This window comes from Limanda limanda, chromosome 9 (genome assembly GCF_963576545.1).
Source record: "Limanda limanda chromosome 9, fLimLim1.1, whole genome shotgun sequence".
Lineage (NCBI taxonomy): Eukaryota > Metazoa > Chordata > Actinopteri > Pleuronectiformes > Pleuronectidae > Limanda > Limanda limanda.
Genome location: NC_083644.1, coordinates 21,543,862 through 21,686,505, shown reverse-complemented (window position 1 = coordinate 21,686,505; position 142,644 = coordinate 21,543,862). Strand labels below are relative to the sequence as shown.

Below are 142,644 nucleotides of genomic sequence, written 5' to 3'. Positions count from 1 at the left end.
AATGCATCCATCAAAATTGAATCTTCTCACTAAGTCAATACCACAAATGTAAATCACTTTCAAGCAGAACAATCATTGTCATGAATTAATACAATATAAAAATAAACTGTATTCATATCCATTACATATTTTAAAACATGAACATAAATAACACGCAAGTCCTGTGCGTACACAATTCTTGATAAAACATCCCATTTTATAAGGTTTGCATTTGTTTCTGGCCTTAACAAGCTGAATAAGTATGTGTTCAGTGTGTGGGTCAGTCTCACCCGGGGGTAAGGCAGGCCACTGCTGGTGTTGAACGCCGGCAGCAGCCGGAGACCAATGTCTTTGGCCATATGTAAGAGCTCATCCTGGTACCACTGCATGTGCTGACCGCCCTCCTTCAGCATCACAGCCATGGAGTGTCCTCCTAATAGACCACTGAACACAATAACAGGGGAATATCAGTACAACACAATCCACTGATGTCTTCTGTCTTCCGTTTTGCTGTAAAATATGTGGTGTATTTCCTAACAGTCATGATGTGTTAATAGTTCAATTCAAATCTCACCCAAGGACTCGAATGTTGGTTTCAAACACTGACACCACAATGTCGTTATCCAGCCTCACATCTTTTAAGACTCTCCTCACTGCGACCTCGAACTCGATCGTCTTATTTAGAAGCTGGCAATGACAAACAGTACATGATTATAAGGTTAGGCTGAATTATAAACCTGTTCACAGTCTAAAAGTGGAGGAAAATACAATTGATTATGTTCAGAATAATTTATGATCAAATGTTTAACAAAAGGAACTTGTTAATTTTGAACCAGTAATATTTATATTCCTTCAGACTCCCAGAGACATAACATCACTATCATTAAAAAATGAAAAGATTTCCTTCTATACAATGTACGTCGTTACTTCACTGTATATAGAATCAAATGAACTATATACTCACCACCAGAGTATCCAGAGTATCTATGAGGGTCAGAGAGAACCTGAAATATACAGAAAATAATAATTAACCAAAGATGCTTAAGAAAATGCTTAAAACATTTTTGACTCAATGAATGTTATTCAGCATGTATTAGTGCAATCTGCCTCCACCTTCTCCCACTATTGGGAGTGAGAAAAACCATGGTGCAGTACGGTACTCACTTTCCCAGAGCGTCGTCTACGTCACCTCGACTGGGTTCAAGCCCTCGTACTCTTCCTCTACACGTCAGAGGCATCAGCTCATCTGCTGGGTAGGCGTGGTCCTGGCAAACACAAACAAACATGCTTTTAATGATCGGACCTTCAGTTCTACTGGTTTTCTTTAAGTGTTCAGCTCAGTCAGATTAGTCATCTTAAAATACACACGGTATGAGACATGAAAGGCGTTTCAAAGCCGCATTGAGAGTCATTAAAACATAATTTTTCTTCATTGCACCAGCGACTCTTTTACCAGATATAACGTGATATAAATACAAAGAAAGCCAGGTTTATGGTACTTCTATTTAAGTAATATACCCATTTCAATGTAAAATGTAAACATAAAGGCAAATCTGCTCTGTATTTCTTATTATTGTCAAACACATGCTGATGATGATATGTCGGTGAAAGGCTCATATCGACTCATATTTTTCCTGAATTAGGTTAGGCAGCAGAACAAATACCAAAGTATTGAATTCTTTCTTTCTTTGGAGAACTTACCATGTAATTCTGATATGCATGGTCAAACATCTCAACCACTTGGTTCCTTTAATGAAGAGACAGAAGAAACACACACCAGTCAGGCTATTATTTGTCCTCAACTTAATTTCCAAAAGTGTTGTAAGTTTTTCGGAGCTCACCTCAGCCTGAGCTTCTCCTCTCGGGACATGGCCTGTCCGAGGCTGCACATCGCTCCACTCAGCATCAGGAGGAACAGAACAGGCGCCATCGTGGTGGACGGGCAAGACCACAGCACTCAACAGCAGCTCGGCTCTCAGTTAGTCAGTCACTGAGCAAATATCTAGTCATTACCACGGCCCTAACCAAACAGCACCAAATAACGAAGACACCGAGGAAACGTAAACCTACTGCCTCCCATTTGAGTTATACATCATCTACAGTGGTAATATACAGCATCTGATATAAATCCTAGTTTTTTACTCAAGTACAAACCTCGCCTCTCACTCTCCATCTGTCTCTCTCTCTCTCTCTCTGCTGTCACCTGCAACAGGACTGTAACTGAAGAGAGTTGGTATACATCACACGCAACTTATGAAATCACTTTTAGCAGGAATGTTAATTAGAGTGATCCGATAATAAAGTGTCACTGATGTCGCCCTTATCTCCCAGTGCAAGGTTGTTCCCAGTCCTCCTCCCAGCAGGTTGCTCTGTCACACCTGTTTACTTTTCCACGCTGTGACCCGGACCTATCCTGACCGGAGACACGTTGTGTGACACGTTGCAGTGATAAAGACCAACATCACAAACACATCACGTAACCGAGCAAACCCGTTTAATCGCTTGAACCCGGCGATCGGAGTATTAAAATGGCAGTGATCGTATTGTCAGCGATTGTTAAGACAGTGATCGGGGAAATTAAAACGTAGCAGCATTAAAGACATAGCGTCATCCTTAAAGACCAGTTGTCTTATTTGTTTACGAGCCCGGTCCTCAAGTCGTTTACTTCATCTACAGTTCACAGCAGGTTAAACCCCAAAAGTCCAGCTAACAGCTCCGACAGCCTCCCGGTCATTCCAGCTCCTGATTTGTCCCCTTTGTATTTTAGATATAAAGTTCAAGATTTCCTCCTCTGATCTGTTTTCCTCCGTCACCTAATCAGACGAGAGCCGCACTTGTCACTTTGGAATCAGCCAGGTAGCTAGCTGTGCTAACTAGCCGAGCTGGTGTCCTCGGACAGACCGACAACACGACACAAATCAACACAAACTACGTCCATCGTGGAACCGCGGGCCTGTTCGAGTGGTTTCCGCTGCCCTTTGGGTGTGGAAGGAATATTTTAGCCGTAAGCTGTAGTCTAGCCGAGCTAGCAAGTGCGATACTCCGGATGTCCCGATGAAAACGTCCACAACATCCGCTTCCTGTTTAGAGAGGCAAAGCCGCCCTGGGTTTTGCTTGTCAGGCATCATTTTCTTAGCAGGCTGATAATCAAATAACCTGTGCTTCGTTGAGATGCGTAGATTCCACTCACACCGTAGTGAAAGCTATTTATTACGCGCATTTGATATAATTCTAAGAATAAACTGTTGTTTTATGGCTTTAGAAGTGTGGACACAACCAGGCGGAAGAGTTACCTGAAGGAACTCACGTGGAGAAACAAAATTCCTGTCCACATCAGACCCGCCCATTCTCACCAGTGTTGCCTTCAGTGGTGGCTCTGAAAGCTCGGAAAAATCCTAAATTTATTATTACAGCCATCAAAGTCAATGATGTAATTAATATGCAGAGTAATGTCATTTAAAATGAAGTTTAAGGTTTCCACACACACACACACACACACACACAGACACACACACACACACACACACACACACACACACACACACACACACACAGACAGACACACACACAGACACACACACAAAATATACCAGGAGAATAAAAAAGGAGTTACAATTTTGTATATACACTTTTTTGAACATCAGCAAAAATCTGTTTCCATTGAAGTTTAATGAGGTAGACCAACATTGTGATTGTTGATATTTCCATTGTGTTACTCATATCAGTGCACCATTCAAGTCAATATAAAGGGATTTAAAATGAAGTTTAAGATTTCCACACACACACACACACACAGACACACACACAGACACACACACAGACACACACACACAGACACACACACACACAGACACACACAGACACACACACACACACACACACACACACAGACACACACAGACACACACACACAGACACACACACACAGGCACACACACACACACACACACAGACACACACACACACACACACACACACACAGACACACACACAGACACACACACAGACACACACACAAAATATACCAGGAGAATAAAAAAGGAGTTACAATTTTGTATTATAACAGTGCTGTTGGAAAATATAGTGAGTTATAGTCAAAAAGGTGAAATCATTTGAGCCAAGAGATTATAATATATATAAATATATACACTTATTTGAACATCAGCAAAAATCTGTTTCCATTAAGATTTAATGAGGTAGACCAACATTGTGATTGTTGATATTTCCATTGTGTTACTCATATCAGTGCACCATTCAAGTCAATATAAAGATATTTAAAATAAGTAACTAATAAGTTCAATACAGAAATTACAACATATTTGTGTGGCTATGAGAGGGTTGGATCATTATCTGATGAATGTGTAATACCTCAAACACAGGATCCCCAGTGAAGCGATTTAACCGTCCTCACACAGTCAGTGATGTGTAAAGATTCTACAACAAAAAAGTGTGTGGATTCAGATTGGTCCGAGTCAAATACAGTTTGTTGTGGTTTTAATGCAATGCAAAGATGTTTTCGAATGATGACCGTATCAACAAATATCTGTGTCCTAAAACCATAGACAGGAGGCCTATATATTGTACAGATGGACGACATGACAGCTCCCCAAAAGTAAGGCCAAAGCCTCTTGAGCACCACCTGGTGGATGGTTGCCATATAGGACACAAACCCACCTCCTTGATGTTAGTGGAAAGAGACATGGACTAAATTTAAAATACAAGTGAAATACAGTTTTCTCAAAATTGTTTTCTACCAATTTATTTGGTTCTCATCACACTAATTTTTTTTAAAAAAAGTTTGGCTTAGTTATTTGATGCTATAAAAACAAGGGGAAACGTCATGATTGACAGCTGAGACTGATTCACGATCGGTCAGTGTCAATTTCTTGATAGTGGTTGAAAGTGGAGAGGTGTCGTCCATATTTTTATAATTTCTATGGAAGCACTGTAACTCGATTCCCTCCCTCAGGGAACGATGGTTACAAGCATAACCTCCATGTTGTTGTTTGGTCAGCACATTGTCAGATAAACTCATTTAAATCTCGAAACATAATGCAAATCCATCGGAAACAGAGTCTTTGTGTTCAGATGTGAGGTGGTGACTTCCTTATTCTTAACGAGAGGACTTGCATTTTCATAGCGTGCTTTTGTAAACAGGTGACTACATTTCCCATGAGGCATTGCGGCATCACTTGACTCTTCAGATGTTTTCACATGACGAGCATATCAACAAATCCTTGTTTCCTGGAAATCCAGTCAAAACCAGTAACATGCAGCTTCCCCCATAGTAAAACGTTGATGTCCTGAACGCACGGAAGGAAAAGTCGTCTCTCAGGTAGGACGTCGCTCACATTGTACATTTGTTTCCTCGTTTTCGACGGTGTATTTTAATTTCCGCTTCATCGGTCTGTCGAGGTAAGTCCACACACGTCTGTTAGTGTTTACTCACTGTGTTGCATTCAGGTACATGTGCAACAGGGCTGCAAGTTTGTCTTTCACTGTCAGGTTAGTCCGACTTTTAATGATCACACGAATAAAGACGAGGACGAATAAATATATCTCTGTCTATCTGTCTATCTTTCTATCTTTCTATCTATCTATTTGTCTATCTCTCTATCTATGTGTCTGTCTGTCTGTCTTTCTTTTTTTCTTTCTTCCTGACTTTCTTTTGCCTGTCTTTCTTCTTTTCTATGTTTCTCAGGTAGCCCTTCATGTTACTTCAGACTTTTTCCAAGTCCTATTCCTTACAAATGTTTTTCTTAAGTTTATTTAAATCTCCTGCTTTGTTGAGATCATCCACGCACATGAAAATGTGTGACATGCCCAGATGCTGATAATTGCACAACTTATTGTCTAGCGCCACAGTTGTGTTAGGTTAGGGGGGAGGAGTGTGCTGATTGTCCACAGAACTCAATATTCATCCTTCAAACAGCAGCAGTGTAAACAGGGGTCTGCAACAATGTCTGCACATGTGCGTCCAATGAAATCCTCCTCTGTAACTTTCATCCAGATGTTTGGTTCACTGGTGTATAACATTTAATGGTCCTGTTGTTATAGGTGAGTCATGGCTCCAGTCGCGCACAAAAAGCTGACCGGACTTGTTGCAGCTACATTCACTCCGTTCACCCCCCAAGGGTAAGCATACGTTTGACACCACTTCCCCTTTGTCAGCTGTTTTTCCAGATATCCAGCTTTGACTGATGTATGTGGTGTGAAAGTGTGCTTTGATTCAGTTCCCCTGTATGAAAAACTAATTCTAAGTGAAGAGTGAGTGTGATGATATTTTCAAACTGTAGCCGCAATACATTCCAGTAGATCTGGAGCACTATAGCATGTTTGGTATTCTTTTTGCCATAACAGTGAAGTCAACCTATCAGAGATTGGACCTTATATTGACTACTTGAAAGAGAAGCAAGGTGTAAATAACTTGTTTGGTAAGTTTTTTGATATTTGTCATTGTCTGTGTTCCCACCTGAATCCCTCATATCGCATGCTGTGGCTTGTTGGTTTGTCGACATAGTTCATGTGTTGTCCATCTTTTGACCATATTAACCTGTATTCTTGGGTAGAGAAGAACAAATTAAGTGACGGGCAGTGTTGGATAGTCAGTTTAGGTTGGAAATACCAAAACTTGGTCAGTTAGTTACTTTTGGATTCCACATACTCTACCAGCAATTATTTAAAAAAGCTATAGTAATACATGTACCTGTGAAGTCATTTTATGAAATATCAATACATTTAATTCACATTTCCTTTCGAGGAGGAAAGAGATACAAACATGATTCTGCAGCACAACTTGTCTGATGTGTTGTCTTATACAAAGGCTTACTTTATTTATGCAAGAAAAAAAACCTGTATGCTTCTGTTTTTCATTTTATGGAAAAAAACATTGAGCTTTCACTCAATAACCTAATAATTACCGCTTATTGATAGTGAATAATTATGTTGTTGTTATACGCATGATAGTAAGCAACTAGTTAATGGTGAATAAGTGAAACTCAATTTAAAGTTTTGCAAAATTGCCCAAGAGTCCAAAGTGACTTCTTTAGATTACATGTTTTCTCCGACCAAAGGTCCAAAACCCAAAGATATTAGGTTTAATATCTCTTTAAAATCTAAAAGCAGCAATCGTTAATTTGACTTTAAAGCCAAAACCAGTCATTATTAAATTATTAGCTGATGAATCTGACATGGTTCACTATGGGTAGTTGTGTGACTCCTTGTTGATTGCCAGTGTTGTGTGGCAGTATGTTGTGTGCTTTACCAAACAAACCAAACCAGGCACCACATCAACAAATGCAGCTATATAGCGCTACCAGTGGTAGAAAAGAAATGCACAGGGTACCTTCACATTTAACTAGTTAATATACCAAACTCAGTTTAGCTGTTATTAAAAAATATTGCTGCACTCCGTATAATTTTTTGCTTCCCTTCAACTATATATTTATATATATATGTGTGTGTGTTGATCTCACTGTTTTTCATAGTAGCGTGTTGCTCCTCAGCTAACACCGCTTTATCTGACAAACAGGATTACATTGTTTTGTCTCGAAGTCTGTTTGGAATCAATCTGTTCCGGATGAACAACTGACCTTGAAAAACAAACTCAGAGAAAAGTGACACAAAGTGAAGCTGTTTGTCCTTTTCACCACTTTAATCAAGTCTAATCAGTGTTTTCTTGTGTGCTGTACGTGACTCATCATGATTAATGTTAATTTCACACCCTGGTCAAACTCAATGGCTCAGTCCAGTTTTCTCCTCGAACTGACACATATTCCCTCCTGTAAGACCTGTCTGTGTGACCAGCAGAGGATGATTGTGTTTCTCTCTGTCCCTCGTCATGTCTTATATGTTCTTTCTAATCTCACTGTCATTGTCTGCATCAATGCTCATTACGCTTGAAATTGTTTGGTCCCGGTAAATTTTGCACACTCAGGCCTGGTGGTTTCATCTATTTTGGCCAACCCACCATCTGGTGGGACCAGGTAGGCTAAGCTTGGATATGTAGGTTAGGTTATCATCTAATTTCTAGATACAAAATGCATTTGCATGTACTTTGCTTTGCTTTATCTCTCTTGTTCTTATTGATTATGTATTACTTTAATGTAGAATTTCATTTTGTGAGTAGCAGATTCAGGTCAGATGCTTTTGTGATGTTGAAACTAAGTAAATAAGACAAGACTTTGCTTGTTTACAGTCAATGGCACCACCGGAGAGAGCATGTCTCTCAGTGTTGCAGAGAGGAAGATCCTGGCTGAGGAGTGGTGTCTCAAAGCCAAGGGCAAGTAAGTCATCACACAGCCTCTTCGTCAGGACAATTGGTCCATATCTGCAAAATAATGCACGGCCGAGTAAAGCTGATTGTGAAATTCATTTTTGTACATGTGCTCGCATGTTTCAACAGAATAGATCAGGTGATTGTACATGTCGGCTGCATGTGTCTGAAAGATTCCCAAGAGCTGGTGAGTTGTTACCTAATTAAAGACATCAAAATGACACACGACTAAAAAGAAGAACTCGTGTTCTTCATAAATAAAGACCACTAGGTATAAACCAGGCTTATTATAGTAAATCAAACATATTTCTAAGAACTTCTGTTTCATAGAGCGTAATTATATAGATCTATTATTAACAATGACATGTATCCCTCCAAATTAGTCTGAGGCTAGTTTTCAAGTTTATAGCTTTACCTTAACAAGGATTAAAGATTAATCATCTGCTCTGAAACCCAGTTTTTTGTGTTTCAATAAGTAGATGCACTGGAGTTAAACATAAGTCAACAAATACCCCCCCAAAAAGTTGATATTTTGTTTTTCATCACATTTAATGTAAGTTTATTATAAAAGCATGTCCAAGTGTATACATGTATTAACAAACACAGAGAGTGATAGAATATTAAAGAGACAGAATGTCAGATGTGAACTCTATTAATAAACCATAAATACATCTTGTTGCTCTGTGGTCTTTTATTCCGTTGGTCTACAAATTACTCTGCCTCTTTGGCTTTAGCCTAGCTTATGTAAAATGGTATGATTTGAATCAGACATAATGAGTTGGTCAATGAACCTAAGAGAGGCTAGAAGGCTAATGTTGGTATTGTATATGCCATGGAGGAAATTTCATGTCTCTTCCACTTTTTGTTCATCTCCAGACTCGTCACGCTGCAGATATCAGGGCTGATGGGATAGCAATCATTTCCCCCTCTTTCTTCAAACCCAGAACTGCAGGTATATACAAATGTTGTGGGAAAACAGGAAAATGTTCATGATTTAGGCTGAAAGGTCATGTACACAAATGTGTTGCAAACCTGTCCCACCACTTACTTTCTCACACGACAGCTCTGTATAATCCAAAACCACTCCACGACCATTTTTTTTTCTTTAGGTGAATAAATCTACCTACACATTTTATATTTGGCATGGTGTTGTTCGACTTATTGCCCTTATTCTAATAAAATAAATAATAATAATAATACAAATATTTCCCCATTTTGCGTGGCACAGGTCTAACTGGTTTGGCGTACTAATATGCCAGCTCCTCATAGGCTGCCACAAGTGAACTATAATCAAGATAAAATAAGTTTCAGCTACTCCCTTGCCCTAATAAGGAGCTTTGGTCCCAGAAGTGGATCCTGCTTGTCTGGGATTCAGGAAACCCCCAAGAGAAGGGCAGAGTCCCCCAATACATGTACACTAGCTAGAAATGGATTGTCCTGACCCATGACCAGTTTCACATTGGCATGAAGTCTGCTTGCACACTCTTTCAGAAAAAAAGGATGTATATAGAGACTTCCTCTCTGAGGTACATCAGTAAATCATACTGCTCCTTCAACTTAGTGAATGATTTAAGTGTGAATGAAACTTAACCTTAGTTCTTTTTGTTGTGAGCATGGTCCGATATTTTGATGCTTCCCATAGTTCATGACACAGTTTGAGACAATACTGTGTGATATGAAGAAATAATAATTTCTGGATAATTCCTTGTGTGTGTGTGAATTCAATGTGTAATCATTCATAGTTGGGTTTAGCAGATGTCAGTAATTTCAAGTCCCTTGTGTCATTCTATCATGACAAAGAGTCGGTAGATGTGGAGATGTTTGTTCAGTTAGACTGCCACTCCCCTGCTGGTACTTGTCCCGTATGACGCATTTGCCCAACCCACACACATTCAAGAGCACAGCCCTGTGTACTTTTGATCTGTTGATATGGTCTCTCCTGTATGAATGCCAAAAAGACAACAAGTTGCATAATGTTCCCTTTGTGGAAATTGTTCAAAGTGCAGAAAGTTGCATTAAGTCCTTGTTGGTTATGTATGGAGGGTGGCAGGGGCCGTGGCTTGGAGATGTTATTAAGTCTCATGGTTGGGGGCGGAAACTGTCCTTGAGACTTGAGGTCCTTCATTTCACACTCCAACACCGTCTGCCAGATGGAAGGAGTGTGAAGAGGTGGAGCTCGGGTGTGTGTGATCCCTGATGGGGTTCTGGGCTCTTCTGAGGACCCTCTACTGATAGAAGTCCTAAACCCTGAAAGGAATTGAGAAGCTGTAGTGTACATTAGAATTAACAATAAACATCAATAAAATAAACACCTTATCAACACTTTGGTGTGATAGTGACTAGATTATTAACATTAAACCTTCAGTTATTCTTCCCTCGGATAAACAATACCATGAACAGAGATCAACCTGTCATCTTTGCATGTAAGGGCCTGTGGTGAATATATCAATGCAAAACTTGCTACAGAGGCTAATTCAAATATATAATATATTAAAAGTAATTTACACACAACAGAGAATATCCTCAGGGTTAAACTAGAATGACAGGCAGTAAAGCACACACCTCTGCTAAGGCACAACGGTCCCCTTAAATTCTATTAAGCTGCACCAAGAAGATATTAGTCCTGTTGATATGCCTGAGCTTTTTTCCATCAACGTGGTAAATCTGCGAAAATGTCAAAACCTGTTGACAACAAACCATCAAACAGGGATGAAGATATAACCTCCTAGGCTGAGGTTATAAGAGAAAATGGGTGCAGACCTAATATGATCCTATTTCGTAGTAACATTAAATGAACACACACCATTGACTTAAACCCCTTTACTATTCTCTGAGACGGTGGATGTTCTTTCTCTCTAAAATGAAATACCTGACCAGACTTCTTTAGAGAATCTTATAGATCTAAACTAACCTTGTAACAAACACATGTTCATCTCAAATTATTATAGTCGACATTGTTCAGTTTGATGCTATAGAGTCGCCTCAATCCTATTACAGAAAGATGGTCTTTTTTTTAACTATTAAAATGCCTTTGCAGGACATTTTGACTTTTAATGCTTTTCATGATGTATTTGTTCCTTCTCACCTTGCTCCAGATGTGCTGAGGACGTTTCTCCATGAAGTCAGTTCAGTTGCTCCAACCATGCCTGTCTATTACTATCATATTCCATCTGTCACCGGTGTTGATGGTCAGTGCTACTGATGATTCATTTTACTTTCTGGTGAAAAGCTTGTGAAATATTTTGACCGAAGGCCTCCTCACTGACTGGGACCTGGTCTGTTTGTTTCAGTGCTGGGGAGGGACGTGTTGGAAGGTATCGAGGAACTCATTCCCTCCTTCAGTGGAGTCAAGTTCTCTGGCAGTGACCTGATGGACTTTGGCCAGTGTGTCAGCTACAGTCAGCCCCACTGGTCATGCCTCTACGGTGTGGACGAGGTCAGTCTTCTCTCCTTCTGGTCCATCTGCTTTGTGCTGAATTAGTTTATAATGAAGTTTTATGAAGCCATGACAGACTATTAGGGCCACTTATATGAAAAAAAAAACGGAGATGTTGAGTACAAAGTTGGAATTTTTCAAGAATTAAGTTATATTTTTTGGCTATGTGAAATTCTAGAGGAGTTATAATGCCTATAATTACTTTTTTTGTAATTAAATGACCTCTTTATTCTCAAAATCTCCAATTCTTTTTATATGGCCCTAAAACTATGTCTTACTGACTCTAACCAAGAGCCAAGCTAAAATAATTTATATCTAATTATTCCACAGCAACTGCTTGCAGCCCTGGCTATGGGAGCACACGGAGCGGTTGGCAGGTCAGTTTGTGATCTGGTATTTGCACAATGCTTTGTATTCTCTCACGCTCTGTGCCAGTTGTTTACATATAACTTCTAATTAATATCTCTGCAAACAGCACGTATAACTACATGGGAAGCCATGTCAATGAGCTCATGGCAGCGTTTGAGAAAGGCGACCTTGTCCAAGCCAGAACAATACAGGTACCATCCATCACTCTGTCCCTGGTCACAACCTCTCATTTGACATGTTTACATTGACTTTGTTGATGTCTGACATCGTTGTTCCCTTTCCATGAACAGTTCAAGATGCAAGAGCTTATCAGTTATGCCAAAAAACTTGGTGAGTGATGGTTGTGTGTATCATGATGTTTTTGTTACTTAATATAACACTGCACAAATGCTCATGTACTTATACTGAAGCCGCTTCATTGTGATTGACAGGTTTCGACCTGGGAGTGAACAAGCAGCTGATGATCCAGTTGACAGGCCTGTGCCTGGGGCCTCCTCGACTCCCCGTGATGCCTTGCCCTCCGAGTCTAGCCCTGTCCATTGTGCAGAAATATCACAATCTTTTCCCTGAATACTGATTTGGTTGATTGACATGTTAAATCCTGCTGTCACCTGACCGTCTGTCCAACAGCAGACATTCTGAATCTGACGTTCACACTTTTCTACAAACCTTTCCGTTACATCAGCTAAATGCTGTACTTTAGCTGTGCTATACAAATAATTCAAGAAGCACAGTGAGAAAAGAAACAATTCAGGGTCGGGTATATTTGTATCAATCCAAAATTATCTATGAGTTATACAACAATTAACAGCTTCTAAATGTCATGAAACTTATATATATAATATAAACTTTTCTACTGCGATAAAAAACATTCATAGGACTTTTGTTCTTTGATTATTGTCCTATTTCTTCTTTACAATTTATGGGCATTATCTGTTGACAGTACCTTTTCAAGAGTTATTTTGATTTGGATTGGGAAACTTCTTCTCTATTAACAAGTATAGTAATCAAAGCATTTGTCATTGATTATGGTTGAGGAAGTTTGAAGTAAAACTAACTTCCATTACCTTGGGAATTTTAGGGAACCCAGGACTGTCACAAATTAGCAGTATTATTTCCCAGTTCTGTGCAATATCGCTGAATCTCATTTTGGAATTTAAGCACACAAAGCCTCCTTTTGTTGAAAACCTTTTTTTGCTTTGAAAATCCCAGTTATGGAAAAAACCCAGAACGTGAGTTGACCTCATCAGGGGGAGGCTGACAGAGCCAGAAGGAACATTAATTCACAATAAACCTGGTTTCATATATGAACTGTCTGAAACTCCAAACAGAGACCATAGTAGTTTCAAAGGAGCGTCAAATACTGATAAATGAGATTCAGCCCTTGTTTGTTTTATGTTGTTAAATGTATACTCTAAAGGGAAATGTGTTCCATGTAGATTATTTGCTTTGTATTATGATAAATAATCACAAATGACCGACTGTTAAATAAACTGATCTGTTTGTTTGTTCACACTGAGTCATGACTCATTCTTTAATGATAATATCACAAGGCCAGGTTTTGTCTGAGACCTGCTCAAACATGCCGGTTACTACATGTGTGCATGTGCATGCATGTGTTTCTGTGTGTGGTCCAAGTATTACTTGTGTTGTTGCAACCAAAATCTGTTTACAGAGTCACATTGAGGGGACTAGTCTTCCTTATGTGGACTAAAAGTAAGTCTGACGTAAATCACAAAATTTGAAGGTGAACACATGTTGGAAAGATACGATTATGGTTAGGTTTAAGTTAAGTTTAGGTTTTATTTAAGGGATATGATTAGGTTATGGAAAGGGCTTAAATTAGGATTAGGTCAAGATTAGGTTATGATTGAATGTGTGAGGGCATTAGGGTTAGGGAAGGGACAAGGGAGTTAGGGGTCAAGGTTAGGAGAGGTTAAGGTAAGAATTAGGTTAAGTATAGGTTTAGGCTAGGTTAAGTATAGATTTATGTTAAAGTCAGGTTAGGATAGTTTAAGGTTAGGGTAAGGTTAAGTAAAGAGTTAGGTTGAAGTTAAGTTTAAGTTTAGGCTCAGGTTAAGGATGAATAAAGGTAAATGTTAGGTTTAGATTTGGGTTGGGTAGAAACGCAGCTACTGCTTCACCCATCACAATTAGCCAGTTCATTTGATGGTGTATGTGTTAACTCATCCCCAGTTAAAGCCATCTTTCATTATGAAGTCGTCAATATTTCTATAATAGTACATTTGGATTCAAAAGAACCGTGCTCAGAGAGGCAAAGCATGGCATTCATACTAGGCTTTACCCTGAAGGTGTTTTTTTCTTCAATGAGTTGTTTGCATCAGAGAAACATATTACCTCAGGCGTTTGCAGTGATTGTCCTCAGTTCACTTTCAGTGGCTGTGTTGCTGCCGTGTTTCTATGAAGCTACAAGTGGAAGCTGTGTTTCCAGTCAGGGAGTGGAAACAAGATGTGATGATCACCATGAGGGCACAGCTGGCAGAGAACACTACCGACCAAATGGTGATTATATGACACGCAAATAGTCAACTGATGAAAACGTTACCCACAGAGGCAAGAACCAAAACAGTTGAATGTTGTTAACACAATAAAATAAATAAACCATACTTAATCAAAGCCTGGGCTAATAGATTTTGAGATTTTAAAGCTTGGGTTAAATGATTTCATTCATAGGAGCCCCTTAACTGCACATCAAGTACTTTTGCTTTTTTTCCTAATAATACTTCTCTACTTCAAGTGTGATTGTTAGAGCTGTATTTTTTGTAATTTATTACTATCTATATTTTTGTGTTTATTTTAGTAACATAAATGAAATCAGTCTTTTCATTATTGTTTTATGTCTTTGTTAATCAAATGTGTTGTAATATTCCTTGCACTGCACATCCCATATTAAAAATAATGTAAATTGAATTGAACTTGGTCAATAATGCAGGCACAAACAAAATGTGATACCTTCAACTGATTTTCTATCAAATATCCAGGGATGAGATTTACACGTCTGCTCTTCAGCTCACTACATGACTTGCATCCATGACCTTTAAGCAGCCAGGGGTCGCTCGGCTTGGGCCTGTGGTGTCGGGGCTGCAGCCTGTGATAGTGACTCCCTGTGGACACACCATCGGACTCGCTCTATTATCACAAGTCACAAGGCTCAGAGGTCGTGGGGGGGTCTGGTGAACTGTTCCACCATCTGGAGTTTCTTTTCCTCCTCTCTGCAAACCCCTCCATTACTCATCTGACCGTGGAGTTAGGAGGAGAAGAAGATTTTCACTGTGGTTTCAGGATGCGTGTGTGTGTGTGTGCGTGTGTGTGTGGAAAATTTTTGGCAGCCAGGCAAAACACAGGCAACACAGGAAACACAGGCACATAGACTCGGACACAACAACGAAACATTCAAATACATCATTACATCAAATAACGACAGAAAACTGAGATCCTCATCACAGGAGTGAACAGGAAATGTCTAATGAACTAGGTCATCATTAGAATAGAATAGTTTGATGTCCTGAGTTCTACAATATTTTTGAACCTGTTGGACTTAGACTGTATAATCTGAGAGCAGAAGCTCAATTTCAGCAGAGAGAGGATGTGGAGGACACTGTACGATGCCTCTGGCCTGAGCTGTAGCTCTCATAGGTGAGAAACAGGTCAGGTAACTTGACACCAAAAATCTTACAGGTGACCTGATTGATGTGTTCCAACTTGTCCCCAAAATTGATTACCAAACCAGGTGATAAAACCAAGGTGAGGACAGACTTTACTATTGAGTTGTGAAATAGTGTAGTACACTACTGCACACAACAAACCAGTTGAGTTTCTGGAGGAAGTCAAGACGGTACTTATGACTGGACACAACCTCTCCATTGATAGCAGGTTGAATTGCTGAATATGACTTCCTTCTAAAATCACTACACGTCTTTGGTTTTACTGACATTTAATTAAAAAAAGTTTTCCCATCGTCCACCGCTGGGCCAGGTGCTGTGTCCTTCCCCTGTAACAGGCTCACTGGGACCTAGTCATCTGCAAACTTCAGAATATGTCTTCCTGGTTGGGTTTCTGCAGTCTTCAGTGTACTAGATGTACACGATGGTTGAAAGGACACTGCCCAGTTGTTTATGTGGGTGTGTGTGGGTGTGTTGGGAGGAGTTGGCAAATTCCTCTTTCCATCCTGAGTTGATTCAGATTGGAATTTGTACCTGTAAACTCTGCTGCACCTCCGGCAGACAAGTAATGTCCTTTTCCGCTGTCATTTAGTTTCGACTAGACAGAATACCATGAAACTTAAAGGAAGAATGTGGTCTTGGTGGGGTAGAATGTGGTCAGGGTATGGAAGAACACACTAACATTCTGGTTTAGATCTTGACACTCTTTAACATAGCAAGTTTGGGCATTTTTTGTACATTTTCATCGGTTAACCATGGATGTAAATGTAAGAAAAAATCATGCATTTACAGGGCTGATATCTACGAGTGAGTGTAATATCGTGCAGCTTCGTTGAATTGAAGGGGACTGTTGGGCCTCTGCGAAGGTCGCGCTCTATTGAGTGCCAATGTACAAAGTCTGTCATCAGTGTACCATAGAAGAACTTTATGATAAATCCTGGGTGACGCCTTGACTTGATCTTTACTCTCATGAGATAAAAAAAATCTATTTTGTATGTAATAATTTACATGTATGATGCAGGTAAGTCTTAAATTCCACATTCCCATTTTCAGTTCACTGCACTGCTTCAATTGGAACAATGCTGCTCCCTGTTGCCTCGGTGGTAACACTGCTGCCCCCCAATGCCGGCAAGTCAGAGCTATCACTATCAGATTAACTCACTGGCTCATCTTGGTCTTTGGTTGCTCCACAGTGCAAAGGACAAACATTGTTTCGTGGCGCAATAGTGACACAGCTCTCTGTAATAAGAAGAGAATGGAGGATGGCTTGTGTAACGACTCAGATCAGCTTGGCTAAATTTTTTAACAGTGAAAGCACAGACTGGCTTTTCAAGAAGTTTTTTTTTTAAAATATTTTTTGTACCTTCTGTTTTGTCTAATTTGTTTTTATCTCTTACTTTATTTGCTTTTATTCTCTTTCATTTATTTGAAATTAGTTAGCATTTGAAAATATTTGTTCATTTTCATGTCATATGTTTTGATTCCCTTTTATTTATTAATTAATTGATTTACATCTTCATTTATATGTCATAAATGTCATGTCTTGTGTTCAGTCGTCTAATGTGTTTGTAGTTTATTTTTGCTTATTATCTAGAAGACAAATGCGTCTCTGCTTGTCATATGTAATGTGCTATATAAATAAAATTGACTCTACTTGAAAATGATGACGAGTAACCACGATGGGTGGAAAAAACTAACGAAGAAGATTAAAGATTTAGGAAAATCATCGTCACTACAGAAACACACAGCTGAGACGGAATTCAATTTGTGGTCGCTTTTGGTTCCGTCTGACAGCAGCCCGGAAGCCTTCGGCGGTGGCACAGCAAAAGCTCTAGCGTTTCCGGCCAGCTCAGCGCGTCAGTCCTGCGCTGTTGTCAGTTTCCAGCTCGTCAGCTCCGGGTCCAGACAGGCACCTGCAGCCCTCCCCCCGGCCGGCGGAGAGACACCAGAGCACGGCGGAGACATGGTTCTGCTGACGATGATCGCCCGGCTGGCGGACGGCCTGCCGCTGGCCGCCTCCATGCAGGAGGACGAGCAGGTTCGATCCCCGTCCGCTGTTGTTCTGTGTCAGGGTTCAGGCTCCAGCTGTGAAACGCCTCACGACTTGTGTGCAAATGCTCCAGTGACACGTTAGCTAACAGTGCGCAGCTGGGGTGGGGGGGACTCCAGATGTGGACTCCAGCTCTCGACCAGGGGCTGCTGTATGAAACTTTAATGGGATCCCTGAGTGGAGGTGACAAGTGGAGGAGGCCTGTCTGCACACAGAGCCTGACTTCTGTTTACACTGAGTCACTCCTCAGAGATCCCGGGTTCCACTGCTGATCCAAACCCTCTCAGCATCTTACAGCTCAGGTGGACATTCTCGCTGAGTCTATACTCGGTTAGATTCAAGTCTTCAAAATTACAGATAATCCTTCAGTCCACATTGAGAGACGTTCAATAGATTGAGGCCAAAACACAGAAGGCCACTAAGGATGATCTCCAGGTTTCAGGTGCATTGATCTATTGAGATGTTTCTTAGGTTGAACATATACAACTGCTTTAATTCACATTTGTTTTTGTTCTTGTATTGTATTTACTTCTATTGATACTATCTCTATTAGATCACCAATAAATCGGCTGATTTAGTGTTGCACGAATATGCTTTACAAAGTTAGATTTATTGATTCATTGATTAGCCAAATGTAGCCAATCACAGACCCATTGCAATACACGATCTCTCCGCTAGATGACACTAAATCCTACATAATGGTCCTTTATTGAATTTATATATATATTTATCCTTTGTGATTTTATGGTTCTTGTGATAAGGACTTTTTAAGACACATCAAATGAGATGCTGGCTGTAGCTTTTGCACACAAACAATGGGGCTGCAAGGGTTAAGTGTTGGACTTTCATAACTCTGAGGTCACACAAGACACAGATTAATGTTTTAACATGGAAACATGTAAAATGTTCAAATGGATGCCATTTGTAACTTGTTCCAATGTTTTTATTGACCATTATTGGTAAATATTGAGCATGACTTTTCAAAAGTCTAACCTTTTTCCCCTCACTCTCTTTTTTTGCTTTCAAAAAGGGAAGTGAAAAGGTTTGTAGTTTCTCTGCTTTGTGCTTCAACTTCTTACGTTTTTGTGTGATGCTACAAATGTTGCAGGGAAGAATCTGTTATTCGGTGGAGGGGATGACAGCCAAAAATGTACCCATACCCAAGATAAATGCTGAATATGAAGTTTATACCATAAGTTGGAGTGGCTGTTTGATTTGCCTTCAGTCTCAGATGTAGCATCACACCAATTAGTCTTTACCCAGTATTTATTTTCAACACATTACAGGGCAAGAAAGTGACACTTTCATGTAAAATAGAATGATTATTGTCTGTTTGGTTACCACATTTTAGTTCCTTGTAACTCTACCTGCCCATCGAGGCTAACAAAAGTTGTTTTCTTGCCCTTTTTATTTTCTGTGTGAGATGTGAGTGAAATGTGTGGTGACTGTCATCGCTCTTTTTCTCCGTCTAGATGGGTCGGGACCTCCAGCAGTATCAGAGTCAAGCTAAGCAGCTCTTCAGGAAGCTCAATGACCAGAGTCCCACACGCTGCACTTTAGAGGCTGGTGCCATGGCATTTCAGTGAGTATGAAGTCGTAGGAAAAGAGGAGGATATGTTCAGAAAAATAAATCCAAACAACACACCTCAATGGTTTCTAGATAGTTTAGAAGTTGTTCTTTCACAGTTTAGATCCAAGCTGACAAATGGCACCTTGTGTGTGTGTTTCTACTTCGTTCCTTCCTGCAGCTATTTTATAGAGAAGGGAGTTGTCTACCTTGTGCTTTGTGAAGCCAGTTTCCCCAAGAAGCTGGCCTTTGCTTACATAGAAGACCTGCAGGCAGAGTTTCATGAGCAGCATGGAAAGAAGGTTCCCACAGTATCCCGGCCCTACTCCTTCATCGAATTTGGTAAGAACAAAAATGATGTATGTTGCACTTTTGGTCACATTGCTGGTGTCAAATCAATACCATATCTGTCATCCTTTAGATATCTACTTCTTGTTTGATTCAAATAACCTTGGGTCAGCTAACATGGGGCAAAATAGGTATAGTTGCATACATTTTGTGTTAGGGTAAAACAAATCAACAGTCAAGACTATCCTCAAACCTCTTTGTCTTTTCCTGTGCACAAACATGTATTTCAAATCTTGCAAGCACACTGTGCAGTATTTTCATCTCAGGAAACTGTAAATATTATATCACCATTAAGGAAAAAATATGTAGTGTATGACTGACCTGCTAAAAAGAGAACGCCGCTGATTAAGCATCACACTATAGTTACCTTTATTACGTTATTATTGTCACAATGGACAATTTAAAATAAAGCATTAAAATTGATGCAGCAGAACCAGAGCTACCATCTTTTTTATTCAATGCTTTCTTCCTCAAAACCTGGGAATAACATTACCACGATACATTTCCACAACCGAGACGTGCTGGAGATTCAGATTCTCTGCTACTTTTTGCTTGTTGCTATGGGCAAAAATTCTCTGGCTCACCACTGCATCACTTTTATTTCAACGTCTGGTCAAATGACTGCAGAGACTCGAGGCCAGTTTTATGTCCCAACTGCAAAAAAATACATTTATACTTTCAGCATTCTGTTAATCATCATAATCCCCTGATGATCCCTTACAACACCGGAAATCGTAACAAGCAACTCTCCCTCTGCATTAAGTGGTTCTGTGGTCATTATGTCACTACATACACTTATCAGAGAAGAAGAAGATTCTCAGACATGCAGACATACAGATCTAACGTTCCACCGTTAAAGTTGAACTAAGTCGACAGTTGAACCTGTTTTACACAAAAATTAGCAGGTATAAGCAGGTATTTTAAATCAGGTTTAATCTGCTAAAGTAGTTTTTCCCCCAACGGTGAGTCAGGCACAAAAGCATTGAAAAGAGAAACCCTCACCTCACTCTCTTGCCACTAAGTGCACTCTGCATGGTGTCTTGTTTCCATCATTGCTGATCAGAAAAACCTGTCTTCTGCAGAGTCATTTGCCCGGGGAGTGAATGCTGATTGTATCCATTCCCCATTCCCCATTGCAGACAAAGGCCAAATAATCTGCTCTTATTTGTGTCGCTGTCACCTTCAATACTGTGTGTCCTTAAACATGTAAACAATCCTTGTGTCCCTTGAAAGGCATTATAACCATTTAAATTATTGTCATTATTATTATGTTAGTTGGTTTTATGACTAGTGGAAGGGGGCCCTGTTAAACAACTAATGTCGCACTGGATGTTATTAGAAACCATATTTCATTGCCCTCAACTGCTCTCCCTCATCAGACACGTACATCCAAAAAACCAAGAAGTCGTACATTGACAGTCGAGCGAGAAGGAATCTGGGCAACATCAACACAGAGCTCCAGGACGTCCAGCGGATCATGGTGGCGAACATAGAGGAGGTGCTGCAGAGAGGAGAAGCTCTCTCTGGTGAGTTTTCCCTTCGGCTTAAACTGACGCATCGTGTTTGTTCTCACACTGGAAACCGAAAGCTTGTATGTTTCTTTATTCGTTCTTATCTGTGTCTCTCCCTCCTTCCTCTCTCACTCTTGTCTTTCCTCTTTTGTTTTTGCCTCCTCATCCCTTTCCCCCGCTTTCTCCTCCACGCAGCCCTCGACTCCAAGGCCAGCAACCTGTCCTCCGTGTCGAAGAAGTACAGGAGCGACGCCAAGTATCTGAACACCCGCTCCACCTATGCCAAGCTGGCGGCCGGTGGTGTCTTTTTCATCATGCTCATCGTCTATGTACGCTTCTGGTGGCTCTGAGAGAGAGAAAGAAAAAGAAAAAAAAGAGGAAGGAAGTGTTGAAGTTTCTCCAGACGCAAAGAAAAGCCGTCGCCTTTGCCTAAAAACAGGATCCCTGCTCTTAATAAGACTTTACAGACCTACCCTCATCCATTCTCTTCTCGCATGTCCATGGATGCGTTACCTGAATATACATAATCTCATAATACATAGTTGTATTATTAATAATTATATTGAGTTTGTATGCAGGAACGAAGGAAATTGTTTTGTGAGATTCCAAAGCTGTACTGTACCAGGAGTGACTGATTAAACCATGTACACTGCACAATAATAGTGAAGAGAAATCAACAACCCACATTGTTTTATCCTGAGCAAAACAAATGGTAGTAGTAATATATATACTATAACATATAGTATGTGCTTTAGCTACAGATATTTGAAAATCAAAATCCTCTAATTTAATAGGCCCAGTGACAACATACAAAAAGTTAAATAGACTTATTTAGAAATGCTGTATAAGCCTTGCAAAAGCTATTTCACTTGTGTCTATAAGGATTGGACGAACATTGTTAGTGGGGGGAAAGGTAATTATGTTCCTAAGAAAAGGAGGAGAGTGATGTATTATGTTTATTTGTAAAGTGAGAGGAGTTATTTGGTTAGCAGGGGAGGGTCATTTAAGATTAAATCAGCACAAATGTATATTCCGGGCTTCCCTTGTAAGTTGATTGATAAAAAAAAAAGAAAGAAAGAAGGATAAAGTAGGTGGAGATGATGGTTTAGTGTGTGTGTGTCACCGTGGATCATTAAGATGCCTGTCTCGTATGGACAAAGAGGGACCCAAAGATAATCCTGTGGAGGTTTTGCTCTTTGTAAAGAGTTTAATATAACATTCAGCCCCCACCTGCCCGTATCCAGTCATATTCACAGAGTCCCTAACCAGATCACCCTGAACCCTGTGTCCACCGTATGTGACCACACCCCCTTTACGCTCCCCTTACATCGTGACTGTCGATCAGCACCTTTCTGTAACCAGACATAAAAAAGGAAAATGTATTTGCTGTCTGGTTGGGTCCTTTTATTTCGTATGAAGTTTACACAAGTCTCTCCACTTCATTTTAAAGGGGTTTCAGGCTGTTTCCTCTCTGCTGGAACGGACAGCGTCACTTTTTTCTGTTATGTCTGTTATCCACAAATAAAATCATTTGTTAGATGAACTTGAGTTTAAGTGATTTGAAAGTTGTACAAGATTCTCATTGTTGACTGTCGTATACAATCAGGAAGAATTGCCACCAGTTGATGTGATCCTCTTCTCAAACTTGAAATGCATAGATTATTTATTTATTGAAACACAAGGTTATTTGAGTGTGGATTCATTATACAGGTATATAACATAATTTGTCAATCAGTGGAAGACTTGTATATAGAAAATATATGCCAAAAAAGACAATTATAGTAGATACAGACAGGACAAAGGATACAAAATGATTGTAATTAAAATAAAAGGAAATATAAAAGAAATACAACTAATTTTCTGCAAATTTTGGTAAGAATAATTTATAATATACAATAATAATAATAAAAATCCTTACAATTTCAATAGGGCCCCACTGTCTGTCATTGCTCAGGCCCTAAAAAATTATATTAAATTAATCCTGCGCAGTTAGCTTCTGCGCAGGAGGTGATTAATAAAATATATAGTAAATTAAATTTTTAAAAAAAAAGTACAATTACAAAAGGCCAATTAATTTGCCTGAAAAAAAAAAGAAATAATCCTTACGATTTCAATAGGGCCTAACTGTCTGTCAGTGCTCGGGCCCTAATAACATAATAGGAGTGTAATAAGAGTTGAGCAGTTGTATGTGTTTGCATGTGTTTGTGTGTGTTCGCACAGCAGACAAGAAAAGATAGTTATGGTGTTTGAATTAAAGTGTTATTAAATACTTAGGATAATATAATTAAATAAACGATATAACAATATAATGGAGACTTAGCTTAATATTTTCCAATGACTTTCTAAGTGATCACTTGTAACATATTATGCAAAAATATTCCAAGAAAAAAGATATATTAATGCGAAATGGTGCCAAATAATTAGAATTTAAACTTTCAGTCAACCCCAGATTGTGATAACAACGCTTAGTGGTTTAAAGAGCTCTTCTGGGTAATTGTGATTATATAATTCTGATGAATTTAATTATTTCAGACATACAGTTTTACACTTCAGTGAAAAGCACCACAACCTGTTTGTGTTACTGCAAGAACAAATGTTTTAGGTTAGTTTATTTCAGTCCACAAAACATATTTTAATCGAAGGTTGTTTTTTTTTAAATAGACGAGAAAAGAAAATGTTTATCATGCCTACCTTTTTTACCCAGAAGAATGTGAATGGCATCCCAATAAGCCCTAAAATCAATTAAATCAATCTGAAAGAAACTAATGGATAAAAAAACTCCTTTACTACAAACATTCTGTTTTGTCTTTGTTTTTAAACATGAAAAGTGAGCTACACATTTTTTATTCATAATTATAATTATTCCATATATTTACTCCTTTTTCAGAAGCACAACTGTTTTTGTATTATCACTGAATAAATACAGAAATATATATTAATATTATATAAACATTGATTTAAAAATACTTGTAATACTTTATTTTAATAGCGTTTGTGTATATTTGTACCATTAATGACCAGGAGATGGCATGCTGTGCACACTGCTGAAAAGTGAGGCTCAGACTCTCCCTACCGAGAAACTTCAGCTGCTGACGGTGACCTCCTGTTAACTGAGCTCAAAACCAAAGGTAGAAAAAAACATAGTGTTGCTGATGCAGGTTTCTAGCACATTCAGTAAACGTAAGAATGACGAGCCCTGTAAGCAGAAACAGCAGCAGCCTGACACTTCAACTTGAAGCAGAACAGGAAATGTGACAGACAAAAAACCCCAGAGACGCAGCAGAGGATGGCACGTCACGAACCAACCACAGGGCAAAGCCTAACCTTTTCACCTCTTAAGGGAAGTGGGTATTTGTGCGTTTGGCCTCAGTTGTTATAAGAGTTAACTCTCTTTCATAATCTGGTCTGTGCACATATTTGCAGCTGTGACCCATTTATCTGGAAAATCTGCAGCATTTCTATAGAAATTATCTTGTCAACATTCTCTTTTATTTAAAACCGCTTTTTCCCAGAGAAAGCTATCATTTTCAATTCTGCTATAAGCTAGAATAGAACTAAGTAGAGCACATACCCCAGCTGTCCCCTCAAGCCGTACCAGTTTTCAAATATGCATTAATATCCATCATATGTCAGATTTTATTATCCAGATCTGAGAATTATTCGATGGGAATTTCTTCCTGTGAAAATCTCAAAAATGCAATGTTAAAGAACATGGATTCCTGGCCAAGGTAAAAATCTGTGATTGTAGTAAAATGCATATATCTCTAATTTAGAATTTAATTTCAGGGCTAAATTCTTTACATCTGTTTGACAATGCTGACCATGGAAATTTTGAAGTATCTCTGAATTCTTGACTTTCTAGACAAAACTTACAAACATTTGACTTACCAGTTGTGTATTTCTCATGCTTTTATTACAATTGATATTTAAACCTAATTTTAGTTGTGACTTCTCATCCTTTTCCTTGACTTTTTGACTTTTCTATCTCTGCCACATATTCTCAAGTCTTAACATTAGAGGGATTGTGTTTTTGTAAATTTAGAAATATACACTTATTTCTTTAAATATGAAGATAGTATGTCACCTACATATAAGTATAGAATCCATGCGGGTTATGTGTGAGTTGTGTGTGTTCGTGTTTGTATGTGTGCAAATGTCACAGTGATTAAAGAGAGGACAACGAACCCCTCTCTCGCGCTCCAGCACTTTCTCTCCTTCCTCTGCGGGGTTGCCATAGCAGCAGCGAGTGTGTGACAGTCATGTGAAAACGAAGCTGATTGGATTAAAATACTTTATGTGATCAGGGGTCAGGAACATGGCGCATGTACTAAACACACATAGACTCATTTAAACACACACACACACACACACACACACACACACACACACACACACACACACACACACACACACACACACACACACACACACACACACACACACACACACACACACACACACACACACACACACACTTACACATAATCTGACACTGGTAGAGTAGTGCCTTTGACACATGTACTGTATCTATTTTCAAAACCAAAACCTGTGATGTGTCATTCTGCCAACTCACATTACCCTATCTTGATTAAATTTCCTGTCAAAGACACAGACGCAAAACAACAAGACCGTCCACCCACATCTAGACTCCTCCTGAGACTTGTGCAATCTTAAAGAAACAGGACATTCAAACAACGTGACCTCAACCTTGATCTGCAGCCGCTTTGTCTCAAAGTCACTGGAACAGTCGAGCGTGCGGTTCCAGACGCAGTGAGAGAGCAGCAGTTGTGTTTCGGGCCGACCCGCTTCAGCACCTGAGGGGAAACAGACTTGCAGACAGATTGCACGCTCAGCTGCAAAAACTAATTCATTCTTGCCCTGTGTGCCCCGGGCCCACTGAAGCTCACAGACATGATATTATTAATGGAAGGTCACACTGAAGATGTTAGAGGCGGATGCCCTGCTGCGCACTCACAACTCCATCTATTCCCTGGAGGGGGAGCAGACCTCAACCTCTGGCGCTGTCAAAACAGGAGGGGAAAATCCCCCAGACTATTTTACACAACATCCTAATAAACACTGGGTTTGGGTGAGATCACAGTTAAATTCCACCCAACTTGTTTTTATCCCCGAACCATCTCAATTGTGTTATTGGTTGCACAATGTGATGTTCATAGAACATGCAGAACTGAAGAGTATTGACTTTTGAACAACAACCCATCTGACTTGTTTCATTAGGTAACCAAACACAAAAAGAGACTGGACGGCGGCTCCTCTGTTGGGTTGTGTTTACCCACAGTGTTTAAAGATGGACAACTTGACGGCTCTTCCAAAGTGAAGCCAAAGTCGCCTTGATCGCAACCTGGCCGGCTGCAATACAGGTTATAAACCCACCTCCTCCATGTTAGTGGATGGGACGTGAGCCAAACTCAAAAGTTGGTTTCTTTCATTTCTGGTAGTTCTTATCCCTCTGATGTTTGTCCATGTGTTCAGTTTTTGGTTTGGTTATATTTAGTTATGTGAGGCCATAAAAATGCGGTGAAAGGTTGTGATAGAGGCTGACTCATGATTGGCTGAGTGCATTGAGCAAAAATGTTGAATTGCAGATTGCACAATATGAAACCACCAGGATATAAACAAAATTATTATAATTCAAGGGAAACAAGAACATTTATATCAAATGACTTTCAAGATTTTTCAAAGTAATGGACAGACTGACATTACTCTAGAGTGGTTTGTACTGTGTAAAGGGAACTTGTTATTACCATGGTGCAATTATAATTTACTGTAAACTCCTAGTAGGCAGCAGTAAAGAAATAGATTTTAAAGAGTATGGTTTTAACCCTTTGATACACAAGCTATGCAAACCCCCTCTAAGGCACAACATGGGTCAAAAATGACCCGTATTGACTTACAATGTTATTTCATGCACGGCTGAGTGTTTCTTTGCTATATTTTTGGAAATTTAATTATTTCATCATTTAATATTCAAAGTATTCATTAAATATCTTGTTTTTGATTACCAAATTTCATTATTTTCATTTTATCTTTCATAATTTATGAACTAAAATAGTTTTTGTATTTTTAAATGAAGTTTACACACATGGGTCAAAAATGACCCGATGGAGTTTAAATTGTAAATATCTTTGCAATAAATTTCTACTTTTTTAATAAAAAACATTTTTGTATCACTACCCTTCAATGGATCAAAAATGACCCGTATTCATTTCACATGTTATTTCATGCATGGCTGTGCTTCTTTGCTATATCTTTTAAAATCTATTCATAATCATTTAATATGTCAAAGTATTCATTAAAATATCTTGTTTTTGATTACCACAAATCATTATTTTCATTTTGTCTGTCTTAATTTTTTAACTAAAATAGTTTTTGTATTACCTCATCACGTTTACACACATGGGTCAAAAATGACCCATGTATGCAAGTGTGAATTTGATAGGAACCTTTGATTTGTAAATGTTTGTAGTTAGGAACATGTTTAATGTGGACAACTTTTCACATGCCACACTTGTCAAAACTACTTGTCAGAACTAAATCATGTTGACCTAGCTATCGTTAGCTAGAATTTACCTAGCTTACATAAGCTAACATTAGCTAGCTAAAAGAGAATATGTTAACAGCTAGCTAATAATATTGGACATATTTATCTTTCCCATGTGAAATGAATACGGGTCATTTTTGACCCATGTTGTGTCTTAGAAGGGTAGTGATACAAAAATGTTTTTTATTAAAAAAGCAAATAAGGACAAATAAAAATAAGAATGTGTAATGATCAAAAACAAGTTAATTGAGGAATTCCTGGAATTCTGAATGATGAAATACATTTATTGCAAAGATATTTACAACTAAAACTCCATCAGGTCACTTTTGACCCATGTTGTGTATCAAAGGGTTAAAAGTAAAATTCCATTCAGAAATAAATTATACAATTACAAAGTAACAAATAAATAAACAAATAAATGGTAACTTGGCTGGAACACCCTGTTCCCACTGTAGGCCACACTTCACACGCGTTGTGGGAAGATGCAGAGAGATATGGACCACCAGGGAATCTGTAATTACTATGATAAAAACTCGCTCCATCCCATATCACAGCAGCTTCCCACCTCATCCCAGCTGCTTCCTGGTCTCTTCCTCTTTCATCCTCTTCCCTCAAACTCCCGTCTCCTCCAATCAGACAACAGGGAAGCTGTGGAGACAGCAGCTGTATGGCAGCGGAGAGGGCCATAAAACGCAGAAGGCCGAAAGAGGAAGTCAAGGGACCTGATGAGTTATTGCCCCCCGAACGTACACACCGGGTCCTGGGAACAGGGAACTTCTCACAGGGGCACAGAGTCGGTTCCACAGACCAAGACCTGCTCTGCACTCTGTGTATTCTTTATCACTGTCCAATGATGACCCCTCACACCTTACTGCCATAATGTTGAGTGTATTTAAAAAAAAGAGCAGACCTTTAACTCTGTAATAAAAACCCTTGCAATAAATTACCTTTTTTTCCCAGCACCACATATTTACCCACATCTTGTGCTGTGTTCTAGAAGTGCCCTTCAGATGTGTAAGAATATGCCCTAAGCAAAAACAGGATATAGAGTGGGAAGAGAGAAAGGTGAGGGTCAGCAACAGAGAGGAGCAACAACAGACATTCACACACATAAATGTCACAATAGTAAAGAAATGCTGTGTTCACAGCCGTGAGCCAGTGCCCAGTGTCTTCATTTGTTTCTACATTTCTTCGAACAGATAGCATTGTTGATTTATTCATAGTGTCTGACACACAAACACATACACACACACACACACACACACGCACACACGCACACCCACACACACAAACACACACACACACACACACACACACACACAATGCTGCACGGAGCCTGTGAGAAAGTGAGGGCTGAAGTGTGAATTCCAGCCATGCCTGTCTTTTGGCGGCTTGTGAATTTATGATACACGTAACCCTGGAAAGATACGCCCGAGCACACTCACTTTACACTCTATAACTTTCAGCATGTGAGTTAAACACGCAAACACGCAGAGAAACACGGCCCGCACACGTTACGACTTGAGGAATGAGGATGAAGAAAATGCATAAAAAATGACTCATGTTGATGATGTTGATATCAAATACTCAGAATGTAATTAGATGCTTCTGTGAAACGATGGAAGTAAGTCACGTTAACCCTCAGTGCTTTTATTCTGCGTCATAAGTCAGTTTTACATATTATATGGTAGTGTTACAGCTTGTTTCCTTCTATCAAATAACTTAATTTTGTCCTTGCATTTGCCATGTTTTATACTGTGATGAATCCATCTGTGATTTGTGTAGAATCCTTATTTGGTGTGTTTATATATTATTTCATGACAGAATAAAACCGAATGAATCGTAGCCTCCACCTAAACATTATGTTCTATTCCTGTTTTACTATCAGTTCTCCTCTCCCTCCAGTCCCTTGTGTTCTCAACCCGCCTGCGTGGTAAACATCATGGACTGTGGAGGATTAGTTTGACCTCCTGCACCCCCGGGCCTCAGGGACCCCTGGGCATGATGGAAGAGGGTCCCAAATGTACGTGTCAGTATTTTTGCATGTTTATTTTTTGGCGCTGGTGCGTGCACAAGTGTGTGCAGACGTCTGTGCTAAAATGTGCATCCCTGTGTCTGTTAATGTATGGGAGAAAGATTCAGACGACCTTTGGGTGGGAGCTGACTGGCTTATTCGTTCAGAGGTTAGGTTGGATGCACTGTATGAATGTGTGTGTGGACGGGTGAAAAAAACTGCAAAAAGCTCTACTGCAAAGCGCTTTAAGTGGTCACCAAGACTTGAATAGTGCTATTTAAATATAGAATAATTTATTTTTTCATTTTTGTTACTTTCCCTATTTGCCCATGCAGCAGACAATACTCAAGGTTCATCTCAGAGGGACAGTTCTATACATCTGCTTCATGTTTGCATGCTTACACGTGTTTCAAAATTCACACCTTCTTCTTTTGTTTTATTTCTTAGTATTTGCCTCCTGCAGCCGACATTATTCCATGTTCATGCCAGAGGGACAGTTTAAGAGGACAGAGGAACGTTTCCTTCCACAGATGACAATTCTGCACATATGATTAATGCCCCCCGTGTGTGTCCGTGAGTGCATATGTTCATGTTAAGATCAAAGTGTCCCAAAACTGTTTCCTCGTCATTTTCACACTGTAGTTTATCCTGGAGTTGTTTGTGACTAAGGGAGTTTGGAACCCTGTTGGTGTCATGCATGTATGTGTGTCTGTGTGTGTGTTTTTGTGTGTGTGTGTGTGTGTGTGTGTAGGGGTTATGGTAGGGCATTATAAACCATGCAGAACCCAGATGACACAGCTCGGCCCGTCATTTTCCCACAGTGCAATATAAATAGCCCGCTAGTGTGGGGTGACGGTGGGCAGGCCGGGGCGCTCAAGGGAGGATCCCATCCACACACAACAGCACATTCCTGTCCACCTGGCCCTTCCACGGCCCCAGGTCACCTTACAGGACGTGTTTACATAAATGCTTTCCCTCCCTCTCTCCTTCCTCCACCTCCTCACACCTTTCCCTCATCACCTGTTTCCTCACCTCCCTGCCAACTTCCCCCCTTGAGCTCACCAGGGACCCCTTGGCTGAGATCTCCGACACAACACTTGGTCACACAAGGTTCTCGTGTGCTTCACTAATGTAACATGTAGTCTGTTTGCAAAGCCACAGGACATAAACAACTAATGAGATTTTCTTTTGCATGCTGTCTGCAACATGACGCCGTTGGCTACGTGATGGGGATTTTCAAAGCGTTCAATCATCTCGACAATCAATCAAATAATTACGACTTCGGATGACAACCTCGGCATAATCTTAGATTACACTATGAAATGACACTTTTTATCTATGGCTATTCTGCCAGGCTATTTATCTTGACTTGCGCAGGTTTTATTTTCTTTTGACACCGTCCCACGTCTGACCGAGTAAATGATTACACAGATTTAGTGCTGATCTGTGTGCTTTCTTAAAGTTTTTGCTCATTATCTGCCCCGATGTTGACATTTGTCTCATATAACCTCAAGTTCACACAGGAAAATATTTTACTTTGATTAACCCTAACCCTTGTGTCAACTCAGCATCTCTCTGTAAATCAGACACCATGTGGCTTCTCATCTTGATGACCCCGCTCTAGTGGCCAGACGACTCACGCAGACGTGAAACTGAGTTAATCTGATATGCTCTTTCGAACGCCACTTGTTATCAGAGAGAGAACTGGAGAGCAGAACGTCGCCTTCCACCCCTTTGCTCCAAAATATAATCATGGTCTTTTAGCCTATTAAAGAAGGGGCCACATATTTCACAAATGTATATAAAGCTGTCTAAGAGGAGTGCTTGTTTTGCAGCAGTCGAGGCAGGTCAGCGAGGAGGAGGTGATAATCAACCCTAAATATACCCCGTGTAGCCTTCTGCTCCCCAGATCAACTTACATGGCAAAGGCAACATTCAATAGATTATGGATCAACACACGACATGTGCAAACGTCTTGATGGGGACACGGATGGCGTCAGAACTTCACACCCATTGCTCCTGCATGAAGGTTTATCTCAGCAAAGCCAGCACAAAACCCCTTCTGTTCAACACTTGCGTTAACTGAACCGGATCTGTCACGCACCACCGTTTAACAGTGCTGTTAGCTACAGTGGAATACTAATATACTGCATTTGAGCATATAGAAGCGCCCAGATCCAATGAACCAGACATGTCTCAGTTATGTACATCTGTTTATGCAAGCAAGTCAGCTGCCGCGGCCGGGCAATGAGAGGTGAATCAGTCCCCGCCACTACTAAATATAGAAAGGAATCATATATACACTCTTCATACTGACTCTCCTGCCTGCCATCTTAGAACGTAAAGGCCGGGTGCCGTTCTTCTTGAAGGACAGGCCCTGATTCGTTTTTCCATGGCTATCACGTTGGGGGAAGATGGCGTGTTTATGGTTAAGAGGAGTGCACATTAACACACATACTCTCTCAAGCGGGTGCTCGCCTGTAATCACTCATTCTGTGTCTGCCCCCTGAACACTGTGTCCTGTGGTATAAATCTACAGGCCAACAGCTGGAGTCACCCTGACTGATGAGCTCCAAATCGGTGTGAAGAGCCCCAACGTTGATGAAAGCGGCCCTCCTGCCAGGCCCATGGCTGTGATCCAGGCCGACTTTTTATTACTTTCTCTGTTGCACGTTACACCTGGAATTCAACATAAAAACAATATTCATGCAGCGGTTGTTAAAAAAATCTCCTGACACGCCCATTGTTTTGTTTTTGTTCCTGCAGTTTTTCCAGCTAATGAAATACATTTAAATGTGATTTAAACACGCAGCAAAACTATAATTATCTAATCTGCTTTTGTTCCTTGATAAGCTGGAGGGTTGACTGTCACCTCTCACTGCAGATTTGAGGTCGGAGGTTGCTGATGCATTTAATTCCACAGTGGTTCAAAGGGGTTTAAAGGACCGAAGATATTGAGCTTTCCCAAAGACGCTTTATTTCTCCTCTTTGAAACTGTGTCAGACTTCTGTGGTAAAGGTCTTTCATCAGCGCCATGCTAGGGAGGAACTAATCAGTGTTTTCTGCTCACGAGGCGGATCCACACCCTCTCTCACCCCATCTCTCCCAAACCATGGACGCCCACATCTGGAGTGACATCATCGGGAAAACAGTGCTGCAGACAAAGTGATCCTCTGATGTGATTAACTATTGGATTACGTGACCAATGCCTTTGCCATCTGTGAGAAGGAATTCATATAGATTAAGATTAAGATACATTTATTTGTCCCAAACACATGCACAAGCACACTCAAGCAAGGAGGGAAATTTAACCTCTGCTTTTAACCCATCTGGTGCAGGACACACAGAGCAGTGGGCAGCCATGTACGGCGCCCGGGGAGCAGATGTTGGGGGAGTAAGGCGCCTTGTTCAGGGGCACTAGACAGGGTAGGGAGAATCCTCTTGGATTTTTGGACAGATCAATCCAGGTTCGTCTTTTTGTTGTTTCTCTGTGGAGTCGAACCAGAGACCGTTTCTGCCCATAGTCCAAGTTTCTGCCACTAGTCCACCGCCTATGTTTTTTTTTTTGGAGATGGATAATGTAAAAAAAAAAGCAAACACGAGACGGGGTTCATCAACAAAAACAGCATCTGACCAAATGCCTGGATGCCGTTTGTTGTCGTGCCAGCACCTGACATCCAACCACACACACATGGAGAGCAAGAGCTTGACATTGGCCGCAGCAACAAAGAATTGTCAGTGAGGACCCCTGGGGGGGGGGGGGGGGGTCTTGTTTCGAGCCTTTCAGCAGGGTTGAATGGAGGACAGAGGGCCAGCAGGAGTCTCTGCAGTGTTTCTCTAACAGGGTGTAAAGACAAACAAATCACTGGGATGAGACGTGGGCTTGTTATTGTGATAAGCCTGTGATTTACATCAGGATCATTCAGGCTGATATGGGATAATTAGCCTGGGATTAGTGGGGTCAATAACGATTTATTAAGCTGGTGTGAGTGTGTCTGTCTGTGGCATGAGGGAAAGGTTTCTCCACTCGTAAAAAAAATACAATCATGTGATCAAAAAATGTTGACATTCCTTCGAGCCTACAAAAAAGTGTCATTATGGTAATGACAACCTGAGCAGTAAATTTAACCTGTGAGATGACTGGAAATGCTTTGGATTAATATGATTAGTTCTTGGTTAATTAAAAAAAGACATTAAACAAAAGAAAAAAAGACATTTTCTAATGTCTTGGTTTTTTAAACAAACACTTTTACTTAAAAAATATTAAAGTTGCGACTTTATAAAAAGCAGATACTTTTTATTCACATTATGGATATGGAATTTTCTTTTTGCAATTTTGCATGAAAATAACTTTAATCAATTGCCGTATTGCAGATGATTGATCGTATGACTATTGGAATACATTACCAACAGGGCTGGACTGGGAGAACAAAACGGCCCGGGCATTTTTTGGCTCAGACCGGCCCACATAATTAGCCGAGCACATCTGCCATTAAGACATTTAGAAGACATAAGTTACGTCAATTTAAAGTAGCTCATATTAAAAGTACTTAAGTATCAAAAGTATCTGGTGTTGAAATGTACTTAAGTATCAAAAGTACAAGAACTAAAATTAAAAATGCAAATTGCTTTTTATAGTAGGTCTATACAGACACAAAACAACCCAAAATGTTTCTCCTCAAGATTTATCTCAACTGACTGAAAAATTACAACAACAATATGCATATAATGTATAATTTTACCAATTTTGAACCCTAGATGCTGAGGTTCAAATAGTAATGGACCAGTGCATCTGAACTTCTATTTAACTATAAACAAGTGCCTCTTGTGTCTGCCCAAGAACATTAATAAACCACAGTATAACCACTATACTATAGGCACACAAAATAAGACACTATCTCTTATCCTATTCTAGAGGAAGTAAAAGTCGTAACAAGATTTCTGAAGGTGAACCTGCGGAGGGATAGACCAACCTCTCGCGCTGCCCCCCCCCCGACGGCAAACACGCCACCGGGACCTGCACATCTCAGGAGGGAGGGGGCAGCGAGTGAGAGAGAGAGAGAGAGAGAGAGAGAGGTGCGCCGTCGGTAGAGGCGTGCGACGCCAACCTCCGCTGCTCAAGTAACGAGCCAGTTTGGAGAATGTATTGAAAATTGAAAATGCGCGCTCACATGTCTGCCTCCACTCGCTCATCATTGTCGAGTCCTCCTCGCTCGTCTCCCGGCGCACCTGCTGCTGCTGGGCTGGTGAACCCGGCACCACATAGGTCCGTCAGTTTGGCACATTTAGCAGCCTCCACCTCCAGAGACTTCTGCTTTTTTTCCCCGATGCGTTTTTTACTCTTATTATCCATTTTAAGTTTCTGTTTCAGCAGCAGCCCGTCCCGCGACTCCCACCGCCAATGCCATGAGGTCCCGCCCCACCCTGGTTTGTGTTGTGATTGACAGCACTGTCAGGGCTCTCTGAGCCTGTCAGCCCATGATTGATTGACAATGACAAACAATAGACCAATAATATGTGTCGATGCTGGCAACACACTGCTAGCCCTCTGTAGCCAATTGGCCGGCCCAATTGGAGGGAATTTAGAGAGGAAGAAGAGAAAAAAAACAAAACAACAACATAGCGGACCAGACCGGCCCACATTGGGTCAACGGCCCACCGGGATTATGCCCGGTATGCCCGATGGCCAGTCCACCCCTGATTACCAATAATTTTAGGTCTGATGAAAAAAAAATAAAACAATTAAATTCTATGGCATCTATCTATTGTCATTTATCACAAATGACATCATTATAATTCATAACTTTAGGACAGTTACAATGTTTCCGCAACGTCGTTAAGAAATACTATATGACTCTTAAAGACCAAATTAATAGTTAATAAAACCTTTAACTTGAAGTTAGGTTGGATGAGAAAGTGTCTACTAAACCTAAAAGCATCAATATCACAGTGATCTACTCTCCTGTTTGTGGCCTTTGCTTTCCTATGTGAGTCTGTGACATGACAAAAACATCCATGAGTGAAGTTTTGGAGGTTCTCTGGAGATCCGTGGAAGTTCTGGTCTTCAAAGTCACACCTTGTGCCCAAACTACCTGAGAGCTGCCGCGGGGCATCTGCATGTGATGTGTGGAACAACCAGCGACAGAGAGCAGTGGGTGTGCAGACACATGTCGGTGGGGGGGAAACGTGCAGTTCGTGTAGAGGAGGAAGGAGAACGGAGTAAAAATCAGTGAACGGGTTAATTTTGACTCATTCCAGTCTCAGAGAAGTCGAGAAACGAGAAACAAAATTCCTCCGCCGCGACGACACCGAGAAAGAAAACCTGTGGTGTCTATTTTACATCGCTCGCAGACAGAAAACTCAACAAACACACAGGGCGTTAAAAGTTGTTATTGTTAAAAGCGATAGCAGAAACTTCCATTTTGACACCGGCTCTTGAAAGAAAACCCTCTTCAATCATCTTTTCCAGCTTCGACGATAGATCCCCGCGGGACCCCAGCGGAAGGATACGCTCGTCTGCGTCTGCGCGCTCAGCGGCTTCAGAGGCGGAGGAGCGATCGGAGCTGGAGGAGTTTTCAACTCCGTGGCACCAGAGACAAGTTTCAAGAAAAGGCTCCGTGTTGTCCGCGTCACTCGAGTCGAACCTCCTCGGACATGTTGTAGTTCTCCTCCGTAGAGAGTTCGGTCCCTCTTCACTTTGTCCTCGAACCGTCCCGGGAGGCAGCTCAGCTTCGGGCTGGCGACCTTATGTGGATTTTACAGCAAACATGCAGCACATCCCCGGGTTCTCCTCCGGCAGGTCACTAGTCCTCGTCCTGTGCTTCGCCCACCTCGCTCTGGGTAAGTTGTGTTTTCTTTAATCATGATGTTGTTGTTTTTTTAACCCATATTTCATAACTTGTCACGGTCGCGTTTTTGTTTTTTTCTGTGACGGAGCAGGCGTCGCATCTCTTTGCTCTGCGCGGCTGAGGTGCTTTGAACTAACAAGAAAGTTAGCTCGTTTTAGATTTATCATGAATAGTCCCTGCTGCTAACTTTAGATAAAAGACAAACTGTGGTGATTAGCTGGAACATGCAAACACAGTTACCTTGAAATTACTATGACAACACATTTACACTCCTCCTTAATTTGCTCTCAATGTTATCGCTGCTGTTTCATCATTCACACCAAAACACCTTGAAAGACGATCATGGAATTCGCACTTTTTAAAAGTGCAGCTAACTTGTGTGAAAGTCCGGAGGTTCAAGGTCTGATGAGCAGCAGCACTGAAGGCCTGCTGGTGGAGGCTGCTCAGTCGGAGGCTCTGCGCCGCACATCTGCCCAGATGTTGAACAGCATGAGCATGAGAAAGAATTCAAAATGGACACTTCTTACTTGTTCAGACTGCCTGGCTGGATACGAGGGGCTGACAGGGATGAGGAGGTGAATGAAATGTGGGCAAAAGGGGCAAATATCCACCATGATGGTTTCATGGAGTTTCAGGGACTGACTTACTTTTTTCTGTTCTCCCTTCAAAGCTCTCCCCATCTCAGATTTGTGGGTCAATTTTTCAAAACAAGTAGTCGACACTCACTTTAAATCCACTAAACAGGACACAATAAGGAAGGAGTGTGTTTAAGAAATGGGCAACTATCAAAATGATCTAAAAATAATTGAAAATGATCTCAATCACTAAATGAGGAACTTGCACTGAACCTATTTCCTAGAATTGCTCGTAGTGTCTATGTGTGTTTTAAAAGGAGGGATAATTGCTTCAGGTCCTGGTGCATCTGTCTTTAGTAAAGCACAAATTGGTGTCCTCTAATTAGAGCTAAATGGTTGGACCTAAATTACATGGTTAGGCCATGGGTCAGCTCACAGTGGGTGAGGAATTATTCTTGAGTGAAAGGTTGTTTTGTGTACAGATGGCAAATAGATATGTGTGTGCACTGTGGCCCACATTACCAAATGGCGAGAGTTGATTGATGGATGTATTGAAAGGCCGATAATGCTGTCATTAAACTGTAACGCAAATGTGCATGATGCCTGATATAGGCCTAACTTATGGAAGGTAATTTACAAAACAAACAAACATCGCAAACAATATTTGAAAGCCCATTTGTATATGTTTTCTAATGTAGATTTCTTAATATATAACCAAATATGCAAAATGTTTAGAAAAGGACATACAAATTGGTTAATTTAACAGTACATTACTTTGACTTTTTTATTTTTACAAATTATATTATTATGCTTTATTTGTCCAGACTTTAGCCAACCAGGACACGGTTTTATATATTTTTTTCACCTAAATTAGATTCGGTTCTGCTGGCAGTTCCGAGAGATAATGTGAAGTAATAAATAACCTGTAGCCCTTTTATCGTTTAGGGTCTTTTTTTTTAATCCTTGTACCTTCAGAGATGATATTTGCAGTCCTCCTATTCCCTCGTGTTATTTTTCAAGGACTATAGGTGACTTATGAAAAGAGAAGTCACACAAAAGACAAAAAGACAAAGTAAAAGTGCTGCAGGCAGTGCAAGGAGAAGCACAGGAATGTTGTTGGTGTTTGACATTCCTCCCTCTCTCCGTTCAATCTCTCTCTCTCTCTCTCTCTCTCTCTCTCTCTCTCTCTCTCTCTCTCTCTCTCTCTCTCTCTCTCTCTCACACACAGGCACGCATGCCCGCACACACACACACATGTCTTGTGCACCATGATATTCTTTCTTTTTGTTCCCCTTTCCATCCTCACCTATCTTTTCTTCCTTATGTTAATGATGAACGTCTTAATGAATGGGACAGCACCGTGAGTGACTATGACACATACAAGGCACAAGTTGGTGTCCCATATGGCGCAGTATGACCAGTAAGAAGGCTCTGTACTCTGATGACAAGAAGGAAGTTCTGGGTTTACCCATGTTGCAGTACAATACCTACAGACAGCACTGTGGGCATAATTTATTTGCAGTATTTGAAATATTTTCGTAAATCTCTGTCTCTCGTTGTATTGTCCAATTTTGATCAGATACTATAAATAGTTTGCAGTCTTTTGCAAAACAGCTGCACTTCCTGTAGCACCTTCACGTTAAAAGCCTGCCAGATGTTTGCTGGTTGAACATGTTTAATGTAAAGCATCAGGTTTGAATTGGCAGTACCTTAACTTGACAATTAGCTTTGGCAAATGATCATGGGTCAGAAAATGGCTGCAATCTGCTGAACATAAGGAACTCATAACTAATGCTTAACTGTAAGTTTAGTGCACTACAGCTCAGTTTGGTTATAGGTGAAAGGTTTGACCGCAACCTAAGCAGGACCACATATTTAGCCAGAAGATTGCCAAAAATACCATAAAGTTGTGTGGTAAACCTTTTTTTTATCTGGTATGTAAACACAAATTCAATATCATTAAAAAAATAAATAGCCCAGGACTGTTTAACACAGTTAAATCATAATTTTATTGTTTATGCAGACACACTGTTAACATTGTTCTGCAATCCAGTGTTGCAGCTCACTCTAATCTGATTCTCGAGGAAGCGTAGGTGCCATCTTTGTGGCACACGACTGAGTGTTAGCCTCATGGTGTGGGCTTGTGCATGGTTGCATTATATTTGCCCAGTGCGGACAGCTGACATGCGTGTGTGTATCTATTTGCGTGTGTGTCTACGTATTGCATTGCAATTGACAAAGGCCAGCAATTGTGCTTCCCATGGTTTACTTGCATCTGACCCAAGATGGAGCCTGGTGTGAAATGTGATTTATATGCGCCACACTGCACTTTGAAGACAAAGAGATTTATTGAGCCTCCCACAGTACTGCGTTATTTATTGACCTCCAGATCTACCCGCTGCCTTGTGGCTGTTATTAATGTGACTTAAGAGATCCTCTCTGTGACTCCCTCCTAAGTTTTTCTCTAGTGTCCCTCTTATCTCTTCTCGTCTGCACCCTGCAGTCAACGCAAGATAAATCTGCCATTTCTCCAGTGTGTTCGTCATGATTCAGATTATATTAAGTTCAGCCAACTCCACCCTTTTGATTAGTAGTGTAGTTAAAAAAGCCGGGCCGCCACATGTGTTTCAGTCCCATGCTTGTTGGCCGTAGTTGGAGAGAGTTGTAAATAATGTGTGTGTGAAATAGCGGGTGAGTGGGTTGGACTGTGGGACTTCACCCATGATATATGTGTGTTGTTATTCTCATGCACACACACACAGTGCATGTGTGCACTGACGCCAAGTTGTCTGAGAATAGATTCAAACCTATAGACCAGGTAGAAGTCATTATTGTGGGACTATAACCATTTTTGCTTGATTGTGCGTTTAACGCCACCCTTACCTGCTTGATCAGTTTGCTCTGAGTGTCAAATCTTCACAGTTACAGAAATACCAGTGGAAATGTGAATGAAGCTAGGTGCAGGCCAGGCATGAATCACATGCACTGTTAGGAGGCAGCGATTGCGGCGGTGGAGGTCGAGGGGATTACAGAGCGTTGTGTCTGCACTGTTGAACAGGTTAGCAAATTAACAGGGAATTACCGCCGCCCGCATTCCTTGGCCCATGCCGCCCCGTAATCCTGGAGACAGGCAGGCAGAGCGCATGGAGCAATGAACCAAGCAGGGCACATCAGGTAGGAGGAGGAGGATAGGGAGGGAAACTGCAGAAATGATTTGTAATCATAAACTGCAGCAATAATTTAGTCCTGTGTTTAACAACCAGTTGTAACTTGTAGCTTATAATCAGTCTCAGTTGAGTGGATATGAATCTGTTTAACCCAACCCCTTTTTATGTAGGTGGGAAACAGAACTACCTTGTTAAAACATAGAGTTTGACATTAAAGATTGTCCAGGGCATAGAAACTGATGGGCTGTGGTCAAGCAGTAGTCCTTTTGCTCTAACTCTCTGCCAACCCGCGATGAACCGGTTTTCCTTCAACTTATTCTCTGATTAACGCTTATGGTTTGCATTGTCACCTCACAGCAAGTATGTTCTGAGTTCAAACGTACAATCTGGCTGGGACCCGTCTGTGCAGAGCTTTCATGTTCCCTCCCACAGTCAAACGACATGCAGGTTAGGTTAATTGGGGACTCTGGTGAATGGTTATTTGTCTCTTTATGTCAGCCCAGTGATTGACTGGCGACCTGTCCGAGGTGAACCCCTCCAAAATCATCTGGGACTGGCTTAAGCCTGTGAGTTCCTCAAGGATAAGTGGTACAGCTAATAGACAGATGGAGTTTGACTATTTTCCTTGTCAAGAGGAAAAAAAATTGTTGTTATGTTTAGCTAAACCAGGATACCAGAAGTAATATGTAATCGGTTTTCATTTTTAGATGCTAACTCATAAAATTGCACTAAAATCTATCAGTGCATGACGTCTGAAATAAACCGAAATATACTAAATCATACACTGAACAAAATTGTTGACTCAACTGGATGAAAGGGAGTTTGACTTTGTTCCACATGTTTCTGAAACAATTCTATAAGAACATAATGGGATAACATGTTTTTAATATTGTCCACAGTCATTTCAAGCCCTGTCAGCCTGTATGTCAGGAGCCAGTTTAGTGCTGTTGGAGTAGTAATGTGAGTTGCTGATTTATCTTCAGATATCCTAATGCATCATTGGATATGTTTTTTTAATTTTGTATGAATGTTCCAGTAACTGTGGCACATCTTTAGTAATACAGACTAGATTTGAAACTATTTCAAAAAGTCACAAAACTCCGGACTTCTTTATAATAACAAAGAAAACGTTTTGAAAGCAAAATAACTTTGGATATGAGTGAGTGCGGGAAAGTCCCTTCATTTGCCATGTCTGGTCTGCACTCCATGTTTTTGTCTGTCGCTCTTTCTTTCACACACACACACACACACACAAGATTTTTTGTCTGATGACACTGACATGTGTAAACTCCGACTGAGTAAAAGCAAAATAATTTGTAAACTTGGGCAATGTATTGAGAGCCGAAGTAGGTGGCGGGGGCAATGTGAATGAAGGAGACACAGAAGAGCAGCAAATTACTGATCGGCCCATTAAAAATCCTTTAAAAAAAACAAAACTTTTTACGATCCAAACGTGTATGAAAAAACCATTTACGACACAAATACGATTCTGTCCCGAACTTTTCACCTTAATGTTTTCCCTGAAAACTACTACTAGCATTTTGTCTGGAGGCGGAGACAGCACGAAATTGGACAGAAGCGGCCATCTCACAATTCTCTATGCAGTAAAAACCCTTCACACACACACAGACGTGCACATACACCACACACTGAGCCTGCAAGCCAGAAGTTCGTCCTGCTGTACCAAAACAGCTCAGCCCTGCCCGATACACTCAGCTTTAAATGAGACCCAAACTACTACCTCCAACTTTTCCAAGTAATTACAACAGCGGGGAAAACAAATCTCAGTTGGAAGGTCTAAGCTCTAGGGCTGTCGCAATCATGATTTTGCCCTCCATCTTTACCTCATTTTCATCAATCAAAACTTGTGGCTGCATTTTAACTCTTGAGCTACTCTGTGGGTCACTTGTGGATTTCTATTTGATAGGATTCATTGTTTTAACTTCAGGCAGTCAAGCGTTTCTGACAGCAGGTGCAAAGCTTTAGAAGTGAATCATCGTTTTATACAGATACTGTTGGATTAACAAATCTGTGATACGTCCTGATAAAGATCCAAGAGATCAGCTGGATGCTCCCTAGTAATCACATGCCCGGGTTGTTTCTGTTGGCACTGACCTGTTTCATGCCGTAAGTCACCGCCCTCAAACTGAAGCTGACCTGGGAGACTAAAGCCTTAAAAGCCCGAGCTTAGATTGTCTTCCCGGTTCCTCTGCTGTTTGTGTGGGCCTGCTTCCCTCAGGGTAATGGTGTTTAGTTTGAGCCTTGTCTCCCTCCTTCCATGCTGAGCTAAGGGTATTTTATTGCAAGTTACCATGACGACTCTTTTGGCCAGCTGGATATAAAGGCTTGTACAGCAATTCCAGGAAATGGGGTTACTTCCTCACTCAGCGCGAACAACTTCCTGCCCTGCGCTGTATGGGATGTGTGCCAGGGCTCAGGGACACCCCTTCGCGTGCAGTCTTTGTCTTTACTTTCAGAATTACTTCCCCATCTCAATCCACAGCTTTTAGCTCAAAGCCTATCCCTTCCTTTTTTTCTTCTTACGACATGGCTGCATCCCTCTAGGGACCTGCTTCGGTGTCTGTGACAAAGCAGCGGCGAGTGTTGAGGGAGGATCCAGCGTAATGCCAGCTGAACACTAACAACCAGACGGCCCCTTTCATTTTTTTTTTCCCGTCTAGACCTTCAACGGCTGTGATTTCTGTCTTCTCTTTGGTTTATTTACACTTAAGCATCAGCGTTCTCAGTTCCTCACAGGTTTTCACTGGAAAATAACAAAACCAACCAAACTTATTTTTACATGGAGTCTGGAGTCAAAATGCAAGGTTCTCTTGCAGCTCAGTAAATGCTTCTAGAAGTGTAAAGTGAACATTTTAATTAAAAAGCGAAATAATAATTAGCCTCTGATTATGCACAATAGTTATTTTTTAATAATAATAAAAACAAGACAAAGCTTTTATAACTTTACTAGCAGCTCTTAGAGACTGTATGGAGCACTGGCGATTGTCCAAGTTGAAAGGTCGGTTTTCATAATTCAGTAAATGGACCGAAAATTTGTGAAGATCATCAGCATTTGCCTTCGAGCCCGTACATTGAACGTAGCAATCAACAACTAGCGGAGAAAGGGTTGACACGGCGCAGAGAACTGCTCGTCCGGTTTGAACAGCCTGGCTGTCCAGTTGTTTCACTGTGCGAAGGATGGTATGATTATTAGATTGATTGTCATAAATATTTCGACAAAATTCATTCTAATCTAATGATTGTCATTCAGTCATTGATATATACTGGATCTTTATAATAACCACTGTACAATTACTCCCGCAATCATATTTATTTATTTCACCCGTACTGTATAACCGTCATACTCATACCGTTTAATATTTATCCCTGCACTTCTTGGACTCTCCACTTCTTTGCACTATTGTTGTTGTGTTACAATTCACAGCTCCTGTATATAGGTATTCCTCCTTGTATATACTTTCTTTTCTTAGACCGTTGCACTGTTTTTATTGTTTTGTGTTGTGAGGTGTATTCTGTGTAAGCACACTGAGAGCCACTTTACCAAGTCAAATTCCTTGTTTGTGCAAACTTACTTGGCTAATAAAAACCTGATACCTGATATTGCCATCACATGACCCCTGCAGCATGCATGTCTAAACATACCTCCTATGGATTTTTCCCAGTGGTGTACAGGTTTATAAGAAGTGTTCTATTGTTTGAATTTCTAGTGTGGGTGTGTTTTTGATATCCCCGCCAAACTCACGCACACAAACAAACAAACTCCATACCTGTAACGCTAGGCTTATATGAATAGGCTAGGAAGTTTACCCAGAGTTTATCTTTAACACATGCACAACACAGCAGGAGGTTTTTATTGCACAGAAGCGTTCGCAACAGCAACAAATCCTCCGTATTATTTAGGCGAGAGGTGGAGCAGCTGGGGCACAAACAGAGGCAAGTGACGTATTAACTTCGCTGCAGAGATCACGTGATTTTTTCGACAACCCATAGACACTCGCTCGTGGTGAACACAGCGGGGAATCCTGTGTCCCTGGATTCTTTGCCAGGTTGGATGTGTTGGCTGCCTTGGTCCACATAGGTTTCTGATATCTTATAAATACGTTCTTTATTGCATCTGTTATCTTGCCCGTCTGCTTTGTGATCAAATTAATTCAATGTTTACCTTCTTTTTATTTGTAGCCATGCCTCATCCTGTTGTCACAATGAAAGGTTAAAACAGTTGACACACCCACTGTGCCTGCAGGGAGTTGATGCAGAGTGCTCAAGACACACACAAGCACTGCCTCGGGGTGTGGCACATCAACGAAACTCATCTGAAATTTACACTTAATTAAACGCCGTCATCCTGTAAGTGCAATAACTTAAACACACAATACTAGAACATGTCTAGCAAAGCCAAGGGCTGGGTGAGATCACATCAGGTGACATAAGCTCATTCTTAACTGATAAAGGGCAAAGCTATATATCATCCAAAACTTGTGTTTGTTTGATCTCGTGCCAAGGGAAACAGGCCACTGTTGCTTTTTTTGTTTTACATTTTCAAGAGTTACAAGGCATATCATACCCTTTCCTTTCCATTCCATTGGATTATGCTAGTTGTTGCCACCATTAAATTCAGAATTGTTGCACTTGTAGCAACCAGCATTGAGAGCAACGACTCTAATGAAGTGTAACCACACTGACTATTTCTCTCCTTCATTATCACTAAGAGATAGCGAGGGAGAGATGCTCCTACCCCCCGCACACAGCTTCTGAGAGATAGAACAGCAGGAACCAAGAAAATGTATCCCAGACCAATAGGGGTGATACGGTATATGTATCCGAACCGAAAACATTCCGATACGGGCCTTCTGGTTCAGTACGCACGTGTACCGAACGAATACAGCTAGTTCACTTGCAGAACTTATTTGTGTGCATCTAAAATTCAGAGGGCAACTTTAGTGAAGGATGAAGTTGGTTGACCGGTGCAGTTTAAGTACAGTTAATTGGTTTACATGCTGCACCATAATGGAGATTTTATTTATTTACTTATAAGAGTGTTTATTTTGTTATTCTACTTTGTAAAAATTACTTAGGTAATAAAGGGTTGAATAAGCATAAATAAAAAATTCATGAAACGGTTTCTTTCCCTTGTTATACTGTACTGAAAACGTAACTTACTGTGATCTTAAAACCGAACCGGCAGTAATATATAAGATATGTTCCTATATTTTGTGTATCGATTGCAGATCCAAAAACGTTTAGTTTATTGATACTACACACACTCATGCATGCACACATACAAAGATACATATGCATATATTTTTGGCCTCAGGACTGTTGAACAGGAAGGGTCCAAAGGCTAGAAATCATCTGGTCAGGTAACTTGTGTATGTTTCCTCTCAGCTCACACCATCTGGCTGTGGTTTCACTGTTGACTTTGTCGATCCAGTCTTATCAAGACTCTCATTCCTGGAACGTTTTCCTGTCCACGTTTCATTGATAGTTAAGTTTGAGAACAGTTAGGTAGAGAGGATACAATGCTGTTGATATGAGTTTGACTGAGAAACTTTGTTCAGTCATTTTAATGCGTGTGAACCAGTCTTACTTAGTTTATCTGTGGTAGTAGCTCCCATGGGGCCAGGCTGGTGAAGGTCGATTACTGTGATTGGTCAATGTCTGCATGTGTGTGTTAAAGTATTTAAGTGGCGTAATAGGAGGCAGACAATGACCCAATGATCTGGTAAGATCATTGGGTCTGTAATGTCTCTGGCATTACAACAGCGTGTATGGTGAGCTCGTCAAACAAGTCAGGGGGCGTCAGCAGCCTTTTCCGGTCTCAGCTCAGTTGCTTCAGTTCCTTCTCTACCCCTGTCTGATGAATTGGTCTTTTCAGCTCCCCTCATCTCCTCCCCCTCAGCCATTCTCTTGTCTCTTACAGCTAGATGACAGGCATCCTATGGTGTTGCTCAGATTTAATGTACAGCAATTTGTTGTTCTTTTTATGATGTATTCTGTAGAACAGTAAAAGCATAGCTAACATAACATTTATAAGATTTCCACTTAACGTATGCGGAATGTCTACATTGTTTTATTATATCTGCATTACTTTCATGTACTGACTTGTAGCATTTGTGCATACTATATGTCCATTCAGTACAAATCCTAAAATAGCACAGCATTTTCTGTGGTCTCTTGAATGCAGCCGTAGTCTGATATCTACTCACACTTTAGCACAGTAGAGGGCATAGAGACGTGTGTGTCTGTAACTGTGTGTGTGTGCGCATGCTTGTTGGGATTAGGAATTTCACAGTGGTTTATGTATGGTATCCCCATGTCTAATGAACTATGTCTGTCAGCCTGGCTGGAAGGCATTAGTGTGCTCTCACTCTGGAATAGGACCAGTTCAGAGAGTGGACCCTGAAAGTTAACTGAACTGTGTACAACTTATGAACCCCTCAAAATCATATCAAATGGAGTTACTAGTTGTAAACGTGTCTCCTAAAGGACTCCTGAACATGAGTGAGTCTGTGATTAATCTAGGCGCAGGAAGTAACACCACAGCTGAGCACACTTCCTGTAATGCAATGACTGGTTTTTGAAGATATTGTTGTCGTTTCTTCGAAATCAGCTGACCTCCCCTCAGTTCTGTCAAAAAGAGCACTGTTCTGATAGAGTGGTTATACATTACAAAACCACTCACTATAACAAGTGAGGCCATTAATGAAAAAGGGGATTTTAATAACCATACTTTTTTTCAGTTTTGCTTAATTAATCATATAGTAACTGTGGTTTCCTTCAAATGGCTACCATATCACATTGATAAACAAAGACTTGAATAAAGACCACACTTCTGTTTGGCATGTTGGGCCGGCATGGTGTGTGTGAAGAACACTTGAGCCATGTGTCTCTGGCGCCTTGGAAGCAGCACAATACCTCGTGTGTCTGGCTGTGAGTCTCTCACTGGCGGGGGGATAGTTGGGTTTTGTTGTCTTCAAGGCTCATCTCTATCGTCTTGCCCATCCAGCCGCCCTGTGAACACTAGCTGGCTGTGCATAGTTGGCTAAATAGGTGGTGAACCCTCTGCATTATCTCCAGAATGATGAAGGAAATGAGGAAACCTTTAGACTGGGTGGTTTCCATCAGAGGGGTACGGTTTAAGCACCAAACCTGGATTTCTATTGGTTGGGAATGTGAACATGAATTCGATAGGTCCTGTAGGGAAAAAAATCCATAGTGTGAACCCTGGATGAGTTTTCAGTAGTGCCAGCATTTGCACGCTAAAGCTACCCAGCTTTTAATTATCTTTTGAGTAACTTAAATTGGTAATTTATTGATATAAAACCATAATTATTGGTATAAGCTATAAAGCCTGAGGATTTCACCATTGAACAAGCAATTCAAGATCAACATATTATAGAAACTGCATATCATCTGTACAGAGCAGATAACCAACTGAACAGGGAGCAGTCATTTTCACAATTTATAAATCTGTGCATTTTAATAAAGAAATAGACTTTTCTGAAACTACTAAAGCATATCATTGTGTTAAGATATCTTACTCAATAGCTAAATCAGCTTAGGTAGCAATACTACTGACTAACTGGTGTCATGGAAATTTTGACTGAACTTCAAGCAGATGAAGTGTATCTGTAGCTGCTTTTATACGTGCACTTAATTCCTGAAATTATCCTGAGGGGCTGTATGTGAGAACGCAAATGTCTGAGTCACTTGGATCATGTTCGAGTGAGCCCATGTGAGAACACACCTAGAGATTCTCTGCAAGCAAGTGGGCATGTGTTTCTAATACGTGACAGACACGAAGCTCAAAACTAAATTTCATGGGTCATACCTCCTGCATGCCATGCCACCCTTACTTTAATACTCCAGAGATGCTTTGTTGTTGTGAACACGTATGACTGGAAAATCTCCTGCTGCGTTCTGCATTTGTGAAATGCAAACTCTGGACCCCATTTTGTCCATGTCTGAAAACTGCTTCTGATTGTCCTTTCTCTAACTTGTCTCTTGCAGGTCTGCAATGTGTGGATAATAAAGCACCGTGTGTTAACAACGCTACATGTCTGACGTTTACCAATGGCACTGAATACTGCAGGTAAGATTGGCCGGTCAAGACTGACAAAGGCTTTTAATTTGAACTCATGCTGTCATCCAAACACTGCTATGAAAATGTGACCAGAGCAATAGAAACACTTCATAAGGGGATTGTTGAATGTGAACTCCAGCACAGAAATAGGGTTTTTAGATCAACCTCAGCCTGTCCACGGGACCATGAGGTTTTGCTCAGGCACGAAAGGGGGAATAAAAGACTGCTCTGTAAGACAAAGCACACCAGTACTGGGAACAATACCAATACACACATTTCCACCTCCAAGATCCTATTTAGGACATTTGGGGGGTTTTGTTACACACTCTCTTGTTGCTATAGAACTGATAGCTCTAGGCATTGCCAACTTAATTTTACTGTTGACTGATTTGTTGTTGCTCGGGGATCAAGACAATTATGAGACATTTTTATTACTTGAGAAAATAACCTATTTATTGTAACCAATGAGAAATAAAACTTGGCTTGCTGAGTCAAAATGACAAGTAGGATATTAGTTGTTACCACACATGTGCAGCCTTTTGTTCCTTGGCACATGTTACATTATTGTTGAAACTTAAATGACCTGTATGTAAGTCGCCAACTACCAGTGGTGCATTCAGCACTTTAGGGAAAAGTGCTAAAGTGTAAAGGAGAGCAGTGGTCTCTGTGATGTATGCCTTCCACTTACTGACAGCGTAGCACAGTTTGTAATTTAGACCGAGCTGTCTTCATAATTGTGTTGCCACTCCCGAGCCAAATTCCCAACGAAAATACACACATAGCTGGTTCATGAACCTGATCGTATTTCATCGAATGTGATGTGAATTACACTGTGCGTCTGTTCCCAGAGCTTTTGGAATTTCAACACTGTGCTGCTTCTGTAAAAAAAGGGAAGGTGAAAGCGACACATCGTAATCAGTGTTTGACATTCCCTCTGACAAATTGAAGGTCAGATAGACAGTACTGCAGGTGTGAGGAGATTTATTGGTGTGGAGCATCTGCATGTGTGTGTGTGTGTGAGAGAGTCCGTTGTGTGTGTATGTGTGAGTCCTGTTGACTCTGAACTTTTTATTTTTGAGAATCAAGTATTTGAATAGACAGCGGGTGTTATTGTCAACCCTTGATCTCACAGACAACCATCTAAGTGAGGCTAAGATGGGTGGGACGAAAAGTGGGTCTTGCTGCATTTAGTTTATTAGCATCTGCTATTTGGCTGCGTATGATGGGTGGATTCAATATGTCAGAAATAACATAGGCTAGGATGGCTAGGTCAAGCTTATTTGAAGAGGAAACGGTGAGATTATGTTGCCTAGACAAGTTCAAAGTAGAGATGGATTTTTGAGCAAAATGACAGGGATCTTTTCAAATCCAAACCCAGCACACACACATTTTTACTGGGGCTAGTAGAAATGCATTTGTTTGTTTTTGTTGTTCAATGACAGTTATATAGCTTTGAGGTGCATTAAAGGCTCCTTCTGCTGATCGTAGTATAACTTACTACAAAGCACCAATATAAATAAGGAACAATGTTTTGATTAGAGACAGGATGATAGCTGCATAAACTGCTTTTATAATTTTATGACTACTTCAAAATGATGACCCATCCCTGCCTTACCATATACCCAGATAAAAAATCTCATGTAACTTCAGAGCAGTGTCCTTATTATGACATGCATACAGAACAGTGCTTCAGGGCATTTAATTTCCATTATATTGTTAATTATTATTATTTTTATTATTGTTATTATTTATGTTGTCGATTTTGTACAAAGGATCGAGAAAATATGAATTCTTAAGGCATGTCGGACAATTTTGTTGTTTTGCTCTTCTCTTGTATTTCGTCTTGTAGCCTCTCTGTCTCCAGTCGTGACCATGAAGTCAGTATTTTTTCTCTGAAATACATGATGACATTGAAGATAAAAGAAATACAGTAGAAAGGCCTCTTGCCCTGGAGACACACACAGACAAGTCTCCTAGTTTAGAAGAGTCAGCTGACAGAGCGCAGGCTTAGTGTTAGACTGATCAACTACTCAGTCAGTGTCTTGTGCCATCAGGAACAGCACAGACACACACACGCACCCACACACACACACGCCTGCCGCTGCCCTGTGTGTCTGGTCCTGTCTGCACTGTGCTGCTAGTCAAAAGGCTCATTGTGTTAAAATGTAATTATGTGTTTATTAGTTTCCTCAGTATAGTAGAGACAGCCATTTGTAAGTAAACAGTCACTTTGGCCTTTTGGCTCAGACCTGTGTCCCTATCTGTGAGACTTTGAGTAACTGTTATATATCTGACAAATAATATGATAGGTAACCATATGAATAACAGACCGACCGTTCATCTGTTTTCTTCGAGGCAGTTCTAGTTAAGTTTAGCCAGCTTTGTTTCAATTGATAGATTAGGATGAAATAAAACGTGGGCGGCTGTGGCTGAGGGGTAGAGTGGTCGTCCTCCAACCTGAAGGTCGGCAGTTCGATCCCCAGTCTGACCCATCTGCATGCTGAAGTGTCCTTGGGCAAGATGCTGAACCCCGAATGGCCCCCCATAGAATAACTAAGTGCTGCGAATAGATGCACTGTATGAGTGTGTGTGTGAATGGGTGAATGTAGAACTGTACTGTAAAGCGCTTTGAGTGGTCATCAAGACTAGAAAAGCTCTATATAAATACAAAGACATTTACATATTCAATATTTTCAAGTGATGTTATAACAGGAAAATTATAATAGATGTTCATGCAAGTACCGTATTGTTTTTTGGTTGGACACTGGTAAATTATCATAACCACAGTGGAGACAAACTTCTTACATTTAAGAGAGACAGAAAATGAAAAGGGAAGAGAAAATGAAAACTTCTTAACACTAGAATCCATTGTACCCGAGCCTCGTTGTTTATACAGTCAGTACATCACTGATAAAAAGACATTTCTAGAAAAAAAATGAAAACGTTTCAGAATTTTTTGCTTGCATAGAAATCTCAGGCGTCTGGTTTAAGAAACAAAGAATGTTCTAAGAGTTTAAGTACATGGGAGAGGTCGACCTGCGGCCTCGTAGGACAGGTTGCAGAGAAGCTGTCTAACCGGTGACACTGCAAGCCTTCAGCTTTGGGTGTGAGAAAAAGGTGTGTGTTTGTGTTGTGACTGTCACTGCCCGGTTATGTGGATGTCACAAATTTGCGTGTTACGTATTTTTAAATTATCATTGCTGAAGGGATGCAAATACTTCTAATCAGATATTTATTGAATAAGAGCACAGTGAAATTGGTTATGCTGTGACATTGGTCCTGAGGGTTAGGGTTAGGGTTAGGCTTTTACATTTACACGAAAGGCTCTCAACAGACTTCTGTGGTGTTATGAACAAGCAGCTTTTCACTCTGGACTTTTTAATGCTTGCCATGTAGTCATTGCTTCCAGGGTTTTCTGAAGTAGGACCTAATGAAGCCGTTACAAGTCTGTGTAGTCAAGACAATTCTTAGTGTGCACAATCTCTCAGCATGCTCAGTCGCTCACACACACACATTCATATAGAGCATGTGGGGGCAGGACTGATGCAGACAAACAGGCATGTTTCACTGTGGTATGCAGGCATTGTTTTCAAGTGGAGGCTTGAGGTCATAAATGTACAGACACAATCAGCTATAATAGCTATTTCATTAGAATTAAAGAAGAATACAATTAAGTAGTGGGCTTGACTTAAGTAAGTTTTTGTTTGTTTGGGGTCAATTTCTGATTAGACGCATTAGTGACAATACACATAATATATTGTCCAAGCGCTTCACTACACCATGAGAGCAAAGGGATTGACTCTCCATCTGCTCAATGCTTATTCTCTCTATTATCTTTTGTCTCTTGTAGTCACTGTCATGTCTTTATGTTTATTAAAAAATATTTTCTTTTGTCTGAGCTGAGAGAGTCACTGCGTTGTGTGGACCTGCTGCCAGTTTGATTGACGTGTAGAATTTGCCTGCTGGCTACAGAGGAAGAGAAAGGGCCAAAAGAAAAGAGGATGTCTCTTTTCAGGTAATTTGAGGAGGAATACCTCGGAGCACAACTCCTTAATGATGAGAGAGCAGCACCGAGGGGGGGAAGGGAGGGAAACGAGAGAGGAGCAGAGAGAGGAGTGTAATTTCCATCTTGCTACGCCCTCTTCATCAAACTGTCACTCATCCATCCGTGCCCTGGTCCCTCCCACTGCTGCAAGGATTTAAAAGCTTCTGGACAAAACTCACCTGGCCTCTTAATCCTTCTCCCACAACCCCAGAATCTTTTCTAAACACTTTCTGTCTCTTTATTTTTGACATCTTCATCTTCTACCTTTATTAAAGTCATGCTTGCGCCATCTTCCGATAAGATATTTCTGTTTGTAGTGGTTTGCTGAAGACCTTTTGTTCTTGCTGCTATTATCAGTTTCAGCCACTTTGTGTCACCTCAAAGTAATGTGTGTTGTGATTTCACAGCAACATCTGCTCTTAAAGTCTCATGCCTTTAAGATATAAAAGGGGATGCTTGCAGAAGATTGAATGAATCGAGAGATGCTTTCACATCAGATGCATTACACACACACACACACATTAACACACAGACACACACACACTCACACACTCACATTCACACATATCTGAACTGGATTTGGCATATAATCCAAACCAAAGTCAACAAACCCTTGAGAAGAAAAAAAGAACCCACGGCAGTGATTTCCCACTCTTAACTCAGAAACACTTATCTCCTTCCCACAGCCTAGTCAACAGCCCTGTATATGTGGAGACTGGAACCACAATGATAAGATTTTCTTTGTGTGTATGTACTATATTTGTGTATGTTTGTGTGTGTGTGTGTGTGTGTCTTTGAATTATCAGGGGCACCTTGAGCCTGTGACAAGTTCCCTTACTGGCATAGAGAGGTCTGAAGTTCAGCTAACATATCTTTATTTGAATGGTGCTCTGTGTGTTGCTATGATGATGCAAAGGCTGCAACTATTTTGATCTTGGCTCATTTTATAGTTGAATTGAGTCATTTTTTAGTTATGAAACGTAATCAAATCAGTAGAGCTTGGCTTCATGGCCTTCTGTCAGTGTTCGCTGGGATTTGAATCTCTCTTGGATCACCATGATATAAGAAACTCTTATGAGGGCACATTTGAGTTCACTCAATGTGGATTTTTATTTGGATCATTCTGCACCAAATAGCACACATTCACTAGTATCAGTCCCTTAAACACACCACATTGTCTTCATTAGGATCCATGAATTATTCACTGAGAAATCAATCATATATTGCAAACTTAAAGAAAGTAACATTCCTCATCTCCCCCGGGATCCTGATTGGCACCAAATTTAATAGGTACTTTTTGGGGTTATGCCCCACCCCAGACAAACAGTTGGAGGCAGACAAAAACATAAACCTTTTGGTGAAGGTAACAAACAAAAACAAACAAATAACGGGTGAAATACACAAACAGTGCGCTTCTTGGAGGTCTGGAAAGTCAACCCTCACTCTTCAAAAGAGGAAGCCTTCCAAAACAGTGAGGAATGTAGCAACCAGACAATAAACCCACATGCAGTGAGGTGAGAAGTGTCTCTCTGTCACACACTGATGATGACATTGTGGGGTCAAAAGTACCTCAGCTCTGTCAAATTGTCACACTCAGTCTCAGTTTGTACATCCTCTGTTATGTGAAGTCGCTGACTCTGAACAGTTTACTATCTTCTTTTCCTTGTTAATAAGCCCAAGTGATCAGTTAAGTATGTGCAACTATTATCAATTAAATGTATCTCAGTTTCAATTAATATTTCGTTTTCATTTGAATAATAAGCTGACAAATATCTACACCAGCACATAAATTACATGTTAAATTTCTCACTCTGTTGCCTGCCAGTGGGAAGTTCCAAGTGAATCTCCTGGGTGGGCTAGAGTAATAAATTCAATACTTGGGAAACATCAGTAATTCTGTCATCAGGTGAACATAATAGGAGGGTATACACTGTGCTTTTTTGTTGTTGTTAAAGATTTCTAAATCAGTCCATGGTCTACTACACACAGAGCAGACCTGGATTTAGAACCCTTTTCAGTTTACAGATGTATTGTTGGAGATTCCACTTAAACCACCCCACAAACAGGATAATGACAGAACATAGAGAGATCGGCAGAAGAGGTTTTGAGAGAGAAAATGAGTCCCGTGCTCACTCAGATGACTCTTTATGAACATGTTTCTAAACATAGCCTGAAATGTTACCACAAGGCCAGAGTTTAGACTCCACCCTGCTCTGCGTTTCTGTATTCTGTCTACACCGATGCTTCTCAGTCTGGCTGCCCCGCTTCCTTCCCTCTTAATACGTCTCACTCTCATTACTTTTCTGACTTTTACTTCCACATCGTTGTGCTCTCTCTTCACTTCACCCACCTTCCTCATCTGTCGCCTTCTTTATGTGTGTGTGAACTTAAACCTCTTTCAACTGTACCTACCTCTTCTGTCTGTTGCCTCTGCTCTTTTCTATGAAGAGAGCAATAGTGCTGAGAAGTGAGCTGCCATCGCAGAAATACACCTCCAACTCAGAAAAATGACTTATGATTATATAAGTGACGTGTTCATTGTTTCCATCCCTTTGAAAATAACCTGTAATTAAAGCTGTGTCTCTAAGTTAAGGTGCATTTTAATTTTCCATTGTAGAACAAACCTCTTCACCCCCCCTGTCACACCCACTGCTGTATGGGCCTAACTATTACACTATTGCTAGTTTCTTAGTGCAATACCTATTTTACCACTGGCAACATAAGAGAAAGATCTTGTGAGACAAGCCTCAAAAACGCCAATGTCAAGCCCTGATTCTGTAATGGATGCCTCTTTGAAATATCTGAATTTAATCAAGGGTATCACAAAACTGCCATAAGCTCACTGAAGCTTGTCCTTACTAAAGGGCCACTGGCTCGAATTGATGGTGTTATTGACTGCATTTGCACTTCTGTTTGCATTTAGTTTATATTATTTTAGTGTGACCGTGTAAGACCTTACATCTTGGGTACAGTGATTTTTTTTGTCTTCATATTTTGCAAAATACAACATTGGCAAGATTGCGAGGGGAGAGAAGGTCTCAGTTTCAGGTAATTTTAATGGCGTTACTCACTGTGGAAAAAAAACAGAAGCGAAAACTGCTTTGCTGACAAAGGGGAAGGAGTCAATCACCCCTTTCCTTTTACCCGTGTTTTCATAAAAATGATTAATGTAGAAAATAAGCCAGCTGCCCACACGTATGTAGCTATCTTCACCTTAGTTCACCTTTAGCCTGCCTGTACAGAAATGGGGCTCCATTGTTAAACTTTTAGGTCAATAAAATTGCTTCCTCCTTTGTGTCATAACTCTGTATCTGAAGTTTGTGAAAGTTCATCTCAGTTCATCTTCCTTCTGGTACATGTCCTTCTCGTCTGAAGAAAGTTTTTGACTTCAAGTTTTTGGTCTAAAGTCACTCATTGATTTGAACAACAGTGATGCAGTTGCTATATTTTGCTATATTTGTCAGTATTGAATAATTGTGATCATGATTTGTGATTTGGATTCAACTTTCTAAAGACTCTTGGTTCTGATGAAGTTGCATTATAGTCAAAATGGCAGCAGATCTTATTTCAGGAACTTCACCATCTTACAACCTGGACGACTTTAGTGCAGCTCATTTTTCTTAAAATAATCTACTGTTTGTTAAGTAAACCAAGGATTATTTAGTCCATAATTTACATCAACCACATAGGCATGCATAGAAGCAAAACCAAATAGAGTAATGTGTTCTGCATCTGAATTGTGACATCCGTGCATGCACACACAGGACTACACTACAATGAATAGGCCACCTATGCACCAGCCAAGCCAGGGAATGAGCCAGAGATTGAAATGTGAGCTAGTTTATTCTCTCTCTCACTGTTTTAACTGTGATGGCTGCAGGGGGAGAGCATGATGGAGTTATTAAGCGTTGCTCAGACTAGAAAAGTGTCAGCAGGGGGAGGAGAGGAAGGTGGAGAGGTAGGGGGAGAGAATGGACACAAAAGGAGAAGGATGGATCAGGGATGGGAGGAGAATGAGGAGCCTGAGACACAGGAATAAGGGTTGGAGGTGAGGGACATTACATGAGTGACTGAGAATCAATCCTCCCTCTTTGCTTATTGAAGCCCCCCCTACAGCCGGTCAGGATAGACAGAGGTCAGCACAAGGTAGAGGAGGAGGAGGAGAGAGAATGAAGGCGAGAGGGGGTGCAGAGAGAGTTAAAGAGAGAGAGGGGGGAGTGCAGTGCATGAGAAGGGGGCGCTAATGTGAGCCAGCTGTGGAAACCTGACACCTCGAGAGTGGGGTAGAAATGAGAGGTGAAGGAGTGAGAAACGGAGGGAAAGAAGGGCTGCAGGAAACTGCACGGAGTGTGAGAGAAGGATGGAGAAAAAAGGAGGAAAAAAAAGGAGTCATGGAGCAAAACAAAGAATCCCATAGATGAGCTTGGCTGCAGAAAGCGGCTCCGCTGTGTTGTTCATGAAAGCAGAGCTGTGTGTGTGTGTGTGTGTGTGTGTGTGTGTGTGTGTGTGTGTGTGTGTGTGTGTGTGTGTGTGTGTGTGTGTGTGTGTGTGTGTGTGTGTGTGTGTGTGTGTGTGTGTGTGTGTGTGTGTGTGTGTGTGTGTGTGTGTGTGTGTGTGTGTGTGTGTGTGTGTGTGTGTGTGTGTGTGTGCGCAAATTCTAGCCTTTATTCTGTAGTGTGTATGAACATTTAGCAGAAGAATCACGCTGCTTCCTGTGCTGTATTCAGGGACAAACCAATGTGTTATCTTTTCCTCAGTGAGCTACCACTCCCTGACAATGATGTGAATCATGCACAGCCTTGTCTGTTTGCCTCTGGCGTTAGTGATACAGCCAGTGGCTAAATAATAAACTCTCTGTCTGGCAGTGAAACCTGAAGGACAGGGTGGTATCTTTTCCTGACACCAGGGCATTTGGTTCTGTCAACACTGGTTAGATATGAAGTGACTAAGTTTACTATCCTACACCTGTACTGTCCTGCTGCCACAAAAACCTTAAAGTAGCAAATACCTTTTCAAGACAACCCTACGAAAGGAGTCATACTTAATTCATTTGACTAATTCTCTTTTATGTGACATAACTGAGAAAAGAAATGCCCCACAAAGGGCATTGTGTTTATTCCACACTCAGGCTAAATGTTACAACGAAGCACACGTTTCAAATTCCCCCTTTCTCCCGTTGAAGTGGTTCGTCTTGACTTTGAAAATATGTCTCATGTTTCCCATTGTTTCCCACGGTGAAAAGGTGTTACATTTTCAGAATGAAATGTAAACCTGGCATTAACCTGGACATGGTGTTCTTAGTGTGTCAGCCTGCTAATGTGATGTGTGTCACAGGGCAGAGGACTGTGTCATTACTCCTAGAAAGGGGGCGGAGGGGAAAAAAAAGAGCAGTCCTAACTCTCAGCACGGCCGTCTTGTTGAGATATCATGAACAAGCTGTGTTTTTGTTGAGAGTGAGGGGAAGAGGGGGCAGGCATCTCTGTGTTTGTGTAATAATGTGTGTGCGTGTTTTTGTGTAGAAATATATTTTGTGGGATGTAGGGAGTTGTAGTGCACACATGCAGCTACAGACAAGGTATAGAGGAAGGATGTCCATTTCTAATCTGTGAGGGCTTAGATCAATAGGGAGAGCAAGTTAATCTTTTCTTTGAAGATCTGACATCACTTATCCTCCATTATGTTTGTCATCAGCACTGTGAATATGGGCAAATAGAAGATTTTAAGAGAATATTTTTACGGGTGAACTGATCACAAGTTGACAGCTCCCAGTACACACGAGGACACATTTGAGATCACGTCACTCAGACCCCATTCAGAGATGGTCAGGGACGCATATGACTATGTTTTATTTTAGAAGTGTGAACCCCAATGTGTCCTGGGCCACAGTGACGGACCACCTACTCAGCTGACGTCCTCTGCCGAACCAAAAACAGTTTTGCTCTACTCAGTGTTTCATGCTGAAACGCATTCTATTGCCAGGTGTGAACTGACGGAGTCAGAGCTGTCCACTTGTGATCCGATCACCGAGTCACATGTTAATGCCAGGTTTGAACAGGGCCATTGATGTATTTTTAATGTGCGTCAATCATTTTTAGATAACGCTCTAGGTATACAGACCTGGCTGATAAGATATTTCTGGGTTTGGATATAGATACCATACTACCACACATTTTTAAGAATGAGAAAATACTGCTGGACCTGTCCTATACTTGAAGTGGATAAAGAATAAAATGTCATTGGTTCAACAAATTCACACTTGATGGTGCATATGTTTCTGTACATTTGTGAAACAATCTGTGGGCTAGACTATGAATGTATTGTCAGACGTTGCTCGCCACATTTGAAGGAACAGCGGGTGACTCACATCATACCAGTCATAAGTATCACAGATGCTACTGATCTGCGAAAATTCTGCCTGGCAGGACTCAAGATTCTCCCACTTTCCCATGTGCTCACAACCTAATATCTTCAAGCTGCTTTAGGGTGGAGTGGCCAATAATAAATAAAAGTTAGAAAGCGTGAGACAAGAATCAAGCACGTTTTATCTGCACTGTTTTTTCTCCATTTCATATTCAATAAGACTGACGTAAGACAGATCTTGGATTCTGGTATGTTTTTACATGCTACAGATCTGCTTATTTATTAAATATCCATGTTGTTTTCTTTTGGCGGTTTTAGGAAAGAGGGTATGAGTTTGCCTGTGCGTGTTGGTTACAGTGTGCTGTATTTCTACTCTCCCATTATATGTTACCTGAGCCCCTCTAGGGAGGTGGGTTTAGAGGCCTGTGTAAGAGGCTGCAGGTCGCTCAGTTGCCCACAGTCCCCAGACAGTGTGTCTGCCATGTGCCGCAGTGCTGCACACACACACACACACACACTCCATGTGAGACAGGCTGAACAAAGTGGTACACACAGGAAGTTACCTGATGCTTTTCTGCTTAGTAACAAAGAAAAACCTCCGACCAAATACTGTCACATACAGAGAAGTGAAAGTGGGAGGGACAGAAAAAACAAAGGAATAGAAAGTGATTGAGATCTCTGGTGGATACATTGTGTAATATTGCTATATCCTACCAAATGCAGAGCACGCAGGCGATTCACTGACAAAGGAGATAATCGAAAGAAATGTGTGATGAGTAAGCAGAAGGAAAAACATATGCACATGATTTGAAAATGTGGTCATAAGTCAGTAAGAGCGATGTGTTAGTGCTTTTCGTTCAGCTATATACCACACAGTTCTTTGTGAACAACTTTTATGTAGCTTACTTTTCTGTTGGCAGGATTATTGTTCATCTGTTACTTTGCCCAAGTTGCCGGTGCTTTCCGCCTGTTGTTTTTAGTTTCTACCAGGCTTCAGTCAACAACTTCCAGATGACTCCACCTCACATCCTTCTGCTTTTGAACTTCTTCTTTGCCAAAACTGACCCCAGTTTAACCCTTAGACCAGCTTCCCTCTTTTCTCTGAGCGGGGTTTATGGGGCAACAGCGCAGGGTTCAGAGCAGTTTGTTCAGTGATGTCGAGGCCATGTCTTTCACTTTGCTCATGGGCAAAACCATGATTGACTCTGTCTTACTACCTGGCAGATCTGCCACAGTAATGTCATGGTTAGGTTAATGTCTAACTTTAACCCCAACCCAACTAAGGAGGGAGTTGATGGGTTTATTTTACACCACGCCCAAAACACATCAAGGAATAATCAAGAGTACTCTGTGCAACCCTTTGGAACCATGCACCTCAGGCAGTGACCAACACCCAACTTAAACTAGTAAAAGTTTCAAGTTCAAGTGTTTATTATTAAATGCACAACAATAACATTAAGCAGTTGCTGGCAATGAATTGTTGAGTCACAGCATTTCAAAAGGGGATTTAGACTTGCTCTAAACATGCTTATATTGTTAAAATTAAGCTCTTAGGGTTCATAGTTCTATTCCGGTCTCATCTTAACAACATGAGACTGAAAATCCTTCCTGTTGAGCATCAATAGCGTCAGATTTCTCTCTTGATAAAGGCATTAAATTAAAATGAGTTGATTCTAATAACCATTTACAACATGGTTTAATATTGTAAGCAACAAACAAGTAGTTTCACACAACAACACATTTTGCTTATACTGTGAAGTCTGTGAATTAGCCAGTATTGTATGTGTTGTGTGTGCTTTCAGCCTCAGCAGCACTTGTCTGATGTGGTGCCTTACATCTACGTGACTGAAACTCAATCTTTTGTTTTGATTGTTTGCTTCTGTCAAACACACACTCATACACATATTTGTGTAACTCATCTTTCAACTTTATCATCTTGGATGATTAGCTCTTAATCCTCTACATGCACCACGACTTATATCTGTATTTCTGTGTGTGTCCAGGTGTGCATCTGGCTTTCTGGGTGAGTACTGCCAACACAAGGACCCTTGTCAACCCGGATTCTGCCTGAATGGAGGGAATTGCTCAGTGTCCATGTTGGCTGGTGTACCTGTACCAGGCAGCGCCGCCTGCACTTGCCCCCTGGGCTTCACTGGCCTGCACTGTCAAACTCCCCAGAACTCCACGTGTTACCCCAACAACCCCTGTGCCAACCAAGGTGTCTGCACCCTGCTGTCCCTCGACAAGTACAGGTGTGAGTGCGCCAAAGGATGGACAGGTGAGACACTGTTTCTTTGTCAGGAGTTTTCCACGGGATTGGTGAGGTCTGCCATCTGTCTCTCACCACAACAATTATGTATTTGTTTGCATTGTAGAAGGTTACTTTAATAAGCTAGCGCTCAGAAGCCTTCTATTGCTTCCACCGGGGATGATCCGTTTGTGGTTGTGCTTGTTTAGCTGTTAGCAGGATATTTTTAAAGTTGCTGACATGGCTAATTAAAACTTGTTTTAAGATTCTGACACATGTATTCGATAATTACCTATCAATAAGTTAAAATATGTTTTTTAGTGAGTACTGTTTTAGAGAAGGCCCAAAATGTCCATAGACAATTGTAGGTTTAATGTTTGCTGACAGTATCCTAGAAAAATAAAAAAATTAATTTGTGATAATTTGCGATGAGCACAGTTACACATCATCATGAAATAACATAAAGTCCTATGCTTTGTCTTCATCCCCAGGACCAAGTTGTGAACATGAAGATAGCTGCCTGTCTAGTCCCTGTGCTAACAGTGGAAAATGCAGCTCTCCATCTGCTGGAAGTTACACATGCACCTGTCCTCCTGGCTACACCGGTCCTCGCTGTCTTAACGACACAAATGAATGTGCCGCCACGCCCTCTATATGCCAAAATGAAGGACTCTGCATCAACGCCCCCGGCTCCTATAAGTGAGAATCTAATTTAAAGTTACCCAATTGGGAAAGTGTCAACATTTTGAGAATTTATTTATTCAATTAAGAGCACTAATTTGAAGCAGATGTCCACTGCAAAGACTGAATGAAACTAAATCAAACTCTTGTCATTGCTGCAGGTGTGTCTGTGGCCCGGGGTTTACAGGCCAGCATTGTGAAAGCTCATACATCCCGTGCTCGCCGTCTCCATGCACAAATGGAGGCACCTGCCACCAGATCACTGAAACCAGCTACTCCTGCCACTGCCTTCCAGGTAGGAGGATTTAAATTGTGAAAGACTACTTTTCTGTTCATCTTTTTTATGCTCACTCTGAGCATGAACTAGAAAAATGCTCAGGCCGTGTACAATGAACAATGTTGTTGCCTGGTGTAACACACTGTGTAACTGGAGTTTGTAGATATGTAAATGCAGGCTTGAGTTTCTGAATTGTTACATGATGTTTGTAGTGTAAACAGTCTGATCCTGCTGGTTGTGTTGTATTAAACACACTGCACTGCCAGTTTGCTACAGTGTCCTTGGAGACACAACAAACACCCACCCTGTTTATACACCTCCAAAACATAAACACACCATATGACACCATATCAAAGAATATATATTGCTTGTATTAACAATTGAACTAATGTTTCTTTAACTTGTGCAAGGTTTCAATGGGAGTAACTGTGAGAACAACCTTGACGACTGCCCCAATCACCAGTGTTCCAATGGAGGAACCTGTATGGACGGAGTCAACACCTACAACTGTCAGTGCCCCCCTCAGTGGACTGGTAAGGGATTTGTGTGTATGATCATCATATCTATATGTGTTCCTTTAGCCATTATTATACTGTGGTTGTCAATGTGGTCCAGTTACTATCTCTTTGCCCAAGAGTCACCTTCAATTCAATCCAACTGCACCAAATTGTACACATTTATAAATGTCAATCTATATCAATCTTCATCTCCCAATTATACTTGGTTTCTTATATCAAGACCCATGAATTGTTCCCTGGGAACCCTGTGACAATGCAAAAACAATGCCCTACAAAGCAGTGTTACAGAAACTGAAAAAAAAATCTGGATCTGAACCAAAATGTATTGGGTCCTTTCCTCATCTGTACCACATCCTTCCACACAGGTTTCCTGTTAATCTGTCTTGTGTTTTTTATGTTATTGTGCTAACTAATAGACAAACAAATGAGCAAACCCAGATGAAAACATAACCTAAATTTTCTATCTTTATTTCTCTCAGTACTGTTTGAGCAATCAGGTGGAGTAAGTGTGTATGATCAGTGATAATAGCATCCATCCCTTCATGTGGTCTGTTTTTATGCTTCCGTGCCGGAGAGGGCAGTAGCCAGATGCATTAAGTTTTCAGCTTGATCTCAGTTCATCTGTCCTATTCTCATGAACGCGATATCTCAAGAACACCTCGAGGGAATTTCTTCAAATTTTATAGAAACATTCACTTGGAGTCTCTCATTCTGGTAACTATGTATCTCTGAGACGTGTTCTCTACACAAGGTGTGTCTCTTCTGTCACACTTGTGTAGCATATTCAAGCTTTCCATTTACAAAACAAACATGCATGCATGCATCAGCTTACTTGGGCTTGTGTAATACTGATCCAACCGGGGGAAGCAAAGCCAACCTAAACTTGTTGTTTCCATGTGTGCATCAAACCATTTTTAAATAAAAATGCATTCAAAAGAAAATATGGAGCCATGTTCGTAACAAGCTTCACAGAGCATTAACTTAATTTTTTCAATATTCTTGCCTCTGCCCCGCCACAGGTCAGCACTGTACAGAAGATGTAGATGAGTGTCGCCTGCAGCCAAACACTTGCCAGAATGGAGGTACATGCAGCAACCTGATCGGTAGCTACGTCTGCGTGTGTGTTAATGGGTGGATCGGCCCTGACTGCTCTGAAAACATCGATGACTGTGCTACAGCCTCATGCAGCCCGGGCTCCAGGTGTATCGACCGCGTTGCCTCTTTCATCTGTGTCTGCCCTCATGGAAAGACAGGTGAGCCACAAGTGAAACCACATGGAGACATTTTTATACCAAACCTTAAAACGTATTCAAGATATAATGTGATAAAAGACAGACATTAATGCTGTGATTCTCTGTTTTAGCTCAATACTTGTTTTTATAACTTAATTCAAAAAAGTAATTCTTTGGTTTTTACACTGACGCTGTATATGTTCTTTGTTATTGATTACTTGCTGTTTATAGAGTTTTGAATAGCAGGCAGCTGCATTCAGTTAAGGAAGTCGAAGCATAACTAATATTTTCCTTAGTACTTCTGGTTAACTAATAGTTTTCTAATTCATCAAAAGCTTTATTCCTGAAGAGAATGCACATAGCATGATCCATATAAATCCACTTCCACTAATTATACAACAGATGGTAACTTTCACCCTGCTGGTTAGTGACCCATTCCTACTCTTGGATTATGCCTTGTAAATGTATTATACCTCTACCCAGTAGCAAAGGCACATTGGAATAGTTTTTCTCTGAACTGAGAACAACCATGGAGATTCACTGGTGACATTTTTGTCACAGCACAGATGGTTCTTTGCATTAGGATACTTTTTCAAATGGTTAAACTTATTTTTCATTATTGCTCAATAACAAGTTATTCTTTCCAGGTTTGCTGTGCCATAGAGATGATGCCTGTATCAGTAACCCCTGTAGAGAAGGCTCTCAGTGTGACACCAACCCCATCAGTGGCATGTTCAACTGTAACTGTCCACCTGGTTATGTCGGCAGCACCTGCAACATTGACAGAGACGAATGCAGCATTGGTAAGAACAAAGGCTACCCTTCTTAAACGTCTGTACTTGCATAACATACATTTTTCTCTCTTCAGGTTTCAAACATGTTCTTCTTACCCCCTTAGGTACCAACCCTTGCGAGCATGGTGGTGTGTGTGTGAACACTGATGGCTCGTTCACCTGTAACTGTATCAAGGGTTACGCTGGGCCGCGCTGTGAACAAGATGTTAATGAGTGTGCGTCAAGCCCCTGCCAGAACGATGGCACTTGTCTGGATCGCATTGGGGACTACAGCTGCATCTGCATGCCTGGTATTTTTTTGAGAAATGACGCATTACCTTTCATTTTAACAAATTTTACAATCAGACTAGAAGCTCTTAGAAGACATAACTCAGCCACAGTTGTGCACTCGTCAACTCTGGTGTTCATATACTTTTTTTTATTCTATAAAATTATGTTTAGTTGCACTTATATATTGCACTTACATGTAACACTTGTAGTTTGGCCTTTTTGAAGACTAATTGTACCCACATAATTCTTGCTGTTCTGGGCTTGTACCATTATTGTTAATTGCACTTATTGTACGTGGCTTTAGGTAAAGGCGTAATCTAAAAGAATTGTAATGTAAAGTATTGAAATGTTATGCATGCCAATCAGTTTAATTTGCATCTAAATGTGGGTGTTCCAGATCTGGATAATAAAGTGCAGTAGCTAATAAGAAAATCTATTTCTCTCCTTTTGTGCAGGATTTGAGGGGACTCATTGTGAGATCGAGGTAGATGAGTGTCTCAGCTCCCCCTGTTTGAACCAGGGTAAATGTCTGGACCATGTCAGCCGCTTTGTCTGCGAATGCCCTGCAGGTTGGTACACATGAGGCCATGCACTCAGCTTGATGTCTCAAAATGACAATGAATGTCGTCCTAACCATTTCCAAATGTTCATTAATGTATTTAATGTGTTTTTAATTTGTAGCTACTATGTTCATCATATTGTTCTTTGTTCGGTTTTTCAGGCTTCAGTGGTGAAATGTGCCAGATAGACATTGATGAGTGCTCCAGCACACCCTGTTTAAATGGGGCCAAGTGTGTCGACCGACCCAACGGATATGACTGTGAATGTGCTGAAGGTAAAAGGAAATAACTTTATGTTTAAGTGAAGTGAAGTGTCTTTGTTCTAATTTGTTTAGCCAGCCCTTCGATTGCGCCATAGAAACAGGGGAAATGTTAGAGTCCACCAGTGTCTTATTTTACTGAAATAGTCACATGATCCTAGATTCAATAGTTTTGGTTATTAAGAAGAAATGTCCTTCCTCAGGCTTCTTTGGCCTACTTTGTGAGGATAACATCAATGACTGCGTACCAGAGCCATGCCACCATGGTGTGTGTAAAGACGGCATCGCCACCTTCTCCTGCGAGTGCTATCCTGGATACACGGGCTCCATCTGTAACATCCAGGTCCAAGAATGCCACAGCAACCCTTGTCAGAACCGAGGACGCTGCATCGACCTGGTCAATGCCTACCAATGCAACTGCCCCCCAGGAACTACAGGTGAGTAATTCATGTGTTAAAATGAGTGCCTGCATAGTGAGAATTTTCACATTTATTTTTATTCTTCAAAGAAAGTCTTCAAAGAAAGACATATTTGATGGAGATGTCTAGGGGAAGTATTATTCACTGGGAAAAAGTTACCTCCTGTAAACCCAGATTGTGAAAACAAATCAATTTGAAACAACCGTTAGACTGGTGTGGGTGCCAATGTGTTTGATGTAGACATAAATAAAATCATCATCATTAAGGCACTTTTACATCTGTTTTAATCAGCCTCACAAGTATGTATCTTCCACAGTCTAGTGTGAGCCACTTGCTCCTGAAAATATGTGGGCTGCCATGTCTTCTGCTTGGTTTGAGACAAAGCTTCACTCCGCTTGACATCTGGTTGCTATAGTAACCACACAGACTGAACAATCGACACAAAACTAGTTTTGAGTTGTAGTTCCTCTGACACTTTGTCCCACAACCGTTTTTTTTCTCTGAAGTGTAAATTAGCTCGACAGAATTTTTTGAAATAATCTGTTTGAAATAATGTGTTTACCACATCGCATTAAAAAGCCCCGGATAGTTTTGTCATGTTGGAAGAACAGCTTAAATAAATGTTAAGACCCCCCATCCCCCACACTTGGAGCTTCCTGTGTAGCTTTCAGTGTATTGTGAAGTGTAGAGTATTCGACATGTGTGTTAGCCGTCACAAGTCTGGTTCGAGTGGTGATACTCCACATTGCTCTGTGGATTAGTAAGTTCAGTACGTTGTGTCACCCTGAGGCCTGGTACCGGTGTCTGCACTGAGCTCACCTTACCAACACTGGCGTCGGGTCACCCTGTCAGGTTTTTTTCAGGTTTCATGCCCTCATTTCCCCGTCTTTGATGTGCCTCGTTCTCTCTCTTGTTTTCCAATTTTCTCTTTGTGTTGCCCTACATCTTTGTTTCTCTCTTGCTTTCCCTGTCTCTTGTTTCCCTAGTTCCTCTCTTGTCTTATGCTTACTTGGAGTATTTCTCTGCTCTATCGGAGGTCTGTCTCCATTTTTGTCAACATTTTCACTTCTTCATTAACTTTTATATATGGAGTAATACTTCCCCCTGGTGGATGAAATATATTTTATTTCTTTTAACAGCTACTTGATATACTTCACCACGAAAACGTGGTTGTTGTTGCTTTTAAATATCAGTGCACATTTTATAGTCAGATAAATGATCAATGTGATAACCTGACTATTCTTACACTATGTGAGGAACCACATGTAATTTCTCTCCTCAGGGATAAACTGTGAGATCAATGAAGATGACTGTGCCAGTAATCCCTGTGAGTACGGCAAGTGCCAGGACGGCATAAATGAGTACAAATGTGTGTGCGCCCCAGGATACACAGGTAAGTTCTTCTTAAAGATAAACCTGTTTATGATTCAAAAACAAAATATTAAATCAATATTTGCTTTAATACAACTTACTTTATTTACATTTCTCTGTAACAGGAGTTAAATGCGATGTGGAGATCAACGAGTGTATCTCAAACCCGTGTATGAGTGGGGGAACCTGCACGGACTTGGTCAACGGGTTCTACTGCCTGTGCCCGCCCACTACGCACGGCCCTCTGTGTCTCTCTGGGACAAATCACTGTGCTCCGCAGCCTTGTGTGCATGGGGAATGTATTGAACAGCAGCATGGGTAAGTTTTATGTTTTGAATATCGTTCTGTGTTTATCAAATCCAACCATTGGATGTGGACTAACATACAGATTTGTGTGGGCTAGTTTTATTATATTATTTAACTACTATACTATATATATTATGGTTTTATTTTAAAAGTGTTATCCTTTACCCCTTAAGCTGCAGATTTTCTTCCAACTTGCTTCACAAATTTGCCCCTGCTCAACATTAAAACTGCATTATCACATAATAGGACTTAGCCTGACTTGAACTGCTGGAACTGATGATGAAAATAGCCCAAGCACCTGGTGTTATTATTGCTTTATGGGTAATTTCCCATTTAAGCATGTGCTTGCCTCTTCTTTTTGGAAAGGTACCGCTGTGAGTGTAAAGCTGGCTGGGCGGGACAGCACTGTGAGCAGGAAAAGGACGAGTGCCAGCTTATCCCATGCCAGAATGGTGGCACTTGTTTGGACCGACATAATGGCTACACTTGTCAATGCCAACCTGGATTCAGAGGTAAAAACAATGATGATAATTGTTGTAATCAGCCTATCATTGAAAAGCTTTTAGTTCAGCAATCAATAGAAGGCACAAGGCTGTATTTTAACAAAGAAATCTTTGAATCACCCTTTTTCTTGTCATCAGGTGTAAACTGTGAGAAGAATGTTGATGAATGTGCATCTGGACCCTGTCGGAACCAAGGCTTTTGTATAGATGGAGTCAACAGTTACACCTGTCAATGTAGTGCACCATTCACGGGTTAGTGATACCACATTTCCACCATATTAACACCCACTTTCAGTCCAATAGCAGTCTTTGTAGCAGCCACCTTAATGTCATTTTAGCAAACATTGACATATGTCTCTCTTTATCTAAAATGTGCACAATGTCAATATAGGTCAACACTGTGAGGCAGAGCAGGCTCCCTGTGCCTCCCATCCATGTGAGCAAGGGGGAGTGTGCCATCCATCTGCAGACTACACCTCTTACACCTGCAGGTGCCAGGCGGGTTGGCAAGGTGCGTATGAAACTGCGAGTTGTGTGCCCAAGTGCAGTTGTATCACATTCTGTGTATTTGTATTTGTGTAATTACATTGATCCTGTACTGATATACATGTTTTCAATTGTATAGGTCAGCGCTGCACTGAGGATGTGGATGAGTGCAAAAAGAATCCTTGCAAAAACGTTGGTCGCTGCATGAACAGTCCAGGCAGCTACACATGTAAATGTCAACCTGGATACAGCGGACACAACTGTCAGACAGACATTGATGACTGCTCTCCCAGTGAGTTTCACTTCAGCTTTTTCTGTCACCTTGTTCGTAGTCTGACTCAATTATTGTGTTACACATGGATACAAGTCTGTACATGATGTAAATATTTCAGACACATAGGCTTATTAAAACAAGGGAATTTGCTTTTTCAGCCAGATATCCGATGGATTTCTCATTGCTACATTTATCTATAAAAAAATGTTTTCATAATATATTTATTATTCAGTAGCTGCTACTTAATTACACTTTTTGACCATAGAACTCCTTTTCCCCTCTCCTCTCTACAGACCCATGCCTGAATGGAGGCTCTTGTTTGGACGATGTTGGGAGTTTCTCTTGTGACTGCCGCGCTGGTTTTGAAGGGGAGCGCTGTGAGACCGAGGTAGATGAGTGTGCCAGTCAGCCATGCAGGAACAGTGCTGTCTGCCGGGACTACGTCAACAGCTTCGTGTGTGAGTGCCGACCGGGCTTTGATGGAATCCTGTGTGAACACAACATCCTTGAATGCACTGAGAGGTGAGAGGATCATTCGTTGCTTGATCTGGAAAACTTGCTTTTTTTGGCCGTGTTTAATTTTTGTTTTCTTAATGTTTTCCCCATCGACGAATTCTACTGTATTGCAATTTCCTGATGGAATGTAAAAATATTTAGGCCTAAATTATATAGTTTGGGTAAACAAGTCTTAATTCAAGCCTGAAGATTAATTAAATTGTTTTTGTTTAATAATAAATCTTTCCTTGTTGATTTTATATTGTGGTCTCTTTATCCATTCATCAATCCCTACTTTTTTTCTCCTTCCTTTCAGCTCCTGCCTGAACAATGGGATTTGCATTGATGACATCAACACCTTCTCTTGCCGTTGCCGTCCTGGTTTTTACGGGACGTTCTGTGAGTATGAGCAGAATGAGTGCAACTCTCAGCCCTGTAAGAATGGAGGAACCTGCGCTGACGGCCTGGGCACGTATCGCTGCACCTGCCCCATGGGATACAATGGACAGAACTGCCAGGTGATTTGTCTTTTTATCATTACAAGTGTACAGAGTATGTCTTCAAGGAAAATGTGTGAGCCGTTTCGTATTTGTATTTGTAATTTAAGGTAAAAAGCATTTCTTTAAAATTAGGTTCTTTGGTGTACAGATTGTAAAGCCCTTTTTGCAACCAACTATAATAATTGTCCTCTTTACCTCCTCTGCGTGCAGAACCTTGTAAACCTGTGCAGCCAGATGCGCTGTCACAATGGTGGTCGCTGCTCTCAGACAACGACCTCCTGGACTTGCCACTGTCCAGTGAGATGGACAGGACTTTACTGTGATGTTCCCAACCTGTCCTGCCAGGACTTTGCTGCCACAAAAGGTTTGGAACTATTTCTTGTTGAGTTTGTTATCAGAATAAAAAAACCCCACAATATTCAAAAGTGGGACTGAATGTGGATTCTTGTAAAAATAGAAACAAAGTCAAGAGATAAGTCTCATTGTTGCTATACAAATATTTTGACAGAGTTTTACAAAAGACAGTGATAATACACACACATGTTCACAGTATTCACCATTTCCATGTCCTTCTCCAAACGTCTGCAGGTGTGGAGGTGGAGAATGTGTGTAAGAACGCCGGTCGGTGTATAAATGTGGGTAATTCCCATCAGTGTGAGTGCCAGCTGGGATATATGGGCAGCTACTGTGAAGAGATGGTGGATGAGTGCCGGTCAAACCCTTGTCGCAACGGAGCTACATGCAAAGACTATCAGAGCACATACGAGTGTATTGTAAGTAAAATTCTCAACTATTTATATATGATGGTTCTGTGCTATACTTTAAATGTTATGTTGAAACCCAGCTAGCCACGACATCCCTAAAACACACATTGAGCTATCGTCTCTGTTGATTCATTGCTACAGTGTAAACCAGGCTACCAGGGGGTGAACTGTGAGTATGATGTGGATGAATGTCACTCTAAACCCTGCCTGCATGGAGGGACCTGTATCAACCTCATAAACCTCTTCACCTGTGCCTGTCCACCTGGAACAGAAGGTAAGACCACATATAGCATATCCACATAAATACACACACACACACACACACACAAGTTTGAAATGTAATGGATGATAAAGGTCAAAAGCTTTGTGGAGCAAATGACAAACATTGTTAATTTGACTGATTTCCTAGTTAAAAATGATTGACTGGTGATTTGATTAGCAGAAAGCATCCAAAACGTGACTTGATGCATCTTTCTGCTTTCGGCTCTGCAGGGCTCCAGTGTGAAGTGAATGTGGATGACTGCGTGCCCAAGGATGGCTCCTTGGAACCTCGCTGTCGGAACGGAGGACAGTGTGTGGACGGTATCGGCCGTTACACGTGCTCCTGCCCTCCAGGATTCGTTGGAGAACACTGTGAGGGAGATCTCAATGAATGCCTGTCTGGGCCCTGCCACAACCCCGGCAGCCTCGACTGCGTGCAGCTGGTCAACAATTACCAGTGTCGCTGTCGCCATGGATACACAGGTACATTAATATTTAGCTGCTCAAAGGGACATAACATCACCAGGATCACTATAGCCAGTCATTTTTCTGTTACCAAATCAGCAAGGCGTTAGTGTTTTTATGTACAAAGTTTCATGTATGTAAATGTCTTGATTAATTCTGCAAAGTATTTCAGTTTTCTATTATTAGTTATTTTTTGGATAACTTTATCTTTTTCCTGACTTTGGTCTCTCAAGGTCGTCATTGTGAGTCCATGGTGGATCTGTGTCTATCTAAGCCATGTCACAGCGGTGGCGTCTGCTCCATGAACATGAGCTCAGTCCATGGCTACATCTGCTCCTGTGCTTCTGTAAGATTCTCCTATGTCCTTTTATAACAATATACGATTTCACTGTTTTAAACAGTTATTTTACAGTCAGAAACAAGCTTTACAGTCATTGCGTTTCCATGCATGTGATGTAATGCATTTATTTGAGGTTATTGTCTTGTATTGGTTAACAGCGCTGTGCACATTACTTTCAGTCTTTCAAATTACCGTTGGCATGCCAAGTATTTACACGTTTTGTTCTCTCTGTTTGGATTTTTACATTCAGTGATTGTTTAAAATTAATCATTGATACCAATGGCAGTCTTCCATTTTTCTGCTCCATGCTCTTTATTCTGTAATCTTCCATTTTCCAGGTATATTCTTGTGTCTTGATTGGCCAACGCACATTCTTCAAATACTACTATCAAACAGTCAACGTTCACTTTGGTTAATAAGAAAGAAAGAAAAAAAGAAAGAAAGAAATAACATTTAGAATTGTACTGATAAAGAAGTTTGATAGGGAGAGTTTAGCATTCTTTAAAAATGAATCAGAAGGTTTCTGATGTTTAATTATTACTTAAATCTTACAAGATAATTTATTTCTTTGTCAGCTTACAGTAGAGTGACACCATAGGCTTATAAATTACTTCTGTGTTTTCCTTTCTTTTGTTCTTATTGTGGAACATAGATATATAACTAAGGCTTGTTTTTCTCTGCACTAACATCTCGCTCCCTCTGTTATTCTCTTGCTTGCTTCAGAGGGCCACACCATGGCTCAGGTATAGTAGACAAGCAGAAAATGTGCAGGAGGACCTAGATGTACATTAGAAATATGTGTAGCCAAGCCTAACTTTTAAAATAACTCTATTGCTATCACATTTTAACAACATGTTGTGTTTTGTAGGGCTTTGCTGGGTTCAATTGCGAAATAGAAAGAGAAGGCTACTGTGCAAAGCTACATTGTCAGAGCGGTGGACGCTGTGTGGAGTCACCAGTTGGCCACTTTCACTGCCAATGCCCGTCGGGATTCACTGGGCCACGCTGCGAGAATGAACAGAGGTGTCAGTGGTTCTGCCAAAATGGAGGAACCTGCGTCAAGGACCCGTCCAACCCAAGCCAGGACAGGTGTCGTTGTCCCTTGCACTTCTCCGGAGGACTCTGCGAAAACAAACTCTCTGTACCAGCCCCTCAGACCTGCCCCTATGCGCATTGTGAGGGGCAGGCAGGGGACAGAGTGTGTGATGATAAGTGTAACAACCACGAGTGCCAGTGGGACGGAGGGGACTGCTCGCTCAACTGGCGACAGCCTTGGTCGAATTGCACTGCCAGTGTCCCCTGCTGGGATCGCTTCAAGAATGGAGTTTGTGATAAGGAGTGTGACAACGCCGGATGTCTCTTTGACAGCTTCGAGTGCCAGGAGACGGCGCCGAGCCCCTGCAAGTATGTGACCCTTTTACATCTAAAGTCATAAATGTTTTGAGGCCACGTCACCGAACATCTGTCCTTCTTGTTCTGTGTACACAGGTATGACAAGTACTGCGCAGACCACTACCATAATGGCATCTGTGACCAGAGCTGCAATACAGAGGCTTGTGGCTGGGACGGCCTGGACTGTTCCACTGACACTCCACCCAAAACAGCAGAGGGCTTGCTGATCATCGTGGTCCGGCTGCAACCCAAGGAACTGCTTGGAGACCTAAATGGCTTCTTGCGTGCCGTGGGAGCCCTGTTGCACACCAACCTGCACGTGAAGCTAGATTCAAACAATCAGCCAATGGTGTTCCCATATTTCAGGGAACAGGAGGACCAGGGACGATACACACAGAGGAGTAGAGGCAAACGAGAGCTAGAGAGAGAGGTTATTGGGTAAGGATGGTTCCTGATGGCACAGTCAGATAGTTAGTCCTGTTTCTAGCACACGTATATGTAATACTTAATCACCAATTGACTGTGTGGCATTAACTGTCTTTGTATTTCCACATCTGTTTGTGCAGCTCGAAGGTGTACCTGCAAATTGACAACCGTGAATGCTCCCAGAGTTCAGTCGACTGTTTCTCCAACGCAAATGAGGCTGCGTCCTACCTCGCTGCAGCACACATCAAGGCTGGACTGCCTTACCCATTAGTGTCTGTTGACAGTAAGTCGTCAAGCAGTTAATTTAATTCAACCTTTAAATTTAAACTTTACTTCCATTACCCATTAGGCAAAAACCTAAATCAAAAGAAGACACAACATCTGGAGTGTGCTAACCAGTGTTTGCATCTTCCAGGTAGCCCGCCAGTGCCTCCTGAGCCGTCGTTTCTCATGTACATGATTGGAGTGGCGGTGGTTATTATTCTGCTCATCCTGGTGCTGGGGATGCTCGCAGCCAAGAGAAAGCATAAAAATGGTGTTCTGTGGCTGCCAGATGGCTTCATGGCCACCAAAAATGACAAGAGAAGAGAACCTGTCGGACAAGATGACTTTGACCTGAAGTAAGTGGGTGCACAGACAGCTTGTGATGAAGAGTATCATGCTCACAGAGTTATGAAACAGAGAACAGCTGGAATAATGTAAGAAACAATTAGAGCATTACTGACATTTTTTTCTGTCATATCAGGAATTTCAAGACCCAGGATGGAGCCCTGATTGATGGAAATCAGAGTCAAAGATGGATGGATGAAGATGTCCCCTCCAAGAAACCAAGAGTAAGTGAATTGGGAAAGAAAACAAATAGTCCAAATAAAACTGATGTATTGGAGCAGTTAAAATTGAAGTTGGGAAAAACAAATGTTTAAATATATATAAGTGTTTTTGGTTGTTGGGAATTTAGTTTCAAGTTCTGTTGCTTCTTTATAGACCGAAGATAAGCCTCTGCTGCCCATCAATATGGATGGTGGAATTGACCAAAGGGAGTGGACTCTGCAGCACCGCAAAGCTGCTGACATTATGCTCACTCCCCCACAGGCCGACTTGGATGCTGACTGTCTCGATGTTAATGTCAAGGGACCTGGTGAGAAAACTTAACCTCAAACCTTTTGAGACATGACTCATTTTCAGTCTATTCTCTTGATTAACTTAATTCCTCTGTCAGATGGCTTCACTCCACTGATGTTGGCATCGCTGCGTAACGGCGGAGGCCCAGACTGCAGCCTGCATGTAGACGAGGAGGAGGAGAGTGGAGGAGATGAACCAGGGCCGAGCGTCATTTCAGACCTGATCACTCAGGGTGCTTCACTAATGGCCCAGACCGACCGCACTGGAGAAACGGCCCTTCACCTGGCTGCTCGCTACGCCAGAGCTGATGCTGCCAAGAGACTGCTGGACGCTGGAGCAGACCCCAACGGCCATGACAACATGGGCAGAACTCCATTGCATGCTGCTGTGGCAGCTGATGCCCAGGGCGTCTTCCAGGTGAGCTTGAATTTGATTAATAAACTGATGACTAACTCTGACAGCCGCTTCACTAATGACATATCCTTATATTACATTACATCACAATTTATTTAGCTGATGCTTTTACCCAAAGCGACAATAAGTGCATTCAACCATGAGGGTACAAACCCAGAAGCACAAGAATCGATCAAGAACAAGAATCAAAGTACAATTTTCTTCAAGAAAGCATCATTACTCATCATCTCTGTTGTGTCTGTATCTTTGTCGTCTCCTAGATTCTGATCCGTAATCGTGCAACAGAACTAGATTCCAGGATGAATGACGGCACGACTCCCCTGGTCCTGGCAGCCAGGCTCGCTGTGGAGGGCATGGTGGAGGAGCTGATCCACTGCCACGCTGACATCAATGCTGTCGACGACCACGGTCAGGAACCTTAAATTGTTTGGTTAAATGTCCTTGTGTTGTACTGGATGTCTGGTCAGCAATACAGCTTGTACTGAATTCAACCTGTGGTATCAGCTAGATTCACCTGCTTGTTAAGCAGAAAAGTATCCAAATCTGACAGTAAATTTAAGTTTAGTTGAATAGCAATTTTTTGTAAAGTTCTCGACCACTAAATTTGGTATTATTTCACTCTGGTTAACATGGATGTGCTTCTGTGTTTTTTCTCACTTCTTTCAGGCAAATCTGCTCTGCACTGGGCAGCTGCGGTTAATAACGTGGAGGCCACTCTCGTGCTACTGAAGAATGGAGCAAACCGTGACATGCAAGACAATAAGGTCTGTTCTTCTTCTTTTTCAAACCTTATTCTCATTTTGTTTTAAAGTTACCTCACTGGAAAAGTGTTAAATTGAAATATATAGCAGTATAAGTATTATATTAATGGTGCATCAGGAAGGAAGTATTAACCAAAAAGACTTTCATACTCAGATTTATTTCCTTTTGCTTAAATGTAAAGTTTTAAGTGAAACTCCAAACAAAATTCAGCTTTTTGTGTATCGTGTTTGTGTATTATTCAAAACTCACTTCACACAGGATTGACTGTCACTTAAACATCATGTCATTAACTGGATGTCCTGTTGTTAAAGCTAAAAACTGCAGACCTAAGTATTGAAGGTTGTATGGGAGAAAAAGTAATCGTATAACTAATCAGAAAGATGAGTAACTGAATAAAGGGCCAATTACTAAAATCTCTGTAAGCACAGTAAATTCAAATGAATATATTGGTTTGCCGTGCACGATGAGAGAAGAAATTGATCTGATATAAGCGAGAGATAATGCTGTTCGCAAGATGAAGTTGACACTTGACCTGGAGACTGGAGGTGACTGAGGAGGAGGAGGAGGGTCTCAGTGAATCACTGAAACGACAGCTGACAGCGACAGAGAGGAGAGCAGATTTAAATCCTGACAGCAACAACATGATTGGATGATTGAAAATTTGATTGGATTACTGCAAACACCAAACAGTTAGCTGATTAGAAGAGGTGAAGAGGGAGGAAGAAGATTGGGAATGAAGACAGAGAAAGTCTTCATGTTTGCACTTACACTGAGGCTCCTTTCTACTTTATTACTGCACATCCTTGAATAGACTGAATGTACTGAACTACTTGCCTACACATTTACATTGAATTTCTACTCTGTGACATGTGTTGATACACGTATTATGTATATTATACATGTATTTATCCATTTGTGTGTTTCCTACAGGAGGAGACCCCACTCTTCCTGGCAGCCAGAGAAGGCAGCTTCGAGGCAGCTCAGGTTCTTCTCGACCACTATTCCAACCGTGACATCACCGATCACCTGGATCGTCTGCCCCGTGACACTGCTCAAGAACGGATGCATCATGACATCGTTCGCCTGCTGGACCAGTACAATCTGGTTCACAGTCCACACAACGGGCCGAACCACATGGGCGGAGGAGGAAACTCAGTTATGTGTGGTGCCAATGGAGCAGGCTTCATCGGCATGAGGCCTGGGCCTCAGGGAAAGAAGAGCAGGAGGGGCGGAGCGAAGGTGGGAGGTGCTGGCGGGGTAGCTAAGGAGCTGAAGGACATGAAGGCGAAGAGAAGGAAGAAGCCTGCGGGAGGCGAGGGGCCGGGTGTGGCTGCAGGGGGAGGAAGTGGGGGAGGTACAGCGGGAGGAGGGACTGCGAACGGCGTCAAAGCAGCAGGAGGACTTCCAGAGAGCTCTGTCACCATGTCACCTGTCGACTCACTGGAATCGCCACACTCATACACGGGCGATGTGTCCGGCTCCGTCTCCTCAACAGCAAACTCTCCTCCCCTCCTGAGCAGCCCCACATCCAGACCGATGCTGCCCCCCGTCAGCCACATGCTGGGGCAGCAGCAGGGCTGGGTGGGCATGGCCAAGCACGGCTACAGCGGCCACATGTTTGGCCTCGTACCGCACCAGATGGGGGGATCTCACCAAGGCATGGGCCAGCACCACGGTCAGGGTGCGATGCTGACGCCCATGAACGTCACCATGAGCAGAGAGCAGCTGCCGCCCATTGTCACCTTCCAGATGATGGCTCCCGGAGGAGGCCAGGCGATGATGAAGCAGCCTCAGCAAGGGCAAGTACAAGTCACACAATCCCAGGGGCAGAACCAGATCCAGGCTCGCCCCCAGCAGGCATCAGGCCACCTCCGCTGCAGCCAGGGAATGATGTACCAGATGCCTGAGCAGATGAGCATGACGCACGGCCTCTCCCACAACCTGCAGCATCCACACAACGTCGGCCACGGAGGGATCGACGGCCAGCCCCGACAACTGCCCTCCTATCCGCCCATGCAGAGCCCTGTGGATAAATACCCCACGCCCCCCTCCCAGCACAGCTACGCCACTGCCGGTTCCGAGGGTACCACTCCCGGCCACTCTGCCCACCCGCCCAGCGAGCATCCATATCTCACCCCTTCACCGGAGTCCCCAGACCCTTGGTCGTCCTCTTCGCCGCACTCCAACTCAGACTGGTCTGACGTCACCACCAGCCCCACCCCTCTGGGGAACCCCCACCACGCACTGCCGTCATCCCGCCACACACACATTCCAGAGCAGGTGCAGCCGCAGTCGCAGCAGATGCAGCAGGCCTCTCAACAGCCTCAGCTCGGAAACATGCAGGTGTTTGCATAGGCCTGCCCAGAGGAAAGCACAAATAGACGGACTTTAGGGTTCTCAGTAGTTTGAGTAACAACACATAATAATTCATCCAGTGCTTTTCTCACCTCTCTTGTTAGTTCTCCTTGTATGATCTTGATTTTTATTATCGGTCACCTCCCCCTTTATTGTGTTCCTCTCCTCTTTGCACTTAAGAAAACTGTGTATTGTTTCTAAGAGTATTATCAGCTAGATATCAAACTTTCTCAACACCAAAAATTGTGGAATCGATCGTGAGCTAAAATCAGTTTTTTTGTGTAGTTACTTCAAGCCTCTGCTATCTGAGTCAGGACTTTTCTTTTTGGGCCTGTGCACCAAACACAAACGTTTTATCGAGGGATCATCGCGGAACTGTTGACCGCTGATCAGCTGGAGTTTCATAAGAGAAACAGACTGTTGAGATGGACTGCAGACGTTCTGCATCGACTTTGGAGGACATTGTTATTTCTTCCTGTTATGTGCTATCTTTATGTTGTTTCATGTGATGAGCCTGCCGATACTAACTCCTAGTTGAAACCATTCACTCTACTTTTTTTAATACGATGGGTCACATTAAGTTAAGCTTTTATTCTCAAAGCAAAACTAACTTGTTTTTGCCTTAATTGTTTTTTATTCATGCTTTTTTTTTTTACTGTGCTAAAGGGCAACTTTTATAAAAGACTGTGGCTTGCTAAGGAAGACGAACACCGAGGAAATGACACAGTAGAAAGACCTGCACAGAGGCATATTTTTACTACATAACAGGCAATGTATTATATATATTGAAGACAGTTACTGTTACAGAAATACAGAAAGTATTGATTTTAAAACAAAATCAGAATTTGTCACAGATGGTGCCACTATAGGCTTGAGAGACATTTTTCCAAACAGATTTGCTCCGTCACACTCTTGGTACTGTTGTGCCACCAGGTTTAGTTTGTTGTATGATGTACATAGACTTTTTTTCTTGTGTTTTTTTTTTTTTTTTTACATGAATACTGTTCGCACTTCTTTTATGATTCTGAATGTTATAGAGGTGCATGTTTCTAACTTTAAACTCCCTCTTTTCTAAATAGTTTCTCTTTCAAAATCATTTAACCAGTTTTGCCTTTTGCTTAACTACAATCAGTGTAACTCTGCACCTTCTTAAATTCTCATGATTCATAAACCAAGTCTGGGGGTGAGTACAGTTTAATAATGTTTTTTTGTTATCTTTCTTCTTAAAGTAGATGTTGAGCATAGCTTTGTGCGACTGCTCTATGAACACGGACAATCATTCACTGTTTTACATTTGAGACTTAAACAAAGAACATCAGTGTTTTTAAGACCAAATTTAGTTTGATTCAGCCAAAAAATGTACATTGAGTCCAAATTCCTGTTAATAATAATAATCATCTATAAAAAGCGATACACAAAGCACAAGCAACCTGTAGCAGGAAAGGTTCCCTTTGTTTCGAATAATTACTTAAATATCTGTAAACAAACCAAATTATTAATCTTTCATTGATATTCCCAGTGCCTCCTCAGGCCTTTACTCTCTGTACTAAGGAAATCCCTGCAGTTTAACAAACACATGCTTTACATGGAGATGTCAGTCAACAGGATTTTCTTCTCTCACAAGTATCAAGCGTTTTAGCTCCGTACATATGCAAGGCTGTGTTTATGTTCTGTATATAAAATGTTTTTTTGTACTTTCTTCTGTTAACCAAATACCCTATAATATACATGTCATATGAAGTAGTTGTCACCATGTTTGTATACGATAGAAGACTAAAACTGATGAAATAAGTTGTCTGTTGGAAAAAAATAAACCAAATGATCAACCAAAAATGTGCTTACTGAAATAAAGCCCAGATCCTCATAGATTTCTGCTCTTCAGTCTTATTTGATGTAGCTACTGTGTTCATCATGTTCTTGAGTTCATTTTTCATAGATTTTTTAATCTTTCCTCAATTAGACCTTTAACGGATGCTGTTCAATCACACATCACGTTGAATTCATGCTCCTTTAAAATATGACTATTTCAAAGGCATACCACATCATAACAACTTGATTCTTAGTTACGGCTTCGTCTTTACAGGTTTTTTTTACTTCAATACAACAAATTAATATATGGTTGATGGGTAGTTACAGGTTGTAGTTTGATACATTGTAAGTAAATACATTTATATTTCTCCCTTCTTGTCTAGATGACACATTAAGACAGTGCATCTATGTACAGCATTTTCAGAATCGGACACATTGAGACAGAGTGGGGGACACTGGGATCGAACAGCCAAGCCCTGGTTTTTGGACAAACCGCCTTATCTCCTGAGCCACACCTACCGGTGTATCCGACATGTTCTGGTTTAAATTGGGTCCATGGATCTGAAATAACCTGAGCAACATGAGGAACAAATCACCAAGGTCGAAATCAGTAGTTTGTATTTTCTATAAATCAACATCACTCTGACATTTGAAATGTGGGTCATTGGTTCCATGTTGTCATCATTATATCTTCACACGATAATGGTATAGTATAATACTAACAACAAAACGTACAACACATTAGTACAGGAGAGCACAAAATGTTCCAGACAGAAGCACGCCCTGAGGCTTTTTGTTGTATGAACTGTTCTCACTGAATCACTTACCACAAGATGATATTATTCTGTACATGGTATTAGACATTTAATATAGTGTTTATATTAATCACAATGATTTTAGTGATTCAGGTTTTTATTTTTTAAATTGGTAAATTAAAAAAAAAAAAAAGATTAAATTAAAAAAAAAAAAAAATTAAATTAAATTAATCCTGCGCAGTTTGCTTCTGAAATTTGCTCCCGAGACCCGGGGGGCACAACATAGAGGACTAACCACGTTACGATCACGGTTTGCCACTTTGGATGATGACCAGATCTCACACAGATGATGTCAACCTCTGCCCCTCCCCCTCGTCACTGACATTATAGTGTGGAAGTTATTTTCTTCAGACTTCTGTCTTCATGCTTTTTGAATTTATAATTGGGAAAAACACAATCAATGTGTTGTATTCCAAACAAATGTTGACAGGTGGAACTGTGTAGAATAATAAAGAACATATCCTACGCTATGATTTAAAGTAATAAATACGTTAAAAAAAAGACAATGCAAACACTATAAACTATGAGAAAGTAATGTTTTTTCTATATGTCGTGGAAGAATTATAAATTATTTTAGTCATCCCTCCATGACTTCCAAAAGGCTAAGACTTTTGGAGTTTGTTCCTGAGGCCTCTCTGTGGTGGGGATACAGGTCTGCAGCCACATCCATGCAACAACGTTCAATTTAAAAAAACAAAAATTGTAAAACACGTGAAAACGCTTCACACCGATGACCTAAAATCTTCTCTACTAATAACAGAGGAAATCTAAAGTGTCACGTAAGTGGAAAATATCATATTTCTGCTTTCAATTTAGGGTTAGCATATTTCGAACATATGTAGAATTTATCGTTAAGATTTCTGCTCCACCGTCAACCTCAGTTTGTTAATTCAGTTCTTGAAAATTGCTGCCGTGACCCGGATTCGAACCGGGGTTTCTGCGGCCACAACGCAGGGTACTAACCACTATACGATCACGGCTGGCTGTTTGCTGGCGTGGCTTGACCAACATCGAACATCAAAGTGCTACAGAATATAATAGATTTCTGCAAATTTTGGTAAGAATTTGAGCATGTTAAAGCCCTCAAAAAAACAATTAATTTGCCTGAAAAATTATAATAATCCTTATAATTTCCATAGGGCCTCACACTCTGTCAGTGCTCGGGCCGTAATAAAAGAGGCCGACACGAATGAGCAGTGCAGTTTGTTTCCGGACCTGTGGGTGTCGCTGACCCCCACTGGGAGCTCTGATTGAAAAAAGAAGAAGAACCCTGTACACGGAAGTTCCTCTGAACTTCGTGCATGTCAGAGATCTTCTCCTCGCTCGCCTCCTCCTCGGTGTTTGAATCCGGTTTTAGCTGTGACGGAGGCTGACGGCGGGATGTTGGAGCGAGCTGTGGCGGTGTGTGGGAGAGCCCGGGCCGGGGGGGAGCTGGAGTGAGAGCACATTAGATCCGCGGAGCTCAGCGGTCAATGGACACCAGGAGCTGAGGTGCAGCTGTCTAGACACCTGGGTCGAGCCTCCAGTACCTGGACAGAGACAGAGACAGAGGACAGGAGGCTTTTATTTTCCTCCAGAGACATCTGGCTTCGTCTGTCAAGTTGCTGTCAGGGCGCCATTGAAGGAAGGAAGGAAAGAGAGGAGGGTGAGAGCTGCGACTGAAATCCTCTTTCACTGTGTAAACACCTGCTTGCATTCCTCACTGTGCTTCCGTATGTATCCTCCAACATGAAGTTAATCCACAAACTACACACGCTGCATCTTATAAAGTCTCATTTCCTCCCTCTCCGTGGCCAGCTGCCCACCGACCCGTGGCCATGGCTTCTACCCGTCTGAAGTACCTGTCTCTGGGCGTGCTGGTGTTCCAGACCACCTCCCTGGTGCTCACCATGCGGTACTCCCGCACCCTGCAGGCCGAGGGCCCGCGGTACCTGGCCTCCTCCGCTGTGGTGGTGGCCGAGGTCATGAAGATCATCGCCTGTGTGCTGCTCGTCTTCAAGGAGCACAGTGAGTCCGCATCACCTGCAGGGCTGCGAATAACCCCCTGGTGATCACATTAGATAGGTCCAATTGATAATGTTATTTAAAGTGGGTCAGAACTTAGTTGAAACTATGTATTTTGATTGTGTTGTTTCTAATCAACCATGCAATCCTGTTAAATAGAATAACACTGCGAACTCTCGCCAAGGCTCAACACTGCCCTTAAATCTGAGGGATCTCATAGATATCGGTTTCAAAAGCATGTATTTTTTTACTTCAAGATCCATGAATGATTCCCTTGGAAATCTATGATAAAGTTCTATCCACACCTAAATTCCATGTTTTCTTTGATCCATACTACATCCCTCCACCGAGTTTCATGGTAATCTGTCATCTAGATTTTGTGTAATGCTGCTAACTAACAAACAAACAAAGCTGATGAAAACATAACCTCCTTGGTGGAGGAAATACACATCAACATTGATTAACAACAGATACACCAAAACGTCACATAACCTTCTTTCTTTTACTAAAATGGTATAAAAAACTGGAGCAGATACCCACATCAAGGCCCAACAGTCCCCTTAAATTTAATTAAACCGCACCAAACTTCACAAATCATCGAAATCAGTTCCCTTGAGATGTTTCATCAAGAGCCATGGATTTTACGATGAGAAATCTGTGAAAATGTCAAATAACATCCGATAACAATGTTGCAAACAGTGAAAACAAATCCTGGATTTGTGCCACAATTAAAGTTGGTCTCTCTTTGCCCATTTCCCATCCTTCCACCAAGTTTAGAAGAAATTCATTTGGTGGTTTTAACGTAATCCTCCAAACAAACAAACTAACCAACTGGCCGGGGAGAAAACATAACCTCCTTGGTGGAGGTAATACCACAGAGAAAAGATTTCAGGTGCTGCGTCGTCTTTCCTTTAGTGACGCAGAAATCTACAGATGTACATTAACAGTTCACATACACACAGACTTGAGTAACATTTTGGATGACTTGGTTGTTTTCACTCCTCAGATTACAGCTTAAGAGCTCTGAACATCATCCTGCGCCAGGAAATCCTCCAAAAACCCATAGAAACTCTGAAGCTGGCGATCCCCTCGGGGATCTACACCCTGCAGAACAACCTGCTGTACGTCGCCCTGTCAAACCTCGACGCTGCCACGTACCAGGTACAGCACGAGAGCAGGTTGGGATTTGAAACCACTGGTGGAAAATGAAATGACCTGGAACACGCAGAAGAGCTGTCTGGTCTCTCTGAGCCTTTTAGCAATAAGCACATCATTCTTGAACATGGATTATTTTGTTATTGTTTACAGTTTTCCCACTTTGCCTCCATCAGGTGACGTACCAGCTGAAGATCTTGACCACGGCTCTGTTCTCAGTGTCCATGCTGGGCCGCAGGCTGGGCATCTACCAGTGGCTCTCTCTACTCATTCTTATGGCAGGAGTGGCTCTCGTGCAGGTCTGGTACAACTCCCAAGTCTATTGAATGTTAAAATCTGTCTTCACCATCGCAAGAAACACAGAATGTCTTCCTAATGGAAAAATAGCAAACACAAAGACGTCTGCGAGTGCTTGTTATGAGCAGCAGCGTTTAAATTAACCCTTTTATTCCACTAGTAATTAGCATTTGTGTCCATTAGAGTTTAGCCTCAGTGTGTTACAGAACTTGAATGGCGATTGGAGAGCACATAACTGTGACTAATGTCCTTTCTCGCCATGTTAAAGAAAGTTGTATCGCTAGTTTAACTGAATCCGCTCCAATATTTAACGGATTCTTCCTTGGTCATAGTTATACCCTCCACCACATTTCATGGTAATCAGTCAAGTAGTAATAGTCATCAATTCACACAGTTTAGGGGTTAGCATCTTGCCCAACATGGGGACATAAGGAGCTGAGGATCGAACCACCGGCAATCTGATTAGGGCACCACCCAGTTGCAGCCTCATGAAGAACCAGGAGTTTTCATAGAATTGGACGCATGACCAAATTCAGTCAGGTGAGAAGAACAAGAACTCGATGGTCACTCCGTCTGATCATTCCAAAGATCCTGTGTGGAGATGGAAGAAACTCCCAGGACAGCCATCACTGCAGCACTGACCTGATCTCACTTCTCTTCTCAGACCCTTCTCCCACAGGAGCTAGGTTTGGCAGCCAGCTCTAGGAAGTTAGAATTAACACCACAAACCTTCAAAAATGAAAAGTGAAACAGAAATGCCGCGGTCACGAAACAGTTTCCTAGCATATGTGTTGCTTATTAGCTCTTGTTTGTTTGTAAGAGAGCATTTTGCAAACAAAGCAGTTGCTCTGGCTGCGTGATCACGTCTTGATGTTTTTTCTGTTGTTGGAACCTTGAGGAGGTTTTCGTGGAGGAATCAGTCTCATTCCTGCATTTGCACTGTGAGCAGTGTATGTTTGCTGTTGGGAAACTTCTTTGTTGCCTTTTCAGGTCAGTGTCTCTGAGCTCGGCAACCAGCTCCTCCGAGGCTCGCCTGTAGCTCTGCTGTGCGTCCTCAGCTGTACAGCACAGACAGCTGTGTGGGCAAATCATAAATCATGCTATTGCGTTACATTGGCCAGAGTCCAATCAAGATGTGCAAGAGCAGCGGGTGGTGCCTCAACACTTTCCAAGAGCACTTAAGTAAATACTGAAAACAAAGAGGGCTGGCTATGATGTTTAAATATTTGCTCTGTGTTAATGGTATGCTGATGAATGATAAAGTGTAAAAAAAAAAATAGACAAACGGTTGTACAGTCACATCCTCCTCCTCCTTGGCAAAACAATAAAGGTGTCCAGTCAGTTGATATGATACCGGACATGATCTCAGTGGTGTGTGTGATCTCGCACGGACGCACGGTGGAGGAGGAGGGGGAGGAGACACCGTCATAACAGGATCAACCAGAAAGAAAACACTTATCGTTCTGTGTTCCTTGGGCGAGTGCAGGAATGAAACTGGTTTATCCTCTTTGGTATGACAACCAAATTGGGCGTGCACCCAGAGTCACTGCTCCGTTTGCAAACAATATCACTTACAATAAAAAACGAAGAGCCAATGAGCAACAGATCTGATAAGAAATAGTAGGTGTCATCAATGCAGGATTTAATTTTCACTTTTCATTTTCTAGGTTTGTGATGTTCATTTTCACTTCACTTATTGAAATGAGTTTTAATATCTTATTTATCTATATACATAAATATACACTGCTAAAATATATTTCTTAATTGGTCCCTTAGATCATATTTATTTCTTTTGCATTAACACCATGTTTTTTTGCTTACTGCTGCACATAATTTAGGAAATCACACTGTGAAGCATTTTAACAAATCGGCAAGGTAGTAAAATGCTTGTGGGGGATTTTCATGTTCCAGCATCACAGACTTCTAGATCTATATCTCGGTAACTCCATCTGCTGATGAAATCGGAGGAATCAGTTGAAAAGACAAAATCTGGAAAATGAAATAGATGAGATTAAACCACTTGACTCCAGGGCTGATAATGAGCTTTCAACCTTGTGTTTTATTAGAATCTACACCTTTGTCTTGTGCTTGCAGTGGCCCTCTGACTCTGCTGCTCCTTCTGCCAAAGAGGTGGAGGATCCGTCCACGGGCTTCATCGGTGTGGCAGCCGTCCTGGTGGCGTGCTGCTCCAGCGGCTTCGCTGGCGTCTACTTTGAGAAGATTCTGAAGGAGAGCAAACAGAGCGTGTGGGTCCGCAACATCCAGCTGGGTCAGTATGAATCAGTCAGTCTGGTGCTGGCAGATATTTGTAAGTGTAAATCAATATACTGAAGAGAGGTGTTCAAACGCTGACGACAGATATATATATAACCTTTACAAGCGTTTTAATTTGATTAATGCCCATTCATCCATGAGGAAGATTGAAACAGGCCCCTGCACCAGGTTTCTGCAGTGAACTCTCGTGCACAGTTTTCTTCCCTGCACAGAAATCCAGCTGGGATTATTTTTTTTTAAGCCTGCGATACATTCCTGCTAAGATGAATGTTCCCGTCTGATTTATTTTTACCCTGGAACGTGTGAGGCATGTGTTCAGTCTCCTGCGATCCCTGGTGTGAGTGTGGAGCTGTTTCACCTGCATTACAGTATTGGAGCCAAGAACAAGTGCAGTGCAGAAAATGCCGTGTTATCTCTTAGTAGTTATAAGGTGATGTAATCAAATGGGAAATGGAGGGAAAAGGGAGTTAGAGCTGAATACATTACTTGGAAAATCAATTAGTGATGTTGATAATCTTATCGATAAAATGATTTGTCAAACTTGTCTCTGTTTTGTCAGATTGGCAACCGGGTATTTTGGGTTTTGGCCCGTTGCCCCAAAGCAATTTGAAGGTTATTTTCACAATTATTTTCACATTATTCAAAAGAATAAAACAATTATTGTTAATAGAGGCCTTATTAGAGACATGGGTGAGAGAAACAAGGTAGCTGTGGTATGACAGAGTATAAGGGCCATTTACACATGAAAGAAATTCGGACATTTCAAGAATAAATTTGTAATATGAGAAAAATGTCGTAGATTTACTAGAGTCTGTTTTTCTCATTAAATTAAGACATTTTCATATTATTAAGACCTTCTTTTTTCCTGCGATATAACCCTTGTAATTTAGTTGTATTGTGGCGCGATACGGCAGTAATAGAAAGCATTGACTGATCTTGAGCTCACTCCTTCACTTCCTGTGTGTTCGTGTTTGTGTGTCTATCAGGGATGTTTGGTCTGGTGTTTGGCCTCTTTGGGATGATGACCTACGACGGAGAGAGGGTGAAGGAGTCGGGAATGTTCCAGGGCTACAATAAAGTCACCTGGGCTGTTGTCGCGCTGCAGGTAACTCTCACTTCACTGCAATAGATGTTTCTCACCAGAACTGTTCCTGCCTCTGTAGCAACAGACCCTTTGCTCGCCTCCCTGTCGGCCTGTGCAGGTCGTGCCTTCGTCCATCTGTGTCTGTGTGTTTGTTGTTTCTTCAGGCCCTGGGAGGTCTGGTCATAGCAGCAGTCATCAAGTATGCAGACAACATCCTCAAGGGCTTTGCTACGTCGCTCTCCATCATCATGTCCACTGTCATATCGTACTTCTGGCTGCAGGACTTCGACCCCACTGGGTAGAGGAAACAATCACTCTTTCTCCCCTCTGTGTAGTTTTTTTTTATGATCTCAGTTTTTCTTTCTCAGAATCGCAACTTCTCAAGCTGATTGAGGCGTCTGCTCTCTTCCACAGCGTGTTCTTCCTTGGGGCCCTTTTGGTCATCACGGCCACTTTCCTGTATGGCTACGAGGGCAAGTCATCCCCCAACCCCAGCAGGGCGTAGTAGGACAGTCACGGCTGACACCACCACAGCAGCTGGAGGTCCTGTTGAAGCGTGAGGACGAGGAGGGGAAAAGAGGACAGGGATTTAAAAAAAAAAAAAAAAAAAAAAAAAAGAGGGGGAAAGGTCTTTATCTTATGTTGTGATCGCCAAAAGGAGGAGCGGAGGAATTGGAGGTGAGGAGGTAAGCAGGCTGGGACAGGAGAAGTGCAGCAAGCACAACACTGTGATTGGTCTCAAACACCAAAAGTGCCTCAGCTGGACGAGTAACCAGTGAGAGAAGAACACTGGTGAAACAGGATTGTATGTTTTTCTTGTCTTTCATTAACTGCCGCTGTAGAGATAATCATAAATCCCCTCCAGGGCTGGAGAGACATTCTGGACTGGACCGACTGATTGTGTTTAAGAACCTGTTTGACTGACACTCACTGATACACCCGAACAATAAAAGATTTCAGAGGACAGACAGACAGACAGGAGTTTCTCATTCTGCAATACTACATTTAGATGTCGTGTGGATGTAGCTGTCGGCTCGTTCACTTCATGGTTGTGATATCTAACATTCTGACAGATGAGTTGATCCTTCCCAGCCGTTGCTTTCTCTAAAGCTGTGTACGATACTGCAGCAGTCTCATGGTTCAGGATGCGAATAGTCGATCTTAGCATTGGAGCCGCGGTTGAGGGGGATTTCCGTTACACCTGCCTCCGGGGCAAAAAACGATCAATCACACAAAGACATTGGCATTGGAAGTCGTCAGAACCAGTGTTATCTGAATTATGGTTCGCACGCTTCCCTTTGTTCAGCTATTTTTGGAAACAGTTTTTGTTGCCAGGCAACATATAGTCACTGAGGCGTCTTTGATAACGTATACAGATCAGTGTGTATGGCTCCGGTCTGTCTCTAATCTGGGTGTGTGAATAAAATGAATAATTTAACTTGATGCAGTTGGAGGTCGTAACAAGGAAGTGGATTATTATTTAATGACAGATTTTTGACGTTAAAAGGACGTTTTGATTAATGTGGTAATTTTTTATGACCTGAAATGATGACTTGATGTAAATTTTGGCACCATTTATATCATAATGAATTAGTAAATCTAAATGAATTTTGTTCACCTTATTCGTTAATGAATTAAACAAAAGTTTACATGACTTTTCAAAGCATCTGATTATCGACATCGACCTCGTGACCTGTGCTTGTGTAACTTTATATTCTGTTGATTCGAAGAAGAGAAATCTAAACGTTACTGAATGCGGCTCAGTAAAGTCTGAGCTATGAAAACTGATTACATCAGATGACCTACCTTACATGGAAGGTTACCTGGGACTGTACTCTTTGATTGGAGTATTTTGTCTTGAACTACTTTCTTTGGGATAAAGCGGGTATAATTGATAACTCCATGATTTTAATCACTGATGTGAATCTTTTATAAAAGAAAAACTTTGAATTCTTTGTGTATATATTTGTCTGTCTCCTCCCTGATGTTTTCTATCGTACTACCCACACATTTACATCTTATACTTGGACTACAATGCACTACAGTGAAATCTGCTGGGTAGAATTCAATCCCATGGTTAGAGCTGCAAACGACAGGACATGAAATAACTTCACACTCTGACATATTTGGCATTTGTTTTAATGAGTTTTAAAAACACTGCATGCAAAAGCCAGACAGTCTGAGAGAAAGGACTGTACCACGGCAGTTTCACGTTCTTCATGTTGTAACACTGTAAACCACCTTTACCACGTCGCGGTTTTGAACAGTCGCTGCATTACACTCCAGTAAATCAGCAGAACAAGTGGGATCGAATGAGTCGAGCTCCTCGTGAAGGGCCGTGCACCTGCTCTGCCCGAGTCCTCAGGCACATCTGTTACTGTAAAAGACACTTGAGGCCCTGATACACACAGACTGCAAGTGTGCGACTTCATAATCAAGTAGAAATTTATGTTCTCTGACACTTGCTTTAATCGGGGCAACTTGTGAAAAAAGTTTTTGTTTTGTTTCCACCCTAAAAAAGTCTCTGAATAAAATCAAAAACCACGGAGGATCACCCTTCCTAGTTTCTCCTCCTGAAAGGTGCTTCTCCCGATGGTTTCCCCTTGATTGTCAGTGTGGGCTCTCAGACGTACAAACTGCTCCTGTGTCATGGCTACAATAGGCATGTTGTTCAAATGTCCACTGTCCACGCTGAGTGTGCTGCAGGTCGGAACAGTCCCTCCTGGTGATCATGGCTCTAGTGTGGTTCTAGATGAGGTGTGTGCGTGAAGGCTTGTTCGGTTTTGCACCAAGAGAAATGAACAGCAGGGGTAAAATAACATGGTTTACGTCCTCCAGTCTCTCTTCATCTCTGTCTCATCTACACCAGCTCAGCAGCTCAGCATGACCTGTTTTACTGCGGGCTGAGTGCGCACCAACAGAAAACGCAGCATGTAAACCTCTTGGAAAAGAGTCGGCAACATTTTACTCTCCGACTCCTGTTCTGTAAGCTGCACTCTGCTTTTTTATTTTCAAGGATCGTCGTCAAAACACATTTTATAAAAAGATACTGAGTTGTGTAAACCAAATACCTAAAACAATCTTTAAAGGGTTAGTTCAACCAAAAACTAAAAAAACATTCTCATTTAATTCTAGCAGTGCATAGAATTTTGTGCGAAGAACCTGGTTTTGAAATATCTGAGATTTCTGACTCTATTCAAATACTTCAAATGTAACCAGTCAGAGCTTCAACGAATTACATGAAAAATCAACATGCATAATTTCAGATATTGTGAATAATATAAATACTTTCTTACCTAAGAATCAGTGTTTCTTAAAACTGCTGGTAACTAAGTCTGCGGATTATGAGGACTATTTGTTACTGGTTTTGGATAGTGGTTAATTTCCTAGCATAGCACCATTTCTCTGTCTCTCCCATAGACTGTATATGAAGATGGATGACATGACAGCAGCCCCAAAATGTCTTTTTATCACCACCCAGTGGCCTGCTGCAGTAAAGGTCATAAATCCTGCCTCATGTCAGTGGGTGGGACATCAAGTGCATCAAATATCATTTTCTTAAAGATGCTTTCTGTCCTTTCAGGTAGTTCTTATCACACTGATGTTTATTCAAGTGCTAATTTAACTTCTGAGTTTGGTTTTGATAAGTTACTTAATGCAATAAAATTGACAACTGTGACTGACTTGTGATTGGTCGAGCGTGTGTACTCATGACTACAGCACAGACGCCGCATCATAAATTAAATTAAATCAAAAGTGCAAAATGGCGACGCTGTATTCAGAATGTTTTGCCTTCATTTTTGCAGAATGAGAGGATGTTAAGAAGCATCATCCATCTTTGTATAAAGTCTATGGCAAATCCCCTCTGATAAATTGTAGTAACTTCACATGCGTCATCATTAATTGTTTAATTATATAATAGGTTTTAATAAGCTAATGTTGGCAAGTTAGCATGCAGCTGTTAGCGTTTAGCTCACGACTTCTTTTGTTTGAAATCTCACAGATGGATTCAGTATTTCAAAGCTTGCACAATTACGTTCCTAAAAAGTGAAAAGCTGCACGGCGGGCTATAAGCAAATTAGAGACATGTTTTTTGTCATTTTGGCTGAACCAATCCTTCAAGTATAAATACAGTTCTCTTTCACCACAATCTCTGTTCTTCAACAACAAATATTGACCGAATGAAGACGTACAGCACGGCTCCGTTTGTCTCCTCAACCAGCCACTGTGGACAGACACGTACAAAATCAGCAAACCTCACAAGTGTGATGGGATGGGACGGGGGGGAAATGTGAAACCTGGTTTCTACTGTCATCAACACAGGCATCGCTGGCTTTCAAAAAGGCAGGGAGGGAGAAGCTCTGCAGCTCGGATGAACTGGCCATTAGCGATTGAGATGGGGAGGGGGGAGAGGGGGGGGGGGGGATCCTGCTGCAGGGCTTCGTATACGACTCCAAGCTGTGATTTCTACATTTTCTGTGATATGTAAAAAGCAAAATAGCTCTGAGGATGCATGTACACAACGTAATCACCCCCCTGGTGTGTGTGAGTGTGTGTGAGGCAGTCTGGTGTGACAAAGCAGCAAGCCTGGACCTGACCCTGGGGCTCCATTATAGAAAACACACAAACACACTCGCATCATGCCTGAAATCACATCATCCAGTATCATCCCAGTTGATATTCCAGTTATCTATGTCTGCTATGAATGAACTTGTTTGCACTCTTGCACCGTGCAGGTCAGGGTTGTGTCGACGTTAAGGCCGACACAACCGTTCTAAAACTCGTTCTTTCTGGACCAGAGTAGCTACAGTACAGGTTTGTGTTACCTCCCAGCACCGGTGGCAGATTTTCAGTGATACAAAGCTTCGCTCAGTTGTGCTGGGGCTGTTGAAGTAAATCCTGAACAACCAAACAGCTTAACAGCACCTGAAAAAGAGGCCAACATACTTTCTGGATCGTCAAAGGCAGCGGTGGGGAATTAAGGCAGCTGTCCCCTCAAGATTTAACACGCACACAACTCTTATTTGTGCCAACGGCAGTTTATAAAAATCGCGACCTGCTTCGACCTGCTTATAGATCTCCGTTTGTTTTTCAATCTCTCTGATTATCTTTTGAGCTGTTTTGCTGCAGATGTGGCCAACTGTGATAGGATTCAGCCAATCGGACGCCCTCAATGCTCTTATTTGGGCGGTATGACGACAAGCGGAGGCCCTCTCCTCGGCCTCCACATCAGAACCTGGGCGTCGTTGGCGTTGGGCCTCCCCATCGCGTTGAGAGGGATGGGCTCCATGCGGGTCAGCACCCGAGGCTGCTCCTGATGCACCCGGCCCACCAGTCTGGCCCTGGAGCCCAGGGGCAGGGTCGGATCCACCGTGATATCGACCCTCATCCTCCACTTGATGGTGTGGAGCAGGATCTTTTCCCTGGACGTGGTGTTGAGCGCCACCAGCCACGTGGTAAAGCTCTGGTCCCTTTTGATGTTAGTCAGTAAGGGCGTGTTGGATTCGCTGACCGGCACGGCCCAGGTGACGCTTGGGTAGAAATTGTCGTTCATGCTGACGATGAAGCGGGACGGCTTGGAGGTGGGGCCCACTATGGTGACAGTCTCGGTTGTGTTGCCGTACCAGGGGTAGCTCACGCCGTCTGAGTCGCTGATGGCCCTCACCAGGCCCTCGCGCAGCTGAGGCAGCTCCCAGCTCGACCTGCAGCGAGACAGGAAGTATGAGACTGGAATCAATGGGGATTCAGGGAAACTGCAGTGTGCATTTAAATGATACGTCTGATTAGATTCTGTCTTTTCCTTCCTGTCAACAAATCATGTAAAAAAAATAGAAAAATCTACATTAATGCACTGGGTGACTTGTTCCTTCAGTATGATGAGCATGCACTGGGGTTTATTTTCAGTTGATTTCACACAGTCCTGGAGCCATAAATACACATTAGAGCCTCATATCTGCAGCTGAAAACAACCTAATCCTGTTTGAGTAATGTGTGCTACAAATTATAGTGCCCAGCTGTTTCAGGAAAATGTATTTTTTTATCATTCATATGAATAGCATATACTATGTAAGTACTGTGGCTCAGGAGGTGGAGTGGGTCATCCACTGACTAGAGGGTTGGTGGTTTGATCCCTGGATAGAGTCTGCATTCCGAAGTGTCCTCGGGCCAGACACTGAACACCGAAGTGTTGTGTGGTAGAAAAAGTGCAAAAGAGAAAAGCAAAATATGAATAAAGTACATTTATCATTTCTTGTTGTAATTCATGAGGACCTGTGGATGATGGAATTTGCATTTCCATCTATAAAAATATTCCTGGTCAAAAAAACATTTTTACATAGTGATGAAACTGGATTGCTGAACTAGTAGATCCACATAAAAATGATTTAACTATTTTGGCAATGTTTTGAAAGAAATCGAATATTTTCAATCAAGCAGAAATGTCAAATATTCTGAGGCTTCTTTGGGTGAACTTTCTGCTTTTATCTTTGTCATCTCACTTGTTAAATTACAAAAGTAGTGGCACATATTTGTGTCTGTTGGAATTCTTGTAATTTTTTTGTTCACAAGGCAAATACGCTGATTTCATTTAGAGTTTTAAAACCCCATCTAGACACCAGCTTGCTAAGAGGACAGCAGGCGCCTGCAAATGGTATCTGGTGGTCGTACCAGCGGATTATCATCATCTCTTTGTTGCACCAAACAGTTTGTCTCCCTGTGGCCCCCTTCCATCTATTTGGATGACACCCCACCCTATCTAAGCCACCATCCTCTCAGCCTTACACCCACTCTCTATAAACCCAGCAGGATTAAACACCCCCTCATGAGTGCCCTCCAGATAATGTGGGGGTGTGGGGGAGGACATGCCTCCGTGGGCAACAAATTGAGTGTGTGTGTGAGAGAGCAGCAACTGTTGTTTAGCTCCTCTAATAGCAGCTTTCCTATTTGGGTGCCAAAGTCACAGGAACAGAATCTGTCGGTGGGCGTTTGAGTGAACGAGGCCGACGTGCACAGTTAACCTGCTGCGTGCACAAATGCTCCTCTGGTGCTGCTCGGTGTGTGATGCACGAAGATGTTGTTGTGCACAAGCATCCAAGCGCTGCACGCACGCACGCACGGCCATATCTGTGTGTGAGAGCCCAGGGGTGCCGTGAGGACGCAGGTGACCAGAGGTGCGAAACTCACATGCCGACGTCCCCGTAGGTGTTGTAGAACTCCATCTGGGTGCACGCCTGGATCCAGCCCACCACCCAGGTCTCGTTGCGCGGTATCGGCGGCATGACGACCCGCGCTGACGCCTTGAAGTAGGGCGTCTTGTAGCGGAGCACGATGGGCGAGTTCTCCTCGATGACAGTGGGGCAGTGGTCGATGGTGGCGGACAGGTCGTACACCACGATGTTCTCCCGCTTGATGCGCGACTTGTTGCAGGCGATGCTCTGGATGCAGCCCATGTCTGTGCAGGTGAGGGAGACGGTGAGGAGCAGCCAGGTGAGCCGGACGGGCCCGGGGAACAGCGCGGCTGACTGGGACTCGACCAGTATGAGGCTGTGCATGAGACGGGACTGGTTGTAAGGCAAAGGTGGGTGCTGTACCACACTATAGCCCCCGCTCGAAAATAAATCAACAGAATCACAACGACGCTCCAGTGGAGGGCAGGGGGGTCCGGGTCGTGTCAGCTGCTGCTGCTGTGCACGCAAGGGGACACGAAGCGGCTCCCGGGGGGCCCCCCCGCTGACCCCGCGATCCGACCCCTCTCCAGAGAAACACCCTGCACGGATTAATACAGTGTCACCGAAAAAAATCCACAATCATATATCTTCTCTGATTGCGAGCTGTGCCCTCCCCTCTGGGATCCGATCCGTCCGCTCCCTCTAACCCTCCTCTTCCTCCCGCGAGCTGTCATGTCACAGGAGCCGCCGGGGAGCTGATGGCGGCCGGCGGGGCGCTGGGGGGGGAACCCGGTGCTCGCCCGGCGTGACTGACGCTGCTGCTGCTGCCTGTAGCCGGGGTGTCACAGCCCGTCATTGCCTGGCGACCCAACGGAAGAGAAAGCAGGTGAAAGAAACCGAACCTGCGAGTCCGAGCATCAGTGATGGTGGAGAAACCCAGCGAGCTTCCTCCCGGGGAGTTGGACGAGACAGACGCGGCTCCTCACGGTCACAACCCAGAGAGACGAGGAGGCGGTGATACACACCCGACACAGCCGGAGAAGACAATGACATTAGAGGTAAAAAAAAACAACAGTCAGATGGATATCGTCATAGTAACCGAGCGGAGCAGCCTCCTCTGCTGGAGCTGCCCGGCGGACTGTCGCTGTTCAGGCTGCGTGGTGCTGAAGAGGCTGAGCCGACCAATGAGCGGCGGAGGGACGCTGGAGGCGGAGGAGGGTCTGCTGCTGTGTCCTCCATGTTGGAATAATGCTTTGTAATCCCATAAACACACACAAGCAGCAGATAAGCCCCCTGATGCACAGTTTGGGGATTTATTCATGTTTAATACTCAACAGGTCGCATGTCACATCACTCTGGTCATTTCTGAAGTCACATGGTCCATATGGTCTCCTCACAAAATATCAATTTATTTTCTGACATAGTTACAGTTTGATTATACACTCTGTAATTAAATATAAGAGATGAAGAGACTGTTGTACAGGAGGGCATGTGATTGGTTATAGGCAGCCATTGTGATATCTTTCAAAATAAAAGCAGCACCAACTGCATGTTAAGAAGGGATGGATGGATGGATAGATAGATGGATAGAGTTTTTGAAGGACTTTAAACTGCTTTAAAATGTATCTCTATTTAAAAAAAAATGTCCACTGTCACAACACCTCTAAGGCACATGTTTACTATCTGACAATATGGCACAAAGGTTGACCTGACAGATGGGTAAATATAATACAATTCTATTAATATGAAGACACAACCTACATCCTGAATTGCTTGCTAAACTAGGATTAATATCAAAAACAACCAAACTTCTCAAGCATCACAATGTATAAAATAATAACGTTATTTTAGATATACAAACAAGATATGTTCTTTATATTGCCCAGCTTTGTTTTTAAGGCGACGGGTAGATTGTATATATATATTAGCTCAATTCAATTTGATTTCTTTTGTGCCAAATCATAACCAGACGTGACAACATTATAGACAAACCCAACAGTTCCCATAACGAGCAAACACCTTTGGATTGAACTGGAAAAGAACTCTGGAAGAACCAGACTCAATGTGGGATTTTCTTTAACAAGTACAAGACTCAAGCTATCTCGTGTTATTGAACAAAAATGTATCTGTCCGTTTCATCGTCATCATCATCGCCAAATCCTTGTAACATACTGATGTTTCATGACAAACCTTTATTTTGAAGTCCACTCCTGTCCGCTGTGCTCTTTCGTCATTTCCGGACTAGGCGGGGCCCCAGGCTGCTGATTCACAGAGTGGAAGCAACGATTAGTTGATGAAAACCAGGATCATGTCTCTGTTATAGACTCTGAAACATCATCAGCGCTGCCCCCCCACAGGTCGTCATGGTAAGAGTTTGACTTTGTGTTCAGCAGGAAACTTACCGAGGCTGAGAACTGACACATGTGCCACAGTAGACAGGAAGCTAGGCTAATGCTAACCAGGCTGCTCTTCAGAGTCAGAGGTACAGTTTCCTTTTTACTGTTAAGCTCTAACTTTAACGTGATTCTAAAATAATAGAGACAAACACAAGTAAAGTTCCAGGTTACTTAGAGTTCTTCAAGGCTAAGCATAGCCTGTTATATTAGGTTTAAAGTAAAAGTCGTTTTTAGATCAGTCAAGTCTCATATGAAATGTCAATAACAAATCGTAAAAGCTCAAAGTGATGAAAAAAACTTAACATTTTGAATTCAAATACAGATAATTGTGTTAAGCTGTAACATAATCTGCTTTAACATTTCCACCTGAATACATGTGAGATTCCTCTCAGCTCTGTAAATGATCCCTCTCCCTGTTTAATGTTGTTCCACGTGATTTCCTCGGTGCAGATCCCTACAGACTTTAAAAGCCTCATCCAGAGGTTTTATCTTCTTCAGTCCGAGCGAGTCGAGACATATCGGCTCTTTGAAGAGTAAGTACAGATCCATTAATGAGGCAGTTGTTGTTACTGTGAAAAGGACGTCTGGGATCCACTTCCTTTGCACATTAATTAACAGAGAAATGTGAATTATATGCCTCATGTACATGTGCTTCACATATTCCCTCTCTTGTTGTTGTTTTGGCTGATGCTTGACCACCTGCCAGAGGACATGAGGCCTACTTGAGGACTGGGCCTCACTACGACTTCGACCACTACAGGCAGCTGGTCCACGAGATAACGCAGGCGTTCTGTGGCATCTCCACGGAAGTGCTGGAGATCAAGGGCAAGCTGCACCATGACTTGGACCGGGCAGACCTCTCTGAGCACATCGACAAGCTGCAGAGCAAAGAGAAGCAGAGACTGGAACTGGTAGGAAATGCTCTTTACATCAGGTTGAGAAACAGACAGAGACCAGAGAACAATACACACCAAGTATGTAACAATGTATACTATGCACAGTGTTGCTTCATGCATGCACTGTTGCATGGTGCATTGATAACATGTTACCTGGTGGTACACCTGCTTTTTGACATGGACGTTATACACCCAGCAGAACAGTGATATTCAACAAACAAACATAATTAACAATAAGCAACTCTGCACTGAGGCATTCATTAATTGACGTTTTACCTTTACTGTGTTATTAATTGATGATATTGCTTTATAACAACTTTTACAATCATCTGTAATAATCAATATATAAACGTGTTTCGAACATTCTCTTTACGTACCATGACGGATGTTTCAGGTTTATTTTAAAACTAATGTCATGTTAAATTGTGTAAAAGTTCACAGCATTTTATCAGTGATTGATAGAGTTACTCTGTTCATACACAAGGGGGCAGAGTTCTTCTGCAAACATTTCATCAAGCTTCAAGGCCCCTGCTGCCATAAAAAGACTATTTCCTGCAGAAAATATAGACATGTGTTAATAAATAATGAACAAGGTTCTAAAGGGATCTAAGAACCTTACACATATAGAAAGTAGTAATGGCAAACCAAGATTCAAACAGACTAAAATGCAGAAAACATTACAGATTCCATTAAAAAACTCTAAAAGATCCAGTCCCCATCCTGGCTTCATCTGCTGTTATTCAAAAGTTTCCCCCACATCAGGATTAACTGCTGTATCTGCTATGAGGGCCTCTGACCCTCCTGCCTGAGGGCGTCCTAGCTGCTACTAGACATGTAGAACGTGTGATGGGTCAGTTATTATCCTATTGGCTTGTCTTAGGGCAGCCTGTTCGTAAATAGACTTTAGGGATGTGTGCTGTTTAATGCTTTACCCCTATAATCGTCCACACTGTCTGCATCACTCTGACCCATTTGAACTTGAATAAACTGAGCCAAGCTGCAGTGCCACATCTGATAAGGTTCTATAAAAGATCCTGATAAAAGACTTACATAAAAGTCAATGTGGGAAGTGCAGTCATTGTTGTATTCTGTAACAGCTGTGCACAGGGGTGTTGAGGGGTCCCGGTCAATGAGATGAAACCACCAGGTTATTTGTCTGAGGCCGAGCTGTGAGATGGTGACGTTGATGCCCACAGGCCTGTGGTCCCTGACTGGCTGCCCAGGGCTCACCCACCATCTCCTCTGTCCTTTTTAAACATATTTTATTGGCATTTTAGGAGTCATTACAAAATATTGCATCAACATGAATTATTCCAACAGCCCCTAACCCTCCCTCTACTCTAGGACATTAATGAGGAAATGAAAATGTGTTGTGCAGTCTGACCCAGGCAGTCATTCTGGTTAACGGAGCTCAGATTCTTAAAGTAAATGATAAGAGGCCGACAGAACCCTGTATTTAAAACTTGAGTTTTTTCCTAACCTTAAAACATTGGCTCATGTAGCCACAAAGTAGGTGATGGGGGTTCGTCCATAATAGACGTATTCTACAAGGGCTATTAATGAGGTAAATTAAATTATGTTTCCATGCTTTCTATTACTGGTTCCAGTATTACTGAAATCATACTTCTGGGGCTTCCCTGGTCTCAGACATGATTAAAGTGAAATTCTATGGAGCCTGGGAACATCTGTGACAAGTGCCGGCCATGTCCGAGTACATCTGAGCGGGTCTAGATTTACTGAAGTGTACAGTGTGAACTATTTTGAGTTGGAGGAGTTGAAATCTAGTACCTCCTCTGTCTGTTTAACAGTCAAGAGGAGGGGGTCGTCCTCTCGCCGAACCTTCGTATCTGAAAACATAGTAGAGTTAGATCACTGTCCTTTGTCCATAAAGCTAAGCTGGCCATCTCCTCTGGGAATGTGAGGATGTGATTGTTATTGTTGTAACTTCACTCATTAGTGTATAAAGTGGAAAGGACAGTTGAAGTGACACAACCCTGGGAGGCTCAAGGTTCCAGGTTCTCTCACTTGATTTGGTACCATTTCATATCGAGAGGGTGGACATGGAGATCACTCAGCTTCTTAAATAGTAGATGCAGCTCTTCTGTATTAAATGCTCCTAAAGCAGCATCTGTCACTGTCATGTTAAAGAGTCCTATGATGATTTCATGCAAATGGTTGAGTCATAAATGTTATAAGTATTCACAGGAAAACAGTGCATGGTTGTTCTGATTGGAAATATTAGTCTTTTGTGCCGACTGCCCAGTAAATACGGTTTCTGTTAGAATCAGACAGTTTCAAGTCGGTGACATTAAACCTGTGTGTGTGTGTTTGTGTGTGTGTGTGTGTGTGACGCTCATCATGGCTGCAGAGACAGTTTTACTGTGACTGGTGTTAAAAGGTTAACAACTCCGGTGATTCCCCACATTCTTGAACAGTTAGCGTCTCATACATCTGGTGTTGATGTGTAGCACTTTTGTATAAAGTTTTACACTCCTTTATAGTATTAAATCAACTTCCTCTCCGCAAGTAACGTCATAAAGCTTCTATTATCCCAGAGTCCATCCTCCATCCTGTCTCCGCTCCGTCCTCCGCTGATGAATGGTTTGCATAAATCTTTTTCTGATGTGCCTCCTCAACAGACGGCCAAGCTGCAGCTGGCCAGGCAGCGGGCCCAGGATCACCCGGAGGACGAGGGCTGTCAAGACAAGATTCAGGAGATCAAGCACGAGTAAGAGCAGCTATCGCCCCCCCCCGCCCCCCCCCCTGAGTTTACTGTGTTGGGCTCCCCGCTGAACGTTTCCTCGCTCAATTACAACCTGCTGTCGGCGGTAGAGCTGCTCAGGGGCTCATGAGCTCCCTGTGTCTGTTATTTAACAACCATGTCCTGAGTCACCTATGTCGTTTGATTGGAAAATAAACTGTCAAAGAAGCAAGTAATTAAACAACAGCCTTGTGTTCCTTTGTCCTCCAGAATCATCAAGAACCAAGAGGCTCTGAGTGAGATCATGCAGGACTTGAAGTATGACTCAGAGTGTGATTGACAGGTGACCCCCCCATGGGGCCGGCTGCCGCCCTCACATCACCACACAGCGACGGGTCAATGCGGCCCTGCTGCAATTTCCATCTTGTTCTCCTCAGCTGCAATTATCGACCCCCCCCTCTGGCTCCACCCTGCTCTCTGCTGCAGTCTTATTCCAGTGTGTTTAGTGTGTGTGTGTGTGTGTGTGTGTGTGTGTGTGTGTGTGTGTGTGTGTATGCATGCCTCAGCAAAAAAGATAGAAAGGCTTACGTTTCAGTGAAATTGATGAAATGTGTAAATAGTTCAAGTGAGTAAAGCTAAAAAGCTCATCCATCTTTGTTTACTTGATGCATTCTATTTTTTAAATAATAAAAACACTTGACAAGACATTTTCCATTCTCTGCTGTTCATTTAAAGACATGTCATACACAGTATATAACTTAAAAAATCCATTGTTTAAATATACATTTATAAAATATATATAGTATCAAAATGTCTGTTCAGATACAATATGTACAGTTTACAGTACAAAATTGAATTACACTGATAGTAAAAATAAAGTGTTTGATTACTCACTTTATGGCTCTCTTTTTTTCTCATTGAGCTGTTTGCTAATAGAAGATTAATACATCAGAGATACTGATACACTTTCCTAACAGCCAAATGATGGAAATTTAGAAAATTCCGATTTGTTTGATTTGATTTTGAAAGGAGTTTGTGTTTCTTAGCCTTTATAAAAAAAATACTGAACATTTTTTGACCTGGAAACTCATGTCGCAGTTTTTCCACATTTTCTTATGTTACTCTCACTGAAATACATTTTTCACATGCTGGAGTAATGCTGTGTTACCATTTGACTTCAAAGTATCATCTAACTCTCGCTTATCTAACATTAAGGCAATAAGAAGTCCTTATTTTTACATACATAGAATAAAAGTGCAGTTACTGAGAGCCTACATGTTGGTGTTTGATGTGCAAAGAGAGATCTGTCTGGCGGAAATGGTCCAAAAAGGCTGCATTGTCTCTCTTCATTTATCTTCCACCCGGGCCCTTTAAACTCAAAAGTTGATGACCAAACACTGCAGCCTCCCTGAGCCGGGGGGGTGGACCTCTCCCTCAGCCGGGACGCCAGAGGCCAGTTATCTGTCAGTGTTCCTTCAGGCTGTTATTGAATCAAACACCGGTCGTGCTGAGCAGCGCTGCTATGAATTATCCTCGTGTAGAGCCTGAGAAGACAAAAGCAGACAAGTTCATGTTGAGATGATTCAATGGGAAAAGCGTATAATTTATAATCATCAGGATAATTGCTCTGTCTGGCTTCCACTTTCTCCTCCCTCGCCTCTGTTTGCATCATCTCTTTTCTTATTCTCTGTGCATCATTCCCAGTCCCCTGCTACCTTTCTCTCAAGGTAATCAATGGGAACCTGTCACAGTTTGAGAACAGAGACATTATTCAGGCGACGGCACAAAAAAAAAAAAAAAAAACAATAAAGACTGCTGAGCTAATTGAGTCAGGTAGAGTGAGGGTTTCTGGGAGTTCAAGGACTGAGCAGCAGAGGATGTGGCTGAACTCTCCACAAAGTCTCTGACGTGCACACGGAGATGCCGCGGCTCTGCGTGCCATTGGGTTGTGAAAGGAGGTCCTTCGTGCCAAGAGGGAACAAAACACAAACGGGACACATCACAGTGGGCCGTTTAATTACATTTGCATGCTTGTGGGTCTTTGTTGTGGGCATCAGCTGGAGATCAGAAGTCTACGTCGTTAGAATATGTAGTAAAATCAGAGAACACGACTGGGAGCAAATCCACTTTTATGCTCCCACTTCAGGGCCAGTAAAGTTAAAACCGCACATTTTACCTGATCATAAAGCACAGAATGAAACTCCACAGAGCCTATTACAGAGAAACCAGTTCTGCTTTGTTAACAATGTGGACCACATGGCATGACAAAGGGCCGGGTCAGAAATTCAGTGGAGGACATCAGGGCAGCCGTGCGTGTGTGTGTGTGAGTGTGTGAGTGTGTGAGTGTGTGTCTGAGTGTGTGTGAGAGCTGAAATAGCGAAAAGACAGATTCTTCTTACCTACCTGGTTGCGCGTTTTGTGGGATTTCTGCAGCCACACCCTCCACTGATCATACAGTTTGATTGACATGCCACTGCAGCCGTATGCGTGCTTGCGGACCCAGCCGAAGAACTGCTTGAGTTCCCTCCGCAGGGTGGAGTTCTGCTCACTGGGCTTGGACTCACAAGAGCCGCTCTGCAGGCGCTCTGGGAGCAGTAAGGAAGGAGGGAGGAAGGGAGGATGGAGAGGAGGGGGAGGGTAGAGGTGAAGGAGAGGTGGGAGGATGAGAGAGAGACCAGCATCAAGGTTAAAGTCAGGACAAGTGTTAGCAGAAGGTGGGGTATGGATTATGTTCGGCATGTGTGAAGCATCACAATGGATGTGACTGATGTGTTTGATCTTTTTCTGCATTATTTCAATTATTATGAATTTAATTTTAAATAATGAAAACCCATTAATGTTTGTACTTACCTGTCAGTTAAGATAATTTTAATTGTAAGAAAATATATTTTGTCTATCTTTAAATTGTCATATTGTTATTTTTTAGTTTTTGTCTTCTCTGGGAGGCCGTCCTGAGTGAATTAGCTTGGTTAGATTTTGCTATGCTTACAGCGTGGCTACAGTGATATTAATATTGTTCCATTTGTTCATCAATCACTTTGGCCCAAACTTAATATCTTCATTACATTTTGTTCACATATTTATGTTCCCCAGAGGATAGATTCTAATCTCCTGTCTTCTCATCCAGTGCCACATTTACAGATTTCCCCTATCAGCCTCACCTGTATTTTGTGGTTAGTGCTAATTTGCATATGTTAGCATGTTAACACGCAACGCTAAGATAATTGCCGTTTAAAAGCAGATTTGTCTGTAGTATGTCATGTGCTCGTATGAGAAAGTTTGACAAAATGAATAATGCTTTGTATAATTAGTATATTATAGATGTGGGATATGGGAAAAAGTAGACATCATGTAAGCAGCATCTTAGCATTAGCAGTTTGGACACAGCCTCAGGGGGCCATAATGTTTTTGGGTCGTCGGTTTGTCCATCATGAGAAGACGAACACCTTGAAAGAATTTCTTAAAAGTTGGTAAAAACATTTAATTGGGCTCAAGGATGAACTGATTCGATTTTGGTAGCCAAAGGTCAAAGGTCAAGGTCATGGCGGCCATATTTTCTCAAACGTGTTTCAGGGAATGTGTTCAAGAGAACATTTATGAGGATTCATGTTGTTTAATTTCCCAGAACAATATGAAACAAGGTGATAAGTTTTTTTACCTGGCAGACATGTTTCTCAGTTTAAAATCCTAACGTGCGAAGGTGATGTACCATACTCTGGTTTCTGTGGAGGCCGGCTACTGAAAGTCTGTCACGATCACTTCTTTATGGCAAACAACAGAGCCCGATAACAACTTCCTCCCTCTGGAGAGTAAATACCACATAACCTATGTAACTCATTATGTGCTCCGCCTGCTCACAAACCTGTTTCCACTCAAGCTTTATAGGCACTGTGTGTGCCTCCAACAGACAACCAGCTTTTTAACTTGATCAATCTTTGAAGCCAACAACAATAATCTATCAAATGTCCCCCTGGCTCTTTGCAGTTCTCTCTCATCCTCTGCTGCAGATCTCTATCAAGGTACCAAGCCCGTTGATGTTTGGTTTGTCTTGGGTCACATGCGGTTTAGATCTGCTTGTTCAGGATGTTGGATCGGGGATAAGAACTTTGTTTGTCTGAGTTTAATTGGCAATGAAAGGTTGATTATTAGGATGGAGAGAATTGTCAAGATTTGTGAGCATCGCGGACATTTGGGAAACATTTAAAAGCCACTTAAGCCGTGAGGCAACCGAGGAAAGGAAAGACTTTGATTCTACTTAAGGTAAATGTGTCTGGGCTCCCCGAAGTAAAAACACTGTTTGTTCACACAGTTTTGTATTACAATTTCTGATGTAGTTCACATTTTCCATTTTCAATCAAAGATCCAAATCCTGAATATGGGATTTTACTTGGAAAGGTTGAATGTGATCTAGATTTTTATTTATTTTTTATCGGTAAAGGACTTACCACTGGGAGAGGGAGTGGAGGCAGCAGTCTGGTGACTCCAGTCGCTCCAGATGCCAGCTTTCTTGGAGCCATAGATGCCCACTGGGTTGCACCTCACCTGGACAAAATACACGGTTCCCGGCTGGAGGCCCGCCAGCCGACATGATGTCTGGTTACCAACATCATCCACCACCTGAGAGAGGGCACAACACGGCAAAGAGGATGAGAGAGATAACAACACTGAATCAAAATACACCAGGTTAGATATTTTCTGCATCTTTTCTTTTGTTTAGTTAAATTCTAATCCTTATAATCGCTTTTTAATTATCAAATTAACAACTGTAGTGTGGATGAAAGTGGTTTTATCTGCGGCAGTCAAGGATTTGTCTTATGATGCAAGTGTGTGTGTGTGTGTGTGTGTGTGTTTGTGTGTGTGTGTTTCAGTGTCTCAGAGTTCAGACCACCTTCCATTCAGTGCTGTCCTCCAGTCTGTAGCGGATCTGATACTTGGCCTGAAACAGGATGTCCCTGAGATCGGGGGGGCTGGACCAGCGAACTGTCAGCTGATCTTCGAGGTCGCCCACCCGACTCACCTGCACGCTGGACGGGGGGTCTGTGGTCACTGGACAGACAAGGACAATTGACACAGTGTGACTGGGATGAGAGCCGATGTACAGTATGTAGAGTGAAGGAAGTGACATGCAGAGGAAGTCGTAGTGTAGACACGTATCATCTTAAATAAAACATAAAGAGGATAGTCAGTGTTATCCAGACCATAATATCTTTGCCTCTGGTTCTTACATTTTGACCATTATAAAATACAGAAAGGATCATTAGGTGGGTTTTCCTACATGATCAAACGAAGACCCATGATTTCCCTGTTTAGTATCTTTCTCAAACCTTGTGCAGGGGAATAATCCGTTCGGCTCCGTTTTTGAACTCATGACAGACATTTTGTGTTTGTTATAAACTCGGTAACAACTTTTGTTTGGTCTTTTGGATTTCTGACTGCGTGTATACAGTCTCTGTGTGTCTCTTTGTCTTGGCCAGTTTGTCTGTTGTTCCTCATATTTTTGGTTCAGATTTCATTTAGGAATTGACCTGATGTTTTTGCACTGATTGCCTACCACTGACTGTGAGCCTGTTTCTCATTCGATTCATCACCCTGAGCTCCGGCGCCTGCACGCTGGTCCTCTCAGCTGAACATGAGCATATTTTAAAACTTAACAGATACATTTTGGTGGCTCCTCTTCTCTCCTTTGGTTCAGGTCACTTTGTCCTTCCTGGGCTCGGTATTATAAAACATTTCACCTACTACACGTGCTTTGAAGTTGGGACATAGGTATAAAGATAAAATGAAGGAACTGATTATCTTGTAAAAGTGTTTCCTGCTATAACCTTTGGCTTCAGACATCCTTCACAGCTAGCGTGTGATGCTAACAGCTTATTGTTTCTGTTGAGGCGGTTCAATGCATCATGCACACGGCATCGCTCCCCCTGCCTTAGCCCACTCTCAGTCTCCCAGTTATCTGTTCCACTGTGTGCAGGGACGATGGATAGTGGGGAGAGGATGCTCAGTCACGGACGATAAACGCTGAGTTCAGAACGTGGCGCTCGCTTGAGGCCTGTTTAGAGCCGCAGCAATGGTAAGGAATGGCTGCTACGACTCGTACATCACTAACTACATTTGCCACTGAGGAGCCTGTGAAGCCAGCTGAGGCAACCGCTGGGTTTTTAACTTTTCAAAAACAAAACAGTTTATCTCAGAGAGCTGCAGCCTGAAGCTCTAATGTTGTTACAGCATCGGGCCGAAGGGAGAGAACCATACAAATAAATCCTCTCCAGCCGAAGAAGTGTGTGAGCCATATTCAGGAGGAGATGGAGAGGAGATAAGGAAATGAGTGGAGGGGAGGGGAGAGGAGATGACCAGGAAGAAAAAGAAAGGAGAGGAAATTAAAGGATAGGACAAGGAAGGAAAGGAATAGGATAAAGGACAGAAGGGGACAAGAGAGGAGAGGCCCAGGAAAAGACAAGACAGGTAAGGAGAGGAAAGCAATAGGAACAGGAAAAAGGAGGGGAGATGACAAGAGAGCAAAGGGAACAAAAGGAAAGGAGCGGGGAAGAGAGTGTAGGAAAGGACAGGTAGACGAGAGGAGAGGAGAGGACGGAAAGGAAAGGAAATGGAAAAAGGAGAGGACGACGACGACAAGAGAGGTAAGGAAAAGGAAGGACAGGAAAAAACAGTGTTGATTAACCTCCAGGAGTTGGAATGCACAGTGTTCAGACTCACCTACATCCAGGATGTCCAGGGTGGTGACGTCAGAGGTGGCGGAGCCCAGCTGATTGGTCGCCTCCACCCAGATCTCGTAGGGCGTGAAGAGGGCGAGGTTGCGGGGGATGTAGCAGGAGTGACGCTGTTTCCCTGAGTTGTAATTCTCACACTCCTTCTCTCTGCTGTACCACCTGGACAGAGGCAGAGTTTATTTTAGCCCTGGTGTTGTTGTCATTTGTCTCTGAAAGGGCAGCGTCTATTTTTAACTCTTCGTACACAAGGAGAACAACACACCGCGGCCTCTGAGTGGAGCACGTGATACAGATGATGAACTATGTGTCACACGTTTATTTGCTGCTCGTCTACCTGGGTGCTGTGGGACCAGACGATCACAGGTTTGGGACGCTCACCTCAGTTTGTACTTGAGGGTGTATCTGGTTCGGATGTGGGACTCGCCCCGCCCCCCCGGGCTCCACCTGCAGCTCAGGTCCTTGGCGTTGCGGGACCAGCACGTTAAATTGACCGGTTGCTCTGGAGACGCTGGGGCAAAGAGAAGAAGAGCAATGAAAAGCTTCATTTTCGGGGCAGAACCCAACTACTGCTGACATATCGAAATCAAATAAAAAAGTCAAATATGTTAGAATTTAATTTTAAATGTTTATGACCTCGTTTCTGAAATGTAAAGACAAATTGAGAGAAAAGAGCATTTGATTCATTTCTTAGCCATCGAAGCATTCACTCCGTTTAGCTAATGCATTATAAAAGCAGATTAGTTATGCAACAGGTTTTTTAATTATTATAGACACATCAAAAAAAAAAAATCCTTTATACAGAACAAACTAGAGATGATTAGATGTAGAGAGATGAATTTAATTTGATGTATAAATATAGTTTCCTAAGGCATAACGTCCTTCACCTTTTAATCTTTCATTTCTATAACTTCCATATGTTAAAATCATTTTATATTTTTAATTTTGAAGAAGTGATCAGCAAATCTGCACTGGTGGGATAATAATATGTTGATAGGTTTACATATTGATTCAACCAAAATTTACAAATAGTTTCTCCACTTCAGTAGATTGACAGCAGTTTGTTTGATGCTCAGTTTTCTTACCCTTGGACTTCACGGTATTTCATTTAGTTTGATAAACATAGTTTCTAAAAACCCTTTCAGTCTTTACCATGAGATGTAATCACACTAACACAGCCTCCTCATCACGATACAGCTCTGTGCTCCACTTACTGCCCACATAGAGACAAGAGCCGCTCAGGACATGGCCATCTGCTCCATGACACACCAGGTTGTCTCCAGACTTCTGCTGGGAGCCATTCAGGTTGTGGAGGGTGACGCTCAGTGTGTCGGAGGACACCACGCTGTAGGAGCTGATGGGCAGACGCTTCCCGTTAAGTGTCCAGTACAATGTGCTCGAGTGGAGGCCAAGCTCAGGGCTCAGTGTGCATGCGGCTGTCAGGTTAGAGCCAATAGGCAGGACTGGATCCTGAGGGGAGATCACTGCTATATCTGGGAGATGGACACGCACGCACACACACACACACACAAACACACAAACACACACACACACACACACACAAACACACACACACACACACACACACACACACACACACATACACGATCATCAAGTGCAGGTCTTAACATGATGCCTTCAATTTTCTAGTTTAACAGTAAAAGATATTCGATTCAAAATTATATTCAGCAAAGAAAAGCTAAAGCTTCTACATTTAGCACTTTTAGCTTAATACATTTCTTAAATTATATTTATCAAAATTGTTTTGATATTTATGTAATTTGCTGTAAACGCCTGACCGGATCTATCAGCTGTTTATTTTAGCACCAATTGGATTAATTGTGTGTTTATTTGTATTTGTTGTTCTTGTAAACATGTTTAATCTCTTTGCATCCTGTGGTTACCACTGCATTGTGTGTGTGACCAAAATGCAATAAATATAAATTTACAAACATTCTAATACAACAAATTAAAAATTATAAATCATTTTGAATATACATCATTTCTATTCTTCTATTAACAAAAATGTCCAATCCATTTCTATTTACTTCCAGACATTCAATCAAATTTACATCTTATCTGCTCTTCATCCTGTAGCTTCCATTCATTAGTCTCCTGAATAACATCATGTTTGCACAGTTTGATTTAAGAGCTGGACACATTTCCAGTGAAGCTTGAAGTTCAATTATAAATTTCTCTCCTTCCACCAGTAAACACTGTGAGCTCAGTACATGTTTATGACCCTGTGATGAAGTGGATTTATGGAGCCTCAGAAAGGTCACCCTGGTTTGTCAGTAAAAACCTTGAATGCTTTTCCATACTGCGACCCCTCTTATACTCAGAGTTTACCTTTATGATTGATGTCGATGAGTAACCCTCAGTGTGTGTGTGTGTTTGAATGTTACTACCAGGCTCCTTCTACACAGAGATATGAGGCTTAGTGTGTTATTAACCACGCGGCTGGTGGCCTGCGGACAAGATTTCAAACACATGTGCCACTACGCACTGAATGGGAAGAAAAGTGATAAAAACTACAAGAAGAGCGAAGACTGACATAATCACTCGTATGAAATAAACTCAAGAATTCTAACAAGCATACATGTGTTTGACATGTTTTTTGAAGAAGTTGCATGTGGACGACTTGCTCGGCCTCATGATGGTGAATCTCTGCATGCTGATGTCTTGGTAGATTGATCTCCTTCATGCAACAGAGCTGAGGAACAATGTTTATCTCCGTTAATTCCAACACCGCGTCGGATTTTTTCCGCTCTCACTCTAATTCTCCATTAGACGCACGGTCACATTTAATGATTACTCTCATATTAAAGCGCTGCCACTGCATCCACATTTATATCAGTGGAAAATTTAACAATTACTGGATGATTTGATGATTTTTCATCATTTTTGTTGACACTGAAGCATTAGTTGATTACAGACTATGCAATCAAATTAAAAGTTTACTATAACAATAATGTTTTCCTCAAAAAGCCAAACACCTTTTAACCATTTTAAAACTTTGCTAGATATATTATTTTGTACAGGTATATTTATATTTATTTATATCTGGTGATTTTTATCAAAGTGTTTCACAATGGATTGATGATACAAGATGTAACTCACTAGTGTTGCAACACACAGTTTTAAATACTGCAAAATAGGATTATCCATTTAACCTACTTCTCATAAAGCAGTGGTCTGAAAATTGACTAAATAAACAAGCAGATGTTTGTTATTTTAGATTCAGTGTGCAGCTGATAGATATTACAGTTGTTATGGGTGGTGTGTGTCCACCTGGGGAGGAGGAAATGAATCATCAATTAAACTGATTTTAATGAAGCTAAACAACTGATTTAAAGCATGAACTCGTTCGGAAAGTTCAGAGCCTCCAGAACACTGCTCACACTGGGAAACACAGATCTAATCTTGAGGCAGATTCCACCTCCTCCTCCATTCTCCTGCAGTCTGAGGAGACAGCCAAGTAACTTACCGTCTGTCTGTGAAAGTTTGCTACTTACGTGTCGAGGAGAACCACACATGTGGAACGAGGAGGAGCAGAAAGATGAAGGAGAGCATGTTTCTCTCTGCTGTTTTTCCTTCTCGACTTTCCACAGGAAGGAGACAGAGAGGTAGAGTTCAGGAGGAGGGTCTGTGCGGTGTCTCGCTCCTGCTGCTGTTCTCAGATCACATGTGACTCCTTAGTGAAACTCAGTCACAGACCAAAGTGACTGCACACACACAGACACACACCGACAGACAGACAGAGGGAAACACAAGGTTTTTACTTCCTTTTAAACTCCAGAGCGGCTCCACTGCTGCTGTACCACCCCTCCCTTGTTTGTAAGTGCTCCTCAGTGTGTCCCCTCCCAAGCACACACACACACACACACACACACACACACACACACAGACACACACACACACACACACACACACACACACACACACACACACACACACACACACACACACACTGATTGACTTACTCTAACTTTAACCATATGTGCCACTTGCCCAAACTTTAACCCAAATTAAACCTCAACCTAACCTAAAACGAATGTCTTCACCTTTAAAATGTAATGATCTATGTTATGTGGTCAACACAAAAGAAAACACAACTTCACAAACTCTGTTCTTTTACATTGTTCAGTCATTTAGGCTGCTTCAGGTGAGCTGGTGACCCCCCCCTGTGGTGCCTCAAGACATGTTTAATAGGGTTGGCCAGATGAGGCCACTGAAGTTGTTTGGGTGGCACATCAAAATGGAAAACAATAACTGAATTTCATGTATAAATTGTAAGCTACTGATATACTTTGGTTTTTTATTTTATGCTCAATGTTATGATCTGAAATTCATCGACAAGATAGTTGCCCCTGCTGGCTGGTCACGGCCCTGTATTCTTTTCCATTTTATTTGCTGAAATGTGATTTTATTTGGTGAGACAAGACAAGACATCAGTGGGAGACAAGACAGAATTACGAAAAGTGACAAATGTTACTCTGTCTGAGACATATCAGTCAGTAAATCTAAAATAAAATCCTAACTTTATGAAGGAGACGGATAAAATGGAGAGTATTTAATTATTTTTTGTCTTCTATTGTTTGCCTGCCCTTACCCTCCTCTGAGCCACACTCCAGTCCAATAGGTGGCAGTAATTCGCTAAAAGTAGTCTGGCAACTGCCTCTGAACAAGAAGCACTTGATTCAAAACCATCTCACCTGGCAGGAGCACATCTGGCTTTAAAGTCAGCTGCACATCTGTCCACAGGAGGATTTCACTTGACTCTAACTTTGAGATGTCTGCTTCTCAGATCACACAAGGTGGGATGTGTTTACCTATTTACCTATTTATTGCATGTTCTAGACTAAGATTAATTTCTCCATGTCCAAAATTTGTTCTATTGTTGATTTACATGAAGAAAGTGTAGGTGTGTTGGGTATTATTTGTACTCATCACAGCAACCTTGCTAATGCACTACTCACTTTCCTGGTATGTCTCACCCATGGTCTCACACCTCATACAGTAAGTTCCCCTCCAACTTAAAGTGTGAGTTATGTTTTTTATGTTATTATTCCGGATACTTTCCAAATAGAAAACAAGAGTGACGCACAGCTGATGCTGAAGCTGACGCAGAGACTAACAGATGTGCTGGTTGCGTACAGACTGAAGAACTTATCTGCTGTACGGAAGAAAACTAACAGCAGTTCTCAATAAGGCTGTGAGTTTTTCAAAAAGTAGTTTTGAAGAATTAAACATGACGCACAATTGCTCAAATATATCCAAACAATCAGCATCTGGTGTCAATATTGTCTGCTCAGGACGGCTTTACTTGCTACCTTCCTCCATTTTCATAGTGAAACAATGTCAACTTACTGGCTCACTTTACTGATAGGTCAAGAGGGCATGCTTTAGGTCAAGCTGACAGTGATCGCCCCCTGCTGGATCAGGAGACAAACAACTTCAGACTGATGGTCTGATGTGTATCTAAACTGTATATTTCGAATTCGAACTGGTCATTATAGATCTAATAGAAAGCTCTCCCCATTTGAAATGGAGGGGTAAAATTTGGAATAATATTACGGCAGCCCTAGTTTTTAATTTTTAAACATTCTTTTAAATTTAAGATCCTTCATTGCAATCTAGTGTATCTATCCTATAATTTTGTTACTGCAGCATTTGTTTTTGAATATCTGTAAGTTGTATTTGTTATAAGTGTTCAGATTTTTCAATTGAGAATGGTGTTCTTGGGAACATGTGTATTGTCTCATCCTATGTGTACTGCCTTCCTTTCATCCCCAGGGTTCTAGTCTTTACTTCTTGTCATTGAGCTCTTCAAGTTTCTCCTCTACGCCTTCCAGATTGTCAAGCACCAAAAGATCATGTCACTGATTTTTTTAAACGGCTTTGAAATCAAAATAGGAGTGAAGCTCATTTCTTCCCTTTGTCCTTGTAATGAATTGATATGTTGCCTTTCTACATAAAGAATATTTTTTGAAACTTTAATTTTGATTTAGGAGTTTTTTCCACTTCCTCTTACATTGCGAGATAGTAGCGTTTTTCAACATATGTTAATTTTTTATAGAATAATTCATGGATCATGAAAATCAGGCATATCCAGGACTGATATTTATAAGTATGTGTAATTTGGTGCAGGTCCAAATAAAAATCTTCATTTAGTGATTTTAAATGTGTTTTCACAAGGGGACTGTTGGGCCTTGATGGACAGTACTGAGCGCCATTCTGTTTCCTATTGGTATATAGAATCTATGGATAATACACCTGTAATATCAACATTTAGTTAATGTTTTGCACCTTTCTAAGTAGAGTTTGGACATCAACCACAAGACACTGACAATAACTTTCTTTATTGCAGACCAAAGTAAAAGATATTTTGTTTACAGTTGTTGGTTCTTTGTCCTCAGCTGATAAACCCTGCTGGTGTTGTGGCTCACTGGTGTTGCAGCAGGATCTTCATCACCTGATCTCTGTCACATCGATTATGGATCATCTATTAATGTTTGGACAAACTGATCATTTGCTCTGTGTCTCCATCTTCTCCCCAATTCATCTGCAGCCTTTTTATGAATGCCATCGCTGCCACTTTATGCACTGCAGGTTTGTGTGCGTGCGCGCCCGCGGGTGTGAGGGGTGCGCGTGCACGATGGTGATGATGCGAGTGACGCCATGAGCAGATGCGAGCAGCGGAGCAGACAGGACCAGGACCAGGGCTGAGGCAGCAGCAGCAGCAGCATCCTCCTCCGCACCAGCAGCGACTCTCACCGGCTCCTCCTGCACCTCTCTCCCGGCTCTCGGATGCTCCGGCTCGGCTGCAGGATGTGCGGCTTCTCGGCGCTGCTCTCGGTGCTCCTCGCGGCCGTGGCGGCGGAGGCGGCGTCCTCGGATCTGTTCGACAACCAGCTGGGCGACATCAGCTACTGCAAAAAGCAATGCCTGCTCACCATCAAAAACAGAAGCCCCGGAAAAGTAAGTTATTCCCGTGCGTCTCTGCAGGGACAGCGTGGTGATCCGATAACGCGTAAAATCCGCTTCTTTACTGGAGACATGATGCGTTTATTTGTGTGCGCAGTGGCAGGTACCACACGCTGTCTCTGGGCTTTTTTTTTTAATGCAGCCTCCGGGATGCTCCAGCTCCCGATCAGGGCCGAGGAAAGATGGATGCAGCATCTTTTCTTTCTGCAGCTCAGAGACTCGTCCAAGAAGTGATCTGCATCCGAGCGCATAGCGAGAGGCGCCTGCATCAAACTGCGCCAGCAACATAAAACCGCAATTACAAGATGAAGCAGGCCAGACGTGATGCAGGGGGGGGTGGGGTGGTGTTGGGGGGGATCAGTGGATCCGTGTTATTGACAGTGTGCACCGCAGCCTCCTGGTCACACCAGGCCACACTGCACCCGGAGCAGGGCGGCAGATCAGACATCACTCTCAGCATTTCTATGTCCAACGCTTTGATTTGCAGTGATGTGCATGTTTTGTTCTCCTACCACCTCTTCATCCTCCTCCTCATCCTCCTCCATCACTATGTCTTCAGGTGCGGTTCAACACATCCTGCAGGGCAGAAGGAGCAGAGCTGCACCTGGCTGCTGTGCACCACCAGTTCAGGGTCATCCATACTGGGAACATGTAGATTGTACAGTCACCTTCTAAATATAAGGTGCTGCCTGGTGGTTTGAGGATAAACACACATCTCTGCTGTCTGTGAGCAAACAGGAGAAACGCAGTGAGGATGATGACAGACAAGGCTGTAATAAAGCCTTCACGGTCAGGGCTTCTCTTTGTCTCTCCTGTTCTCTGAGAGGTCACCAGGGGGCGCTTTTTCTCCACTTTGAAGTCATTATAACGCTCACCACCTCATGTCCCCTGTTTTATACAAGTGTCTGCTCATCACTGGGTTTCCTCAACAGTGACTGAAAGCTTCTGATCAACAGTTTGTGACAGGCTGCAATAAAGCAGCTGCTCTGTGTCATTAAGTGACGCCACGGCCCATCTCTGTCATCCAACCCCATCAAGGTTATCTGGAGTTTATCCCAGAGTGCAGGAGACATTTTCTAATTTGTGCACCCCTCTTTCTGGCTGCTACAGGACTCCATAATGAACGCCTGTTACCGTGGCTGTCGCCTCTACTCCATCTGCCAGTTCGTCAACGGCAACGCCGGCTTCAACACCAGCAGGGAGGAGTGTCAGGGAGGTGAGTCAGTCTGTCCACCCTGGGTGCCGAGCTGCTGGGATGAGGCTGGGGCTATCAGCTGAGGCCTTGGTCTGTATAAGTGGTGTCAAAATGAGTGACAGGTTGGAATCCTTGTAAAATTTAAAAAGCAAGGCAGTTTTATTAATAAAACACATTTCATATACAGAGGTGGATTCAAAGTGCTGTACAGGGACATTAAAAACAACCTAGAGTAAAAAAAGGAAAAGCAATACAATTGATTTTAAAGAGTAAAACGAAAGAGATAAAGGAAATAAAAAGGACACATCTGTATACAAATTTTAACAAATGCTGAAAGATAAAAATAAAACAAATAAATTGGATAGAAGTGGGTAAAATAATAATGTGAAAATAGAAAATACAATGGTGTAAGACCTAGTTTAGTTAAAGGCAATTTAACACACAAAGGTTTTCAATCTAAGACCATCAGGAAGTTGGTTCCAGCACTGTGCTGCATAATTGACTTTAAAAGTCAGTCATGAATTTTAACCTTGATCATATGTGCAACTTGGAAACTTCTTATTCCAATAAGGGTCTAACTCGGATGACGTCTTATAATACTGTGAAGATTGTATCTTTTAAAAAAAATTCCAGCTTCCAGGTTTTTAAGGCAAAAGGACATAAAAGCTACATTTGTGATGTAGAGTAGACCATTACTGGTGCATGTGTTCAACATCAAAATGTTGGACACAGCAGCTCTTTTGCTGGAGCCCCAGTGGATATTTTCTCAGCTCTTTGAGGCTGTTCACCCTGTTTGAGCTGCCATATTGGAAATCAATGGTGTGATTTGCCACCCAGACAGCTGCCCCCTGTTTCAATATCAGCATAACACATGCGTCTCATGTGCATCTTTATCTTTCCTCTCGGATAAACAGCTCGTACCTGCATTTCCTCTTGTCTCCTGCCCAACTGACTGTATTGCTCACTCCTCCTCTTCTCCAACTTTCCTACCATCATGCCTCGTCTTTTTCATGTCCGCAGCGTGCCAGGAGGCATACATTAAGCTCCTGGAGCAGGAGGCCTGCAGCACCGGCTGTGCCAGCCAGCCCTCTGAACCTGAGATCAAGAGGAGGAAGGTGAGGGAGGCCGCTCTGCAGTCAGGGAAGCACACACAAACTAACTGCAGCTAAAAGATCTAAGTAGTTTGAGTGCTTATATCACTACTAAGGATACAAGTGTGCACACTATCTGAAGGTGATACACATAAAGAAAATACTTTCCCTCTGAACAGAGTGTCCTGCTCTCTCTTCTCTCTGCAGCTGAGGGCCATGACTCTCCGCCCGAAGCCCCCCTCCGTGATGGAGGCCGTGTCCAGTTGGTGCAACGAGATCGTCAGCTCTGCTCAGAGCTTCATCTCCTCCACCTGGACCTTCTACCTGCAGGCTGACGATGGCAAGGTGGTTGTTTTCCAGGTCAGTATAGACTTTGTCCTGGACAGACGGGCTTTGTATTTTAAGCTGGGACTTCTTTTTTTTTCCAAAAAAGTATTTATCTCTAATGTGTCATAGTGAAACATTCAAAGATAAATTAAGTTATTTTCTGCAAAAGGTTTTGCTGCACTGTTGATATATTCATATTCATATAACCTGATTGGGTTTTAAGCAAAAATAAGTTCCTAGCAGTAGTAGCAGCAGCAGCAGCTTGTTCAAAACAATAATTCATAGTCCAAAGCTATTTATTTAGTGGAAATGCTTCCTATGGCTGAAACATAGCAACAAAGCCAACTTGAAGATATTAAGAGAAATCAAAGTCGGTCCTCTTTTTGCTTTGGTCGAATCTTAAGTTCATCCTTAACATTTTCATTGGACAAAGAAGAGACACAGAAGAAGTCAGATTAAATGGTATAAATTAAAGTACTTCTCTGCTTTCCTTGTATTGTGTTGCATTAATGATAATAACTAGAATGGCATCAGTAGAGCAAATTGCACACTTATAGATATAATTTCCCTAAATATGTTTTTTTCTCCATCAAAATCCATTAATTATTCTTTGGAAAATCATTGAAAATAAAAACGATTGATAATAAATTTAAAAAAACTCCCTAGCTCACAATGTTAAAGAGAGTGTTAAAAATTCCTGGATCTCCATCGAATTTGTATAGGCTCCTGACCCATACTGCATCCTTCCTCCAAATGTCTTGGTGATCCGTCAAGTAGTTTTGTTTCGAAATCTTGCTCACAAACAAACGACAGGAGTGAAAACAATCTCCTCTGCAGATGTGAAAAACATATGGAGTGGCAAACCCACACAGAGACCTGTTTATCTAAGCTGCTGCACTGCAGAGTTTCCCTCTCATCCTATTGAACATCTGCACCGACACACAGTCCGATCCCGCTGAGTGTATAAGTGCACAGAGACTCCATCGCTGAAACGTCCTCCTACAGTATAAATACTCCACTGAGACATGATGGCACATAATCATAAAATAGATTCTCTACAAAGCTGTCTCACGTCATATGTTTTCGATTGGAGGTTAAAAGCAAGCAAGTGGACCTTGATAGGTAATTGGTTGAGCTGACCTTCGCTTCCTGTTAGGAGTGTGAAATATATCCTGTGCTGTACGATGCCGTGGAGCCTGGTCCGCTGCCAACACATCTCACAGTCCATTTCTGTGGCCGTACATCTGTGACGGTCGAGTGAGCAAGGGGAAAGCAGCAGGGGCGAGGGAGGGAAAAGGTGGTTGGATTTAGAGTCCTGCTAAATTTCTTTCTTCTTCCCAGCACTTTAATTGTTTATAAATGTCCTTTTAAATTATGTCACCGCCCTCAGCACCATGCATATTTGATAAGCAGCAGGGCAAGCTGTGTTGAACTTGCCTCAGGACAGAAAGTCACTGCAAGATTTAACAGAGAGCGGACGGTGCTAAACAATAAAGTTGTTTCTGAGGGTGGCGTGACGGACCCGTGTGTGGATGCTGTTCACCTGCAGTTGAAGTGCTGTTTGGTTGTTGGTTGGTTAGCAGGATGTCTTAATCACAAAGCCAACAAGGTTATGATTTCATCTGCATTTATTGGTTTGTCTGTTAAGTTATCAGAGTTATGCAAAAAACTACTGGAAGGGTTATCACGAAAAACCTGGTGGAAGGATACTGTCAGGAAGAAGAATCCATTAAATTTGCAAGTGAGGGCATTGATTTTTCAGAGGGTCATCTATGGATATTGATGATAAAAATCGGGCATGTTTAGAGTTGTGATTGAGTGTGTGAGTCGAAATAAACATCTGGATGCAGAGAATTTTAATGTTGATTCGTGGGCTGGGGTATGAACTTGGAGAGTTATTGCCTGTCAAACTTAAAAACGCAGTGCCAAAGTCAATGCAGTAGCCACCTATATATTATAGCTATAATAGGATTTGGTCTCTCTAACCACCACAGTATCCAGCCCTGTCCTCTGGATTTCAAACACTTGTCAGAAACTTGCGCCTCTTTCAGGGGTTTTCCCATTCGGATAATGGGACTTTGATGGCATCTTTAGCTGCATAATTAGAGGGTTCAATGGAAAATTATAGTATTTTAAGCACCCTCACCCAAACAAAAGGGCTTCTGTGTAACAGAGACTCTTATATAAGCTCAAATTCACTAATACATGTAAGAAACGTGTGCGTTCTGGCCTGTGAGGTTCCACCAAAGGCAGAAGCCACAGAACATGAAAGTGCCAACCTTTCCGTCGGACCTGGGTGATAAATGTTTGCTCTTCACGGCCGTGACGTGCCGGCTGTAGCAGCGAGCGGAAGCCAGGCTCCACGGGGCTGTGAAAAGACTATCAGGCCTGTGTTTAGTGGGCAGCTGGCAAACCGCCACCGACTTGACAGATTGTCTCTGCGAGGGTTGAAACAGCAGAAAAAGTTCAGCTTAGTTGAGGAGCAGCAGAGACGGATAAACAGGTTGACGGTGCCTGCAATACAAATTATGTGGATATCCATAATAAGCTGACTGTCTATATACATCCGTCTCTGTGGTCATGAGTGTAGTGTGCAGCAGCGAGTATCATCAAAACCAGTCAGGAAGGTACCAGTAACAGTGGCAGTAAGTATTGTACATTCAAGTGTCGGAATAATTGGAAAGTTCCTCACTTGCCCTGAACGCCACCTAAAGGTGGAACTACAACTCGGAAAGTCAGCTCTAAATAGAAGCTTTTAATGTATATTTGTTAAATGTTACACTCGTTTCAAACTGCATGTCTATCCCTCACAACCGCCGAACATCAGACCTACATACAGTCGTTTTTATGATAAATGATTCAGTTATTTGTATGGCTTTCACAGCGATTTTATTTCATTGGTCCTTGTTATAATGTTAAAGTTGGGGCGGCGAGGTGTCAAGATGTTGTGTGAAATCACATAAACACACCGAAATCAGACCTTCTGGAGCATGTGAATGCACAGTGAGTGTGAATCATAAGAGTGTCCCTGAATGTGGTTACACCCCGTCAAAGAAAAACAGAGCTACTGGTAAAGCACTGTCCTCTACCGCTGTTATTCCCTCTCACCGCCTGCTTGTGATTATAACAAATCCTTCACTGACCAAACAGCCTCACTGCCAGCACTCAGAGGCTGTTTGGGACAAAACTGAGTCGATTCAAGATTTCCTCCTTCTTGTGTTAGCAAGCTGGCCTGCAGAACAAATTGGACATGTTGTAAGGATGAGTACAGAGCGAGAGAGAGAGAGAGAGTGAGATAGAGGGAGAGAGGGAGAGAGAGAGAGACCCCATTTCATCTTGACGATTACATTAGTCATTCTCCCTGAATGCATTTCAAAAAACCCTCCTGAAAGGAACAGAGAGAACCAGTGAGATAACAGTGTTTGAAGGAAGCGTGACTTTGACTTATGATGCTACCCTGAAACAGAAGTCACTGTATGTTCCCAGCTTTGTTTACTCACCCACACACAACTTTCTGAAGCGACTTAAGTATGAACTTTACATACAGTGTTTATATGAGAAGCATTTAACATATTTAAATTGGAGAATTCAGTTTCTGCTGAAACTTATCTGAATTGCTCGCTTGAATTTGTATTGAAAAAACAGTTAAAGTAGTTTGAAAAGTTGAAAATGTAAAACAGGGATGAAGAATTTAACTTACTAAACTACACAGTGTACAGTGTAAGTAACTATATTGTATAATTGGGTCCCTACCGATACACCCGCCTGACCAATCCCAAGTCAGTCTAGCTACCAATCATTACGTCTCAACTGTTTTTAATATAATAATAATGTAATAATGATATAATGACAGATTAGAAATTTTTTTTCTTTTAATCTATAGAACACACACACTGGATGATTTGCTGCAAAATACCTTGTTCTAAGATCAAACCAAATACGCGAAGGATTTTTCTGTCTAACTGTAATCACCTCTCCTCTGCCTGAAACCCTCAGTCTCTTTATGGCTGTCATGTGTCTGAACTCTCAAACCCCTCTTTCATTCGCTCTCTCTCTCTCCATTCTTTCTTTCTTTTCTCTTTCTCTCTTTCTCTCTCTGTTAACAAGAGCACCTTTTGCCCTCCCTCTCATAATGCATGACAGATGCAGATCAGGCTCCACTCATTCTGATGGTTAGATCTCTGCCGTCTGCAGCCAATGAGAATTATCCGTCTCACATCTCTGCTCGCCCCTCCCCAGACTTTACACTAATAAAAAAACACATCTGGTTTCGATGCACTTTGTCAGAAAGCATTGATCGCGAGGTGTAACAAACTTGGCTCTGAAATAACCTCAACAACAAACGTTTGGAGGATTTCAAGAGTTTCAGGAAGAAAACTGTGTCAGGCAGCGTCAAAAACGTGCCTCAGTGTTCTGTTCCTCTGGAGAAGTGATTCGAATCACTTAGTAGAAAACAGATCAATCATTTGATAGATTAAGAAATGAGAACCAATAAACTGAATTTTGCTGATCTCACATTATAATGTATGACACAGCAAAAAGTTCATTGATCAGGTTAAATGTCCACATCAATAAACACTGGGAGGTCGACACGGCATCCAGTGGGATCAAGTGTGTGTGTGTGTGTGTGTGTGTGTGTGTGTGTGTGTGTGTTTGCTGAGGCCAGCAATAATATGGTTACATCCAACTACAGCTGCTTTTGTGTTGGAGGGAGGGTCAGCAGTGGGGAACCAAATCCTCTTTTAATGAGTTCTCCAGGGGAACCAGAAACACTGTGCACATAATGAAACAACAGTGCAAACACTGACAGCAAGCTCAGCGAGTGTGTGTGTGTGTGTGTGTGTGTGTGTGTGTGTGTGTGTCTAGCAGTTGCTTTAAATCATTGTTTCAGAAGGACAGTTTTGTGTGGGTGAGAAACATATTGTGAGAAACACCCGGACATATTGGACACATTTCATCATTAGATAATTATTTACATCATATTAGAGGCTCCAAATTGGATGAAAAAACAATTAGGATTTGCTAGTGTTCACAATATGATACGGGACATAGATAAATGTATTTCAATATACTTATAAATCCCTATTTTCATGCCCTTCTATGAGTAAAAGCTTAGCATAACATCTGAAAGCAGGGGGAAACAGCTGGCCTGGCTTTGTCTAAAGGGGATGGACAATATTAAAATCCACCTTCCTCTTTATGCTAAGCTAGGCTAACAGCCTCAGCCTCTGGCTCTATTGTTAATGCACAGACAGAACGGCTTTGTTCAATCTTCTCATCAACCTCTCAGTGAGAAAACGAACACACACAAAATGTCAAACTCTTTTAAAGTTTAAATCTCCGGACATTTCTTGTATTTGACTCATCTCCTGTTGCTGCTTCTCGTTTTCCTTCTTTCTTTCACTTCTCGGCTCCAACTATATTTAGTGGCAGCTCCTCTGACTCCTTCCTGTCAGTTCTGCTGGTGAATCACGGTGGTGAATTTGCTGCCATGACGGCTGAGTGTGTTTTCCTCCTCAGAGCCAGCCGGAGATGGAGTACTCTCTGCCCGAGCTGCAGGCTCCTCGATCCAACGTGGCGGACAAACCCTGGCCTCAGGTCCACTCTCACACCCAGAGACCTCATGGTGAGAACATCACAGTTATAAGAGTTTATATAGGAGCTTGTGTAGGTCGGGTCAACTGAAATCTCTGTTTCTCAACGTGTGGTGTTGCAGGCGTGAGGGGACACGGAGAGAAGGGAACATCCAAAGCAGGAGGTAAAGGGAAGCACCCTGTCCAGCACACAGACGACCCCACAGCTGAGCACGACTTCCTCGGCTGCATGTCAAGGTGAGCTGCAGCTGGAGGTTCCCCTGCTTTGGGTTTTTGTTGTTGCTGCTTTACAATAGTTAGAATGCAAATAGTGATCTGCTGCTACGTTACAAACCATCGGGATCCCTCAGATGTCTGGGACAGGTCTGCTTTCTAAACTAAACATGGAGATGGAGCATTGTCTCTGTGTGCTCCACATATCTGGAGCAAACACCCAGAGAACTGCAGATCTGCTGACACTCAGTTCTGATCAGTTTGTTACACTGCAGTATCACTCTTACCATTGTGTTTCTTGTTTTTGTCCTAATTAACAATATAATTTCCATCCAAATGCTGTTTCATTGTCTGTTGGTGCACTTGCACTTTGTTTTGATGCTTTTTATATTGTAGGTCAAGCACTTTGAATTTACTTGTTGTACAATTAAACTTTCTTTACAGAGAATGAGCGATAAATGACAGAACTAGCGTTTTCCACATCAAATATTCTAGATTTCGTTCCTTTAAGGCTGTTTGGTATGAAAATTAACTATTTGAGACTTCATTCATCTCATGTGTGACTGATAAATGTAAAAATAGACATTATATTCATCAAGATGGAATTCAATGGTGTTTCGTGTGTATAAAAGCTGATTAAACTGGACTGTAGAAAAAATTAGGTCCAGGATGTTAAAAAAACAAGTTTACTTGTTTAATGTTACTAAAAGTGACTATAATTCTATGCTTGAATGGCTGAAAATGTATAAATATGTGGTTTTAATGCATTTATTTACCTTAAGGCTCGTACTTGATGCGTGCTGATTTTCTATCCTTCCTCCCCTCCTTCTTCTCCATCCTAAACCCTCTCCCCCTCCTGTAATCCCACACCTCGGTTCTCCAGACGTTCGGGTCTTCCTCGGTGGATTTTAGCGGCCTGTCTCTTCCTGTCCATCATGGTCATGTTATGGCTCAGCTGTGCCAGCCTCGTCACCGCACCAGAGCAGCACATCAAGACGCAGGTACACACACACACACACACACACACACACACACACACACACACACACACACACACACACACACACACACACACACACAGATGAACACACATGCACACAAGCCAGAAGCAGAGACTTAATGAGCTCAATGTTTCAAATGCAAATTTCTTCGGATCAGGTATGAACATGCTGTGAACCGTGAATTAATGTTACTGTTTAAGTATGTGTGTGTGTGTGTGTGCTCTCATGCTTTGGGATGTTTTAATTTCTTATTTTAGCCGAGGTGTCTGATTCTCACCAGCAGCTCTCATTCATGTGTTATGAAATTTCCCCCTCAGTTGATTAAATCTTTTTACAGTCAGTCAAAGGTGTTTTTCTTCTGCAGTCTCTAATTCGACTGACGTGCATTGGCAAACCATAGTTATGCAGCCTGCATTTACTGTGGTTACCCAGTGTAAATGTTGTTCTATAGGCTGCTGCTTAAAAAAACCTGCACGTCTGGGAGCTCTGCTGCACCTCACTGGAGTCGGCGACTGTCTTTTGCAGCATTCTAGACCTTTTTTTGGTTTATGCAGCAAAAAGCAGCGGCAGCAGCAGTTCACACGGATCCATGACAAATCACTGAGCCCCCTCCGTGAGGCCTGCTCCCATCAGTCCTTTGTAATCTCTTCAAAGACACTGGGTTATCAGAGCATCTTCATAAAATCACTCCAAGGACTGTCACTTTACGAAACCATGTAAAGGCTTAAAGCTGACTCTGTAAATCTTTCACGCAGCTAAATCTCAGTGAGCTCATAAGTCCAGACGTGGTGCGGTAAAGCACTGCAGGATTCCTCACTGTCCTCACGCGTTCTGTCTTTTCGTGTCTCTCCAGCTGAGCATCAACGGAGACAAGGAGTTTCTGGACAATGCCCACAAAGTCAACCCGTACCACCTGACTCCCGTGATCGCTGTCACCGTGAAACAGTCGGATGAGAGCCAGGAGGCGGGGCCGCTGCCGGTGAAAGTTGACCTCAACAAAACTTGTGTTTAGAAAGGAGCAATGGGAGAGCTCTCTCCACCCCCCCCCCCCCCAACCCCCCAGGGTAACCATGTCTAAAAGTCTGTGGCCCATCAGCAGATTTTTTAAAACATATTTCTAACAGCATGGCACCCTACCGACTGTCTTTTGAATTTATCTTACTGAAACATCTAGCTTGTGTTGATCAGACGTTCATTTTTCACTTCGCTACGCCTGTCATTTCATTTGCTTGTACAGTCAAAATATGTCCAATCCTCAAATGATCCTGCCTGCTTATTGCTTATTGATAAGACAGTGCTCGAGTAGAGAGGACAGATTACAGCTGAGAGCTTCATCTCAAATGTTTTCATGTCTGGTGTGAACGAGAGAAGACAAACACAAAGATTAATTTTAGATTCAATTTTTCCTCATTCTCACAGGGAGTTTATGTGAATTAATGGATTACGGAGAGCAAAGAAAATTAGTAGGAAGTGAGTGAGAGGAAAGGGGGATAAATTACAGGTGAGCACTCCGGGATGATGCAGATACTGTAGCTCACAGTCGATGCTGAGTTTACTTTATCATCATAGTGAGATATTCAATAACGTTGTCTCTTCTTTTTTTATCGTGTTTTGCTCATCACACAATGGAAAACAGTTTACTGGTGAGCAACACATTCTCAAAGAAAGAAAGACTTGCTGAAAAAACTCAAACCACAACTTCTATCACCTTATTCATCTTTGTGTGTGTGTGTGTGTGTGTGTGTGAGTGTATGTGTGTGTTTGTGTGTGTGTGTGCGTGTGTGTGTGTGTATGGGGTGTGTGTGCATCTGCAAACAGCACACATTCATTTATGAGTAACAATTTCAGAACAACAGCTGGATCTGGATTCAAACTGAGACGAGACGAGACAAAAAACGACACCTTTTTAATTTATTATGTCTTCTCTTATTTATTCAGAGTCATCGACACGAGTTACTTGTTAAATAGTGTTACTGAAGTGCCATGTACAGTTAATTCATCACGACATGTAACTGCTCTGTATGTAAGATATACTGTAACACAGAGTGGAAAGAGACACGTAGAGAAGGGAGATTGCACCTATTGCTGTATTATTATTATTAATATGATTATCATGTTAATGCTCTTATATCACTTAGAGTTCTTAGCTGTTATATGCTCTGTGCCATGTGCTTTCTAATAGCTGACTATTTTGTATGTCCTAGGAGCACATACTGAAGGATAGCCTCTGTAACAACGTGTAATGCAAAGCTTTTAACATAGACCTTTGTTATCGAGCAGAGTTGCACAGTCTTAGAGACGAGTTTACGTTTTCCTCTCAGTGCTTTCTGTGTCCTGTAATGCTCTTTTAATCCAGGCTGTGTAGACAATAAACCGTGCATGCAAGTGACGCTTCGATAGTTTATATCTTAACCGCCCGCCATGCCAGCATGGTACAACTTCTACTATAGACGTGTGATTTTCTTTATTTGTGTCATGTCATATTTACCGTAGCCATTGAATAGACTGTGTAATGATGAATGATTATATGCTCACAAATTTACAGGAAGGACTCTCATTCAAAAAGCCATTTTAATCAATATCTGTGCTGATTCAAACTGAAGGTATATGACTTTCAAATTGTATTGTTTCCTTTTTACTGGTCGGTTCATTTTTGATGAAATGATACTGAGGACATAATGAATAAAGTGTTTTCCTTGTAAATAAATTAGAGACGCAAGTGTTTTGTTTCTTCTCACACAAGAATACATACAACAAAGGACTTACAGGGAATATCTTTTGTTTTCTCCAAGAAAAAAAATGACGTAGAAGAATAAGGAACTCCATGTTAACAGCAGACTGAAGCCTTAATTAACTTGCTACATAGCCAAAAGTATATGGACACCCAATGGAGGTATATGAACATCTGAACTCTTCATTCATCTTGCTAAACCTTCTTTTTATGCACATAGACGTTTCCTATTTGATGACAATAGAATATAGACATCCACATACTTCTGGAAAAAACCCTTATCTCCACAAAGCACTTTGACGCAGCACTTGTAATAAAAATGTTATTTAGATCTCACCAAGGAATTTCTTTCGTTGCCAAAATGACCTCCCTCTTGTGTAATAACTGTAACAATGCACTAGGTGGCAGCAGAGTTTTGGTTATAATTTATTATGTGCTGTGTTGTAGTAGTAGTAGTACCTGCAAAGTGTTAAACACAACAGCTGCTGAGTCTTGAGTTCACCTCAATGACTTTTACAATGTTTATAGGATTCATGCATCAGAGAAGATCAGAGATTTGATGTAATTGGATTCCCCTAATGTGACTGAGATAAAGTTTTCTTTACCAAAGTCAAAGAACAGAAGGACAGTCATGTGGAGAAAGCTGTTCACTGCAGCTGGACCATCACAGACTCCCTTCGGAAAGTCAAGAATAAAGAATGGGTGGCATTTACAGCACAAATTAATCACAAAGTTTATTTCTAAAGAGACGAAAAGCGACCAAAAAAAACAAACGTGACAGATGAGAGCTGTAACATCAAGTGAAGGCAAATGTTCTTGGGATAATAAATGAAGCATTTCCCTGTTCTCACCTACAGGAGCTTCTAACATTTAATGAAGTTCTAACACTGAGTTTTCACTAGTGTCTTCTTTCTAACCTGCCTTACTTACATTGTCCATGGCAATCATAAAGTGATATTTGATCAACTAGGTACAAGTTAAATGTTACCTGATTGGCTTGTGTCATTTGATCCTGTCTCCACTTTATTAATTAGTTAATGTAATTAAGTTCCAAACACTATATATACTAAAACACCGGAGCAAACCTTTGACACACACACCCCTTCAGTAGAACAGATTGAAATTAAATAGTGTTTATCAAGTGTTCTCTCTTTGAGTGTTTGCCAGCATGAAAAAAATGAAAAATTTACACATTTTAGGTTAGCAAATACTGAAAATATGCAATATTGCTAAATGTCTTGTAGCTGAAAGAGTCACAAAAACAATGTGATTTGACTGTAAAATGGCCATGAGATGGTTTGGATCCAAACATTAAGAACTTGAAGCCTGAGAGTGCCAGGCAAAACCAAGATGTATTTGTTAGTGTTGCAAGATACTTTTTACATTCATAACAATGGTCATATATATTTGGATACATCTATGAGTACACTGATAAATGATCATTATTTGCAGCTGCTTATATGGCTGAAAGGTCCAGGGAGTTAAGAGGCTGAGGTTTCCAATCTCTAAATTTACAAATCAATCCAATAACATGTTATATGACAGATTACAAATTATTTTTTCTGAGCTTGTAGATAAAAAGCTTTTTTTTAAGAAAAGAAAAGTGAGAGACATCGATGGAAATTTGCATTGGCTTCTCTGTCAATACATCAAAAACAGACTGGATGTCACCAATTCATAATCAAACAGCTCCAAACAAAGGCAGCACAAAGGAGCCTCCAGTGTATGTGTCCAATTAGCATAACATGCCGGTTGGCTGTGAGAAGGACAGACAGAAGGAAATATCAAAACATGCCTCCCTTCTCATCAGCTGTGACACGTAATCAAAGGGAAGAAGCAACAAGAGGACTTACGTTACATTACCCTCTGATGATTTGGCAGGAAATAAAATAAGCTGAAAGTGCAGCGTGGAAGAGGGCGGGCCGCCAGTCACCATCCACACAGGTCTGTTCAGGCAGCACTGATACACTCCATTAACACTGCAGCGTCTCTTGACAGGGGATGGAAGATAATAAGTATTACACACAAATGAAAAACAAATCTGCAGACTGTTCATTTTGTTTCTTTGTACCGGGGTCAGTTTGTCACGCTGCTGTGTGGGTGAAAGGTGCAGATATGTGTCTTTGGCTTCCTGTTGACAGGAGGTGTGGGCTGCGTCACAGCTCTGACTTGTCTGCTATACATTCACACACTTTAGGTAAGGAGAGAAAAATTGCCCACTGTAGTGGCACTTCAGTAACTTGACCAGGCTGGCCTTCGCTCTGTGCACTGAATGAGTCCATCAGCAGCAGCTTGGGTCCCGATGATAACATACTGATGAGAGGGAGGTTGGGGGTTTTGTGCATATATATATATATATATATCTGTGTGTGAGACCTTGTTCTGAATAAAAATAGACCCCTTATTTGTGTGTGGATGTAGTGAATGGAGGAAGATTAAATAAATAAAAAGGAGTAGTAAGAACAGATTTCACTTTTCACACTGACACGTCAACTCATTTAATGGAAATGGGACTTGTTGTTTCTTTCTTTCTCCGTCTCGGACAATCAGCCTTCCTCTGTTGACGCAGGGAAAGATAAACTGAGGTTTTATGAGGCTCTGAGCCTCAGACTCAGACAACACACATGTCACAAACGCTGACATTTATGACCCGATGAGAGCCGAGTCCCTGCTTTGAACACAGTGTGTGGACGATCTGTGAGTTTTAAAAGCAGCTTCCCGCAACCAAACCCAGGAGAAATCATTCAAGAGGGATTCTGACTTTTTCCTGCCATGCCATAGTTATAATTTTACACATCAATACTCAGGTAATTTGTCAAGATTTAGAAGGAAATAATATCTTCCTCACTCATGGATAAAAACATGATCTTAAACATTACACTAACACTTAAAACATCCATAATTACTTTACCGTCCTCTGCAGACAGGCAGCATTCTGTGTGTCTTCCCCCGCGCCCGGTCCTCTCCAAACGCTTTATATCCAGAGATACACTACAGATGATTAACCAGTTGGACATCTACCCTGCATCCGTTACAGTGTTTTCTCTTTTGCTCTTCTTCCATTCCTCTGACAATTTGCGCTACGGTTTCTTTGCTGGCTCTGCCATGACGTACGTACTAATAATATAAAGTTAACTTCTTCTATTGCTGCTACTTCTGACTCATAGCTCCAGCTCTGGTTGTTGCAGTTGTGATGTTTACTGTAAACTATACTTATATTGGGCCCTTCCAGGCATTCCCGCAGCGCTGTGGCAATGGACAACACTCTATTATAAGTTTGGTTATTATTATTTCAAAGCCGTTATTTTAAGGTTAACACTTTTTTCATTATGTTGCTTTCATGCTTTTGAATCCTCTTCACACTTTAGGAATACAATTCTGTAGAGAAATACTAAATCCCTTGGTTTAGTCCTTATCTTTTGTAGTGAAAAGGGCTAATTCAAGTATTAAGTACAAAAATTTCATCGGGCAATAATAACCTACCATATAAAAATATGTGTGAAATTGTCGAGTGGTGGTTAAAAACTCCATAATGCCAGAAGCAACTAAAAACCAACCGAAGTCTCTGTAATGAGGCGTTGGACCACAAGCAGCTTCAATATGCCTTGACAGCGATTCAACAAGTCTCTGAACTCTTCTGTAGGGAGGAAAAGCCATTCTTCCAAAAGACAATACCTCATTTGGTGTTTGCATAGTGTTAGTGGAGAGCCCCTTCTGACACATCAGTGCAGAATCTCCTATAGGTGCTCAACCAGGTTGAGATCCAGTGACTGTGAAGGTCACCCACATAGTCATCAAACCTATGATGGACGGGTGTATTATCCTCCTGGACGACAGCTCTCCCGTCTGGATTGAAATGTTCCATCATAACAAATTTTGTATTGATTTGCAGTGACACTGTCTAAGCAGATAAGTGAACGAAATGCCTCTTCAGTCTAAAAGAACCACCAGATATCCTCACAAAGTAAGACTCGTCTGAGCGTATCTCTTTTGTTCCACATCTCTGTTGACCAATTAGGCACCAAACTCTGAAATGTGTGGATATCAGTGGACTGCTCGTGCTGTCATAGGCTGATCACATCCTGCATTCTGAGTCAATGAGGAGGTGCTCTCCTGATTTCCCTCACATATCACACTGATGCAGGAGCATCACGGTGGTCAAATGAGCGCTGTGAACCACAAATCTGGAGAGACATTATCTGACGTCATTCCAGTAGATAAAACACTGGTCACTGTTCTTATTGAAACCCTGAGCAGTGAGCGTTTGAGCCCCTTGTACTGTCCTTCCCTCCTCTGACGGACAGACAGAAATTCCTCCAGTCAGACGCCACACGGTAGTATTGGATGCTAATTGCTTGAATAAACCATGTAGCGCTATTATTATATATTTCTCCGTTCATTTCTCAAGGTTTATAATTTTTTCCCCTCTCTTTTTGTCAACGTCTGTACATCCACAGCAGTGTAACTCTCTCTCTTTCTCTCTTTGTCTCCACTTGTTTATTTCCCTCCCTTTCCTCTCTGCCCAGCTCACCCTGATCTCTGTATGCTCCATTGCAAAGGAAAACGGTTGTTGCATCTTTTGGCTAATTAACTTCAAACAATTGTGTCTCATTCAGCAGTGGGGAGCACAAACACAGGAACAGCCAGTCTCAAGGACCCTAGCACTGTGGCTGCCGCTCAGCTAATCACCCACAGGGGGTGCTATGGATCCAGCTTTGAGCGTTGGTGGCCCCATTATTACAATTTAATGGTTTATGTGAGTGAGGAGGCAATGTTTCTCTCTCTCTCTCTCTCTCTCTCTCTCTCTCTCTCTCTCTCTCTCTCTCTCTCTCTCTCTCTCTCTCTCTCTCTCTCTCTCTCTCTCTCTCTCTCTCTCTCTCTCTCTCTCTCTCTCTCTCTCTCTCTCTCTTTCTCTCTCTCTCTCTCCCTCCCAGCAGAAAGCTGTGTGCTGGTCTTATCTGGCCAGACCTGCTGCAGGAGCCAACCTGCACTGCATTAAACAAGCCACCACCACTGACACACACACACACACACACACGCACGCACGCACGCACGCACATGCATACACACACACACACACACACACACACACACACACACTGTAGAAATAAACTGAATAATGAGAGAGAGAGAGAGAGAGAGAGAGACAGTTAAGAAAGGGAGGAGAGTTCATCAGTGGGATTGATTGGACACTGGTCTGTTGTAATGTGTTTGTGAGTAATTAATCTAAAATATAAGAGTCAGAGAAAATTATGCACATGTAACATATTCTGTAAAAAGGTGGAAGACATGACAGCTTCATAAACCCTGCCTCCTCCATGTTAGTGGATTGGACATAGACCAAACTAAAAAGTCAACGCACATCTGTCATTTTAGGTAGTTCCTCTCACACGATGCATGTTCAGGTGTTCATGTTCCAATATGTTGGCTTTTAATTAGTTAGTTGATGCTTAAGCAACAGGGTGAAATGTCACGAGTGAAAGCTGAGATTGACTCGCGATTGGTCCAGTGTGGGCATTGGCGGGAACTACGCTACAGTGGCCACATCCTCATATTGCTACTGCTACACAGATCCCGGTTCCAAATGTGCAAGATTGGTTTTGTTTCTGGATAGCGTGTGGAAGCTGAGAAAAGTCGTCCATCTTTTTATACAATCCATGCTCTGTTCAAACTGTGCAAGAAAGTGACTGGAGATGGGAAGTTTAAAAAAGGCTCCGAGGGAAGCAGGGGAAATGGGTCTTAATTGAAATTCACAAAAGGTCATTTAAAACTTTTAATAATATAGATCCAGCCGTGTTTAAGAATCATTTATCTTCTAGATCTGGCCTAACTATGAGGGCAGGGTTTTCTTAAACGGGCTGATATTGACTATCAGTGATCTTATTGAAATGCAGATCTCCTGACAATCTGCTGTTGTGTTTCTTTGTGCACGTGGACAGATACGAGTGGAGGCACAGCTCCATGGGGCAGGAAACCTGTCAACTCTGCAGCCGTCCGAGTCTCGACAACTGTGTGTGACAAGTGTCAGGACGGATGTGGGTCTGTGTCAGATCTGCTTTATTGACATGGTGGAAACTTTTTGATCATGAGGGGAGGGAGAAATGTTGCCCACACACACAGAGGAGTGTGTGAGTGTGTGTGTGTGTGTGTGGTGGCTTTGTCTCCCACACACACATGGGGAGAGACAGAGGGAAACATCAGCACAAGCAGCACTAACTTTTATTTCACATCTGTCATGAAGCCTCCAAACAAAGACTCAATCAGAGCTCTAACAACATGTCACATCAGAATTCACTGCACATCTCCCTCTCTCTCTCTCTTTTTCTCTCTGTCCCTCCTTTCCGTGTCTTTCTTCTTTCTTCACAGACGTGCACGTACACACACGGAGAGACAGACATGTACATACTGCACGGATGCTACCCGGACTATTAAAGTGTGAGCTGCCCGACACGCCACTCTCTCCAAACCCGGAGCCGGTTTCAAGCTCCCCTCTGTGTGAATTGATTCTACTATGAGCCTGCACGACGCGCACGCTCAGGGGCCGGGGGCGCGCGGCGTGTGCGTGCGCGTCCGATCACCTCCACGCACCGCCGCATCTCACACGCACGCACCCGCCCGTGTCGCGATGTGACCCCAGGAGCGTGCGCGTCGCGAAAAACCCGAGCCCCGACGCATTTTAAACGAGAGCCGTGGTCTCTCCCGGGCTCGCACACCCCCTCGCCTTGAGGTGGAACATTCCACAATTTATTCCAGGGAAAGACTGACAGTTTTTTGGGTCATGAAGCAGCTGTTCAAGTCAGCGGCCGGTCCCCCCTCCGCTGGAATAAGAAATTAGTCCATTTTAAAGTAAATAACTAAAGCCTCTGGCCGATAAGAAGGAATTATAGAATGATGTGCAGGCTCAATTTGACGGAGAGAGAGAGAGACCCCCGAAACAGTTGCATCCAATAAATATGATTTTTTTCTTTCTTTCCCCCTTCCCTCCTTTCTCACCCTCCATCAAATTATTATTAGTGCTAGAGTTAGCCCAAGTTATTACCAACACAACACAAGAGAAGATGGGACGCTATAGCATAACTAACTCCCATTATTATTATTATTATTTGCGCTTTAGCGTTTGCGATAATAAAGAACAGCCTGTTTAGAAAGTGGGATCAGTGAGAACTGTTGGTTTTCTCTGTCATCTTTAAAGGTCTTGACCTTCTTTGTAAAGTGTCTTGAGATAATGTATATTATGATCTGGCGCTATACAAATAAAATTGGATTGAATTAAGAAGTGACGTGGTGTAAATGCACACATTATGATGAGATTTTTTTGGGGGTTGTGGGTGTGCGAGTCAAATGTTTGGCCCCTACAGGTCATGTAGAGTATCAGTTTTCTAATTGTGAAAAATAATTCTCAGTGTTACTGATTTTAAAATGTTCTGGAGATTAACAGTGATTTGATGTACAGGAGGAGTGTGCTACACCGATACCAGATCTTTGTATCCACCCGGAGTCATTTTCCCTCTCTTCTGACTTATTAGACATCGTTACACAGAATTAATAAAACCTCTGTTTGCCGTAGCAAAGTCACTTATCTTTTTGACCTTTCACAGCAGGTGTAAGGCGTTCTGTGTAATTAATTCTTCACACTTTCAACAAATGCCATCTAACACCTCAAATCTATTAGTTGAACATATTCCAGCGTTTAAAGGGCCGCGCTTTGAGGCACTTAGGTAACATCCAAGTATTATGCCAACATATAATTAAGCTTCATGATCCATAGTACACGGTGTATCAGATTGAATCCTGAGCCAGTGGTTGTTCATTTCATTTCCGTACGAGAGTAAGTGTCTGAACGTTCTCCTTGTTGTGGAACTAATGTGTGCGTGTGGATCATAAGTTTCACTGTGATACTTGAATTGTGAGGGATGTCAGTTTAAGTTTAAGCCTGGTATATGTGGAAGAGTTAGATTTGTAAACCTCTATAAAATCCCAGTATCAGTGGAAGTGGTCAGGGCAGTACTGATAACTCCAATGAAGCTCATGAATATTTCATTTTAATAATTTTGCTGAAAATACATCTTTATTTTCTTTGAGCTAAACGGCTGTCACATGCGACTGTTACTGGAATGAGTTTGAAATCACTTGACGTGGGATTTCTCCGGATTCCTTCAACAGTCCAGAGACAGGCAGATTAGAGATTGGTTGAGCGGAGACTCTCATTTGAGGTGTGAATGTGAGTGTGAATGGTCGTTTCTCTCTGTAGACCCTGTTATACTGGTGAACCCTACTTTTTCCCAATGTCAGCTGGGATTAGCTCCAGTTTACCCCTGCAGCCCTCAAAGGAGAGGAAGTATAGACAATGGATGGAAACAGATTGTATGTAAATGTTCAGTTTGGAAGATGGAAAAACTTCTTATCTGGACATTTATGGCATCTAAAAGAGAATACATATTTCCTCAGTGTTCCTCAATCTTATTTGGTAACTAGGAGGGTGTCTGAAGAGTGCATACCCCCGTCAGGTCTAATGCCATAGCTAGCAATGTTGAAGGAAGTGATACAAATTCTTGATCATTCATTAATGGGTTTTTCTTTGGGTCCTTGGGTAACCCTGCTATCTAAAGCTGTTTTCAGACATCTGCTGAATTCCAGACATTTTCCTGAAATTTTCCATGTGAGAAAACACATATCTGCAACTTTCCCTGCCAGCCCCCCAGTATAATGTCCAGAAAATATCCAAGTGAGCCCCTGGGAGAACTCAGCCTGAAAAGTCATAGTGAGTGAGTATGTGTGTTGATGATGTTTCTAACGCGCGCAAAAGTGAAAAAAAAAAACAGATATGTAGAAGAGGCAGAAAAAGATATCAACTTGGAAAGACAAGATCCAGGAGCTTTTGGTGATAAGGGCCGAAGCTGTTGATGTCAACGTGTCTGACCCGGACAATCTCCTGCTGAGTACTTCAAATCTGAAAGGCAAACTCTCGAAAATGTTTCGGAGTTCATGTAAAAACATGCTTTATTATTTTGTTTTTGTATGAGCTCATTCACACATTATACATTTTTGTGTGAAGTTTGACCCATGCAGGATTAATCGTCCTCTAGTTGAATATAAAGACGTCAGGGCCTGGCTGCTGTTGAACTGGTTACTGTTACACTTCAAACACCAAACCACACTGAATTTGTTTATGTTTCCATTCACATCTCATTCATTTCTTCTTTTCTTTCCCCCTCTACTTTTCCTGACTCGTCCACCTGATCCATTTGTCTCCCTTCCTCTACATTTCTCCGTCCCTCCACACCACTCTCCATCTGTTGGCTTCCCTCCGTCTCTCCTTCCATCCCCCTCTCTCCTGTCTTCCCCGAGTCACCAGTCATCCACCAGCATGCGTTCCTCCTCTGGTCATAATGGAGATCATATGTTGAAGCCGGCACTGAAACCCAACACGGGACATCCACATCAAATAAAACCTGCTGTCAGCGGCGGGGCCTGACTCTGGCAAGGGGAGTGAAACCATATCTGCGCCGGCCTCACCAACACGCCATAAAATGGAAGCACAGAAGACCAACAGACAGACAGACCACGCCCCTCTGGCAGACATTCCAGTCTCTCCCTGCAAAAAAACGACGTCTTTGGTCACATTTTGGTTGAGAGGTTTTCAGTGATTTTCACTTGTAGCTGTCAATCACTCAGAAAAGAGCGAGCCGCTTCCTGTCGATCGATCTGTGTTTGCATGACGATTCAGCGTAGAGCATCTGAAGAGGTTAGAACAGTCTGTGCAGTTAGTTCATCGCTGTGGCTTTTTCTCGCAGGTCATCTGATACTCTTGTTAATTGCATTACCTTCCTTGCCTGAATACATGGATTTTCTGTTCTGCACATGGAGTCGTGTTGCTTATCCTGCTGCACTTTGTTGTCTTGTAAAATGTGTTCATGTCTTAGAAAGGCTTGGTTCTAACTTGAACTACACAGGCGGATTTCAACCTTGATTTGTCCATGAACATGGATTGTCATCTTCATAGAAACTGACTGAGGTCACCGTGCAGGGCTGAGACCCGGACCAGTCAGAGCTGTCACTTTTAGCCTTCATCAAGAGTGTTTGAATAGGTGTGCAGACTTACCACAATGCATGCTGGTTAGAGATTTTTCTGTGAAACGTCATCATGTCACATGACCTTAAAGCATCATGTGCAGTGATTGACTGACGCACAGTTGTTCTGCTCCAGCTGCTGCACCTGGGGAACCACGTCTGTGATGACACAACTCTGACCTGATTGGCTGAAGATTTCATTGACAAGCATGGCATGTTTGATGTTTCTATTCTAAGAAGTTCAGATCATGTGCTGTTTATTTCTCTCCGAAGAGGATGATAGGAAGGCGTTTTCATCTCCCTGTGAAAGTTAAGCTGCTTTTAGACATGCACTGAACTCCGCACTTTCTCAGAAGGAGTTCCATGTGTGAACGCAAATGTCAGAGTGAGAGGCTCCGGATTATCTTCGGACTTTATCCGCCTGGCCCCCTAGTATAGAGTCTGTAGAAAGTCTGTCGGATTGAATGTGAGAACACAGCAGGAGATCACCCAGTAGATTCACAGCGAGGGACTGGGGAGTTGATGACACTTCTAACAAGCGACAAGCGGTGTCACACACGAAGATGTCTAGAGAGTTTGTGGTGTCGACGGCGCAGAGGTGTAAACATGATCACAAGATCTCCGCAGCAGAGTTTATACGTGACTTCCTGTCTCTGCCTGCTGCACCTCACAGCACCACCCCTTACCTGAATAATGCAGAGAATTTGTTGCTGTTGTGAATGCATTGGCGCATAAAAACCTCCCGCTGTGTTGTGCATGTGTTAAAGGCAAACTGCAGGTAAAGTCCAGACCCAATTCTTCGACTTTACCCGCAGGTCATGTCTGAAATATATATATATATATATATATGCATTGACATAAAGAAGATTTTTTAAAAGAACAATTTAGGAGATAGGAGGCCTACATCAAAACAGCAAGAAATGAGAAATATATATAGTTTTAGATTTATATTTCTTTATAGACAGTTTTCTCAAGTCTTTGGTTCTCAAAGAGACAGAAAGCAATAAATGTGTTCTCTCTCAAACCGTTTGTCTCTGAAAATATTGCATGTGTGTCTTTGCCCCTATATGTGTTAGCCCATCACAATGTAAGTTTTCACGTAACAGTGCTTTGATTCGTTGAGATGTGTAGACTTGAGATTGGTCGTTGTTGTTGACTCACTGACGTGTCATGAGTAGAGAGTGTCCAAATAGATGTGTGTCTTTTTGTATTCTACCCCTGCAGCTTTCACCCGCAGTCAGACCAAATCCACCGCAACACACCTATTTTTACAACTGGAAACGGTTCATGCTGTGGAAGGAGAGGTAACAAGAACTCCAGGTAAAGGGGCGGAGTCTAAAAAAGGTGTGGGAAGGCCACACGGAGCTTTGTTACTGCAAGACACACCTGAGGGAGGTAGCATGAGGCCATCTTTTGTTTGGTGTTTGATTTGGTACCAAAATCAAACACCATATATAGATTGTATAGACCATATATAGATTGTATTGATATATCTATAGATATATTTAAGCATGACTGAGTGGTAGAGTAGCAGTCTTGCGTCTGTGCTCGAGTATGTGGTCTAAGGCACAGTAACTAAGTAAATACGTAAATACCAGTGTTGTAGTTTTGTCTGGGGCTCCATTCCACCTTTTCACATAACTCTACCTCAGCCTACCTGATATGCAGGCTGGCTAATATGGCTAAAGTACTGTTAAATATTGGAGGTTTGTTCATTTAATTTACTAGTGCAGTGCCTTTTCTAAACCTGCCTCTTAAGAATGTGCTGCTTGCTTGTTAATGCTCTGGAGCTACTTCAAATTTGTTCCTTGTTATTTTTCAGTCCTCCAGTTCTACAATTTACTGTCACTTATTATTGTTTGTGTGCTGGACATTGTGTGCAGAGCTTTTTAGGAACAGTCTACAGTTATTTGTATTTCTGCAATTCCAAATTTTAGTTTATTCTGGATCTTGTGTATTGAATATTACCAGGGTCACACACAGCAGCTCTAGTATTGATTAAAAGTAGCTTGTAACATATTTGGGAGGATGTTGAGTCGAATGGTATTGTAACTGTCAGCAAAACCGGCCAGTTTATGCAGACTGTTTTATTCTTTTATTTTAGGTTTGGGCTATATATTGTTCTTATGTTCAACTACGGTTTGGGTTATTTTCAGTTTTATTTCGTCGTCTTTTACACGTAGCGACTCCCCTCGCATTATTACCTGCAGCAAAGGAGCGGACAGTTTTATTCGACACACCTGATCCCTCGTTTCCGCCCCAGTGCAATAAAATACCTGCCGTGAGCCCGGAACAGATAGGAGCGGAAACCAAACCGGACGCCAGCTTCGTGGAACTTCTCGGACCTAAGAACCATCCAAACACCAATAGCTTAACACCCCTCGCCAAGCGGAACGAGGTAAGGAAGCTGGTCCCATTCACTTTGCTGCGGGTAGTGCGGAAGGGAGTCGCTGTCACTTTAACGAGTCAGATGTGTCTCACGTGGCGATTTGTTTGTTCATTGTATTTTAACGTTCATGTTTGGTTTTAATGATTAAATCTTTGTAACTTGCAACTGTCATTACAGTTTTACGGTGCTACTACGGCAAGCCAGTTACAAATAAAGAGCTGTGTACATCAGTCAAGAGACTCAGAAGTTTGTATGGAGAAGCGGGGGGGCCGTTACAGTAAAACTCGAGGCTACACCGAAACGTCTTCCTGACTCGTGTCGTCACCCGAAGACACAAAACTTACACATCGACCGTCAGACAAGACCGGACAACGCATCAAAGCGCACGCACTATAGATGCTCTGAGAGACATGTGTATGGAAGTTGATTGAAGCTTTTCACATGTAAATACAAAAATGTTGTGGACTTTCCTGCTGTGTCAAAACTGATCACGAAATAATAATGATGATGATTATAACAACCAATGGTAAATATGTGTCATGTTGCAACATTATTTATTGTTTGTTTGAGGAGCGTAATCACTGTTTAAATTGCCTAGGATAGCTTGATCAGCATATTTATAACGCATCCTCTTTTGTTTGTGCCTGTCAAGCCTTTTTTCCTTTGCTTATAATATTTATGTTGCATCCGTTTGTACTGAAACTCTTGAGTATTCAACTGTTTGTAAATGTCTGGTCAAAGAAATAGCAGTTACTAAATTAAAGCGACTACTGGCAGAGATTCGATTCAGGCACACTGCACATCACACCTAAAGATTAAGGTCCGAAAGTCAAATTAACAACGCAAGTAAAATAAAATGTCACTTAAAGCAGCAGCAACAAGTAAATCAGTTCCCATGCATCAAGACAGACCAGGCTCACGGCAAAAAATAATTCCTGAGAACATCCGAGAGCCGCATGAAAATACTTTTTATAAGGCCTATGAGTCCTGGAAATTGTCAGCAAGAGAAGTTCGGACTGAATTGAAAAACTACTGCTCTCCAGATGACCTCGACAAAATCCAACACAACATTACCACAAAACGTGACGCGGTGCATCATCACTATGAGCCACTCGTACGCAACCAAACCTCCACTTCAGATATCGTTGGTAAAATGGACACCTGCTCTGCTCTGACCGAAGAAATCCTTGCTCTTGTGAGTAATCGCAGAGACATCATCGATAGCAACTATAACGAACGAATTGAGAAGGAGAGAGTGAGAATAGTGCTGAGTAAGGAAGAGCATGGCTCCATCTTTGGACTTACCAATACTGAAACCGCATTTTCAGAAATATCACAGAACTCAGACCAATCAAATGCAATTTCCACAAGCTCTAGTAAACGACAAGACGCAGAAGCAGAGCTGGCAGCCAAGCAAGCGGAGGTAAAGGCAACTAAAGACATTCTAGCTCAGCATCCAAGCTCAGAATACTGGAAGATGAATGGAAACTTGAAGAGGCGGCCATGTTGACTGAATTGGAGCGGAAAAGGACAGAGAGACAATCAAAGCTAGAAGAGGAAAGAAGGAACCTGCAGCAGCTTAAGGCAGAGAAGGAAGTCCAGGTAGCAGCTGCTAGAGTAAGAGCATATAACTGTTTTGAAGATGTCCGCCAAGATGGGATGAACCATGAATCAGTCGCTGCTCATCAGGAGACCAGATCTGAAGCTCGGCTAAATTCAAATGGGTCACCATCTCAACCTCGACTAGCACCTTTGCGAGCAACAACATCTGAAGATACCGTCTCTCTGGCCCAAGCAATAGCAAGCGCACTAAGCATAAATCGCTTGCCTGTACCTGAGCCAGAAACATTTAATGGCGATCCTTTGAAGTTCACTGATTGGAAGATGTCTTTTACAACCCTTATCGATCAGAAACCTCTCTCACCAAGCGAGAAGATGTATTATCTAAAGATCTACCTCGTTCGGAGAAGCCCGCAGAGCAGTGGAAGGGTTCTTCTATAGGAACTCGGAGGACGCATATACAGGCGCCTGGAAAGTCCTACATGAGAGATACGGAAACCCATTCCTTGTGCAAAAGGCCTTCAGAGACAAGCTCGCCAGATGGCCCAAAATTAGTGCGACTTATCCTTTAGCACTGAGAGATTTTACAGACTTTCTCCAAGGCTGCGCAGAGGCAATCCCACACGTTAAAGGTTTGACCATCTTGAATGATTGCGAAGAAAACCACAAGCTACTTCAAAAACTACCTGACTGGATTGTACGAAAGTGGGGCCGAATCGTCGACGATAACCTGTATAAATCGGGGGATTACCCCGATTTTAAAATTTTCACAGCGTTCCTGAACAAAGAGGCCCGGATATCTTGCAACCCTATCACCTCCCCACATTGGATGAACTTTACAGTCGAGAAGGAAGCCAGATCCCTCAATACAACTGCCCAATTAAAGTACGCCACCCGAGATGCACCTGAAACGGCCAATTATAGGGAAAGACCCCCATGTGTGGTCTGCAAAGATGAAACGCATGGCATCGTCAGGTGCCCTTCTTTCTCTGCGAAATCTATGGAAGACAGAAAGGCATTCATCCACGAAAACCGCCTCAGTTTTGGTTGCCTGAGGAAGGGACATATTGCCAAAGACTGTAGAGGGCGACATGCATGTAATACCTGTGGTCGTAGGCATCCCACTTGCCTGCATGAGGAGTAATTGAAAGGGCCATTAGATATCTTTAGAAATCCTGTATAGCACAGTCGGGTGAAATGTTTATATCAGGATTTGGTGGGAGTGTAACTGTCAGCAAAACCGGCCAGTTTATGCAGACTGTTTTATTCTTTTATTTTAGGTTTGGGCTATATATTGTTCTTATGTTCAACTACGGTTTGGGTTATTTTCAGTTTTATTTCGTCGTCTTTTACACGTAGCGACTCCCCTCGCATAATTACCTGCAGCAAAGGAGCGGACGGTTTTATTCGACACACCTGATCCCTCGTTTCCGCCCCAGTGCAATAAAATACCTGCCGTGAGCCCGGAACAGATAGGAGCGGAAACCAAACCGGACGCCAGCTTCGTGGAACTTCTCGGACCTAAGAACCATCCAAACACCAATAGCTTAACACCCCTCGCCAAGCGGAACGAGGTAAGGAAGCTGGTCCCATTCACTTTGCTGCGGGTAGTGCGGAAGGGAGTCGCTGTCACTCTAACGAGTCAGATGTGTCTCACGTGGCGATTTTTTTTTTATCACACCTAGTGTTTTATTGATGGTTATGTTGTACATTTAACTTGGGTGGTAATATATATACTTTGTGTGGAACCCCCTGTGTAGTGCATGAGGTCTGTC

At 42.0% G+C, this 142,644-nt stretch overlaps 9 protein-coding genes and 1 non-coding gene across 16 annotated transcripts in view; 6 read left to right on the top strand and 4 right to left on the bottom strand.

Moving 5' to 3' along the window:
• The window catches only part of edem3 (ER degradation enhancer, mannosidase alpha-like 3), a 13,062-nt gene extending 10,037 nt beyond the window's left edge, over positions 1–3,025 (bottom strand). For 2 of the 3 annotated variants that reach the window (XM_061077698.1, XM_061077700.1), the window contains exons 1-6: positions 1,821–3,025; positions 1,681–1,726; positions 1,144–1,244; positions 944–983; positions 554–666; positions 270–423 (exon numbers count right to left, since the gene is read on the bottom strand). In XM_061077698.1, coding sequence (XP_060933681.1) covers positions 270–423; positions 554–666; positions 944–983; positions 1,144–1,244; positions 1,681–1,726; positions 1,821–1,909 — 543 coding nt within the window. In that variant the 5' untranslated portion in view covers positions 1,910–3,025. The remainder of the gene's footprint in view (positions 1–269; positions 424–553; positions 667–943; positions 984–1,143; positions 1,245–1,680; positions 1,727–1,820) is intronic. The other variant, XM_061077699.1, reaches the window with a different exon arrangement.
• A 2,146-nt stretch (positions 3,026–5,171) lies between these two features.
• On the top strand, positions 5,172–13,572 carry npl (N-acetylneuraminate pyruvate lyase (dihydrodipicolinate synthase)). 3 transcript variants are annotated; one of them, XM_061077993.1, is made up of 12 exons: positions 5,172–5,314; positions 6,037–6,114; positions 6,340–6,413; positions 8,177–8,264; positions 8,384–8,441; positions 9,131–9,206; positions 11,350–11,442; positions 11,545–11,690; positions 12,021–12,067; positions 12,166–12,250; positions 12,350–12,389; positions 12,491–13,572. In XM_061077993.1, exons 2-12 carry the CDS (start codon positions 6,044–6,046, stop codon positions 12,634–12,636), a joined length of 924 nt encoding a protein of 307 aa, XP_060933976.1. In that variant the 5' UTR covers positions 5,172–5,314; positions 6,037–6,043; the 3' UTR covers positions 12,637–13,572. The 3 variants fall into 3 exon arrangements, with proteins under 3 accessions (XP_060933976.1, XP_060933978.1, XP_060933979.1); XM_061077995.1 differs by lacking the exon at positions 5,172–5,314 and adding an exon at positions 5,446–5,484; XM_061077996.1 differs by lacking the exons at positions 5,172–5,314; positions 6,340–6,413 and having other exon boundaries at positions 6,045–6,114.
• A 4,006-nt stretch (positions 13,573–17,578) lies between these two features.
• Positions 17,579–22,761, top strand: sec22bb (SEC22 homolog B, vesicle trafficking protein b). The gene is made up of 5 exons (XM_061077558.1): positions 17,579–17,780; positions 19,265–19,374; positions 19,541–19,701; positions 21,087–21,233; positions 21,414–22,761. Exons 1-5 carry the CDS (start codon positions 17,706–17,708, stop codon positions 21,566–21,568), a joined length of 648 nt encoding a protein of 215 aa, XP_060933541.1. The 5' UTR covers positions 17,579–17,705; the 3' UTR covers positions 21,569–22,761.
• A 13,548-nt stretch (positions 22,762–36,309) lies between these two features.
• On the top strand, positions 36,310–80,256 carry notch2 (notch receptor 2). The gene is made up of 35 exons (XM_061078769.1): positions 36,310–36,634; positions 48,416–48,497; positions 60,897–61,171; positions 61,633–61,840; positions 61,984–62,117; positions 62,510–62,632; positions 63,637–63,870; positions 64,497–64,652; positions 64,748–64,933; positions 65,369–65,482; positions 65,635–65,748; positions 65,937–66,170; positions 67,435–67,545; positions 67,649–67,841; positions 68,196–68,341; positions 68,471–68,584; positions 68,724–68,843; positions 68,958–69,110; positions 69,386–69,614; positions 69,904–70,105; positions 70,298–70,451; positions 70,676–70,860; positions 70,993–71,125; positions 71,344–71,595; positions 71,811–71,923; positions 72,786–73,321; positions 73,406–73,747; positions 73,876–74,018; positions 74,151–74,355; positions 74,481–74,568; positions 74,720–74,873; positions 74,955–75,274; positions 75,532–75,679; positions 75,938–76,035; positions 76,964–80,256. Exons 1-35 carry the CDS (start codon positions 36,562–36,564, stop codon positions 78,386–78,388), a joined length of 7,497 nt encoding a protein of 2,498 aa, XP_060934752.1. The 5' UTR covers positions 36,310–36,561; the 3' UTR covers positions 78,389–80,256.
• Positions 80,257–81,920: 1,664 nt separating this feature from the next.
• Positions 81,921–81,992, bottom strand: trnah-gug (transfer RNA histidin (anticodon GUG)). Its single transcript has one exon. It is a non-coding gene; the product is annotated as a tRNA-His (tRNA).
• A 287-nt stretch (positions 81,993–82,279) lies between these two features.
• slc35a3a (solute carrier family 35 member A3a) lies at positions 82,280–89,776 on the top strand. Of its 2 annotated transcripts, none has more exons than XM_061078770.1 (8): positions 82,280–82,657; positions 82,810–83,019; positions 84,023–84,177; positions 84,348–84,470; positions 86,563–86,737; positions 87,729–87,847; positions 87,991–88,124; positions 88,241–89,776. In XM_061078770.1, exons 2-8 carry the CDS (start codon positions 82,830–82,832, stop codon positions 88,329–88,331), a joined length of 987 nt encoding a protein of 328 aa, XP_060934753.1. In that variant the 5' UTR covers positions 82,280–82,657; positions 82,810–82,829; the 3' UTR covers positions 88,332–89,776. The 2 variants fall into 2 exon arrangements, with proteins under 2 accessions (XP_060934753.1, XP_060934754.1); XM_061078771.1 differs by having other exon boundaries at positions 82,280–82,724.
• A 3,229-nt stretch (positions 89,777–93,005) lies between these two features.
• fam78bb (family with sequence similarity 78 member Bb) lies at positions 93,006–95,376 on the bottom strand. Its single transcript, XM_061078725.1, has 2 exons — positions 95,009–95,376; positions 93,006–93,528 (listed from the first exon to the last, which is right to left on the bottom strand). The coding sequence occupies exons 1-2, from the start codon at positions 95,374–95,376 to the stop codon at positions 93,006–93,008; spliced, it is 891 nt and encodes a 296-aa protein (XP_060934708.1).
• Positions 95,377–97,241: 1,865 nt separating this feature from the next.
• Positions 97,242–101,516, top strand: rex1bd (required for excision 1-B domain containing). 2 transcript variants are annotated; one of them, XM_061078030.1, is made up of 5 exons: positions 97,242–97,358; positions 97,839–97,921; positions 98,095–98,299; positions 100,924–101,012; positions 101,256–101,516. In XM_061078030.1, exons 1-5 carry the CDS (start codon positions 97,356–97,358, stop codon positions 101,323–101,325), a joined length of 450 nt encoding a protein of 149 aa, XP_060934013.1. In that variant the 5' UTR covers positions 97,242–97,355; the 3' UTR covers positions 101,326–101,516. The 2 variants fall into 2 exon arrangements, with proteins under 2 accessions (XP_060934013.1, XP_060934012.1); XM_061078029.1 differs by lacking the exon at positions 97,242–97,358 and having other exon boundaries at positions 97,575–97,921.
• Positions 101,517–102,841: 1,325 nt separating this feature from the next.
• crlf1b (cytokine receptor-like factor 1b) lies at positions 102,842–111,283 on the bottom strand. The gene is made up of 8 exons (XM_061078907.1): positions 111,226–111,283; positions 108,925–109,203; positions 108,092–108,221; positions 107,700–107,872; positions 105,874–106,031; positions 105,431–105,602; positions 103,389–103,570; positions 102,842–102,946 (listed from the first exon to the last, which is right to left on the bottom strand). Exons 1-8 carry the CDS (start codon positions 111,281–111,283, stop codon positions 102,842–102,844), a joined length of 1,257 nt encoding a protein of 418 aa, XP_060934890.1.
• A 3,237-nt stretch (positions 111,284–114,520) lies between these two features.
• Positions 114,521–125,130, top strand: tmem59l (transmembrane protein 59-like). Its single transcript, XM_061078836.1, has 8 exons — positions 114,521–114,691; positions 115,808–115,913; positions 116,913–117,007; positions 117,191–117,343; positions 122,831–122,936; positions 123,027–123,141; positions 124,001–124,118; positions 124,972–125,130. Exons 1-8 carry the CDS (start codon positions 114,521–114,523, stop codon positions 125,128–125,130), a joined length of 1,023 nt encoding a protein of 340 aa, XP_060934819.1.
• The last annotated feature ends 17,514 nt before the right edge of the window (positions 125,131–142,644 follow it).

Bases quoted from the DNA above. Each gene is read 5' to 3' on its own strand.
- npl (XM_061077993.1), top strand. From the start codon at position 6,044: ATGGCTCCAGTCGCGCACAAAAAGCTGACCGGACTTGTTGCAGCTACA. The intron at 9,207-11,349 runs GTATATACAAAT...ACCTTGCTCCAG, and splicing joins CTTCAAACCCAGAACTGCAG to ATGTGCTGAGGACGTTTCTC. The intron at 12,390-12,490 runs GTGAGTGATGGT...TGTGATTGACAG, and splicing joins CAGTTATGCCAAAAAACTTG to GTTTCGACCTGGGAGTGAAC.
- sec22bb (XM_061077558.1), top strand. From the start codon at position 17,706: ATGGTTCTGCTGACGATGATCGCCCGGCTGGCGGACGGCCTGCCGCTG. The intron at 17,781-19,264 runs GTTCGATCCCCG...TTCTCCGTCTAG, and splicing joins CCATGCAGGAGGACGAGCAG to ATGGGTCGGGACCTCCAGCA. The intron at 19,375-19,540 runs GTGAGTATGAAG...TCCTTCCTGCAG, and splicing joins GCTGGTGCCATGGCATTTCA to CTATTTTATAGAGAAGGGAG.
- notch2 (XM_061078769.1), top strand. From the start codon at position 36,562: ATGCAGCACATCCCCGGGTTCTCCTCCGGCAGGTCACTAGTCCTCGTC. The intron at 61,841-61,983 runs GTGAGAATCTAA...TCATTGCTGCAG, and splicing joins AACGCCCCCGGCTCCTATAA to GTGTGTCTGTGGCCCGGGGT. The intron at 65,483-65,634 runs GTTGGTACACAT...TCGGTTTTTCAG, and splicing joins TGTCTGCGAATGCCCTGCAG to GCTTCAGTGGTGAAATGTGC.
- slc35a3a (XM_061078770.1), top strand. From the start codon at position 82,830: ATGGCTTCTACCCGTCTGAAGTACCTGTCTCTGGGCGTGCTGGTGTTC. The intron at 86,738-87,728 runs GTCAGTATGAAT...TGTGTCTATCAG, and splicing joins GGTCCGCAACATCCAGCTGG to GGATGTTTGGTCTGGTGTTT. The intron at 87,848-87,990 runs GTAACTCTCACT...TTGTTTCTTCAG, and splicing joins GGGCTGTTGTCGCGCTGCAG to GCCCTGGGAGGTCTGGTCAT.
- fam78bb (XM_061078725.1), bottom strand. From the start codon at position 95,376: ATGCACAGCCTCATACTGGTCGAGTCCCAGTCAGCCGCGCTGTTCCCC. The intron at 93,529-95,008 runs GTGAGTTTCGCA...GTCTCGCTGCAG, and splicing joins ACCTACGGGGACGTCGGCAT to GTCGAGCTGGGAGCTGCCTC.
- rex1bd (XM_061078029.1), top strand. From the start codon at position 97,809: ATGTTGTTCCACGTGATTTCCTCGGTGCAGATCCCTACAGACTTTAAA. The intron at 97,922-98,094 runs GTAAGTACAGAT...ACCACCTGCCAG, and splicing joins ACATATCGGCTCTTTGAAGA to AGGACATGAGGCCTACTTGA. The intron at 101,013-101,255 runs GTAAGAGCAGCT...TTTGTCCTCCAG, and splicing joins ATTCAGGAGATCAAGCACGA to AATCATCAAGAACCAAGAGG.
- crlf1b (XM_061078907.1), bottom strand. From the start codon at position 111,283: ATGCTCTCCTTCATCTTTCTGCTCCTCCTCGTTCCACATGTGTGGTTC. The intron at 105,603-105,873 runs GTGGTCTGAACT...GCCCTCTCTCAG, and splicing joins AGGACAGCACTGAATGGAAG to GTGGTGGATGATGTTGGTAA. The intron at 102,947-103,388 runs GTAGGTAAGAAG...CTTGGCACGAAG, and splicing joins CCCACAAAACGCGCAACCAG to GACCTCCTTTCACAACCCAA.
- tmem59l (XM_061078836.1), top strand. From the start codon at position 114,521: ATGCTCCGGCTCGGCTGCAGGATGTGCGGCTTCTCGGCGCTGCTCTCG. The intron at 114,692-115,807 runs GTAAGTTATTCC...TGGCTGCTACAG, and splicing joins AAAACAGAAGCCCCGGAAAA to GACTCCATAATGAACGCCTG. The intron at 124,119-124,971 runs GTACACACACAC...GTGTCTCTCCAG, and splicing joins AGCAGCACATCAAGACGCAG to CTGAGCATCAACGGAGACAA.